General features: G+C 42.9%; 5 protein-coding genes and 2 pseudogenes across 6 annotated transcripts in view; 6 read left to right on the top strand and 1 right to left on the bottom strand.

The window, feature by feature from the left end:
• Positions 1-20840, top strand: part of LOC139419333 (CD5 antigen-like) — a 37150-nt gene extending 16310 nt beyond the window's left edge. The window contains exons 7-8 of the mRNA XM_071169275.1: positions 20558-20587; positions 20817-20840. Coding sequence (XP_071025376.1) covers positions 20558-20587; positions 20817-20840 — 54 coding nt within the window. The remainder of the gene's footprint in view (positions 1-20557; positions 20588-20816) is intronic.
• A 39-nt stretch (positions 20841-20879) lies between these two features.
• On the top strand, positions 20880-25163 carry LOC139419332 (scavenger receptor cysteine-rich type 1 protein M130-like). The gene is made up of 9 exons (XM_071169274.1): positions 20880-20892; positions 21554-21859; positions 21985-22260; positions 23241-23546; positions 23678-23832; positions 24232-24301; positions 24401-24721; positions 24825-24913; positions 25029-25163. The coding sequence occupies exons 1-9, from the start codon at positions 20880-20882 to the stop codon at positions 25161-25163; spliced, it is 1671 nt and encodes a 556-aa protein (XP_071025375.1).
• A 3500-nt stretch (positions 25164-28663) lies between these two features.
• Positions 28664-34256, bottom strand: LOC139419331 (zinc finger protein 180-like; annotated as a pseudogene).
• Positions 34257-35696: 1440 nt separating this feature from the next.
• LOC139419126 (zinc finger protein 436-like) lies at positions 35697-44547 on the top strand. 2 transcript variants are annotated; one of them, XM_071169077.1, is made up of 3 exons: positions 35697-36114; positions 36916-37239; positions 43702-44547. In XM_071169077.1, the coding sequence occupies exons 1-3, from the start codon at positions 35847-35849 to the stop codon at positions 44490-44492; spliced, it is 1383 nt and encodes a 460-aa protein (XP_071025178.1). In that variant the 5' UTR covers positions 35697-35846; the 3' UTR covers positions 44493-44547. The 2 variants fall into 2 exon arrangements, with proteins under 2 accessions (XP_071025178.1, XP_071025179.1); XM_071169078.1 differs by lacking the exons at positions 35697-36114; positions 36916-37239 and adding an exon at positions 42168-42812.
• A 16599-nt stretch (positions 44548-61146) lies between these two features.
• On the top strand, positions 61147-68813 carry LOC139419330 (scavenger receptor cysteine-rich type 1 protein M130-like; annotated as a pseudogene).
• A 6376-nt stretch (positions 68814-75189) lies between these two features.
• On the top strand, positions 75190-128457 carry LOC139419329 (scavenger receptor cysteine-rich type 1 protein M130-like). The gene is given in 23 exon segments (XM_071169273.1): positions 75190-75330; positions 75559-75682; positions 87233-87262; positions 87490-87570; positions 87748-87798; positions 88227-88532; positions 88658-88936; positions 89616-89714; positions 89818-89906; positions 90022-90126; positions 90129-90152; positions 119499-119669; positions 119723-119860; positions 123843-123872; positions 124104-124179; positions 124844-125149; positions 125275-125553; positions 126533-126838; positions 126962-127071; positions 127526-127595; positions 127695-128015; positions 128119-128207; positions 128323-128457. Coding segments are annotated over 23 exon segments (3360 nt in total).
• LOC139419127 (zinc finger protein 180-like) lies at positions 101555-107728 on the top strand. Its single transcript, XM_071169079.1, has 2 exons — positions 101555-102057; positions 107003-107728. Exons 1-2 carry the CDS (start codon positions 101790-101792, stop codon positions 107704-107706), a joined length of 972 nt encoding a protein of 323 aa, XP_071025180.1. The 5' UTR covers positions 101555-101789; the 3' UTR covers positions 107707-107728.
• Positions 128458-144179: the final 15722 nt, after the last annotated feature.

The following is a 144179-nucleotide window of genomic DNA, read 5'->3' as shown; positions in this document are numbered from 1 at the left end:
TAACAATGTATATAACAATGCTTAAACCACATCAGGAGACCACGTTTGAGTTTTGGGAAGAATCTAAGAAATTTAGATTTTAATTCAAGTGTGAACCTGTAGTACAGGCACCTAGCACTATTGTTGGATTAGTAGTGTTTATATAGTACAGACACCTAGCACTATTGTTGTATTAGTAGTGTTTATATAGTACAGACATCTAGCACTATTGTTGGATTAGCAGTGTTTCTGGAGTACAGACACCTAGCACTATTGTTGGATTAGCAGTGTTTCTGGAGTACAGACACCCAGCACTATTGTTGTATTAGCAGTGTTTATATAGTACAGACATCTAGCACTATTGTTGGATTAGCAGTGTTTCTGGAGTACAGACACCTAGCACTATTGTTGGATTAGCAGTGTTTCTGTAGTACAGACACCCAGCACTATTGTTGGATTAGCAGTGTTTATATAGTACAGACACCTAGCACTATTGTTGGATTAGCAGTGTTTATATAGTACAGACACCTAGCACTATTGTTGGATTAACAGTGTTTATGTAGTACAGACACCTAGCACTATTGTTGGATTAGCAGTGTTTCTGGAGTACAGACACCCAGCACTATTGTTGTATTAGCAGTGTTTATATAGTACAGACACCTGGTGGAACCAACTTCACATCGCCCCCCAGAAGAAAGGCACACAGACACCAACACTTCAGGTTGACTCAGTTTTTATCTGCAGTAAAAGATATCTAACAGTGATGACAGGCATTGACAGGACGGTCACATGTTCACTGGTTAGGTAGGACACAAGATATCTGTTAGATAGGAACAACAGTAGTGATACATGGTTAGGTAGGACACAAGATATCTGTTAGATAGGAACAACAGTAGTGATACAATATATCTGTTAGATAGGAACAACAGTAGTGATACATGGTTAGGTAGGACACAAGATATCTGTTAGATAGGAACAACAGTAGTGATACATGGTTAGGTAGGACACAAGATATCTGTTAGATAGGAACAACAGTAGTGATACATGGTTAGGTAGGACATATCTGTTAGATAGTGTGGCGAAATCTGCACGGAGCCTTCACCGTGCACTGCCACTTTAAGAGCGCATGAGCAGTAAGGAAGGAGAAAATAAAGAGAGCTCGTTCAGCTCTTTGGGGAGGGGCTCTTTGGTGGCGCGACAGTTTGATTGTGTGTGCTGTAGAAGTTTTGTTTGTTTTTTCAGCGTGTGTAGTTTATAGAGTATTTAACTCAATCATCGGTGTAATTGCTCTAGGTCGTGGTTGTTTTCGTTTGGGACCGCGCCCGTTATGGATCGCATGGATTAGTAGCAACATTGTTGCGAAGCTTTAACATACAAACCAACAAACTCCCTCTATCGTTCCAGTGTTTTACCCTGCAACAGACTCTCTATTTTTCCAATGCACTTCCCATTGAAGTTCATTAGAGCTGTACTATTATTGCCCTGCCAGAAGTATTTGGACATTTCAGTTAAAAGGGAGGTTGCTTGCAAATTGTGTATTGTTATGTGAACTGTATTGAGATGTGGCCGAGAAGACTGGACATTTTTAAGGCCTTTGTTGTGTCGATAAACACCCCCCACATTCATACCCTCTGCACTCATCCACTAGAAAATAATACAGATTATTGCAAATCCTATGTTGATGACTGGGTTCATTCTTGTATGAAGTTGCTGTTGAATTGCTCTGCCATTATTACTATTATTGTATGAGGTATTCTTGTTGGGGTTAATCCTGTGCTGTGATGTGGGTTTTATATGGTGTGTATTCTCTTTTCTCTCCACTGGCTATCTGGTAAACAGGCTACACTCTAGGCAGTCTCTTCTGCTGATGTGTGTGTGGGTCTGGTAGTGGTTCTCTCTATTCTACTCTTTTCCTTTCGGCATGGTTAATACCTGCCTGGCGCCCGAACAAAAGCTTTCTTTACCCCTCTCTAATAAATACCGCTACAATAGGAACAACAGTAGTGACACATGGTTAGGTAGGACACTATATATCTGTTAGATAGGAACAACAGTAGTGACACAAGATATCTGTTAGATAGAAACAACAACAGTAGTGATACATGGTTAGGTAGAACACAAGATATCTGTTAGATAGGAACAGTAGTGACACATGGTTAGGTAGGACACAAGATATCTGTTAGATAGGAACAACAGTAGTGACACATGGTTAGGTAGGACACAAGATATCTGTTAGATAGGAACAACAGTAGTGACACATGGTTAGGTAGGCCACAAGATATCTGTTAGATAGGAGTAACAGTAGTGACACATGGTTAGGTAGGACACAAGATATCTGTTAGATAGGAACAACAGTAGTGACACAAGATATCTGTTAGATAGAAACAACAACAGTAGTGATACATGGTTAGGTAGGACACAAGATATCTGTTAGATAGGAACAACAGTAGTGACACATGGTTAGGTAGGACACAAGATATCTGTTAGATAGGAACAACAGTAGTGACACATGGTTAGGTAGGACACAAGATATCTGTTAGATAGGAACAACAGTAGTGACACATGGTTAGGTAGGCCACAAGATATCTGTTAGATAGGAGTAACAGTAGTGACACATGGTTAGGTAGGACACAAGATATCTGTTAGATAGGAACAACAGTAGTGATACATGGTTAGGTAGGACACAAGATATCTGTTAGATAGGAACAACAGTAGTGATACATGGTTAGGTAGGACACAAGATATCTGTTAGACAGGAGCAACAGTAGTGATACATGGTTAGGTAGGACACAAGATATCTGTTAGATAGGAGCAACAGTAACGTTATTGATACAAACCCTCAATGTGAAGTGATATTAATCCATAAATACAGAGCACAAGTACAACCCTTTTAATAAACCTTTTAAGGTAATAAGAAAATAAACATTCACTTAATATTTCAACAAGTCACCTGGTAGTAAATCACCTGCTGGTAATAACTAGCGTGACATTGTAGTGCAGAGACCAACGGTGCTCGTTAGCTCGTCATTAACACGGCTAGCTAAGACAGCAACAACTTGGTTAACTGGCTGAAATAGGTCTTCAATTCATGAACGGCTAAATAAATATCTACAGAGCCACATTCGCTATTGACTTTAGGATATATGAACCAGTTTTCCAAAACCACTATTGTGTTATACAGTTTGAAACAGTTTTTATGTACAGAGGAAGAGGACTCGAACCTGCTCTCAGAATATCTGTCAGACTGAGGAGCGGGCAGACCAACTTCCCAAATAGGGGAGAAGCACTCAAAACACACTAGTTGTTCTTTCAAAGAAAATTATACAAAAATGGTAAGTCCGAAGACCTCTCGTTTTACCAACCTTACTACAATGGCAGCAAATATTTTAATGAATTCAGTAACACATAATGAAAGGAAACGTAATTTATATCACCCTTTTTCCTGAGGTGAATGGTTTCACCCACTACTCTCCCGGAACTGAGGCTTTGACATCACCAGTTTCACTTTGTTCCACCTTTGGTGAGCAAAACAGCTAATAACGTAGCTAAATACTGACATTATCCTCAATCGAGATATCTGTTCATATCTAAATACATGGCTCTGCTTTGGTCTATTCCATTGATATTGTCAACCTGAACATTACATTGTGTAGCTCCCTTCAGTAACCACGAGCACAACCGTTCCTTGATTTTAACTGGCGGCTTTATTCTGTAGTTTTAGTCAGAATTATCACCTTCCGTGAGAACTATAAAGTAAATGAAAAATACAGTTAAGCACACTCTTACAACCTTATCTTACGAGTGACTTATTAGCTTGGTATAACTCTGAAGTGCCTACATACATAACAGTTTAACCGGCGTTATAACGGGTTCAGATTAAACACATGAATAAAGGAGAAAATACCTCTTGAAAAAATACGGCTGCTTATTACAGAAGGGAGGAAATCAAACTTCACACTTATTATTCCTGGCATGAATTCACACTTCATCCTAACATACACTCTTCAACCTTTATGAACTACACCCGATGACATGAAAACTTAGCTGACGCAGCGCAGGATTGCCTTCCCTCCAAAAGTGTGTTGCTACAATAAGGATCCCCGTTACAACAATTACAATTAGCTACGTAGTTCCGCTTGTATTATCATTTCCCCCGCACAGCGGACACGTAAACAATTCAAACAAAAGACAACGACATAACCTGTAAGTCTAACTGTCAGTTACACATTGAACATGTGAGTCATTTAGCAGACGCTCTTATCCAGAGAGACTTACAGTAGTGACTGGATACATTTTCAGACGTTGCATTGGCAGGACAATTCCATTAGTAGTTGGGAGGAGAGCAGAAACAGCCTAACACCTCCACTGATACTGTGTAACCTGTCTGCAGTCAACCAGCCATCCAGACTGAAGTGAAGGCCTTGTTACAGAATGAAAACACCTTCTCTTTCGTCGGCATGGCAACCTGTAAACATGTCAGTGGCGTCACAATGTTGCACAACAGCAGCAGAACATTGGATGGAGGGTCATTGTATCATTACACAGTGTCCCTGTCTATTCTACTGTATTGGTACATGTGGTATTACAATACATTAGAAGATCTGTAGACGGCAGCATTGAAACAATTTACAACACATCGTCAACTAGCAACCTACTCTGTTTCAGTGCTGTTTAAATATCCCACTTATTTTATTCTGCTGTTAGAGGCCATCAGTAGAGACAGTCAGGAAAATAGTCTTTGTAGCAAGTTTTTTACTGTCAAACCATGGGAAGTGTGTCTATATAGGCAAGTACATATACAATTAGGATTTTACTTTAAGGTCAAATGTACTGTAACTGTCTAGTTGTGAAGAGAATCTAAATATATTGTTTATTGACCTCTCCATTCTAGCACCATACATTCTGTTATTTGCTGAACTCCTCTCCATTCTAGCACCATACGTTCTGTTGTTTATTGTCCTCCTCCCCATTCTAGCATTCTAGGGCCATTCTCCCCAGAAATGTCTGGGAACTTGCCTTGGTGGAAGAGTGGGGTAACATCCCACAGCAATAACTGGTAAATCTGGTGCAGTCCATGAGGAGGAAATGCACTGCAGTACTTAATGCAGCTGGTGGCCACACCTGATACTGCCTGTTACTTTTGATTTTGACCCCCTCCCCCCTTTGTTCAGGGACACATATTACATTTCTGTTAGTCACATTTCTGTGGAACTTGTTCAGTTTATGTCTTAGTTGTTGAATCTTGTTATGTTCATACAAATATTTATACATGTTAAGTTTGCTGAAAATAAAGGCAGTTGACAGTGAGAGGACGTTTCTTTTTTTGCTGAGTTTAGTTCTTACTGACAGACTGGGTTGGTAGAAGGAGACAGGGGAGGAGGGAGAGAGAGATGATAGAGAGAGAGAGAGAGAGAGAGAGAGAGAGATAGGACTTATTGACAGACTGAGTTGGTAGAAGGAGACAGGGGAGGAGGGAGAGAGAGATGAGAGAGAGATATGACTTATTGACAGACTGAGTTGGTAGAAGGAGACAGGGGAGGAGGGAGAGAGAGATGAGAGAGAGAGATAGGACTTATTGACAGACTGAGTTGGTAGAAGGAGACAGGGGAGGAGGGAGAGAGAGATGAGAGAGAGAGAGAGATAGGACTTAATGACAGACTGAGTTGGTAGAAGGAGACAGGGGAGGAGGGAGAGAGAGATGAGAGAGAGATAGGACTTATTGACAGACTGAGTTGGTAGAAGGAGACAGGGGAGGAGGGAGACAAAGACTGACATTTAAATCAGCTGAATATATTTGTATCACTGACTTCTCACCAGTGATGTCATCATAACCAGTATCCTTTTCCTCTCTTGTCCCAGCCCAGCCTGACCCTGACATATAGCATCAGGCCTGTTGAGTTGACCTGGGTAACAGACCTCTAGCTTCTACACCACATCCCCCCTTCTCCTGCTCTAACATGAGACCTCATCAGTACTCATTTTGGGTGCTGGTACTGTTTATATTTAGGTGCTGGAACATTAAGCCAATATTCTATAAGAGGTGAATTCAAGCAGTAGAAAGTTAGAGGTGATATTATAGGACACACTATGTGTAACTTTGCTGCTCTGTCAGCAGTTTCCTGTGGATTTTTTCAAATGTCTGTGTTTCCTGTATGTAGGTGTGTTTAACTGATCTTATCTGCTTAAAGGTTTGTCACATCATATAAGTAAGGAAGAGATGAGATAGAAGTCATATAGCCTAGCAGTATATCTCAGCAGAGGGAGAGGGAGAGGGAGAGAGAGAGAGAGAGAGAGAGAGGACTTACTGACAGACTGGGTTGGGAGAAGGAGACACGGGAGGAGGATGAGAGAGAGAAAGGACTTACTGACAGACTGGGTTGAGAGAAGGAGACAAGGGAAGAGGAAAAGAGAGAGAGAGAGATAGGACTTACTGACAGACTGGGTTGAGAGAAGGAGACAAGGGAGGAGGAAAAGAGAGAGAGAGAGAGAGAGGACTTACTGACAGACTGGGTTGAGAGAAGGAGACAGGGGAGGAGGAAGAGAGATGAGAGAAACTCAGTTAAAAAATACATGTCCCTTTTTCAGGACCCTGTCTTTCAAAGATAATTCGTAAAAATCCAAATAACTACACAGATCTTCATTGTAAAGGGTTTAACACTGTTTTTCATGCTTGTTCAGTGACCCATAAACAATTAATGAATGTGCACCTGTGTAACGGTCGTTAAGACACTAACAGCTTACAGATGGTAGGCAATTAAGGTCACTGTTATGAAAACTTAGGACACTAAAGAGGCCTTTCTACTGACTCTGAAAAACACCAAAAGAAAGATGCCCAGGGTCCCTGCTCATCTTCCTGAACATGCATTAGGCATACTGCATGGAGGCATGACAACTGCAGATGTGGCTAGGGCAATGAATTGCAATGTCCGTACTGTGAGACGCCTAAGACAGCTCTACAGGGAGACAGGATGGACAGCTGATGATCCTCGCAGTGGCAGACCACGTGTAACAACACCTACACAGGATCGGTACATCTGAACATCACACCTACGGGACAGGTACAGGATGGCAACAGCAACTGCCCGATATACACCAGGAACGCACAATCCCTCCATCAGTGCTCAGACTGTCCGCAATAGGCTGAGAGAGGCTGGACTGAGGGCTTGTAGGCCTGTTGTAACGCAGGTCCTCACCAGACACCACTGGCAACAACGTCGCCTATGGGCACAAACCCACCGTCGCTGGACCAGACAGGACTGGCAAAAGTGCTCTTCACTGATGAGTCGCGGTTTTGTCTCACCAGGGGTGAGGAAGGGATGAGCGTTTACACCGAGGCCTGTACTCTGGAGCGGGATCGATTGGAGGTGGAGGGTCCGTCATGGTCTGGGGCAGTGTGTCACAGCATAATCGGACTGAGCTTGTTGTCATTGCAGGCAATCTCAATGCTGTGCGTTACAGGGAAGCCATCCTCCTCCCTCATGTGGTACCCTTCCTGCAGGCTCATCCTGACATGACCATCCAGTATGACAATGCCACCAGCCATACTGCTCGTTCTGTGCGTGATTTCCTGCAAGTCAGGAATATCAGTGTTCTGCCATGGCCAACGAAGAGCCCGGATCTCAATCCCATTGAGCACGTCTGGGACCTGTTGGATCGGAGGGTGAGGTCTAGGGCATGTCTGGGAACTGAAATGTCTGGGAACTTGCAGGTGCCTTTGTGGAAGAGTGGGGTAACATCTCACAGCAAGAACTAGCAAATATGGTGCAGTCTTTGAGGAGGAGATGCACTACAGTACTTAATGCAGCTGGTGGCCACAACAGATATTGCCTGTTACTTTTGATTTTGACCCTCTCCCCCCTTTGTTCAGGGACACATTTTTCAATTTCTGTTAGTCACATGTCTGTGGAACTTGTTCAGTTCATGTCTCAGGTGTTGAATCTTGTTATGTTCATACAAATATTTACGCATGTTAAGCTTGCTGAAAATTAACGCAGTTGACAGTGAGAGGACATTTCTTCTTTGCTGAGTTTAGTTCTTACTGACAGACTGGGTTGGTAGAAGGAGACAGGGGAGAAGGGAGAGAGAGATGAGAGAGAGATATGACTTATTGACAGACTGAGTTGGTAGAAGGAGACAGGGGAGGAGGGAGAGAGAGATGAGAGAGAGAGAGATAGGACTTAATGACAGACTGAGTTGGTAGAGGGAGACAGGGGGGGAGGGAGAGAAGAACTCACATTTAAATCAGCTGAATATATTTGTATCACTGACTTCTCACCAGTGATGTCATCATAACCAGTATCCTTTTCCTCTCTTGGTCCAGACCAGCCTGACCCTGACATATAGCATCAGGCCTGTTGAGTTGACTTGGGTAACAGACCTCTAGCTTCTACACCACATCCCCCCTTCTCCTGCTCTAACATGAGACCTCATCAGTACTCATTTTGGGTGCTGGTACTGTTTCTATTTAGGTGCTGGAACGTTAAGCCAATATTCTAGAAGAGGTGAACTCAAGCAGTAGAAAGTTAGAGGTGATATTATAGGACACTATGTGTAACTTTGCTGCTCTGTCAGCAGTTTCCTGTGGAGTTTTTCAAATGTCAGTGTTTCCTGTAGGTAGGTGTGTTTAACTGATCTTATCTGCTTAAAGGTTTGTCACATCATATTAGTAAGGAAGTAATGATATAGAAGTCATATAGCCTAGCAGTATTTCACACTCTTCAGTCCTCTCTTCATGACAGTAGACTTGTTTCGCTCAGTGGAGCCCCAGTTAGAGACAGATATGATTCCTGCAGTGGTACTGATGACCCTGTTGTGGAGCACAGGTATGATGCTGTTATACTGATATACACTTGTGACAGTTACTGAGATATGATTTGATATTATAAGATATATTATAATTTTCAGGGTTAGTAAAATAACATGCAACTGGAAGCAGACAGTAAAAATGTGTCTCAAAGCAGGACAATGATGTGATCACCTGTAAATGTACTTTACTGTAGCCTAACTGTCCATCTGGGGACAGGCACTAATGTCAGTTAAGTTGTGATGGTGTCATGCATCTGACTGTTGTATATTCAGTGTGTCAATGATTGATTGTATCTGTCTCTATGTAAATGAAGGAGAGTATATATTATATTTAATATTGGTCTGATGTTAGAGCAGGAGAAGGGGGGGGTGTCGATGGCAGAGGTCTGTGACCTGAGTCAATCTCAACAGGCCTGATGCTATATGTCAGGAAGAGAGAGAGAACGAGAGAGTGAAAGGAGGGGGTGGGGAGGGCAGAGGAGAGAGTAGTGGAGAGAGAGAGTAGAGGAGGGCAGAGGAGAGAGTTGTGGAGAGAGAGAGGAGGGAAGGGGACAGAGGAGAGAGTAGTGGAGAGAGAGAGGAGGGGACAGAGGAGAGAGTAGTGGAGAGAGAGAGGAGGGAAGGGGACAGAGGAGAGAGTTGTGGAGAGAGAGAGGAGTGGAGGGGACAGAGGAGAGAGTAGTGGAGAGAGAGAGGAGGGAAGGGGACAGAGGAGAGAGTAGTGGAGAGAGAGAGGAGGGGAGGGGACAGAGGAGAGAGTAGTGGAGAGAGAGAGGAGGGAAGGGGACAGAGGAGAGAGTAGTGGAGAGAGAGAGGAGGGAAGGGGACAGAGGAGAGAGTAGTGGAGAGAGAGAGGAGGGAAGGGGACAGAGGAGAGAGTAGTGGAGAGAGAGAGGAGGGGAGGGGACAGAGGAGAGAGTAGTGGAGAGAGAGAGGAGGGAAGGGGACAGAGGAGAGAGTAGTGGAGAGAGAGAGGAGGGGAGGGGACAGATTATAGCTGAGGGAAGTAGGTGTGATGACTGTGCTGCAGTGACCCCAGAAAAATACAAAAAAGTTTTTCTTTACTTTTTGGAAAACCATTTCCCCTCCTAGTAGTCCAGGACTGTATCAGTGGTTTGATATACCCTTCTGTAGCGAGCCCAAAATAAACTTCTTGCTCTGGGCCTACATCATCATCCTCTGTCATCCTAATCCCTACCTGTAGTCTACCTACCTCTGGTATAATGCATTTCTACCTCTCACTCCATCAGTGTTGCTTGTCCACCTTCCTGAATTAACAGACGACCAGATCAATAATGCTGGCATAACGTCATTACATTTTGCCTAATTATTTAGTTATAGTGTGGATGTAGGGCTATTTTTAGAGTATAATGAGCACCCAGATGCTGCTTATTCAACACAATAATATCAGACAGACAAGCTGGCCCGGGGGGGGAAAAATTTGTGCTGCCTCTGTGTTGACTACTATGTTGCAATGTGAGTTGTCTTGTTGATACAAAGTGTTTCAGTTTCTCCGGGCCGCCTTGTTCGTTTAAACAATGTTTCAATATTATCAGAGCCACCTTGTTGATGCAATGCTTCAGTATTCACAGAATGCTTCCTTTCCAACATGAAGGGCACTTTTCAGCATTTGCCATATGATCAATGAGGATGACCATGTTGCAAATGTACTGTCCCTTACTGGACGTCCACGAGTTCCGCTGTTCCGGAAAATTCCACCAGATGGAGACTGGCTGCTTATTGCAAATGTACAAAACATCACCAATTTGACATGGCCATTTCTCCTAAATGGTAAAGACTTTGAAGATTAAACTCGGTATGCACGGGTTTGGCCAATTGGGCTATGAGCCCAGAAACAAGATGGCGTCGAGGCCTCATCGCTTTTTGAGTTATGGCCCATTTTCTGGGATTAAAGGTAAAAAACAGCGCTCATTTGACCGCTTCACGTCAAAGTACATGACCCTATGGTGTTAGGAAAAAGACAACAAGCCATTTATCTATCGTAATTTACGAGACATCGCACAATGTACAATTGATTATGGTTAAAGAACTGTATTTTCTTTCTTCAAAAAAGTGACAGATCCTGTTGCGGCGTGTTCAGACTAATCCGTTAAGGCGGGTTTCGGAGCTCTACGTGATTTCTGTGACTTTCTGTGATTTTCTGAAATCACACACAGTCAATGGGAAGTGACACAGTGTGGGGCTGACAGACAGACAGAGCCTGCAATAGTTTCCTGCATTCGAACCACAAAGAACCATCAGACCTAGAGCTCTGAATCTTTAAATGCATGTTCTAGAGCTTAAGTCGATCGTGCACGGTGAGTTATGTGGCTCTAGAAGGTTCTCGGGCCCGAGAACCAGCCTTGCACATTTGCAATGACTTCAATTCATTTTGACCATCGCAAAAATGACAACATTTACAAATGCCCCAGAGTCACAGGACTAGGTGCATTGAAACCGCCTCGGCCCATAGAGATGGACTCTAACGTTTCTGTCCGATATCTCATTCAAGGACCCCGTAGCAAATCCTGGAAAAAGTGGATTTTCAGCACCAATTAATGTCACTGCTCGGGCTCCGAATGACTTATCAAGCCGAAACCTGGAATTCGGGGTCGCCTCAGCTACGCCTAAACATAATGTCAGAACTGGACCCGCAACTAGAATGTAACTAATTGTTCTATTTTTTTATTATGGTTTAAACAGAAGGCGCTGTGAATTTTGGGCCTGCTCTGAAATATGTGATAGTTGGCTTTTAAACGAGTTGGACAAAGTGGGATTGGTGTCAGTTTGTATCAGTTTGGTGTCAGAATGATATCTTATTGACTGATGGACGCTGACTTGCTGGCTGACTTTTGTGTATTTGCAATAAGTTTAAACAGTGAACAACCATCATCAAAATTACAGACTGAAGTCAACACTAAAAGTTTTGGAAAATGGCATCACCGTAGTCTCTAGGCCGTGCCGTTCAAGGAGACGCCCCATTTGACCGTAGCTCGCTCCGTCTGACCGTAGCGACCGTGCAAATAACAGGCCCGGAATGAAGCCTGACTAGTAGGGATTTAATGATGTTTTGGACATATTGTGGCATCTGGGTTACACAGAGACACGCCGTTTTCAATGGGCTTATCGGGGGGAGGTTGGGGTGGACTAGCCACAGAGTTATTCTGGCTGCGTGCACCGGTTTATGTAGCCTGACACATCCAAGTTTATCCCTAAGGATAACATGGGTGTACAGGTTATCCTCTAACTCTGCTTTTGTGCAGGCCATTTTCAAAATTCCTTTTGCCATGTATTCAGGGTCACATGTGCCTCTACAGATATCAACATGAAAATGTTATTGTCACCTTCATATCCCAAAGGGGAAATGTGAACTTTACCATCAAATAGTGCTGAAATCCCCAAATGGAGAAGCTTAAATCATCATAGAAAGGGAAACAAATGGCATCACCATAGTCTCTAGGCCGTGCCGAGTTCAATGAGACGCCCCATTTGACCATAGCTCACTCAGTCTGACCGCAGCGACCGTGCAAAAAGAAGACCCAAAATGAAGCCTGGCCTAAATGTCAGGTGCTTTTGGGTGACAGTGGTAGAACCGTTAGGGTTAGAAGCACAAGTCAACCTCAGGAACGTTCCTAAGGTCTTCCCGATCTGTGCAAGCCTAACCTTAACCGTGTGGCATTAACCCTTAACAGTGAAAACAGGGTGTTTACATCAAACAGTTTGCAATGACTTTTCTCCCCATTGGAATACATTGCCTGCTCCCCTAAATTCAACCTGAAGCCTATGTGGGTTATCATTGCCTTATGAACCTGTTTTCGATGACCATCCATCAGGCCACTATGAGGTCTACCTGTGTTGTTTCTAAGCTTCCTGGAGCAACCGGAAGTGGTTAAATTCACCCTAAAGGTGTTTTGATATACCCATCCTGCAATTTGTGAAAACGCTGCATTCAACCCTCTGTAAATCAGTCAGTTCTTAACGTAAAGACTTAAAACTCACGATTCTATAAAAGCCTACGCCAACGAGGATATGTGTTTACTTTAAGCTTCCTGTGCCAACCGTAAGTGCCTTAAATTGGGGTCATAGGGGCTGTTTTGAAGGGTTCAAAAAGTCACATCTTTCCAAAACTTCAATTGTGTGATTGATTAGGCAACCCTCATGAACTGTAAATCAGTCATTTCTCCCATCAAATTTCCAAGAAAAACTCACACACACACACAGCAAGGATGGTGTGACAGTGAGGGGCTTAGAGACACACAGAGCCTGCAATAGTTATCTTCGTTTGAACTATCAAAGAACCGTCAGACCTAGAGCTCTGAAACCTTAGAACCCTTTTCTAGAGCTTAAGTCGATAGTGCACTGTGAGTTATGTGGCTCTATTAGGTTCTCAGACCGAGACACAGCCTTGTACATTTGCAATAACTTCAAATCATTTTGACCAATGCGAAAATGACAACATTTACAAAAGTCCCAGAGTCACAGGACTAGGTGCATTGAACCCACCTCGGCCCATACAGACGGACCGTAGCAAAGCCCGGAAAAAGTGGATTTTCAGCACCAATTAAGGTCGCTGCTCAGGCTTCGAATGACCTATCGAGCCGAAACTTGGGATTCGGGGTCACCTCAGCTAGGCCTACACATAGTGTTGGAACTGGACCCGCAGCTAGAATGTAACTACGTGTTTTACGTTTAACCTCTCTAAGGGGTGTGGGACGCAACCGTCCCACCTGGCCATCATCCAGTGAAATTGCAGAGCGCCAAATTCAAAAACAGAAATACTCATCATAAAAATGAATAACATACAAGTGTTATACATCGGTTTAAGATGAACTTCTTGTTAACCAGTTGCATCTCTAGGGGCGCTATTTCATTTTTGGATAAAAAACGTTCCCGTTTTAAGCGCGATATTTTGTCATCACGAAAAGATGCTCGACTATGCACATTCTTGACAGTTTTGGAAAGAAAACACTCTGAAGTTTCAGAATCTGCAAAGATTTTGTCTGTAAGTGCCCCAGAACTCATTCTACAGGCGAAACCAAGATGATACGTCAAACAGGAAATGAGCAGAATTTCTGAAGCTCTGTTTTCTAATGTCTCCTTATATGGCTGTGAATGCGACAGGAATAAGCTTAGACCTTCTGCCGTTTCCCCAAGATGTCGGCAGCATTGTGACGTATTTGTAGGCATATCATTGGAAGATTGACCATAAGAGACTACATTTTCCAAGTGTCCGCCTGGTGTCCTGCGTCGAAACTGGTGCGCAAAGCCATGTGCAAGTATTTTTCCATTTGATTGAGAGGGGAAACCATGCTTCCACAAACGATATATCATCGAAGAGATATGTGAAAAACACCTTGAGGATTGATTCTAAACAACGTTTGCCATGTTTTCAGTCGATATTATGGAGTTAATTTGGAAAAAAGTTCGCGTTTTGAGGACTGAATTTTCGTTTTTTTTTGGTAGCCAAATGTGATGTACAAAACGGAGCTATTTCTAATACACAAAGAATCTTTTTGGAAAAACTGAGCATCTGCTATCTAACTGAGAGTCTCCTCATTGAAAACATCTGAAGTTCTTCAAAGGTAAATTATTTTATTTGAAGGCTTTTATGTTTTTGTTGAAATGTTGCGTGCTGGATGCTAACGCTAATGCTAACGCTAAATGCTACGCTAGCTAGCTACTTTTACACAAATGATTGTTTTCCTATGGTTGAGAAGCATATTTTGAAAATCTGAGATGACAGTGTTGTTTACAAAAGGCTAAGCTTGAGAAATGGCATATTTATTTCATTTCATTTGCGATTTTCATGAATAGTTAAAACTTCTTGACTATACTTGAGACGCAGATGTCTCAAGTAGACACCTGGAAATGCAAATGCGCTACGCTAAATGCTAAATGTACTCGTTACAACTCAAACCTTGATCAAAATTCACAAGCAGGGTATTGAATTAAAGCTACACTCGTTGTGAACCTAGCCAACAAGTCAGATTTTTAAAATGCTTTTCGGCGAAAGCATGAGAAGGTATTATCTGATAGCATGCACCACCTGAAAATGCCTGAATGCGACGTAAACAAAGACTCTGCTTATCCGACGCAGCACAAAACGCAGAAATAAAATATAAAACATTCATTACCTTTGACAAGCTTCTTTCTTGGCACTCCTATATGCCCCATAAACATCACTATTGGGTCTTTTTTTCGTTTAAATCGGTCCATATATACCCAAAATAGCTTTCTATGGAAGCTGTGTCATTCAGAAAAAAACATCGTTTTTAAACGCTGTGTAATTTTTTTAAATTAAAAAAGTCGACGATAAACTTTCACAAAACACTTCGAAATCCTTTTGTAATCCAACTTTAGGTATTAGTAAACGTTTATAATCTATCAAAATGATTACAGGGCGATGTATATTCAATAGCTCCTCGTTTGCAAATCAATGGCTGCCAATGTCCACATCAACAACATCCGGGTGAAGACTGGAAGGAACGGAAGCCAGATAGATGGATTTTCCAACAAATAATTCAATTGAAAATGACGACAATGGCGACATCGTGTGGAATTTGTATGAATTGCATGCAGGTCGATATTAAATTTTGTCCTCTTTTAACAACTCATGGAAGTGACTTATGGAAATTATTTTTAGCTTTCAGAGAGCAGTTTTTCTTGCGTTTTTCAATGAAACACACGATCTGTTATAGTCACAGCCGTGATTTAACCAGTTTTAGAAACTTCAGAGTGTTTTCTATCCACACATACTAATCATATGCATATACTATATTCCTGGCATGAGTAGCAGGACGCTGAAAAGTTGCGCAATTTTTAACAGAATGTTCGAAAAAGGAGGGGGTAGAAGTAAGAGGTTTTAACGTTGCGTTATGGTAATGAGCTTGAGTCTGTATTCACGATCCCGGATCCGGGATGGGGAGATCAGAAAGGTTAATCCAAACACAGTGTCAGATTTCAAAAAGGCTTTACGGCGAAAGCATACCATGCCAAATAGAGGAGTTTCCGGCGACAGTTCCCAGTCCAGAGCTTCCGGCGACAGTTTCCAGCGGTGGTTCCTAGTTCAGAGCCAATGGCGATGATCCACGGTCCAGTTCAACAGAAGCGGAGGGATCAGCGTAGGGAGCGGGGGCTACACCCGAACCGGAGCCACCACCGAGGGTAGATGCCAACCCGGACCCTCCCGCTATAGGTTCAGGTTTGCGGTGGGGGGTCCACACCTTTGGAGGAGGGGTACTGTCACGCCCTGAGCTCTGTTTTTTCTAAATATTTTGGTTTGGTCAGGGTGTGACGAGAGTGGGTATTCTAGTTTTGTTCATCTAGGGTTAGTTTTTTTCATCTAGGGTTTTGTATTTCTATGTTGGCCTGATATGGTTACCAATCAGAGACAGCTGTTTATCATTGTCCCTGATTGGGGATCATATTTAGGCAGCCATTTCCATTTTGTTTTTTGTGGGATCTTGACTATGTTTAGATGCCTGTCTGCACTATTTTGTATAGCTTCACGTTTTGTTGGTTTTGTTGTTTCTGTTAAGTGTTTCATTCATTAAAAGAGAATGTACGCCTCCCATGCTGCGCCTTGGTCTCACTCATACGACGATCTTGACAATATTATCATTTTAGCTTGCTAGTAAATAAATAATCAACTAAAATTGGTCCAGACTCATTGGTGAGACCCGGGTTTGTGCAGATTCCCGAATTATGCGACGTTCAGAATGAGACTGTAGAGGAAATTGATTGTTCAGCGACTGTTGTAAAATCGATATTCTGATATTCTTTGAGTTCATTTGGGAAATAGAAACTCAATAAAAACGATTTTCCCATGGTGCCACAGGTTAATGAGTTAATCATTTCCTGATTAATTTAATCACGCAATTATAACCTGTTAATCATTCGATGAGCAGCAGTCGCCACATTAACTAATACAACGTCACAACAGACAATAATTCCTTCATATATATATACTGTAGTTTAAGGTTATTTTAGTGTCATAAAAAGTGTTAGTTTAAACAAATCAGGATATTTAATTTAAATATGAAAACAATTTAGAAAATGTCACGTCATGTTGGAGTTCAGAATGAAATGGTGGAACCTGAACAGGTTGAACTTGTTGAATTCACTCTTAGAAAAAAGGGTTTCCGACAGGGTTCTTCAGCTGTTATGGGGTATTGTGATGTCATTATGGGGTATTGTGATGTCATTATGGGGTATTGTGATGTCACTCTTAGAAAAAAGGGTTTCCAACAGGGTTCTTCTTTCATAAAAGGAGGATGGATTCAAATTATTTAAAATGGAAGAATATAACTTCCTGTAGCCTATATAATGTAACAATGACAACAATCCCTTCATATATACTGTAGTTGAAGGTTATTTTAGTGTCATAAAAAGTGTTCATTAAAACAAATCAGGATGTTTGTTGGATGGATTCAGTGTAGGTGTTCTGCTGTGTATCGAGGGGTTTATATGAAAGTGGTAGATTTGTAATTCTTTACAAGAGAAAGTTCTGGATTACTTATCTTTGGGTGACCTCGGGCTACGGTCTTTGACAATTCAGCTACTTTGTTAACAGTCTTACAACTGTCACATTATGTGACAACTGATATACTTAACAAAAGGCACATCTCAATATGTGGTCCAGGTGCCTTAGTGTTCCTATAGAAACCTGTGTCCAAACTCAGCATTAAATAGCATCTAATCAGAATAGTGTACAGAGAGATAAGTTATTACAGCTATTTAAATGTGATGTGTTTTTTAGTGTTTATTCTGTTGCAGCCTGTTCAGGGGCAGAACAACAGATTTGTACCTTGTCAGCTCTGGGATTTGAACTTGCAACCTTCTGGTTACTAGTCCATGCTCTAACCATTAGTCTAACCTGCCGCCCCTATGCTCCATCACCGACATCACTATTCCCCATAATAACAAACAAAAAAATGATTTTTAGAAATGTTTGCAAATGTATTAAAAATAAACAACAGATATATAATACTTGACTTGCCAGGCTTCCTCCAGACATGATGCTCATCATTCAGTTCAGTTCTCATGGTCTGAGATTCTTTATGTGCCTTTTGTCAAACTCCAAGCGGCTGCCATGTGGCTTTTACTGAGGTGTGGCTTCCATCTGGCCACTCTACCATAATGACCTAATTGGTGGAGTGCTGCAAAGATGATTGTCCTTCTGGAAGGTTCTCACATCTCCACAGAGGAACACTGGAGCTCTGTCAGGGTGACGATCGGGTTCTTGGTCATCTCACTGACCAGGGCCCTTCTCCCCCGATTGCTCAGTTTGGCCGGGCAGCCAGCTCTAGGAAGAGTCTTGGTGGTTCCACACTACTTCCATTTAACAATGATGGAGTCACTTAAATGGGGACTTTTCAATGCTGCAGACATTTTTTGGTTCCCTTCCCCAGATCCGTGTCTCAACACAATCCTTTCTCAAAGCTCTACGGACAATTCCTTCAACCTCATGGCTTGATTTTTACTCTGACATGCACTGTGAACTGTGGGACCTTATATAGACAGGTGTGTGCCTTTCCAAATCATGGATGATCAATGGAAACAAGATGCATCTGAGCTCAATTTCGAGTCTCATAGCAAAGGGTCTGAATACTTATGTTAATAAGATATTTCTGTTTTTTTACATTTAATAAATTAGCAAAAAAATCTAAATACAATTTTGTTTGTCATTATGGGGTATTGTGTGTAGCTTGATATAATTAATTTTAGAATAAGGCTGTAAGACAAAGGGTCTGAATGCACGTGTACATGAAGGCAGGGTAAAGTGACTAGACATCAGGATAGATAATAATAAGGTATTTGAGGTAGATATGTACATGAAGGCAGGGTAAAGTGACTAGACATCAGGATAGATAATAATAAGGTATTTGAGGTAGATATGTACATGAAGAACAGAGCAGAATAAGTCAATTGTCAATGTAAAAGTGTGTGTGTGTGTGTGTGTGTGTGTTTGTGTGTGTGTGTGTGTGTGTGTGTGTGTGTGTGTGTGTATGTGTGTGTGTGTGTGTGTGTGTGTGTGTGTGTGTGTTGTCGTGTCTTTGGCTATGCCGGAATAATTGCTATGACATGCTATTCTATGAAATAATTTATCCGTAATTAATATCACCTGATTGAGCTAATCATGTATATGTAATTAACTAAAAGAAAGTTTTGAGAATGACACAAATATGAATTTTCACAAAGTCTGCTGCCTCAGTTTGTATGATGGCAATTTGCATATACTCCAGAATGTTATGAAGCGTGACCAGATGCTTTCCAATTAATTAAATTCCCTCTTTGCCATGCAAATGAATCCCAAAACAACATTTCCACTGCATTTCAGCCCTGCCACAAAAGGACCAGCTGACATCATGTCAGTGATTCTCTCGTTAACACAGGTGTGTCTTGATGAGGACAAGGCTGGAGATCACTCTGTCATGCTGATTGAGTTCAAATAACAGACTGGAAGCTTCAAAAGGAGGGTGGTGCTTGGAATCATTGTTCTTCCTCTGTCAACCATGCTTACCTAAAAGGAAACACGTGCCGTCATCGTTGCTTTGCAGAAAAAGAGGCAAGATATTGCTGCCAGTAAGATTGCACCTAAATAAATCATTTATCAGATCATCAAGAACTTCAAGGAGAGCGGTTCAATTATGTGTTTCTACCATATTTAGTTTACCAGTCATTTCAGTGAAGGGACCAAGTGCACACATTAGGAGAAAGGAGAGATAATTGGGACAACGCTTCTTTCTGGTCTACAGTCCTGCGTCTGTGACACCAGATTACCACCTAGTGGCCATAAGAGGAACTGTCCTGTCAGTGTGTTTTTACTGCTGGCTTAAAACAACACATGACCTGAAAACAGGATATGATTCATGTGTGAGTACTAAAAATATATATTTTTTATCAAATTGTTTGCTGTAGCGTTAAGAACCATGAAAAACATCCCCAAACCATGATTCGTCCTCCACCAAACTTTACAGTTGGCACTACGCATTCGGGCAGGTAGTTTTCTCGTGGCATTAGCCAAACCCAGATTTGTCTGTCAGACTGCCAGATGGTGAAGCATGATTCATCACTCCAGAGAACATGTGGTCAAAGCTCCGGAGTCCAATGTCGGAGATCTTTACACCACTCCAACTGACGCTTGGCGTTTCCCATTTGTATCTAAGGCTTGTGTGAGGCTGGTCGGCCATGGAAACCCATTTCATGAAGCTCCCAATGAACAGTTCTTGTGCTGGCGTTGCTTCCAGAGGCAGTTTTGAAACTCGTTAGTGAGTGTTGCAACAGAGGAAAGCCGGTGTTGCTCCTAGACGTTTCCACTTCACAATAACAGCACTTACAGCTAACCGGGGCAAATCTATCAGGGGAGACATTTGACCATCTGACTTGGAAAGGTGGCATCCTATGATGTTGCCATGTTGAAAGTCACTGAGCTCTTCATTAAGGCCATTTTACTGCCAATGTTTGTCTATGGAGATTGCATGGCTGAGTGCTTGATTTTATGCATCTGGCAGGAAGGGGTGTGGTTGAAATAGTATCCACTAATTTGAAGGGGTGTCCACATACTTTTGTATATATAGTGTATGTACACATGGGTGTTGTTGCACCATACCAACGATAAGCCTGTCTTCCCCATCACATCATGAAAGGTCATGTTGATGTTCATTTAACCTCTGTCTCTCTCTTCCTCTGACTCCTCTCTTCCTCCTTTGTTTCTCTCTCTCTCTCTGTCTCTTTCTCTCTCTTTCTCCTCTGTCTCTCTCTTTCTCCTCAGATCTCCAGGCTCAACGCGTCAGTCCACCAGGTAGGTAGAGTATAAATCTACAGTGATTATAGCAGTTCAATATTAGTCAACTTTATTATCCCACATGGAGAAATTCATGTGTCCATACAAACCATTCTAAACCCCAATAACAAGTAGTGTTTTATGGAACTACTAATACTTGTCAACCACAAAACTACTGCTGTTAGAATAACAGAATTACTGTCATCATCTGTCCTCACCACTGTGTTTTCCTCTCTGCTGTTTACAGCTGAACTCTCAGTCAGACTGGTGAATGGGACCACTTCCTGTTCTGGGACAGTGGAAGTCTTCAATGAAGGAGAGTGGTCAGGTCTATGTTCTAGGTTGTGGGACATGAAAGATGTTAATGTTGTGTGTAGAGACCTGAGTTGTGGGAATCCTGTAGCTGAATCTAGAGGACCTCTGTTTGAAGATGGAAGAAGAGGAGTCACACTATATAGTAGTTGCTATGGAAATGAGTCTTCTATTAGACAGTGTGACATCATAGGTGGACGTGGTATCTGTGATGGTGGATATTATCATCATGTGACCTGTTCAGGTAAGAGACTGGTCATATTGAGAGATTTATTTATACATTATACAATATTACCATGTATCATGTTTTATGTGTTTTTATTTCATTTAAATAGAGGGAGAGATGTCAGATGTATTTAAACATTATATTTGTGTTTGTCATATTGGTTTATGGGAGATGTTCATGGGCAGATCATTGTAGTTCAGATGGTACTGAAGTGAAGCTGCCTGATGGATATCCAGCTGTTTATTTTCTATAAAGTGAAGTGAACTTATTCCTGTCTCCTGCCTGCATTATTCCCAACCTGATCCTGAGTGACTAAGAACCCATTTCTACCTCTTACAGTATCAAACATAGCAAACTACTATCTTTTATCCAACATATTTGTGTTTAGTCCTTGACAGTGTCATCAACAAAACTGATTGAATGTTCAACCAACTCTTTTTCTCCAGAGTCTGTGCGGCTTGTGAATGGAGCTGGTCTCTGCTCTGGGAGAGTGGAGGTGAAGTCCAATCAGTCCTGGGCCTCAGTGTGTGAAGCTGACTTTGACCGGCAGGATGCAGAGGTAGTCTGTAGGGATGTTGGCTGTGGGGCTCCTGCAGCTCTACAGGGGGGGCTCTATGGAGAAGGTGAGGGTCAGACCTGGGATAAAGAGTTCCAGTGTAAAGGCAAAGAGTCCCTTCTCCTGGACTGTGACACCTCAGACAGAAAACACAACACCTGCCCACCTGGTAATGCTGTTGGACTCACCTGCTCAGGTAAGAAACAGTTTGTCACTCAATCAACATTGTTTCTCACCTGGAGTGAAGAATATGAGAGACAATATAGGTGTGTTTTAGTGAGAAAATAGTAAGATTACTGTCTCTCTCTTTTCTTTTCTCAGAGCCTGATGATGTGAGGCTGGTGGGAGGAGGCAGTCGCTGTGCTGGTGGAGTGGAGTGGTACGACCAGGGAGAGTGGAGGATTGTGGGAGCTGACTGGAACAAGGAGAATGTAGCTGCAGTAGTGTGTAGACAGATGGGTTGTGGCTCCACTGTTTCAGTACCACCTGGAAACATCACTAGAGGGTTTGGAGTTTTCTGTTCTTGGTCTGAGTCTTCACTGAGGGAGTGTTCCAGAAGTTATGATCTCCTTCCTGGACTCACAGTGATCTGCTCAGGTATTAACAAGATACACTATATGGCCAAAAGTAAGTGGACATTAGTTGATTTGGCTATTTCAGCCACAGGTGTATAAAATCAAGCACACAACCATGCAATTGCAATCTGCATATACAAACACATAGACAAACACAGTCAGTAAAATGTCCTTAATGAAGATCTCAGTGACTTTCAAAGTGGCACATCTAGGAGCAACAACGGCTCAGCCGTGAAGTGGAAGGTCAAACAATCTCACAGAACGGACCTCCGAGTGTTGAAGTGCTTGGAGTGTAAGAATTGTCTGTCCTCGAATGAAAAACTCACTGCTGAGTTCCACATACTTTTGTCCATGTATTATATCCCCTTCCTGGACTCACAGTGATCTGCTCAGGAAATATCAAGATATTATAATTATATTCAACTGATTTCCTTCATTCATACAACTTCCTCTGCATCTCTAATGATGACTGTTTAGCTTGTAAATCTGCTTCGCAAAAAATGTCACTTAGTCAAGTAGGAATCAAATACACCTTAAATATCCCAGAATGCTTTTGCATTTGAGTGTTATCTCAGTGAACGTCTCTACTCACTACCACTGTCACAAAGAGAGAATAAGGGAGGAGGAGAGGAAGAGGGAGAGATCAAATATATTTATATCACTGAGTTCTCACCAGTGATGTCATCATAACCAGTAACCTTTTCTACTCTTGGCCCATCCTGACCCTGACATACAGCATCAGACCTTGTAGATCAGATGGTACTGAAGTGAAGCTGCCTGATGGATGTCCAGCTGTTTATTTTCTAGAAAGTGAAGTGAACTTATTCCTGTCTCCTGCCTGCATTATTCCCAACCCGATCCTGAGTGACTAAGAACCCATTTCTACCTCTTACAGTATCAAACATAGCAAACTACAATCTTTTATCCAACATATTTGTGTTTAGTCCTTGACAGTGTCATCAACAAAACTGATTGAATGTTCAACCAACTCTTTTTCTCCAGAGTCTGTGCGGCTTGTGGATGGAGCTGGTCTCTGCTCTGGGAGAGTGGAGGTGAAGTCCAATCAGTCCTGGGCCTCAGTGTGTGAAGCTGACTTTGACCGGCAGGATGCAGAGGTAGTCTGTGTGGAGCTTGGCTGTGGGGCTCCTGCAGCTCTACAGGGGGGGCTCTATGGAGAAGGTGAGGGTCAGACCTGGGATAAAGAGTTCCAGTGTAAAGGCAAAGAGGCCCTTCTCCTGGACTGTGACACCTCAGACAGAAAACACAACACCTGCCTACCTGGTAATGCTGTTGGACTCACTTGCTCAGGTAAGAAACAGTTTGTCACTCAATCAACATTGTTTCTCACCTGGAGTGAAGAATATGAGAGACAATAAAGGTGTGTTTTAGTGAGAAAATAGTAAGATTACTGTCTCTCTCTTTTCTTTTCTCAGAGCCAGATGATGTGAGGCTGGTGGGAGGAGGCAGTCGCTGTGCTGGTGGAGTGGAGTGGTACGACCAGGGAGCTTGGAGGACTGTGGGAACTCAAGACTGGGAGCAGGAGGATGTAGCTGCAGTAGTGTGTAGACAGCTGGGTTGTGGCTCCACTGTTTCAGTACCACCTGGAATCACCACTAGAGGGTTTAGAGTTTACTGTTATGGTCCTGAGTCTTCACTGAGGGAGTGTGGAAGATCAGATGATCTCCTTCCTGGACTCACAGTGATCTGCTCAGGTAATAACAAGAAACATTTTCAACTGATTTCCTTCATTCATACAACTTCCTCTGCACCTCTCATGATGACTGTTTAACTTGTCAGTCTGCTTTACTAAATAGATCACTCAGTCAAGTAGGAATCAAATACAACTTAAATATCCCAGAATGCTTTTGTATGTGAGTGTTATCTCAGTGAACGTCTCTACTCACTACCACTGTCAAATGTCATGTTATTGTCATATCTAAATGAGGAAAGTAGTTGAGGAGCTACGTTTTCTTTTTCTCTCCTCTTGTTCCAGATGTCCTGCTTAAGCCTGATATCAACATATGTTGTCTCAGTGACTGTAGGCCCACTACTCATGTTGCCCTGTGAGGGAGGGTGGCTGGCACTGTTACATGATGATGTTATTGTCATATCTATAGGAAACTAGTTGAAGAGGTTTTTCTTGTTCTCTTTTATTGTTACAGATCTCCTGGTCCAGCCTGATATCTTCCTGACTGACTCAATGGGAGGGGTCTCCAGGGGCCACCAGGGGCCCGAGGTGTTCAGGGGCTACAGCTTCACCATCACCTGCTCCACTCAGCCACAGTACCCAGGAGGCTCCTTCCTCCTCATGTTCAACGGCTCCAACAGAACCCAGACCCAGCTAGCTGTCAATCACTCTGCTGCCTTCCTCTTCCCTGCTGCAGATGACTCCCACCAAGGGAACTACAGCTGTGTTTATGACAATTATGTTTTCGCTCATAACTTCTCCTCTGAGAGCGAGCTCCTCTCCCTCACCATCACAGGTAACTGAACATGAACCAGACTTATAACTTTGTAATTGACAGATTTCCCACAGATCTATGTGATGATGATCAGTCCCCTCATCAAAGGTGTTTCTGTTTGCAGCCTCTCCTCTGCCAGCCTTCATCATCAGACACGTTGTAGTGCTGCTGATCCTACTGACATCCATCACCACCTCCTACCTGTACTACAAGGTAAAGACATTTACTCAGACGTTACAAGTCATTTAAACTAGAGGGAGAGGGTGAGGGAGAGAGGGAGGGAGAGAGAATGGAGATATGTCTGACTGTTGGTGCTGTGTCTCCCTAGCCCACCAAGAGGCAGAAGAGAGTGAACAGGGTGAGCAGCATGGATCTTTATGTCAATGCCATGGAGATGGTCTCTCTGAGCTCCAGAGCTGAAGCTGGACCGGGAGAGGAGAGAGCAGCCCAGGGGACGGAGTAGGAGTAGAATGAATCTGACCCTACATGCTGATCTTAGGTCAGTTTTGTGTTTTAAATTGATGGTCAGCAGTGGACTGATGTTTAAAATGTGGTGACAAACCAGCAGAAAAACATGGGATTTTGGGTAACATGGGGATTGGGTAAATTGGGGTATGGGTTAACATTGGTTTTGGTAACATGGGTTTTGGTATCATGGGGTAACATGGCGTTCTGGGTAACATGAGGTTCTGGGTAACATGGGGTTTTGGGTATAATGGGGTTTTGGATAAGATGGGGGTTTGGGTAACATGGGGTTTTGGTAACATGGGGTTTTGGTAACATGGGGTTTTGGTAACATGGGGTTTTGGGTAACATGGGGTTCTGGGTAACATGGGGTTCTGGTAACATGGGGTTTTTGGGTAACATAAGGTTTTGGGTAACATGGGGTTCTGGGTAACATGGGGTTCTGGTAACATGGGGTTTTTGGGTAACATGGGGTTTTGGGTAACATGGGGTTCTGGGTAACATGTGGTTCTGGGTAACACAGGTTTTGGGTAACATGGGGTTCTGGGTAACATGTGGTTTTGGGTAACACAGGTTTTGGGTAACATGGGGTTTTGGGTAACATGGGGTTTTGGGTAACTTGGGGTTTTGGGTAACATGGGGTTTTGGGTAACATGGGGTTTTGGGTAACATGGGGTTTTGGGTAACATGGGGGTTTGGGTAACATGGGGGTTTGGGGTAACATGGAGTTTGGGGTAACATGGGGGTTTGGGGTAACATGGGTTTTGGGGTAACATGGGTTTTGGGGTAACATGGAGTTTGGGGTAACATGGGGTTTTAATAATTTTAAGAGAGAAGCTCAATTACGTCTGTTTTGTTTCCAGAATGTTTTTATTTTTGACTTTGTCTTCATGTCTTTATCTTATTTAGTGTCTCTTAGATTCTTTATCTTATTTAGTGTCTCTTAGATTCTTTGTCTTATTTAGTGTCTCTTAGATTCTTTATATTATTTAGTGTCTCTTAGATTCTTTATCTTATTTAGTGTCTCTTAGATTCTTTATCTTATTTAGTGTCTCTTAGAATCTTTATCTTATTTCGTGTCTCTTAGATTCTTTATCTTATTTAGTGTCTCTTAGATTCTTTATCTTATTTAGTGTCTCTTAGATTCTTTATCTTATTTAGTGTCTCTTAGATTCTTTATCTTATTTCGTGTCTCTTAGATTCTTTATCTTATTTAGTGTCTTAGATTCTTTATCTTGAAGTGTTTCCATTATTAGTCCAGGTATTATTATAATCATCTGTTCATTCTTTGTATTTTTAAACATTTTTTAATAAAGGGGTTTGTTGTTGTTTACCTCATGATGTTATTGATTATAAACGTTATGATATTGATTATGATGTAGATTAGTGCTATTTTGTTGTTAGTAGTATAGAGATAATGATGTTATGGATTATAAATGTTATGATATTGATTATGAAGTAGATTATTGTTTTGATGTTCCTCTCTAAACTGCCATGTAATCAACTGAATGTTTTTAATAAAATTACAGGCTGTCAGTCTTGTGTGATTCCCCTCTTGGACAGACTACAACATACAGTATGAATTAACTGGTCATACATTTGGCAGGAGGTTAGGAAGTGCATCTCAGTTTCCACCTCATTTTGTGGGCTGTGGGCACATAGCCTGTCTTCTCTGATTTCCAAATTGACCTCTTGGCAAAGGGAGCCAAATGTGATGCTGTGATGCTCTATTCTGGAATATTAACTGGCGTTTGTCGCCCCCTGGTGGAAAGAACGTAATATAATCCTTCTCTCTATATTTCTGTGCATTTTGTACCTCGCAGCACACCGTACAAATATTCAAAGTTAAACGCCTATATTACCGTTCTGCCAGCAGCAGGATAATATGTTTGCAGCACACAGCATATTATTTTTTTTGTAAATAAACAAAATTATAAAATAAAAAATTATAAAAATATATATATATATTTTTTCTAAATAAGAGTCCCTCTGAAAGGACAAGCTCAAATTTGACAATATCGATTATTTTAGCACTGTAGTTCAATACAACTGTTTTTCCACAGCATTGCAACCACTTTTGAAACAAATGGATAATTTGACATATTTTAATATTGTATAATTTATACCAGCATTTATTTTGACAGTTTCCAAACTAAATACTGGTATGTTGAAAGCTGTTGTGTAGGTCAAGTCAAGCTGTGCCTGGAGAAGTGGGTATTCAGTACTCTAATTTAGCAAAACATTTTCCAAACGGCCCAGAGAAGGAAAGGCACCCTGTGTGAAAAGCACGAGAAACAGTGATACACTCTGAATGACCTAAATGATGAATCCCATATTGGTCTTTCACAGTCAGACCAACCCAAGCTGTACTGGTCAGTAGGATAATAGTAGACCAACCCAAGCTGTACTGGTCAGTAGGATAATAGTAGACCAACCCAAGCTGTACTGTTCAGTAGGATAATAGTAGACCAACCCAAGTGGTACTGTTAAGTAGGATAATAGTAGACCAACCCAAGCTGTACTGTTCAGTAGGATAATAGTAGACCAACCCAAGTGGTACTGTTCAGTAGGATAATAGTAGAACAACCCAAGCTGTACTGTTCAGTAGGATAATAGTAGACCAACCCAAGCTGTACTGTTCAGTAGGATAATAGTAGACCAACCCAAGCTGTACTGTTCAGTAGGATAATAGTAGACCAACCCAAGCTGTTCTGTTCAGTAGGATAATAGTAGACCAACCCAAGCTGTACTGTTCAGTAGGATAATAGTAGACCAACCCAAGCTGTTCTGTTCAGTAGGATAATAGTAGACCAACCCAAGCTGTACTGTTCAGTAGGATAATAGTAGACCAACCCAAGCTGTACTGTTCAGTAGGATAATAGTAGACATTTTATTGAAACAGAGAAACTGAGTCAGAAATTCACAAATTCAGAATTTCAGGGTTTTGTTCTTAAAGTCAGACTTTTTTAAACAGAAAAACAATCAATTGCTCTAAGTCCATAACTTACAAAAGGAGACCACGTTTGAGGTTTGGGGAAAATCTAAGAAATTTACATTTTTGAGAGTAGTTCCCCTTTAATTCAAGACACCCAGCACTATTGTTGTATTAGCAGTGTTTATATAGTACAGACACCTAGCACTATTGTTGGATTAGCAGTGTTTATGTAGTACAGACACCTAGCACTATTGTTGGATTCCCCATCCAACAGCACACTTTCAAACATACCATCTACCGGCAGCCTAGGGGTCCGAACATCAAGAAGAAGGGTGGAAACCCAGTAGTCTCGCCCACCCAGTGTGCGATTCAGACGTTCTGCTTGGCCGTTACCCATGGGATGGTAAGGTGTGGTGTGGGACTTTTCAACACCAGATAACTGAAGCTATTCTACACTAAGTAAACTCTCAAAGTCAGCTAGGTTTCACCAACAAGCTTTAATGGCCTGGAAAATATGTTTCCTGCACAATTTTTCCCCACATGATGTCCACATGTGTGGCTGGTTAAGGCCTTACAAATACTGTAGAACAAACAACGTTAAGGAAGGGCACTTTAACATCTTACATCAGATATATCCATGTAATTCTATGATGTCCACATGTGTGGCTGTTGATGATATCTGTGTTTTCTGTGAAAAAGGTGAGAATCTGTCCCACTTGTTCTTTGATGTAAATTTGTGTCCGAATTTTGGGAAAACCTTGCAAGATACTTATTTACCATTATGAACACTGCCCATGTTCTACATGGAGGATATAATATGTTACCATTATGAACACTGCCCATGTTCTACATGGAGGATATAATATGTTACCATTATGAACACTGCCCATGTTCTACATGAAGGATATAATATGTTACCATTATGAACACTGCCCATGTTTAACGTGGAGGATATAATATGTTACCATTATGAACACTGCCCATGTTTTACATGGAGGATATAATATGTTACCATTATGAACACTGCCCATGTTCTACATGGAGGATATAATATGTTACCATTATGAACACTGCCCATGTTTTACATGGAGGATATAATATGTTACCATTTTGAACACTGCCCATGTTCTATATGGAGGATATAATATGTTACCATTATGAACACTGCCCATGTTCTACATGGAGGATATAATATGTTACCATTATGAACACTGCCCATGTTCTACATGGAGGATATAATATGTTACCATTATGAACACTGCCCATGTTCTACATGGAGGATATAATATGTTACCATTATGAACACTGCCCATGTTTTACATGGAGGATATAATATGTTACCATTATGAACACTGCCCATGTTCTACATGGAGGATATAATATGTTACCATTATGAACACTGCCCATGTTCTACATGGAGGATATAATATGTTACCATTATGAACACTGCCCATGTTTTACATGGAGGATATAATATGTTACTATTATGAACACTGCCCATGTTCTACATGGAGGATATAATATGTTACCATTATGAACACTGCCCATGTTCTACATGGAGGATATAATATGTTACCATTATGAACACTGCCCATGTTCTACATGGAGGATATAATATGTTACTATTGCAATGAAACCACTGAAATGATTGTGAATTTTTTTATTCTTGTTGCCAAATACTTTATACACAAACAATCATTCCAAAATTCTATATCAAAATTACAAATTTTTCTGACTGAATTTAAATATTTTATTAAAACATTAACCCTAGTGAATAACAACAAGAATAACATTTTCCTGAATCATTATAGATTTTTTCAGAGTGATAACAACTACACTAAAATAGTTAATTTTTTATTACTTCATTGATATTTTGTGTGTTTTAGTATTTTCTAGTTGATACTAGTTCTGTTTTGTATGATGTAACAATGTAAATTGTTGGTCTGTATTTTGAATTAAAAAATAAATATATAAATTAAAATAAAAAGACACATCGTCATCTCATTCAAATAGAAGCATGTGTTGATTTATTCGTGTTTAATGAGTGAGAATTTAAAACAAACTTTAGACCCACTACATATTTACATTGAACCATAGTTCTGACATGGATCATTTTGACCCACTACATATTTACATTGAACCATAGTTCTGACATGGATCATTTAGACCCACTACATATTTACATTGAACCATAGTTCTGACATGGATCATTTTGACCCACTACATATTTACATTGAACCATAGTTCTGACATGGATCATTTTGACCCACTACATATTTACATTGAACCATAGTTCTGACATGGATAATTTTGACCCACTACATATTTACATTGAACCATAGTTCTGACATGGATCATTTTGACCCACTACATATTTACATTGAACCATAGTTCTGACATGGATCATTTTGACCCACTACATATTTACATTGAACCATAGTTCTGACATGGATCATTTAGACCCACTACATATTTACATTGAACCATAGTTCTGACATGGATCATTTAGACCCACTACATATTTACATTGAACCAGAGTTCTGACATGGATCATTTTGACCCCAGAGGCATATCTTTTATCACAGCCAAAATGTGGTTTATTCCATTTTTCATGACTTTGTCAATCAACTTCTATTAATACATCTACATCCTGGTTTAGTGTTTCTGTATCAATATGGACTTTTAACACATTCACATCCTTTGTACTCCTACTACAATGTGAAAACATTCTACATTGTAACATCATTAAAATACTCCTACTACAATGTGAAAACATTCTACATTGTGACATCATTAAAATACTCCTTCTACAATGTTTAAACATTCTACATTGTGACATCATTAAAATACGCCTACTACAATGTGAAAACATTCTACATTGTGACATCATTAAAATACTCCTACTACGATGTTAAAACATTCTACATTGTGACATCATTAAAATACTCCTTCTACAATGTGAAAACATTCTACATTGTGACATCATTAAAATACTCCTTCTACAATGTTAAAAATTCTACATTGTGACATCATTAAAATACTCCTACTACAATGTTAAAACATTCTACATTGTGACATCATTAAAATACTCCTACTACGATGTTAAAACATTCTACATTGTGACATCATTAAAATACTCCTTCTACAATGTGAAAACATTCTACATTGTGACATCATTAAAATACTCCTTCTACAATGTGAAAACATTCTACATTGTGACATCATTAAAATACTCCTTCTACAATGTTAAAACATTCTACATTGTGACATCATTAAAATACTCCTACTACAATGTTAAAACATTCTACATTGTGACATTAATTCATTGATATCATGAAACAACTCCATCATTAATGTATTTTCTGATGTTTGATCAGAGATCTTTTATCAGAGTATCTCTTGTCACATTGATCACAGCTATGAGATTTCTCTCCTGTGTGTGTTCTCTGGTGTGATATCAGGCTACTTGACTGAAAAAAACTCTTCCCACATTGACTACAGCTGTAAGATTTCTCTCCTGTGTGTGTTCTCTGCTGTATAGTCAGATGCCTAGATGTAACAAAACTCTTCCCACATTGATCACAGCTATAAGGTTTCACTCCTGTGTGTGCTCTCAGGTGTACTATCAGCCAGCTTGAGTGATTAAACCTCTTCCCACATTGAGTACAGTTATAAGGTTTCTCTACTGTGTGTATTTTCTGGTGTGATTTTAGATCTGTTGAACTAACAAAACTCTTTCCACAGTCAGAGCAGTGGTAAGGTTTCTCTCCCTTGTGTGCTCTCAAGATGTACCATCAGGCAGCTTGAGTGAGTAAAATGTTTCCCACATTGATCACAGCTATAAGGTTTCTCTCCAGTGTGTATTCTCTGGTGAGTTTTCAGGCAGCTTGACTGAGTAAAACTCTTCCCACATTGATCACAGCTATAAGGTTTCTCTCCAGTGTGTATTCTCTGGTGAGTTTTCAGGCAGCTTGAATGAGTAAAACTCTTCCCACATTGATCACAGGTATAAGGTTTCTCTCCAGTATGAATTCTCATGTGTACTTTTAGTGATTCTGATCTTAAGTAACTCTCCCACAATCAAAACAGTGGTGAGATTTCTCTCCTGTGTGTACTCGCTGGTGTATTTTAAGTTCTGATGAAGATTTGCAACCTTTCCCACGGTCTGAGAAGCAATGAGATTTATTCCCTGTGGGTCTCTGCTGGTGATTCTTGAGGTGATATGATCTGGAGAGACTCTTCTCTGCCTCGTCAACTTAGTAGTCACATCTCTCTCCTGTGTAAACAACAAGTCAGACAGATGGTTAAAGGCCCACAACAGCAGAAATCCACTGTAAAAGGTGATGCCAACAGCGTAGCCATGATGTTGTACAACAATTGACGTCTGTAAAGAATGTTAAAATTACTTGACAATCGTCTGAAGACAGGCAAGTGAGCAACAAGTCATATTTAGTATTTTTTTCACATTAGTAGTAACATCAATGATTTTAGGCTAGAAAAAAGTAAAAGTTGTTGACATCCTAAGCAGTGTGCCAGATGACTTTTGGTCTTCTATATAGGCCCCTTTCTGTGTTTGCTAAAATTGCAACAAGGGCGATGCACATGCAATTTGGTTGCAGAAACCCCTCCCTTCTAATGCAGAAACCACTCCCTTCTAATGCAGAAACCCCTCCCTTCTAATGCAGAAACCACTCCCTTCTAATGCAGAAACCCCTCCCTTCTAATGCAGAAACCCCTCCCTTCTAATGCAGAAACCACTCCCTTCTAATGCAGAAACCCCTCCCTTCTAATGCAGAAACCACTCCCTTCTAATGCAGAAACCCCTCCCTTCTAATGCAGAAACAACTCCCTTCTAATGCAGAAACCCCTAGGTATGGATGTTGTATATCTGCCTGGAGCAAAAAGGTGAGCAGAGATTGTAGTTTTTCCACAATGTATTCTGAATATGACAACACACTATCAGTGTAAGATCAGGATGCTACTCAAGGAACCTCACATTAATTTCTGTGTCTATTCACTAATTCACCCCCGTGGGGGAAAACTCAGGGGACTTCTCATAGGCTGACAGCAGATATAGCCTCCATTTCCAGGTTGCTTATGAGTGCATTTCACACTACTTTGGATTATAATTGTAAGGTTCATTTGAATGTCCTGATTAATATAATGTTTGTTTTTGTCGAAAATGTACTACTTTACATTTAAAAACGACTTCAACCAGTAAAATGTTCTTTGGCTACTATCTTCAGACAATACCCCATAGTGATATCACAATACCCCATAATGACATCACAATACCCCATAATGACATCACAATACCCCATAATGACATCACAATACCCCATGAAAGTGAATAAAAGTTTAGAAATGCTTGCATACCAGGGAACTTTTGGCTACTATTCTAAAATGGATTACATTTTTTTATTTATTATCCATCTTCAGACAATACCCCATAATGACATCACAATACCTCATAATGACATCACAATACCCCATAATGACATCACAATACCCCATAATGACATCACAGTACCCCATAATGACATCACAATACCCCATGAAAGTGAATAAAAGTTTAGAAATGCTTGCATACCAGGGAACTTTTGGCTAAACCAACTATATCATACTACGACCAATAAGCAAACTACAAACTCAATGTACGTCACAAATAGTACAGTTAGTATGAGTATTCCAACACAGCTCAGGTCTCTGGGCTGCCATTTTGTTTCTGTTTAAAACCCAGGTTGCCCCTTTAAAAAAGCCACACAACAAACAACCAATCTGCAGTTGAAACAATAACAAAGCTGTCATTATTTTTTTACTCCAATGTTTAGAAACAAATGTCAGATTTCCCCTTTAACACCACACACATCAGTCCCACAACTGCCTCTGTTTTTAACACAGTAACGGTACCTACAGTTGAAGTCCAAAGTTTACATACACCTTCGCCAAATACATTTAATCTCATCACAATTCCTGGCATTTAATCCTAGTAAAAATTCCCTTCTCAGTTCTGCCCACAAATGTTCTATACGATTGTGGTCAGGGCTTTGTGATGGCCACTCCAATACCAGCCACAATTGTACCCGAAGACAGGAAGTGCCTATTCCTCATCTCACCAAGGATAAACTTCAACTCAATCGCCAGTACTGGCAACATCGTGTGGAAGCTGTAGGCATTGTAAACTGGACGCTATCTATTTTCCCTTGCCATAGACAATACAGAGACTGGAGGAGGGATATTTTTTGTGTTTTTTTGTGAACAGTTTTCCTTGGGATTTTGCCTCCTACACACGTTCTGTTATAGTCACAGACATGATTTAACCAGTTTTAGAGACTTCAGAGTGTTTTCTATCCACACATACTAATCATATGCATATACTATATTCCTGGCATGAGTAGCAGGACGTTGAAATTTTGCGCGATTTTTAACAAAAAGCTGCAAAAATTCGCAGCCTCTTTAATTAAGAGGTTTTAAAGAATCCAACTTCAGACACGCCCCCAACATCAGTCAAATGGTGGTGAGGTCTGATCTTCCACCAGAGCCACGTAGTACTTTCCTACAAGGTTCGTTACACTGCTAGCTGGTAGGACTCCTTTGATGGATTAGACTATAGCTGAGATCCCAATACCCATGTAAACATAGCTTACTGACAGATCAATGAGGTTAGATCCAATACCCATGTAAACATAGCTTACTGATAGATCAATGAGGTCAGATCCCAATACCCATGTAAACAGCTTACTGACAGATCAATGAGGTTAGATCCAATACCCATGTAAACATAGCTTACTGGTAGATCGATGAGGTTAGATCCAATACCCATGTAAACATATCTTACTGACAGATCGATGAGGTTAGATCCAATACCCATGTGTTGCGAACAGGTCGATTGTAGCGGTATTCGTTTCGATGGAGAATAACTTTACAGTTATTTTGACCGCGGTGGTTATTGAAGTCGTGGTTTCGTGGAAGAAACCGTTGTTGTGCATCATCTTTCAACGCTCCAATACCTGATAATGACCAAACCTGTTTAGGCTTTTGGGGAATTTAACTTCAATTAACCTGAAAGTGTTCATAGTATAAACATCTGTAGGGTTGGTAGAATGTGGAAAGACCCACCTCATTGGTTAATATTCCCTGTAGTAGAAACATCTGTTGGGTTGGTAGAATGTGGAAAGACCCACCTCATTGGTTAATATTCCCTGTAGTAGAAACATCTGTTGGGTTGGTAGAATGTGGAAAGACCCACCTCATTGGATAATAATTCCCTAGTAGAAACATCTGTTGGGTTGGTAGAATGTGGAAGTAGGTTTTAAATTCATACTTATTACAAATCTGCAGTTGTCTGACTATTATATTATTATTTAATGAAAGAAATGTAAAAATGCACTTTTTGTCTGGAAATAAAATAAACATTTATCTGCGTTAACCACTCCAGTCAACAGATGGCGATATGCGTTTTTCAGGCGATGCTATCAGAGTGACGTATAATGTAGTGGACGGGACGCTTCTTCAACAACATCTCGTCAGCCACCTCGTTAGCTTCCGAGCGGAAACGTTCAAGCTGTTCAGACTGCTTCGGTCTATATTTACCTCTGTATTTGGAACATAATTCTGTCTTTTAACTAGTTTCCCCATTTCATGTCATATTTCCGTTTAGTCAGGTAACGGTAGCTGGCTTGATAAATGAGCCTATCACTAGGCTAGTCGCTAACTAGCTAGGTTAGCTGGCTAACATCCCCGACCATGAGCTCAGCAAGCTACTGCCCTCCTGCTAAAAAAGAGGTCTGCTGGAAGGAGAAAGAAGGTATTTGGCTGAACGTTGTCGTGAAAGAGGAGAATGAAGAGGAGGATGTCACAGTAAACGAAGAAGTAGAGGGTGAGGCTGTTACACAGAAAGAAGAGGAAGAAAACCATTATACTTTTTTTGGAGTGAATGAAGGAGAGATAACTGTCATATTGAAGGAGGAGGAGAGGGAAGAAGAGGAGGAGACAGAAGATCTGAGTAACACCAGTAAGTCCTGTCTTGAAAATAGTTTTGAACTGATACGTGGTTTTAAAACGGCATTCTACTCTGGTTCTGAGCTTAAATGCCGTTTTTTAATGTAGGAATTGATAAAGCTACACTGTAAGATGTGAATACCATCAAGAAGCTGGCCAACAACAAAACTTTAACAATGGATTTGCACCCAAAATCACAACTTAAATGTCTCACGGAATGGACTTGCCTTCATTCAATACTGCAATTCCACGGTACTAAACTGGAGGCGATTTCCAGCCCGTCGTTGACTGCGGTCAAGTGAGCCGACAGTCGCAAAACGCGGTCAGGCCATCTGCTCTTCGGTTTCTTCCTGAATTTGCGTGCGCGAAAACACTTTACGGAATGGCGTTTTTTCAGGTAGGGAAACTGAGTTGAATGGACACTCATGCACAGGTAGTCGAGACGATGGCTACAAATCATTACAAGCAACCCGTTTGAAGCACACCTATTCAATCTTCCATAATAAAAATGATACCAAATTGTTTATTTAATTTTGGCGTTATCATAAAGTACTTTATCATTGCTAGAGTGTCAAGCGTAGGCTGGACTGGTGTAAACGCTACAACATACAATGACATTCTAGACCATTCTATAGGCCTCTCTGACTAAGAACACACAGAGACCTGCATTTTGTAGTGGCTTTAATAACACTTGTGAAAAGTGACTTCAGGTGATTGAGGGATCTAGTCTAGATTAAATGTCATAGGAAGTTTTATCATGTGGAGGTTTCATTCAGGTCTCTGTTTAATTAAATCATCTGTTTGTCTTTGTCAGGAGAGAGACCAGACTCTCCTTCTGACAGCAGGAAGAGTCCTTCAGGGAAACCAGACCCCGAGACGTCCAAACCAGCAGGACGACATCACTGCTCCCAGTGTGGAAAGAGTTTTACTCAGTTAGGGAGCCTGAGAACACATAAGAGAATACACACTGGAGAGAAGCCTTACCACTGTTCCCAATGTGGAATGTTGTTTACCCAGTTAGGGAGCCTGCAAACGCATGAGAGGGGACACACAGGGGAAAAGCTTTTCCAATGTTCCCATTGTGGAAAGAGTTTTGGCCATGTAGGAAACCTGAACAAGCATGAGAGGACACACACAGGTAAGAAGATGTACCGCTGCTCCCAGTGTGGAGAGAGATTTACCCGGTTAAGGTACCTGAAAGAGCATGAAAGAATACATACAAATACACAGGAGGAGAAGACATACCACTGCTCTCATTGTGGAAAGACATTTTCCCAGTCAGAAAACCTGAAAACACATGAGAGAATCGAGAGGCTGTGTTCTGACTTGTGTTTTTGACTGAGAATGTGTGTGTTTGTTTGGGCTGTCAGACTTGAGTCCACTTTGTGTAATGTTAGTGCACTATTTTTAATTGTGATTAATCCATTGTCTGAAAGGGTTAAAAACACACTGAAAACATCCAGAATACATACTATATACAGCTAAAATCTACAATGCCATGTAAACACAAGATGACATTGAGGTTAAATAAAGTGTGATTTATCAATGGAACATATTTTGACAGGTCCACTGTGTGTCTCTGTAGAGTCATAATATCCATAACAACTAGAGGTCAAACAGGGAGATGGTTCCATTCATTTTCCCCACAGGGCTGTGTTTTGTTTAGACTCACCCTGGTGTGATGTTTTGATAACCATGTAAACCTCTCTGGGACACAGTGACTGAGGACACAGTGTGTTGTGAATTTATTGTCATGATTTTAAAATGGTATAACTGCCTTTATTTTAGCTGGACCCCAGGAAGAGTAGCTGCTGCCTTGGCAGGAACTAATGGGGATCCATAATAAACCCCCAGGGAGAGTAGCTGCTGCCTTGGCAGGAACTAATGTGGATCCATAATAAACCCCAGGAAGAGTAGCTGCTGCCTTGGCAGGAACTAATGGGGATCTATAATAAACCCCAGGAAGAGTAGCTGCTGCCTTGGCAGGAACTAATGGGGATCCATAATAAACCCCAGGAAGAGCAGCTGCTGCCTTGACATGAACTAATGGGGATCCATAATAAACCCCAGGAAGAGTAGCTGCTGCCTTGGCAGGAACTAATGGGGATCCATAATAAACCCCAGGAAGAGCAGCTGCTGCCTTGACAGGAACTAATGGGGATCCATAATAAACCCCAGGAAGAGTAGCTGCTGCCTTGGCAGGAACTAATGGGGATCCATATTAAACCCCCAGGAAGAGTAGCTGCTGCCTTGGCAGGAACTAATGGGGATCCATAATAAACCCCAGGAAGAGCAGCTGCTGCCTTGGCAGGAACTAATGGGGATCCATAATAAACCCCAGGAAGAGTAGCTGCTACCTTGGCAGGAACTAATGGGGATCCATAATAAACCCCAGGAAGAGTAGCTGCTGCCTTGGCAGGAACTAATGGGGATCCATATTAAACCCCCAGGAAGAGTAGCTGCTGCCTTGTAAGGAACTAATGGGGATCCATAATAAACCCCAGGAAAAGCAGCTGCTGCCTTGGCAGGAACTAATGGGGATCCATAATAAACCCCAGGAAGAGCAGCTGCTGCCTTGGCAGGAACTAATGGGGATCCATAATAAACCCCAGGAAGAGTAGCTGCTGCCTTGGCAGGAACTAATGGGGATCCATATTAAACCCCAGGAAGAGTAGCTGCTGCCTTGGCAGGAACTAATGGGGATCCATAATAAACCCCAGGAAGAGTAGCTGCTGCCTTGGCAGGAACTAATGGGGATCCATAATAAACCCCAGGAAGAGTAGCTGCTGCCTTGGCAGGAACTAATGGGGATCCATATTAAACCCCAGGAAGAGTAGCTGCTGCCTTGGCAGGAACTAATGGGGATCCATAATAAACCCCAGGAAGAGTAGCTGCTGCCTTGGCAGGAACTAATGGGGATCCATAATAAATCCCAGGAAGAGCAGCTGCTGCCTTGGCAGGAACTAATGGGGATCCATAATAAACCCCAGGAAGAGCAGCTGCTGCCTTGGCAGGAACTAATGGTGATCCATATTAAACCCCAGGAAGAGCAGCTGCTGCCTTGGCAGGAACTAATGGGGATCCATAATAAATCCCAGGAAGAGCAGCTGCTGCCTTGGCAGGAACTAATGGGGATCCATAATAAACCCCAGGAAGAGCAGCTGCTGCCTTGGCAGGAACTAATGGTGATCCATATTAAACCCCAGGAAGAGTAGCTGCTGCCTTGACAGGAACTAATGGGGATCCATAATAAACCCCAGGAAGAGCAGCTGCTGCCTTGGCAGGAACTAATGGGGATCCATAATAAACCCCCAGGAAGAGTAGCTGCTACCTTGGCAGGAACTAATGGGGATCTATAATAAACCCCAGGAAGAGTAGCTGCTACCTTGGCAGGAACTAATGGGGATCCATAATAAACCCCAGGAAGAGCAGCTGCTGCCTTGACAGGAACTAATGGGGATCCATAATAAACCCCAGGAAGAGCAGCTGCTGCCTTGGCAGGAACTAATGGGGATCCATAATAAACCCCAGGAAGAGTAGCTGCTGCCTTGGCAGGAACTAATGGGGATCCATAATAAACCCCAGGAAGAGTAGCTGCTGCCTTGGCAGGAACTAATGGGGATCCATAATAAACCCCAGGAAGAGTAGCTGCTGCCTTGGCAGGAACTAATGGGGATCCATAATAAACCCCAGGAAGAGTAGCTGCTGCCTTGGCAGGAACTAATGGGGATCCATAATAAACCCCAGGAAGAGTAGCTGCTGCCTTGGCAGGAACTAATGGTGATCCATAATAAACCCCAGGAAGAGTAGCTGCTGCCTTGACAGGAACTAATGGGGATCCATATTAAACCCCCAGGAAGAGTAGCTGCTGCCTTGACAGGAACTAATGGGGATCCATAATAAACCCCAGGAAGAGTAGCTGCTGCCTTGGCAGGAACTAATGGGGATCCATAATAAACCCCAGGAAGAGTAGCTGCTGCCTTGGCAGGAACTAATGGGGATCCATAATAAACCCCAGGAAGAGTAGCTGCTGCCTTGGCAGGAACTAATGGGATGTCTCTCTCTACTCTCAGATTCGAAAATGCTAATTAGCATCAAAGTAGACAACATGCCTGCCTACAAATCCCTGCAAGCTCCTGCAAGTCATCTCTAGCCAACACATTTCACAGAACAGTTCACAGAATTGTCCATTGAAATAAATGTTGACAATTTAATCATTGCTACATTAAGGCCTGATTGGTGGAGTGCTGCAGAGATGGTTGTCCTTCTGGAAGGTTCTCCCGTCTCCACAGAGGAAATCTGGAGCTCTGTCAGAGTGAACATCGGGTTCTTGTTCACCTCCTTGACCAAGGCCCTTCTCCCCCGATGTCTCAGTTTGGCCGGGCGGCCAGCTCTAGAAAGAGTATTGGTGGTTCCAAACTTCTTCACATTGATCACAGCTATAAGATTTCTCTCCTGTGTGAATTCTCATGTGTACTTTTAGTGATTCTGATCTTAAGTAACTCTTCCCACAATCAAAACAGTGGTGAGATTTCTCTCCTGTGTGTACTCGCTGGTGTATTTTAAGTTCTGATGAAGATTTGCAACCTTTCCCACAGTCTGAGAAGCAATGAGATTTATTCCCTGTGGGTCTCTGCTGCTGTTTCTTGAGGTGATGTGATCTGGAGAGACTCTTCTCTGCCTCGTTAGCATCATGATGTTGATGCTCCCCAGAGGTTCCACGATAGTCACGTCTCTCTCCTGTGTGAACAAGTCAGACAGATGGTTAAAGGCCCACAACAGCAGAAATCCACTGTAAAAGGTGATGCCAACAGCGTAGCCATGATGTTGTACAACAATTGACGTCTGTAATGAATGTTAAAATTACTTGACAATTGCCTTGGAAAGGCACACACCTTATATAGACAGGTGTGTGCCTTTCAAAATAATGTCTAATATATTGAATTTACCCCAGGTGGACTCCAATCAAGTTGTAGAAACATCTCTAGGATGATTAATGGGATCAGGATGCACCTGATCTCAATTTGGAGTCTCATAGCAAAGGGTCTGAATACTTAAGTAAATACATTTGCAAAAATGTCTAAAAAAAACAGTTTTTGGTTTGTTATTATGGGGTTTTGTGTTTAGGTTGATGAGGGGAAAAACATATTCAATTTTATAATGACGCTGTAACGTAACTAAATGTGGAATAAGTGAAGGGGTCTGAATACTTAATGAATACACTGTATACCACTGGAAGAGGTTTCTATCATTGGCAGTTTTGTACACAGTCAGGTGATACGTGGTATAGAAAGTCCAATCTTAGGAGAGAACATGGGAGGCACTATACTGTGTGTCTGCAGGTGTCTATCTGGTCAAAACCACTGATACAGGTGCCCCTCCACCCTCTGGTGGGATGGATCATGTCTACAGAGAAACCTACATTCAAATACTTAGATTTGTGAAATTATTAGATATTACTTGTTTGATATTACTGCACTGTCGGAGCTAGAAACACAAGCATTTTGCTACACCTGCAATAACATTTGCTAAACACGTGTATGTGACCAATAAAATGTGATTTTGATTTGAAATAAACGTCCTATTTATCAAAGGTGTTTTTGGCTGGAGTCAAAATGACTCCAAAGGATTTTAATGTGTTAAAAGTCCTTATTGATACAGAAACACTAAACCAGGATTTAGATGTATTAAGAACAAGTTGATTTACAAAGTCATGAAACATTGGATGAATTGAATAAACCACATTTTGGCTGTGATAAAAGATATGCCTCTGGTCAAAATGATCCATGTCAGAACTATGGTTCAATGTAAATATGTAGTGGGTCTAAAGTTTGTTTTAAATTATCACTCATTAAACACGAATCAATCAACACATGCTTCTCTTTGAACGACTTAATATGATAATCAACTTTAATGAAATAAATGAAAAATAAACTTTTGGTTCCTCAACTGCGTTGCCACTCCAGTCAGCAGATGGCGATGTGCGTCTTTTAGGTTCAGGCGACGCTGCCAGTGTGACGTATAATCTAGTGGACGGGACGCTCCTTCAACAACAACAGTTAGACACCTCGGTAGCTTTCTAGCAAACATAGCTACAACATTCACTCTCTTTACACTGTTTTGGTGTATATTAGTCGCTGTGTATTAAACACACTTCTGTCGTATGTACGTGTTGGCCCATTTAATTATATATTTACGTTGTTTATCAGCTAGCTGGTTTGCTAAATTAGCTTAGAACTAGGCTAGTTGCTAATGCTAGCTAGCGAACATCTCCGACCATGAGTTCATTAAGTTACTCTCCTCCTGCTAAAGAAGAAGAGGTCTTCTGGACGGAGAAAGAAGCTCTCCTGAAAGAGGAGGAGGAAGAGAAGGATGTTTCAATACAAAAACAAGTAGAGGGTGAGGCTGTTACCGTGAAAGAAGAAGAGAAAGACGTTTCAGTGAAAGAAAAGGAAGACTCGTTCAGAGTGAAAGAGGAGGAGGATGTTACAGTAAAAGAAGAGGAGGCGGAGAGAGAGAGGGATGCAGTTTTTGGAGTAAAAGAGGGGGAGGGGGAGATGACTGTCACATCGAAAAGGGAAGAGGAGGACGAAGAGGAGGAAACTGGATATCTGGGCCCGGTTTCCCCAACGCATCTTAAGGTATCCTATGGTTCTGACGGTGAATTTAGCCGTAAGATGGTTTTGAGAAACCGGGCCGTGATTAACACTAGTAAGTACTGTCTTAAAAACAGAGGCACAAACTCTGCAGTTGTTGAACTGATGTGTGGTGTTAAAGGGGAAATATGTAATTGCTACATTTATATTATATATAGCCATTGATTCTTGAAGAATATAACACATACCTCATGAGCTTAGTTCAACTGTTGTACCCCATCAGAACCCCAAATAAGATTTTTTTACGCCAATGTTTAGAAACAATGTAAATCAACACTGTTTAGCCTCAACATGGTTAAAACTATCATGTTGATTTCATGGATGGTCAGTCCTTGCATCCGTAGGTCTGTCTATGAATTTGAGAGTAGTTACATTTCTCCAGACCCATCCATCATCTTATTACCAAAACAGTGGTGGAATGACATCCCTGTTATTGTTTGAACTGCAGATTGGTTGATCGATTGATTTGGCTTTTTTAAAGGGACAACCTAGCATTTAAACAGCAACAAAATGCCTGCCCTGAGACTTGGTTTGGTAAACAGTTGAGGGATGGGGGCTGGATAAATGTAACCACTCTGGGGGCTGGATAAATGTAACCACTCTCACATTCAATTCATTTCCCTCGTGCGCCTATTTTAGCAAACACAGAAAGGGGCCTATATTGGTGACCAAAGGTTGTCTGGCACACTGCTTAGGGGTTCAGCAACTATAATAACTTATTTCTAGCAGACAATCATCGATGTTACGACTAATGTGAAAACATGACAAAATATGACTATTGTTGCTCACTTGACTGTCTCAAGACAATTGTCAAATAATTTTAACATTCATTACAGACGTCAATTGTTGTACAACATCATGGCTACGCTGTTGGCATCACCTTTTACAGTGGATTTCTGCTGTTGTGGGCCTTTAACCATCTGTCTGACTTGTTGTTCACACAGGAGAGAGATGTGACTATCGTGGATCCTCTGGGGAGCCTCAACAACATCATGAAGCTGACGAGGCAGGGAAGAGTCCCTCCCGATCAGAACACCTCAAGAAACACCAGTGGAGACCAACAGGGAAGAAATCGCACTGCTGCTCTAACTGTGGGAAGAGTTACTTAAGATCAAATTCACTAAAAGTACACATGAGAATTCACACTGGAGAGAAACCTTACAGCTGTGATCAATGTGGAAAGAGTTTTACTACATCTAGCCATCGGATTGTACACCAGAGAACACACACAGGAGACAAATCTTATAGCTGTGATCAATGTGGGAAGAGTTTTACTCAGTCAAGCAGCCTGTTGTCTCACCAGAGAACACACACAGGAGAGAAACCTTACAGCTGTTATCAATGTGGGAAGAATTTTACTCAGTCAAGCAACCTGGTATCACACCAGAGAACACACACAGGAGAGAAACCTTATAGTTGTGAACAATGTGGGAAGAATTTTACAACATCCAGCCATCTGATTATACACCAGAGAACACACACAGGAGAGAAGCCTTATAGCTGTGAACAATGTGGGAAGAATTTTACTACATCTAGTCATCTGATTGTACACCAGAGAACACACCCAGGAGAGAAACCTCATAGCTGTGAACAATGTGGGAAGAATTATACTACATCTAGCCATCTGATTGTACACCAGAGAACACACACAGGAGAGAAACCTCATAGCTGTGGTCAATGTGACAAGAGATACTCTGATAAAAGATCTCTGATCAAACATCAGAAAATACATTAATGATGGAGTTGTTTCATGATATCAATGAATTAATGTCACAATGTAGAATGTTTAAACATTGTAGAAGGAGTATTTTAATGATGTCACAATGTAGAATGTTTAAACATTGTAGTAGGAGTATTTTAATGATGTCACAATGTAGAATGTTTAAACATTGTAGTAGGAGTATTTTAATGATGTCACAGTGTAGAATGTTTAAACATTGTAGAAGGAGTATTTTAATGATGTCACAATGTATAATGTTTAAACATTGTAGTAGGAGTATTTTAATGTCACAGTGTAGAATGTTTAAACATTGTAGAAGGAGTATTTTAATGATGTCACAGTGTAGAATGTTTTAACATTGTAGAAGGAGTATTTTAATAATGTCACAATGTAGAATGTTTTCACATTGTAGTAGGAGTATTTTAATGATGTCACAATGTAGAAGGTTTTAACATTGTAGTAGGAGTATTTTAATGATGTCACAATGTAGAATGTTTAAACATTGTAGAAGGAGTATTTTAATGATGTCACAATGTATAATGTTTTAACATTGTAGTAGGAGTATTTTAATAATGTCACAATGTAGAATGTTTTTACATTGTAGTAGGGGTATTTTAATGATGTCACAATGTAGAATGTTTTAACATTGTAGATGGAGTATTTTAATGATGTCACAATGTAGAATGTTTTAACATTATAGAAGGAGTATTTTAATGATGTCACAATGTAGAATGTTTAAACATTGTAGAAGGAGTATTTTAATGATGTCACAATGTAGAATGTTTTAACATTGTGGTAGGAGTATTTTAATGATGTCACAATGTAGAATGTTTAAACATTGTAGAAGGAGTATTTTAATGATGTCACAATGTAGAACTCTAAATGTTTGCCCCCTGTTCAATTGATTATAGCATTATATGGATATTAGCCTCAGGGGGAAAATCCAGGCTCTGAATTGAAAGAGTGCTATTTATATGATATAACAGAAAGTGACTAACACAAAAAGAGCTGTATTACACTTACAGCATTGGTGACCCACTTGAATCAAAATGTAGCTAGATGTTTTCTACAAGTTGTCCTCTAACCAGTGATGTACACATTATTCCCAGATTCCATGTGGTTTTTGAGCTGTTAGTTTTAACAGGACAACCTCATCTCCACACTCTCACACAAATGATTTCAACATGATATCGATGAGGGATGAAAAATAAGTGTTGCGTTCCTTTGTTTAACGACCTCTAAATGTAAATGCATCTCTCCAAAATGTAGCTGACTGTCTTCTGCAGGTTGTCCTCTAACCAGGGAGGTAAAATATATCTCCCATTTCCATGTGTTTTTAGTTGTGTTAGTTTCAACAGCATCAACAACCTGATTTGTCCTCTAACCAGGGAGGTAAAATATATCTCCCATTTCCATGTGTTTTTAGTTGTGTTAGTTTCAACAGCACCAACAACCTGATTTGTCCTCTAACCAGGGAGGTAAAATATATCTCCCATTTCCATGTGTTTTTAGTTGTGTTAGTTTCAACAGCACCAACAACCTGATTTCCCCCCTAATTGATATCAGTGATTTATTGCTACTTGTCAGAACAACAGTGTTTCTGGTGCTGGTGCATTTTAAAAGGTGCTTGTTTCAGTAATATGATTATTGTTGCAGATGTTTGTGCAGATGGTACATTTTATGTTTAGGTTTTCAGTATCACAAATGGTTTCTGCATATTGGTTATTAATTTGGACACATTAAAGCTGTGTTTTGACATTGGGCTGTACCACCAAGCTAAATGTCATTGAAAAGACGTTGAAAAGAAGACGATACCCAACGTCCAATATACGTTTGGTTTTAGTTGAAGGTTGTAAATATTTATTTTCGGGTTGTTGTTAATAACGACTTGAAAACAACTTAATTTCAATGTTCTTGCAGTTTAGACACATTGACTGTTGTGGAAAATATTGAATCAACTATTTCACCAAACCAGAACCTGTGAATTCAACTAGACTTTATTACAAACAGTAACAAAGCTGAACAATTCCATGGAAGAACTGACTCTTCATTCTTAGTACTTGGCTTTTATACAGTCTGATCCTTACATAACATTCTAACCACTAGGCTACCCTGCTGCCCCAATACTACACTAAACACATGTAATATAGCCTATACAGTCTGATCCTTACATAACATTCTAACCACTAGGCTACCCTGCTGCCCCAATAATACACTAAACACATGTAATATAGCCTATACAGTCTGATCCTTACATAACATTCTAACCACTACCCTGCTGCCCCAATAATACACTATATACATGTAATATAGCCTATACAGTCTGATCCTTATATAACATTCTAACCACTACCCTGCTGCCCCAATAATACACTATATACATGTAATATAGCCTATACAGTCTGATCCTTACAAAACATTGTCACTCCACTTTATGAATCTAGTTGTCTTGCTTAGTTTCCATTCTCTTATTGGCTCAGACATTGGGGCATAGATTCTATTGGTGGCGACATGCACACTCCTACTGGGGCCTATAACTGATTATCTAATGTTCCTGTCCACAGGTCTTCACAAGATCAGACTGATGTTGTCTATGTGATTAACCCATGTGTGTGTCCAGTATCCTGCACAAGATCAGACTGATGTTGTCTATGTGATTAACCCATGTGTGTGTCCAGTATCCTTCACCAGATCAGATATGGTTCAGACCGAGACACAAGTTCAGACCGATGTTGTCTGTGTGATTAACCCATGTGTGTGTCCAGTAGCCTTCACAAGATCAGACTGATGTTGTCTATGTGATTAACCCATGTGTGTGTCCAGTATCCTTCACCAGATCAGACTGATGTTGTCTGTGTGATTAACACATGTGTGTGTCCAGTAGTCTTCACAAGTTCAGACCGAGACACAAGATCAGACCGATGTTGTCTATGTGATTAACCCATGTGTGTGTCCAGTATCCTTCACCAGATCAGACTGATGTTGTCTGTGTGATTAACACATGTGTGTGTCCAGTAGTCTTCACAAGTTCAGACCGAGACACAAGATCAGACCGATGTTGTCTATGTGATTAACCCATGTGTGTGTCCAGTATCCTTCACCAGATCAGACTGATGTTGTCTGTGTGATTAACACATGTGTGTGTCCAGTAGCCTTCACAAGTTCAGACTGATGTTGTCTGTGTGTGATTAACCCATGTGTGTGTCCAGTATCCTTCACATGATCAGACTGATGTTGTCTGTGTGATTAACCCATGTGTGTGTCCAGTAGCCTTCACCAGATCAGACCGATGTTGTCTGTGTGATTAACCCATGTGTGTGTCCAGTATCCTTCACCAGATCAGACCGATGTTGTCTGTGTGATTAACCCATGTGTGTGTCCAGTAGCCTTCACCAGATCAGACCGATGTTGTCTGTGTGATTAACACATGTGTGTGTCCAGTATCCTTCACCAGATCAGACTGACGTTGTCTATGTGATTAACCCATGTGTGTGTCCAGTATCCTTCACCAGATCAGAAATGGCTCAGACCAGACACGTCTTGTTAGTCTTTCCTCATCTACACAGATTCTGTTTATGTTCTGTTTTTTACATGTCTAATAGTTGACTCGATGTTGATCCAGCTTTGTACAGTCACATGGGCTCAGCCTTCATTCTGCTAACACATGTCTAGTAGTTAAACTCATATTGATTATTCTATCTACTTTAAAGAGAACAGTATAGTTACCAGATGTCTGGAAAATCCTCCCACACAGTCAGTTAGGAACAAATAGTTATTTACAATGACGGCCAATCCCGGACAACATGAAGTGTGCACCACTCTATGGGACCCCCATCAAAGGATATGATGCAGCCTGGATTCAAACCAGGTCCTTCAGTGACACCTCTTGTACTGAGATGCAGTGTCTTAAATACATAAACAACAACGCTGGGCCCATTGTATATTACTTACTTACTTAATTACACACAGAACTACTAGTTACCCCTCCACTCTCTCCTTGAGTCCAGGCCCCAGACAGACAGAACAGCAACACCGTCAGAACTATAGCAGTCTTCATTCTGAAATGACTCTGGTCTTCTTCAGAAGTAGTGCAGTAGTCTACAGGGTTCAGAACTCACCTTTTTAAACACTTCTTATCACTCATATCATGAGGTTTCCCGAAGGCGCCAGGCTCCCCAGCATTATGCAGTCCTGCACAATCATTACGCACAAACTTTGAAAGTGTTTACTTATCAGACCCACATATATAATAAATATACTATAATATACTATATTCGTTTGCTTTTAGTACTCACACATGAACCATATCCTGTTTGCAGGTCATGTGTTTTGAGCCAGCAGTAAAAACACACTGACAGGACAGTTCCTCTTATGGCCACTAGGTGGAAATCTGGTGTCATAGACGCAGGACTGTAGACTAGAAAGAACGATTGTCCCAATTATCCTCCTTTCTCCTAAAGTGTGCACTTGTTCACTTCCCTTCACTGAAATGACTGGTTTACTAAATATGGTGGAAACTCCCACTTGATAACAAAAGGTAGAATCCTCTGAGTGGAACGGTGTGACAAACAGTACCTCCTCTCCTCTTCTCCCCTCTCCCTCTCCTCTTCTCCCCTCTCCTCTCCCTCTCCTCTCCCTCTCCTCTTCTCCCCTCTCCCTCTCCTCTTCTCCCCTCTCCCTCTCCTCTCCCTCTCCTCTCCTCTCCCTCTCCTCTTCTCCCCTCTCCCTCTCCTCTCCCTCTCCTCTTCTCCCCTCTCCCTCTCCTCTCCTCTCCTCTTCTCCTCCCTCTCCTCTCCCCTCCTCTCCTCTCCTCTCCTCTCCTCTCCTCTCCTCTCCCCTTCTCCCAACCTCCTCCTCTCCTCTCCCTCTCCTCTTCTCCCCCCTCCCCTCTCCCATCCTCCTCTTCTCCCCTCTCCCTCTCCTTCTCCCCTCTCCCTCTCCTCTTCTCCCCTCTCCCTCTCCTCTTCTCCCCCCTCTCCCTCTCCTCTTCTCCCCCCTCTCCCTCTCCTCTTCTCTCCCCTTCTCCCCTCTTCCTCTCCTCTTATCCCCCCTCTTCTCCCCCTCTCCTCTTCTCTCCTATTCTCCCCTCTCCTCTCCTCTTCTCCCCTCTCCCTCTCCTCTTCTCCCCCCTCTCCTCTCCTCCCCTCTTCTCCCCTCTTCCTCTTCTCTCCCCTCCTCTCCTCTCCTCTCCTCTTCATCTTTTTGTCACTGACTTCTCACCAGTGATGTCATCATAAGCAGTAACCTTTTCCTCTCTTGTTCCAGCCTGACCCTGACATACAGCATCAGGCCTGTTGAGTTGACCTGGGTAACAGACCTCTAGCTCCTACACCACATCCCCCCTTCTCCTGCTCTGACATGAGACCTCATCAGTACTCATTTTGGGTGCTGGTACGGTTTATATTTAGGTGCTGGAACATTAAGCCAATATTCTATAAGAGGTGAACTCAAGCAGTAGAAAGTTAGAGGTGATATTATAGGACACACTATGTGTAACGTTGCTGCTCTGTCAGCAGTTTCCTGTGGAGTTTTTTTAACATATCAGTTTGCTGTAGTGTGTTCAACCACTGATCCAAGATAAGTTGCTAAGAAGTTAATCTCACATCATTGAAGTTAGGACGTAATGAGAGAGAAGTCATATAGCCTAGCAGTATTTTCCACTCTTCAGTCCACTCTTTATGACAGCAGACTGTGGAGCCCCAGTTAGAGACAGATATGATACCTGCAGTGATACTGATGACCCTGTTGTGGAGCACAGGTAGGATGCTGTTACACACTTGTGACAGTTACTGAGATATGTTTTGATATTATAAGATATATTATAATTTGCAGGGTTAGTAAAATAACATACAACTGGAAGCAGAGTAAAAATGTGTCTCAAAGCAGGACAATGATGTGATCACCTTGTACTTTACTGTAGCCTAACTGTCCATCTGGGGACAGGCACTAATGTCAGTTAAGTTGTGATGGTGTCATGCATCTGACTGTTGTATATTCAGTGTGTCAATGATTGATTGTATCTGTCTCTATGTAAATGAATGAGAGTATATATTATGTATTATATATTATATTGGTGTTATGTTAGAGTAGGAGAAGGGAGGGGTGTAGATGATAGAAGGTATATGAGCTGAGTCAAGATCAACAGGTTCAACACTATACGTCACAAAGAGAGAGAGAATGAGAGAGAGAGAGATGAGAAGAGAGGAGGGGTGGGGAGAGAGATTTGAGGAGGAGGAGAGAGAGAGAGGGTAGGGAGAGAGAAAGGGAGGGGAGAGAGAAAGGGAAGGGCGATGGGAAAGGAGGGCATAGAGCAAGATAGGTGAGAGAATAGGGTAGGGAAGAGAGAGTAGGGTAGAGAGAAGGGTAGAGTAGAGAGGAGGGTAGGGGATAGAGGGTAGGGTAGAGAGAAGGGGAGGGGAGAACAGAGGGAAGGGGAGAGTGGAGGTTAGGAGAGAGAAGGGTAGAGTAGAGACGATGGGAGGGGATGGGATAGAGAGATTTGCGGAGGAGAGAAGGGGGTAGGGGAGAGAGGAGGGTAGGGGAGAGAGGAGGGTGGAGGAGAGATGGGGAATGTGTTTACACATGGGTGTTGTTGCACCATACCACTGTCTTCCCCATCATATCATGAAAGGTCATGTTATGTTGATTTAATCTCTGCCTCTCTCTTCCTCTGATTCCTCCCTTTCTCCTCTGTCTCTCTCTTTCTCCTCAGACCTCCAGGCTCAAAGCGTCAGTCCACCAGGTAGGGAGAGTATAAATCTACAGTGATTATAGCAGTTCAATATTAGTAAACTTTATTATACCACATGAAGAAAGTCATGTGTCCATACAAACCATTCTAAAACCCAATAACAAGTAGTGTTTTATGGAACTACTTATACTTGACATATTATATATTATATTGGTCTGATGTTAGAGTAGGAGAAGGGGGGTGTAGATGATAGAGGTCTGTTACCAAGGCAACAGGTCTGATGCTATCTGTCAGGAAGAGAGAGAGAGGAACAGAGAGAGAGAGAGAAGGTGTGGAGAGAAAGTGAGATGTCAACAGAGATAGGGCTGACAGACTAACATGCAGCCAACTGAATATCTTGTCTTTACTGACTTCTCACCAGTGATGTCATCATAACCAGCAACCTTTTCCACTCTTGGTCCGGCTCAGCTTGACCCCTGACCTCTGATATTAATGATTTAAAAAATGATTTAAAAAAAATGTAATTAGATTTAATCTCATCTGCAAAGACAGTTACACATTTGCATGGAAGGGGAATGTACACTACATGACCAAAAGTATGTGGACACCTGCTAATCTAACATCTCATTCCAAAATCATGGGCATTAATATGGAGTTGGTCCCCCCCTTTGCTGCTATAACAGCCTCCACTGTTCTGGGAAGGCTTTCCACTAGAAGATGGAACATTGCTGCGGGGACTTGCTTCCATTCTGCCACAACAGCATTAGTGAGGTTGGGCGATTAGGCCTGGCTCGCAGTCAGCGTTTCAATTCATCCCTAAAGGTATTCAATGGGGTTTACATTGGATATACAGTGCCTTGCGAAAGTATTCGGCCCCCTTGAACTCTGTGACCTTTTGCCACATTTCAGGCTTCAAACATAAAGATATAAAACTGTATTTTTTGTGAAGAATCAACAACAAGTGGGACACAATCATGAAGTGGAACGACATTTATTGGATATTTCAAACTTTTTTAACAAATCAATAACTGAAAAATTGGGTGTGCAAAAAACCCCCACCAGTCTAGTACATAACTCAACTCTCTCCCTGACACCAACCAGTCTAGTATATAACTCAACTCTCTCCCCCACCCCCACCAGTCTAGTACATAACTCAACTCTCTCCCTGACCCCCACCAGTCTAGTACATAACTCAACTCTCTCCAGTCCCCACCAGTCTAGTACATAACTCAACTCTCTCCATGACCCCCACCAGTCTAGTACATAACTCAACTCTCTCCCTGACACCAACCAGTCTAGTATATAACTCAACTCTCTCCCCCACCCCCACCAGTCTAGTACATAACTCAACTCTCTCTCTGACCCCCACCAGTCTAGTACATAACTCAACTCTCTCCCTGACCCCCACCAGTCTAGTACATAACTCAACTCTCTCTCTGACCCCCACCAGTCTAGTACAAAACTCAACTCTCTCCCTGACCCCCACCAGTCTAGTACATAACTCAACTCTCTCTCTGACCCCCATCAGTCTAGTACATAACTCAACTCTCTCCCTGACCCCCAGTCTAGTACATAACTCAACTCTCTCCCTGACCCCCACCAGTCTAGTACATAACTCAACTCTCTCCCTGACCCCCACCAGTCTAGTACATAACTCAACTCTCTCCCTGACCCCCACCAGTCTAGTACATAACTCAACTCTCTCACTGACCCCCACCAGTCTAGTACATAACTCAACTCTCTCCCTGACCCCCACCAGTCTAGTACATAACTCAACTCTCTCTCTGACCCCCACCAGTCTAGTACAAAACTCAACTCTCTCCCTGACCCCCACCAGTCTAGTACATAACTCAACTCTCTCTCTGACCCCCATCAGTCTAGTACATAACTCAACTCTCTCCCTGACCCCCAGTCTAGTACATAACTCAACTCTCTCCCTGACCCCCACCAGTCTAGTACATAACTCAACTCTCTCCCTGACCCCCACCAGTCTAGTACATAACTCAACTCTCTCCCTGACCCCCACCAGTCTAGTACATAACTCAACTCTCTCACTGACCCCAACCAGTCTAGTACATAACTCAACTCTCTCCCTGACCCCAACAAGTATTTCTACACACCCCATTTAACCATTCCCTAGGTTTATCTGTATTTCTACACACCCCATTTAGCCATTCCCTAGGTTTATCTGTATTTCTACACACCCCATTTAGCCATACCCTAGGTTTATCTGTATTTCTACACACCCCATTTAGCCATACCCTAGGTTTATCTGTATTTCTACACACCCCATTTAGCCATACCCTAGGTTTATCTGTATTTCTAAGATTTGGCATGGGTCCTCAGATCCTCAAAAGGTTTTACAGCTGCACCATCGAGAGCATCCTGATGGGTTGCAACACTGCCTGGTATGGTAACTGATCGACCTCCAACCGCAAGGCCCTATAGAGGGTAGTGCGTCCGGCCCTATAGAGGGTAGTGCCTACGGCCCTATAGAGGGTAGTGCGTCCGGCCCTATAGAGGGTAGTGCGTCCGGCCCTGTAGAGGGTAGTGTGTACGGCCCTATAGAGGGTAGTGTGTACGGCCGTATAGAGGGTAGTGCGTCCGGCCCTATAGAGGGTAGTGTGTACGGCCCTATAGAGGGTAGTGTGTACGGCCCTATAGAGGGTAGTGGTACGGCCCTATAGAGGGTAGTGTGTACGGCCCTATAGAGGGTAGTGCGTCCGGCCCTATAGAGGGTAGTGGTACGGCCCTATAGAGGGTAGTGGTACGGCCCTATAGAGGGTAGTGCGTCCGGCCCTATAGAGGGTAGTGCCTACGGCCCTATAGAGGGTAGTGCGTACGGCCCTATAGAGGGTAGTGTACGGCCCTATAGAGGGTAGTGTGTACGGCCCTATAGAGGGTAGTGCGTACGGCCCTATAGAGGGTAGTGCGTACGGCCCTATAGAGGGTAGTGGTACGGCCCTATAGAGGGTAGTGGTACGGCCCTATAGAGGGTAGTGCGTAAGGCCCTATAGAGGGTAGTGCGTAAGGCCCTATAGAGGGTAGTGGTACGGTCCAGTACATCACTGGGGCCAAGCTTGCTGCCATCCAGGACTTCTATACCAGGCGGTGTCAGAGGAGTGCCCTAAAAATTGTGTACGACTCCAGCCACCCTAGTCAGACTGTTCTCTCTGCTACCGCACGGCAAGCGGTCCTGGTGCACTAAGTCTAGGTTCTAGAGGCTTCTAAACAGCTTCTACCTCCAAGCCATAAGACTCCTGAACAGATAATCAAATGGCTTCCCAGACTGTTTTCTTTGTCCCACACTTCTATGCTGCTGCTACTCTCTGTTATTATCTATACATAGTCCCTTTAATAACTCCACTACATACATATTACCTCAATTACCTTATGTACCCCCTGTATGTACCCCTGCACATTGACTCTGTACCGGTACCGCCTGTATGTACCCCTGCACATTGACTCTGTACCGGTACCGCCTGTATGTACCCCCGCACATTGACTCTGTACCGGTACCCCCTGTATGTACCCCTGCACATTGACTCTGTACCGGTACCGCCTGTATGTACCCCTGCACATTGACTCTGTACCGGTACCGCCTGTATGTACCCCCGCACATTGACTCTGTACCGGTACCCCCTGTATGTACCCCTGCACATTGACTCTGTACCGGTACCCCCTGTATGTACCCCTGCACATTGACTCTGTACCGGTACCCCCTGTATGTACCCCCGCACATTGACTCTGTACCGGTACCCCCTGTATGTACCCCCGCACATTGACTCTGTACCGGTACCCCCTGTATGTACCCCTGCACATTGACTCTGTACCGGTACCCCCTGTATGTACCCCTGCACATTGACTCTGTACCGGTACCCCCTGTATGTACCCCTGCACATTGACTCTGTACCGGTACCCCCTGTATGTACCCCCTGCACATTGACTCTGTACCGGTACCCCCTGTATGTACCCCTGCACATTGACTCTGTACCGGTACCCCCTGTATGTACCCCCGCACATTGACTCTGTACCGGTACCCCCTGTATGTACCCCTGCACATTGACTCTGTACCGGTACCCCCTGTATGTACCCCTGCACATTGACTCTGTACCGGTACCCCCTGTATGTACCCCTGCACATTGACTCTGTACCGGTACCCCCTGTATGTACCCCCTGCACATTGACTCTGTACCGGTACCCCCTGTATGTACCCCTGCACATTGACTCTGTACCGGTACCCCCTGTATGTACCCCTGCACATTGACTCTGTACCGGTACCCCCTGTATGTACCCCTGCACATTGACTCTGTACCGGTACCCCCTGTATGTACCCCCGCACATTGACTCTGTACCGGTACCCCCTGTATGTACCCCTGCACATTGACTCTGTACCGGTACCCCCTGTATGTACCCCCGCACATTGACTCTGTACCGGTACCCCCTGTATGTACCCCTGCACATTGACTCTGTACCGGTACCCCTTGTATGTACCCCTGCACATTGACTCTGTACCGGTACCCCCTGTATGTACCCCTGCACATTGACTCTGTACCGGTACCCCCTGTATGTACCACCGCACATTGACTCTGTACCGGTACCCCCTGTATGTACCCCCGCACATTGACTCTTTACCGGTACCCCCTGTATGTACCCCAGCACATTGACTCTGTACCGGTACCCCCTGTATGTACCCCTGCACATTGACTCTGTACCGGTACCCCCTGTATGTACCCCTGCACATTGACTCTGTACCGGTACCCCCTGTATGTACCCCCTGCACATTGACTCTGTACCGGTACCCCCTGTATGTACCCCTGCACATTGACTCTGTACCGGTACCCCCTGTATGTACCCCCGCACATTGACTCTGTACCGGTACCCCCTGTATGTACCCCTGCACATTGACTCTGTACCGGTACCCCCTGTATGTACCCCTGCACATTGACTCTGTACCGGTACCCCCTGTATGTACCCCTGCACATTGACTCTGTACCGGTACCCCCTGTATGTACCCCCTGCACATTGACTCTGTACCGGTACCCCCTGTATGTACCCCTGCACATTGACTCTGTACCGGTACCCCCTGTATGTACCCCTGCACATTGACTCTGTACCGGTACCCCCTGTATGTACCCCTGCACATTGACTCTGTACCGGTTCCCCCTGTATGTACCCCCGCACATTGACTCTGTACCGGTACCCCCTGTATGTACCCCTGCACATTGACTCTGTACCGGTACCCCCTGTATGTACCCCCGCACATTGACTCTGTACCGGTACCCCCTGTATGTACCCCTGCACATTGACTCTGTACCGGTACCCCCTGTATGTACCCCCGCACATTGATTCTGTACCGGTACCCCCTGTATGTACCCCTGCACATTGACTCTGTACCGGTACCCCCTGTATGTACCCCTGCACATTGACTCTGTACCGGTACCCCCTGTATGTACCTCTGCACATTGACTCTGTACCGGTACCCCCTGTATGTACCCCTGCACATTGACTCTGTACCGGTACCCCCTGTATGTACCCCTGCACATTGACTCTGTACCGGTACCCCCTGTATGTACCCCTGCACATTGACTCTGTACCAGTAGCCCTGTATTTAGCCTCCACATTGTACTGGTACCCCCTGTATATAGCCTCCACATTGACTCTGTACCGGTACCCCCTGTATATAGCCTCCACATTGTACTGGTACCCCCTGTATATAGCCTCCACATTGACTCTGTACCGGTACCCCCTGTATATAGCCTCCACATTGTACTGGTACCCCCTGTATATAGCCTCCACATTGTACAGGTACCCCCTGTATATAGCCTCCACATTGACTCTGTACCAGTACCCCCTGTATATAGCCTCCACATTGACTCTGTACCGGTACCCCCTGTATATAGCCTCCACATTGACTCTGAACCAGTACCCCCTGTATATAGCCTCCACATTGACTCTGTACCAGTACCCCCTGTATATAGCCTCCACATTGACTCTGTACCAGTACCCCCTGTATATAGCCTCCACATTGACTCTGTACCAGTACCCCCTGTATATAGCCTCCACATTGACTCTGTACCGGTACCCCCTGTATATAGCCTCCACATTGACTCTGAACCAGTACCCCCTGTATATAGCCTCCACATTGACTCTGTACTGGTACCCCTGTATATTGACTCTGTACCGGTACCCCCTGTATATAGCCTCCACATTGACTCTGTACCAGTACCCCCTGTATATAGCCTCCACATTGACTCTGTACCGGTACCCCCTGTATATAGCCTCCACATTGACTCTGTACCGTAACCCCCTGTATATAGCCTCCACATTGACTCTGTACCAGTACCCCCTGTATATAGCCTCCACATTGACTCTGTACCAGTAGCCCTGTATATAGCCTCCACATTGACTCTGTACCAGTACCCCCTGTATATAGCCTCCACATTGACTCTGTACCGGTACCCCCTGTATATAGCCTCCACATTGTACTGGTACCCCCTGTATATAGCCTCCACATTGTACAGGTACCCCCTGTATATAGCCTCCACATTGACTCTGTACCGGTACCCCCTGTATATAGCCTCCACATTGACTCTCTACCGGTACCCCCTGTATATAGCCTCCACATTGACTCTCTACCGGTACCCCCTGTATATAGCCTCCACATTGACTCTGTACCAGTACCCCCTGTATATAGCCTCCACATTGACTCTGTACCGGTACCCCCTGTATATAGCCTCCACATTGACTCTGTACCTGTACCCCCTGTATATAGCCTCCACATTGACTCTGTACCAGTACCCCTGTATATAGCCTCCACATTGACTATGTACCGGTACCCCCTGTATATAGCCTCCACATTGACTCTGTACCAGTAACCCTGTATATAACCTCCACATTGACTCTGTATCGGTACCCCCTGTATATAGCCTCCACATTGACTCTGAACCAGTACCCCCTGTATATAGCCTCCACATTGACTCTGTACTGGTACCCCCTGTATATTGACTCTGTACCGGTACCCCCTGTATATAGCCTCCACATTGACTCTGTACCAGTACCCTCTGTATATAGCCTCCACATTGACTCTGTACCGGTACCCCCTGTATATAGCCTCCACATTGACTCTGTACCGTAACCCCCTGTATATAGCCTCCACATTGACTCTGTACCAGTACCCCCTGTATATAGCCTCCACATTGACTCTGTACCAGTAGCCCTGTATATAGCCTCCACATTGACTCTGTACCAGTACCCCCTGTATATAGCCTCCACATTGACTCTGTACCGGTACCCCCTGTATATAGCCTCCACATTGTACTGGTACCCCCTGTATATAGCCTCCACATTGTACAGGTACCCCCTGTATATAGCCTCCACATTGACTCTGTACCGGTACCCCCTGTATATAGCCTCCACATTGACTCTCTACCGGTACCCCCTGTATATAGCCTCCACATTGACTCTCTACCGGTACCCCCTGTATATAGCCTCCACATTGACTCTGTACCAGTACCCCCTGTATATAGCCTCCACATTGACTCTGTACCGGTACCCCCTGTATATAGCCTCCACATTGACTCTGTACCTGTACCCCCTGTATATAGCCTCCACATTGACTCTGTACCAGTACCCCTGTATATAGCCTCCACATTGACTCTGTACCGGTACCCCCTGTATATAGCCTCCACATTGACTCTGTACCAGTAACCCTGTATATAGCCTCCACATTGACTCTGTATCGGTACCCCCTGTATATAGCCTCCACATTGACTATGTACCAGTACCCCTGTATATAACCTCCACATTGACTCTGTACCAGTAGCCCTGTATATAGCCTCCACATTGACTCTGTACCGGTACCCCCTGTATATAGCCTCCACATTGACTCTGTACCGGTACCCCCTGTATATAGCCTCCACATTGACTCTGTACCAGTAGCCCTGTATATAGCCTCCACATTGACTCTGTACCAGTACCCCTGTATATAGCCTCCACATTGACTCTGTACCGGTACCCCCTGCATAAAGCCTCCACATTGACTCTGTACTGGTACCCCCTGTATATAGCTTCCACATTGACTCTGTACCAGAGGAGAGGAGATGAGGCAGAAGAGAAGAAGAGAGGGGCAGGAGAGGAGAGGGGCAGAAGAGGAGAAGAGAGGGGCAGGAGAGGAGAGGAGAGGGGCAGAAGAGGAGAGGAGAGGGGCAGAAGAGGAGAGGGAGAGGGAAGGGGGAGAAGAGGAGAGGGAGAGGGAAGGGGGAGAAGAGTGGAGGTGGAGGAGAGGGTAGAAGAGAGGGGGAGAAGAGAGGGGCAGAAGAGGGGATGAGAGGGGGAGAATAGGAGAAGAGAGGGGGAAGAGTGGAGAGGAGGGATTATAAGATAGGGGAGGGGAGGGGGACCAGAGGAGAAGGGGGAGAATAGGAGAGAGCGAGAAGAGGAAGAGGAGAGGAAAGGGGAGAAGAGAGGGGGAGAAGAGAAGAGGGGGGAGAATAGGAGAGAAAGAGGAGAGGGGACGGGGGAGGACAGGAAAGGGGAAATTGGGAGGAGAGGAGAGGGGGAGAAGTGTAGAAGGGAGAAGAGAAGAGGAGAGTTGGAGGGAGAGGGGAAAAGAGTAGAGGGGAGAATAAGAGAGGAGAGGGGGAGAAGAGCAGACTATGGGGGCATAAGAGGAGAAGAGAGGGGGAGAAGAGAGGAGGAGGGAGAAGAGGAGAAGAGAGGGGGAGAAGAGAGGAGGGGGGAGAAGAGGAGAAGAGAGGGGGAGAAGAGGAGAAGATAGAGAATTAGAGAGGGGCGAGAAGAGAAGAGAGGAGGGGGATTGAAGGAGAGTGGAAGTGGAAGAAGAGATGTGGGAGGGGGAGGAAAGGAGGGGGTGAAGAGGAAAGGGGGAGGAGAAGCGAGCTGAGTGTAGAGAAAAGGAGAAGGAGAGGAGAGGAGAGGAGAGGGGGGAGAAGAGAACAGGGGAGGGGAGTAGGGGAGAGGGGGGAGAAGAGGGGGACAGGGGGAGGAGAATAGAGGGGGAGAAGAGTAAGTGAGAAGAGGAGAGGATGGAGAAGAGGAGAGGGTGGAGAAGCTAAGAGGGGGGAGAAGAGGAGTTGGGGGAAATCAAATTTGACCATCTGACTTGGAAAAGTGGCATCCTATGATGTTGCATTGTTGAAAGTCACTGATCTTTTCATTAAGGCCATTCTACTGCCAATGTTTGTCTATGGAGATTGCATGGCTGAGTGCTTGATTTGATACATCTGTCAGGAAGGGGTGTGGCTGAAATAGAATCCACTAATTTGAAGGGGTCCACATACTTGTGTATATATAGTGTATGTACACATGGGTGTTGTTGCACCATACCAACGATAAGCCTGTCTTCCCCATCACATCATGAAAGGTCATGTTGATGTTCATTTAACCTCTGTCTCTCTCTTCCTCTGACTCCTCCCTTTCTCCTTTGTTTCTCTCTGTCTCTGTCTCTCTCTTTCTCCTCTGTCTCTCTCTTTCTCCTCAGATCTCCAGGCTCAAAGCGTCAGTCCACCAGGTAGGTAGAGTATAAATCTACAGTGATTATAGCAGTTCAATATTAGTCAACTTTATTATCCCACATGGAGAAATTCATGTGTCCATACAAACCATTCTAAACCCCAATAACAAGTAGTGTTTTATGGAACTACTAATACTTGTCAACCACAAAGCATTACTTCTGTTAGAATAACAGAATCACTGTCATCATCTGTCCTCACCACTGTGTTTTCCTCTCTGCTGTTTACAGCTGAACTCTCAGTCAGACTGGTGAATGGGACCACTTCCTGTTCTGGGACAGTTGAAGTCTTCTATGAAGGAGAGTGGTTAAGTCAATGTTCTGGGTGCTGGAGCATGATGAGAGAGGTTAAGATTTTGTGTAGAGAGCTGAACTGTGGAGATGTTGTAGCTGAATCTAGAGGACCTCGGTTTGAAAAGGGAAGAGGAAGAGTCACAATATATAGTATGTGCAGTGGACATGAGTCTTCTATTAGACAGTGTGTCATCACAGGAGCACCTGGTGACTGTGATGGTGGATATTATCATCATGTGACCTGTTCAGGTAAGAGACTGGTAATATTGAGAGATTTATTTATACATTATACAATATTACCATGTATCATGTTTTATGTGTTTTTATTTCATTTAAATAGAGGGAGTGATGTCAGATGTATTTAAACATTATATTTGTGTTTGTCATATTGGTTTATGGGAGATGTTCATGGGCAGATCATTGTAGTTCAGATGGTACTGAAGTGAAGCTGCCTGATGGATGTCCAGCTGTTTATTTTCTATGAAGTGAAGTGAACTTCTTCCTGTCTCCTGCCTGCATTATTCCCAACCCGATCCTGAGTGACTAAGAACCCATTTCTACCTCTTACAGTATCAAACATAGCAAACTACAATCTTTTATCCAACATATTTGTGTTTAGTCCTTGACAGTGTCATCAACAAAACTGATTGAATGTTCAACCAACTCTTTTTCTCCAGAGTCTGTGCGGCTTGTGGATGGAGCTGGTCTCTGCTCTGGGAGAGTGGAGGTGAAGTCCAATAAGTCCTGGGCCTCAGTGTGTGAAGCTGACTTTGACCGGCAGGATGCAGAGGTAGTCTGTAGGGATGTTGGCTGTGGGGCTCCTGCAGCTCTACAGGGGGGGCTCTATGGAGAAGGTGAGGGTCAGACCTGGGATAAAGAGTTCCAGTGTAAAGGCAATGAGTCCCTTCTCCTGGACTGTGACACCTCAGACAGAGAGAACAACACCTGCCTACCTGGTAATGCTGGACTCACCTGCTCAGGTAAGAAACAGTTTGTCACTCAATCAACATTGTTTCTCATCTGGAGTGAAGAATATGAGAGACAATATAGGTGTGTTTTAGTGAGAAAATAGTAAGATTACTGTCTCTCTCTTTTCTTTTCTCAGAGCCTGATGATGTGAGGCTGGTGGGAGGAGGCAGTCGCTGTGCTGGTGGAGTGGAGTGGTACGACCAGGGAGAGTGGAGGACTGTGGGAACTGAGGACGAGGACGAGGACCAGGAGAATGTAGCTGCAGTAGTGTGTAGACAGCTGGGTTGTGGCTCCACTGTTTCAGAACTACCTGGAAACACCACTAGAGGGTTTGGAGTTACATGTTATGGGCCTGAGTCTTCACTGAGGGAGTGTTTTAGAAGTTATGATCTCTTTCCTGGACTCACAGTGATCTGCTCAGGTAATAACAACATATTATAATTACATTCAACTGATTTCCTTCATTCGTACAACTTCCTCTGCACATCTCATGATGACTGTTTAGCTCGTCAATCTACAGTGCCTTGCGAAAGTATTCGGCCCCCTTGAACTTTGCGACCTTTTGCCACATTTCAGGATTCAAACATAAAGATATACAACTGTATTTTTTTGTGAAGAATCAACAACAAGTGGGACACAATCATGAAGTGGATCGACATTTATTGGATATTTCAAACTTTTTTAACAAATCAAAAACTGAAAAATTGGGCGTGCAAAATTATTCTGCCCCTTTACTTTCAGTGCAGCAAACTCTCTCCAGAAGTTCAGTGAGGATCTCTGAATGTTCCAATGTTGACCTAAATGACTAATGATGATAAATACAATCCACCTGTGTGTAATCAAGTCTCCGTATAAATGCACCTGCACTGTGATAGTCTCAGAGGTCCGTTAAAAGCGCAGAGAGCATCATGAAGAACAAGGAACACACCAGGCAGGTCCGAGATACTGCTGTGAAGAAGTTTAAAGCCCGATTTGGATACAAAAAGATTTCCCAAGCTTTAAACATCCCAAGGAGCACTGTGCAAGCGATAATATTGAAATGGAAGGAGTATCAGACCACTGCAAATCTACCAAGACCTGGCCGTCCCTCTAAACTTTCAGCTCATACAAGGAGAAGACTGATCAGAGATGCAGCCAAGAGGCCTCTTATCACTCTGGATGAACTGCAGAGATCTACAGCTGAGGTGGGAGACTCTGTCCATAGGACAACAATCAGTCGTATATTGCACAAATCTGGCCTTTATGGAAGAGTGGCAAGAAGAAAGCCATTTCTTAAAGATATCCATAAAAAGTGTCGTTTAAAGTTTGCCACAAGCCACCTGGGAGACACACCAAACATGTGGAAGAAGGTGCTCTGGTCAGATGAAACCAAAATGGAACTTTTTGGCAACAATGCAAAACGTTATGTTTGGCGTAAAAGCAACACAGCTGAACACACCATCCCCACTGTCAAACATGGTGGTGGCAGCATCATGGTTTGGGCCTGCTTTTCTTCAGCAGGGACAGGGAAGATGGTTAAAATTGATGGGAAGATGGATGGAGCCAAATACAGGACCATTCTGGAAGAAAACCTGATGGAGTCTGCAAAAGACCTGAGACTGGGACGGAGATTTGTCTTCCAACAAGACAATGATCCAAAACATAAAGCAAAATCTACAATGGAATGGTTCAAAAATAAACATTTCCAGGTGTTAGAATGGCCAAGTCAAAGTCCAGACCTGAATCCAATCGAGAATCTGTGGAAAGAACTGAAAACTGCTGTTCACAAATGCTCTCCATCCAACCTCACTGAGCTCGAGCTGTTTTGCAAGGAGGAATGGGAAAAAATGTCAGTCTCTCGATGTGCAAAACTGATAGAGACATACCCCAAGCGACTTACAGCTGTAATCGCAGCAAAAGGTGGCGCTACAAAGTATTAACTTAAGGGGGATGAATAATTTTGCACGCCCAATTTTTCAGTTTTTGATTTGTTAAAAAAGTTTGAAATATCCAATAAATGTCGTTCCACTTCATGATTGTGTCCCACTTGTTGTTGATTCTTCACAAAAAAATACAGTTTTATATCTTTATGTTTGAAGCCTGAAATGTGGCAAAAGGTCGCAAAGTTCAAGGGGGCCGAATACTTTCGCAAGGCACTGTACTTTGAAAAATAGATCACTCAGTCAAGTAGGAATCAAATACAACTTAAATATCCCAGAATGCTTTTGTATTTGAGTGTTATCTCAGTGAATGTCTCTACTCACTACCATTGTCACATGTCATGTTATTGTCACATCTAAATGAGGACAGTAGTTGAGGAGCTACGTTTTCTTTTTCTCTCCTCTTGTTCCAGATGTCCTGCTTAAGCCTGATATCAACATATGTTGTCTCAGTGACTGTAGGCCCACAACTCATGTTGCCCTGAGAGGGAGGGTGGCTGGCACTGTTACATGCTGATGTTATTGTCATATCTATAGGAAACTAGTTGAAGAGGTTTTTCTTGTTCTCTTTTATTGTTACAGATCTCCTGGTCCAGCCTGATATCTCCCTGACTGACTCAATGGGAGGGGTCTCCAGGGGCAACCAGGGGCCCGAGGTGATAAGGGGCTACAGCTTCACCATCACCTGCTCCACTCAGCCACAGTACCCAGGAGGCTCCTTCCTCCTCATGTTCACCGGCTCCAACAGAACCCAGACCCAGCCAGCTGTCAATCACTCTGCTGCCTTCCTCTTCCCTGCTGCAGATGACTCCCACCAAGGGAACTACAGCTGTGTTTATGACTATTATGTTTTCTCTCATAACTTCTCCTCTGAGAGTGAGCTCCTCTCCCTTACCATCACAGGTAACTGAACATGAACCAGACATATAACTTTGTCATTGACAGATTTCCCACAGATCTATGTGAGGATGATCAGTCCCCTCATCAAAGATGTTTCTGTTTGCAGCCTCTCCTCTACCAGCCTCTCACGATGACTGTTTAGCTTGTCAGTCTGCTTTACTAAATAGATCACTCAGTCAAGTAGGAATCAAATACAACTGAAATATCCTAGAATGCTTTTGTATGTGAGTGTTATCTCAGTGAACGTCTCTACTCACTACCAGTGTCACATGTCATGTTATTGTCACATCTAAATGAGGAAAGTAGTTGAGGAGCTACGTTTTCTTTTTCTCTCCTCTTGTTCCAGATGTCCTGCTTAAGCCTGATATCAACATATGTTGTCTCAGTGACTGTAGGCCCACTACTCATGTTGCCCTGTGAGGGAGGGTGGCTGGCACTGTTACATGCTGATGTTATTGTCATATCTATAGGAAACTAGTTGAAGAGGTTTTTCTTGTTCTCTTTTATTGTTATAAAATATAATGGCGCCTGAAGAAATGGCAGCAGTTTTACTAGACTAACCAGTTGTGCTATTATGTGTTTTTTTTGTGTGTTATTTGTAACTTATTTTGTACATAATGTACATGAGCTTCTGGATATCAGGACAGCGATCACTCACCTCGGATTAGACAAAGATCTTCTGGATATCAGGACAGAGATCACTCACCTCGGATTAGACAAAGAGCTTCTGGATATCAGGACAGCGATCACTCACCTCGGATTAGACAAAGAGCTTCTGGATATCAGGACAGCGATCACTCACCTCGGATTAGACAAAGAGCTTCTGGATATCAGGACAGCGATCAATCACCTCGGATTAGACAAAGATCTTCTGGATATCAGGACAGCGATCACTCACCTCGGATTAGACAAAGATCTTCTGGATATCAGGACAGCGATCACTCACCTCGGATTAGACAAAGAGCTTCTGGATATCAGGACAGCGATCACTCACCTCGGATTAGACAAAGAGCTTCTGGATTTCAGGACAGCGATCACTCACCTCGGATTAGACAAACGGGGGCGGTCTGTTCATATTTGTGAACAACAGCTGGGGCACGAAATCTAAGGAAGTCTCTAGATTTTGCTCGCCTGAAGTAGAGTATTTTATGATTAACTGTAGACCACATTATTTGCCAAGAGAGTTTTCATCTATACTGTCCGTGGCTGTTTATTTACCACCACAGACGAATGCTGGCACTAAGACAGTACTCAGTCAGCTGTATAAGGAAATAAGCAAACAGGAAACCGCTCACCCATAGGCGGCGCTCCTAGTGGCCGGAGACTTCCGGTGGCCGGAGACTCTCCCTCGCCCTCCATTTGGTAAATCTGACCACAATGCTATCCTCCTGATTCCTGCTTACAAGCTCAAATTAAAGCAGGAAGCACCAGTGACTCGGGTTTTTTAAAAAGTGGTCAGATGAAGCAGATGCTAAACTACAGGACTGTTTTGCTTTCACAGACTGGAACATGTTCCGGGATTCTTCCGATGGCATTGAGGTGTACATCACATCAGTCACTGGTTTTATCAATATGTTCATCAGGGACATCATCCCCACAGTAGCTGTACGTACATACCCCAACCAGAAGCCATGAATTACAGGCAACATTCGCACTTAGCTAAAGGGTAGAGTTGCCGCTGTCAAGGTGCTGGACTCTAACCCGGAAGCTTATAAGAAATCCTGCTATGCCTCCGACGAACCATCAAACAGGCAAAACGCCAATACAGGGCTAAGACTGAATCATACTACACCAGCTCCAACGCAGGGCTTGTGGCAGGGCTTGCAAACTATTACAGACTACAAAGGAAGCACAGCCGCGAGCTTCCCAGTGAGACAAGCCTAGCAGACAAGCTAAATCACTTATGTGCTCGCTTCGAGGCAAGCAACACTGAGGCATGCATGAGAGCACCAGATGTTCTGGATGACTGTGTGATCACGCTCTCAGTAGTCGATGTGAGTGAGACATTTAAACAGGTCAACATTCACAAGGCCGCAGAGCCAGACAGATTACCATGACGTGTGCTCCATGCTTGTGCTGATCAACTGGCAGGTGTCTTCACTTACATTTTCAGCATGTCCCTGATTGAGTCTGTAATACCAACATGATTCAAGCTGACCACCATAGTCCCTGTGCCCAAGAAGACAAAGGAAACCTGCCTAAATGACTACATACCCGTAGCTCTCACGTCTGTAGCCATGAAGTGCTTTGAAAGGCTGGTAATGGCTCACATCAATACCATTATCCCAGAAACCCGAGACCCACTCCAATTTGCATACCGCCCAAACAGATCCACAGATGATGCAATCTCTATTGAACTCCACACTGCCCTTTCCCACCTGGACAAAAGGAACACCTACGTGAGAATGCTATTCATTGACTACTGCTCAGCGTTCAACACCATAGTACCCTCAAAGCTCATCACTAAGCTAAGGACCTTGGGACTAAAGACCTCCCCCTACAACTGGATCCTGGACTTCCTGACGGGCCGCCCCCAGGTGGTGAGGGTAGGTAGCAACACCTCTGCCACGCTGATCCTCAACACTGGAGCCCCTCAGGGGTGCGTGCTCAGTCCCCTCCTGTACTCCCTGTTCACCCACGACTGTGTGGCCAGGCACGACTCCAACACCATCATTAAGTTTGCAGACGACAGAACAGTGGTATGCCTGATCACCGACAACGACAAACCTATGGGGAGGACGTCAGAGACCTGGCCGGGTGGTGTCAGAATAACAACCTGTCCCTCAACGTATAGCCTCTCTACTGTATATAGCCTCCCTACTGTATATAGCCTCCCTACTGTATATAGACTCTCAACTGTATATAGTCTCCCTACTGTATAAAGCCTCCCTGCTCTGTATAACCTCTCTACTGTATATAGTCTCTCTACTGTATAGAGCCTCACTACTGTATATAGCCTCTCTACTGTATAGAGCCTCACTACTGTATATAGCCTCTCTACTGTATATTGGCTCTCTACTGTACATAGCTTCTCTACTGTATATAGCCTCTCTACTGTATATAACCTCTCAACTGTATATAACCTCTCTACTGTATATAACCTCTCTACTGTATATAGCCTCACTACTGTATATAGCCTCACTACTGTATATAACCTCTCAACTGTATATAGCCTCACTACTGTATACAGCCTCTACACCTGTTGTATTCGGTGTACGTGACAAATAAACTCTGATTTGATTTGTTACAGATCACCTGGTCCAGCCTGATATCTTCCTGACTGACCCAATGGGAGGGGTCTCCAGGGGCCACCAGGGGCCCGAGATGTTCAGGGGCTACAACTTCACCATCACCTGCTCCACTCAGCCACAGTACCCAGGAGGCTCCTTCCTTCTCACGTTCACCGGCTCCAACAGAACCCAGACCCAGCCAGCTGTCAAGCACTCTGCTGCCTTCCTCTTCCCTGCTGCAGATGACTCCCACCAAGGGAACTACAGCTGTGTTTATGAGAATTATGTTTTCTCTCATAACTTCTCTGAGAGTGAGCTCCTCTCCCTCACCATCACAGGTAAGTGAACATGAACCAGACTTATAACTTTGTCATTGACAGATTTCCCACAGATCTATGTGATGATGATCAGTCCCCTCATCAAAGGTGTTTCTGTTTGCAGCCTCTCCTCTGCCAGCCTTCATCATCAGACACGTTGTAGTGCTGCTTATCCTACTGACATCCATCACCACCTCCTACCTGTACTACAAGGTAAAGACATTTACTCAGACGTTACAAGTCATTGAAACTAGAGGGAGAGGGTGAGGGGGAGAGGGAGGGAGAGAATGGAGATACTAGAGAGTAAATGTCTGACTGTTGGTGCTGTGTCTCCCTAGCCCACCAGGAGGCAGAAGAGAGTGAACAGGGTGAGCAGCATGGATCTTTATGTCAATGCCATGGAGATGGTCTCTCTGAGCTCCAGAGCTGAAGCTGGACCGGGACAGGAGAGAGCAGCCCAGGGGACGGAGTAGGAGTAGAATGAAGCTGACCCTACATGCTGATCTTAGGTCAGTTTTGTGTTTTAAATCGATGGTCAGCAGTGGACTGGTGTTTAAAATGTGGTGACAAACCTGAAGTGGTTCTAATTTTAATAACAAGTTCAGAATTAGTTTATCTTTCTAGAACCTTGGAAGAAATCTAAAAGGAGTGACTGCAACCACCATTATTCATTTAGTCTGGTTTTTACCACCAGAGAAACATGGGGTTCTGGTAACATGGGGATTGGGTAAATTGGGGTATGGGGTAACTTTGGTTTTTGGTAACATGGGTTTTGGTATCATGGGATAACATGGGTTTTGGTATCATGGGGTAACATGGGGTACTGGGTAACATGGGGTTCTGGGTAACATGGGGTTTGGGGTAACATGGGGTTTTTGGTTACATGGGGTTTTGGGTTACAAGGAGTTTTGGTTACATGGGGTTTTGGTTACATGGGGTTTTGGTTACATGGGGTTTTGGTAACATGGGGTTTTGGGTAACATGGGGTTCTGGGTAACATGGGGTTTTGGGTAACATGGGGTTTGGGGTAACATGGGGTTTGGGGTAACATGGGGTTTTGGTTACATGGGGTTTTGGTTACATGGGGTTTTGGGTAACATGGGGTTCTGGGTAACATGGGGTTTTGGTAACATGGGGTTTTGGGTAACATGGGGTTCTGGGTAACATGGGGTTTTGGGTAACATGGGGTTTGGGGTAACATGGGGTTTTGGTAACATGGGGTTTTGGTTACATGGGGTTTTGGTAACATGGGGTTCTGGTAACATGGGTTTTGGTAACATGGGGTTTTGGTAACATGGGGTTCTGGGTAACATGGGTTTGAATTATTTTAAGAGAGTCAATCTGTTATTCTTTATCTTATTTAGTGTCTCTTAGATTCTTTATCTTATTTAGTGTCTCTTAGATTCTTTATCTTATTTAGTGTCTCTTAGATTCTTTATCTTATTTAGTGTCTTAGATTCTTTATCTTATTTAGTGTCTCTTAGATTCGTTATCTTGTTTAGTGTCTCTTAGATTCTTTATCTTATTTAGTGTCTCTTAGATTCTTTATCTTGTTTAGTGTCTCTTAGATTCTTTACCTTATTTAGTGTCTCTTAGATTCTTTATCTTGTTTAGTGTCTCTTAGATTCTTTACCTTATTTAGTGTCTCTTAGATTCTTTATCTTGAAGTGTTTCCATTATTAGTCCAGGTATTATTATAATCATCTGTTCATTCTTTGTATTTTTAAACATTTTTTAATAAAGGGGTTTGTTGTTGTTTACCTCTCATGATGTTATTGATTATAAATGTTATGATATTGATTATGATGTAGATTAGTGTTATGTTGTTAGTAGTATAGAGATAATGATGCTATTGATTATAAATGTTATGATATTGATTATGATGTAGATTAGTGTTGTGATGTTGCTCTCTAAACTGCCATGTAATCAACTGGATGCTTTTAATAAAATTACAGGCTGTCAGTCTTGTGTGATTTAATTATTAGACAGACTACAACATACAGTATGAATTAACTGAGATCAGTCTGTGTGATTCCCCTCTTGGACAGACTACAACATACAGTATGAATTAACTGAGATCAGTCTGTGTGATTCCCCTCTTGGACAGACTACAACATACAGTATGAATTAACTGAGATCAGTTTGTGTGATTCCCCTCTTGAACAGACTACAACATACAGTATGAATTAACTGAGATCAGTCTGTGTGATTCCCCTCTTGGACAGACTACAACATACAGTATGAATTAACTGAGATCAGTCTGTGTGATTCCCCTCTTGGACAGACTACAACATACAGTATGAATTAACTGAGATCAGTTTGTGTGATTCCCCTCTTGAACAGACTACAACATACAGTATGAATTAACTGAGATCAGTCTGTGTGATTCCCCTCTTGGTAGGATAAGGTGCTTCTACACCTGCATTGCTTGCTGTTTGGGGTTTTAGGCTGGGTTTCTGTACAGCACTTTGAGATATCAGCTGATGTACGAAGGGCTATATAAATAAATTTGATTTGATTTGATTTGATTAGTAGACCAACCCAAGCTGTACTGTTCAGTAGGATAATAGTAGACCAACCCAAGCTGTACTGGTCAGTAGGATAATAGTAGACCAACCCAAGCTGTACTGTTCAGTAAGATAATAGTAGACCAACCCAAGTGGTACTGTTCAGTAGGATAATAGTAGACCAACCCAAGCTGTACTGTTCAGTAGGATAATAGTAGACCAACCCAAGCTGTACTGTTCAGTAGGATAATAGTAGACCAACCCAAGCTGTACTGTTCAGTAGGATAATAGTAGACCAACCCAAGCTGTACTGTTCAGTAGGATAATAGTAGACCAACCCAAGCTGTACTGTTCAGTAGGATAATAGTAGACCAACCCAAGCTGTACTGTTCAGTAGGATAATAGTAGACCAACCCAAGCTGTACTGTTCAGTAGGATAATAGTAGACCAACCCAAGCTGTACTGTTCAGTAGGATAATAGTAGACCAACCCAAGCTGTACTGTTCAGTAGGATAATAGTAGACCATCCCAAGCTGTACTGTTCAGTAGGATAATAGTAGGCCAACCCAAGTGGTACTGTTCAGTAGGATAATAGTACACCAACCCAAGTGGTACTGGTCAGTAGGATAATAGTAGACCAACCCAAGCTGTACTGGTCAGTAGGATAATAGTAGACCAACCCAAGCTGTACTGGTCAGTAGGATAATAGTAGACCAACCCAAGCTGTACTGGTCAGTAGGATAATAGTAGACACACCCAAGCTGTACTGTTCAATAGGATAAAAGTAGACCAACCCAAGCTGTACTGTTCAGTAGGATAATAGTAGACCAACCCAAGCTGTACTGTTCAGTAGGATAATAGCAGACCAACCCAAGCTGTACTGTTTAGTAGGATAATAGTAGACCAACCCAAGCTATACTGTTCAGTAGGATAATAGTATTACAATTATTGAAACAGAGAAACTGACGAAGAAACAGGTTTCAGAATTGATCTAATTTTAATTTCAGGTTTTCGTTCTCAAAGTAGGACTTTTATAAACAGAAAAACAATACAATTGTATGTTTTATTTATTTGTATATAACAATGATTAAACCACATCAGGAGATCACGTTTGAGTTTAGGGAAAAATCTAAGAAATGTAGATTTTAGAGTAGTTCCCCTTTAATTCAAGTGTGAACCTGTAGTACAGACACCTACACTATTGTTGGAATAGCAGTGTTTATATAGTACAGACACCTAGCACTATTGTTGGATTAGCAGTGTTTATATAGTACAGACACCTAGCACTATTGTTGGATTAGCAGTGTTTATATAGTACAGACACCTAGCACTATTGTTGGATTAGCAGTGTTTATATAGTACAGACACCTAGCACTATTGTTGGATTATCAGTGTCGATATAGTACAGACACCTGGCACTATTGTTGGATTAGCAGTGTTTATATAGTACAGACACCTAGCACTATTGTTGGATTAGCAGTGTTTATATAGTACAGACACCTAGCACTATTGTTGGATTAGCAGTGTTTATATAGTACAGACACCTAGCACTATTGTTGGATTAGCAGTGTTTATATAGTACAGACACCTAGCACTATTGTTGGATTAGCAGTGTTTATATAGTACAGACACCTAGCACTATTGTTGGATTAGCAGTGTTTATATAGTACAGACACCTAGCACTATTGTTGGATTAGCAGTGTTTATATAGTACAGACACCTAGCACTATTGTTGGATTAGCAGTGTTTATATAGTACAGACACCTAGCACTATTGTTGGATTAGCAGTGTTTATATAGTACAGACACTTGTTGGATTAGCAGTGTTTATATAGTACAGACACTATTGTTGGATTAGCAGTGTTTATATAGTACAGACACCTAGCACTATTGTTGTATTAGCAGTGTTTATATAGTACAGACACCTAGCACTAACATTGACAGGACAGTTACAGCCACAAGTTCACTGGTTAGGTAGGACACAAGATATCTGTTAGATAGGAACAACAGTAGTGACACATGGTTAGGTAGGACACAAGATATATGTTAGATAGGAGCAACAGTAGTGACACATGGTTAGGTAGGACACAAGATATCTGTTAGATAGGAACAACAGTAGTGATACATGGTTAGGTAGGACACAAGATATCTGTTAGATAGGAACAACAGTAGTGATACATGGTTAGGTAGGACACAAGATATCTGTTAGATAGGAACAACAGTAGTGATACATGGTTAGGTAGGACACAATATATCTGTTAGATAGGAGCAACAGTAGTGACACATGGTTAGGTAGGACACAAGATATCTGTTAGATAGGAACAACAGTAGTGATACATGGTTAGGTAGGACACAAGATATCTGTTAGATAGTAACAACAGTAGTGATACATGGTTAGGTAGGACACAAGATATCTGTTAGATAGTAACAACAGTAACGTTAGTGATACAAACCCTCAATGTGAAGTGATATTAATCCATAAATACAGAGCACAAGTACAACCCTTTTATATAAACCTTTTAAGGTAGTAAGAAAATAAACATTCACTTAATATTTCAACAAGTCACCTGCTAGTAAATCACCTGCTGGTAATAACTAGCGTGACATTGTAGTGCAGAGACCAACGGTGCTCGTTAGCTCGTCATTAACACGGCTAGCTAAGACAGCAACAACTTGGTTAACTGGCTGAAATAGGTCTTCAATTCATGAACGGCTAAATAAATATCTACAGAGCCACATTCGCTATTGACTTTAGGATATGTGAACCAGTTTTCCAAAACCACTATTGTGTTATACAGTTTGAAACAGTTTTTATGTACAGAGGAAGAGGACTCGAACCTGCTCTCAGAATATCTGTCAGACTGAGGAGCGGGCAGACCAACTTCCCAAATAGGGGAGAAGCACTCAAGACACACTAGTTGTTCTTTCAAAGAAAATTATACAAAAATGGTAAGTCCGAAGACCTCTCGTATTAGCAACCTTACTACAATGGCAGCAAATATTTTAATGAATTCAGTAACACATAATGAAAGGAAACGTTATGTATATCACCCCTTTTCCTGAGGTAAATGGTTTCACCCACTACTCTCCCGGAACTGAGGCTTTGACATCAACAGTTTCACTTTGTTCCACCTTTGGTGAGCAAAACAGCTAATAACGTAGCTAAATACTGACATTATCCTCCATCGAGATATCTGTTCATATCTAAATACATGGCTCTGCTTTGGTCTATTCCATTGATATTGTCAAACTGAACATTACATTGAACATGTGAGTCATTTAGCAGACGCTCTTATCCAGAGAGACTTACAGTAGTGACTGGATACATTTTCATACGTTGCATTGGCAGGACAATTCCATTAGTAGTTGGGAGGAGAGCAGAAACAGCCTAACACCTCCACTGATACTGTGTAACCTGTCTGCAGTCAACCAGCCATCCAGACTGAAGTGAAGGCCTTGTTACAGAATAAAAACACCTTCTCTTTCGTCGGCATGGCAACCTGTAAACATGTCAGTGGCGTCACAATGTTGCACAACAGCAGCAGAACATTGGATGGAGGGTCATTGTATCATTACACAGTGTCACTGTCTATTCTACTGTATTGGTACATGTGGTATTACAATGCATTAGAAGATCTGTAGACGGCAGCATTGAAACAATTTACAACACATCGTCAACTAGCAACCTACTCTGTTTCAGTGCTGTTTAAATATCCCACTTATTTTATTCTGCTGTTAGAGGCCATCAGTACAGACAGTCAGGAAAATAGTCTGTAGCAAGTTTTTTTTCTGTCAAACCTGGGAAGTGTGTCTATATAGGTAAGTACATATACAATTAGGATTTTACTTTAAGGTCAAATGTACTGTAACTGTCTAGTTGTGAAGAGAATCTAAATATATTGTTTATTGACCTCCTCACCTCTCCATACTAGCACCATACGTTCTGTTGTTTACTGATCTCCTCTCCATTCTAGCACCATACGTTCTGTTGTTTACTGATCTCCTCTCCATTCTAGCACCATACGTTCTGTTGGTTACTGATCTCCTCTCCATTCTAGCACCACACGTTCCGTTGTTTATTGACCTCTTCCCCATTCTAGCACCAAACGTTCTGTTGTTTACTGATCTCCTCTCCATTCTAGCACCATACGTTCTGTTGGTTACTGATCTCCTCTCCATTCTAGCACCACACGTTCCGTTGTTTATTGACCTCTTCCCCATTCTAGCACCATGCGTTCTGTTGTTTACTGATCTCCTCTCCATTCTAGCACCATATGTTCTTCAGAAGCTGGACAGCATATTAATAGAATCCATCTTCTCTCACCCTCTCCCCTCAAGACCTACATCACACAAGATGCTTCAGAACAACAACAGCAACAAGCTGGTGAAGTTGCTACCAAACAGGAACAACCCTGACGACGATGACAAGAACCACAAGCTGGTGAAGTTGCTACCCAACAGGAACAACCATGACAACAACAACAACAACAAGCTGGTGAAGTTGCTACCCAACAGGACAACCATGACAACAACAACAATAACAAGCTGATGAAGTTGCTACCCAACAGGACAACCATGACAACAACAACAATAACAAGCTGGTGAAGTTACTACCCAACAGCAACAACCATGGCAACAACAACAACAAGCTGGTGAAGTTGCTACCCTACAGGAACAACCATGACAACAACAACAACACGCTGGTGAAGTTGCTACCCAACAGGACAACCATGACAATGACAACAACAACAACAACAAGCTGGGGAAGTTGCAACCCAACAGGAACAACCATGACAATGACAACAACAACAAGCTGACAATGCCACCAGCCATACTGCTCATTCTGTGTATGATTTCCTGCAAGACAGGAATACCAGTGTTTTGCCATGGTCAGCGAAGAGCCAGGATCTCAGTCCCATTGAGCACGTCTGGGACCTGTTGGATAGGAGGGTGAGGGCTAGGGCACGTCTGGGACCTGTTGGATCGGAGGGTGAGGGCTAGGGCACGTCTGGGACCTGTTGGATCGGAGGGTGAGGGCTAGGGCACGTCTGGGACCTGTTGGATCGGAGGGTGAGGGCTAGGGCACGTCTGGGACCTGTTGGATCGGAGGGTGAGGGCTAGGGCACGTCTGGGACCTGTTGGATCGGAGGGTGAGGGCTAGGGCACGTCTGGGACCTGTTGGATCAGAGGGTGAGGGCTAGGGCACGTCTGGGACCTGTTGGATCGGAGGGTGAGGGCTAGGGCACGTCTGGGACCTGTTGGATCGGAGGGTGAGGGCTAGGGCACGTCTGGGACCTGTTGGATCGGAGGGTGAGGGCTAGGGCACGTCTGGGACCTGTTGGATCAGAGGGTGAGGGCTAGGGCACGTCTGGGACCTGTTGGATCGGAGGGTGAGGGCTAGGGCACGTCTGGGACCTGTTGGATCGGAGGGTGAGGGCTAGGGCTAGTTTTTCCTAGCCACCGTGCTTCTACACCTGCATTGCTTGCTGTTTGGGGTTTTAGGCTGGGTTTCTGTACAGCACTTTGAGATATCAGCTGATGTACGAAGGGCTATATAAATAAATTTGATTTGATTTAGGGCACGTCTGGGACCTGTTGGATCGGAGGGTGAGGGCTAGGGCACGTCTGGGACCTGTTGGATAGGAGGGTGAGGGCTAGGGCACGTCTGGGACCTGTTGGATCGGAGGGTGAGGGCTAGGGCCATTCTCCCCAGAAATGTCTGGGAACTTGCCTTGGTGGAAGAGTGGGGTAACATCCCACAGCAATAACTGGCAAATCTGGTGCAGTCCATGAGGAGGAGATACACTCAGTACTTAATGCAGCTGGTGGCCACACCAGATACTGCCTGTTACTTTTGATTTTGACCCCCTCCCCCCTATGTTCAGGGACACATTTTTCAATTTCTGTTAGTCACATGTCTGTGGAACTTGTTCAGTTTATGTCTCAGTTGTTGAATCTTGCTATGTTCATACAAATATTTACGCATGTTAAGCTTGCTGAAAATAAAGGCAGTTGACAGTGAGAGGACGTTTCTTTTTTTGCTGAGTTTAGTTCTTACTGACAGACTGGGTTGGTAGAAAGAGACAGGGGAGGAGAGAGAGATGAGAGAGAGATAGGACTTATTGACAGACTGGGTTGGTAGAAAGAGACAGGGGAGGAGAGAGAGATGAGAGAGAGAGATAGGACTTATTGACAGACTGAGTTGGTAGAAGGAGACAGGGGAGGAGGGAAAGAGAGATGAGAGAGAGATATGACTTATTGACAGACTGAGTTGGTAGAAGGTGACAGGGGAGGAGGGAGAGAGAGATGAGAGAGAGAGATAGGACTTATTGACAGACTGAGTTGGTAGAAGGAGACAGGGGAGGAGGGAAAGAGAGATGAGAGAGAGATATGACTTATTGACAGACTGAGTTGGTAGAAGGTGACAGGGGAGGAGGGAGAGAGAGATGAGAGAGAGATATTACTTATTGACAGACTGAGTTGGTAGAAGGAGACAGGGGAGGAGGGAGAGATGAGAGAGAGAGATAGATAGGACTTATTGACAGACTGAGTTGGTAGAAGGAGACAGGGGAGGAGGGAGAGAGAGATGAGAGAGAGATATGACTTATTGACAGACTGAGTTGGTAGAAGGAGACAGGGGAGGAGGGAGAGATAGACTGACATTTAAATCAGCTGAATATATTTTCATCACTGACTTCTCACCAGTGATGTCATCATAACCAGTAACATTTTCCTCTCTTGGCCCAGCCCAGCCTGACCCTGACATATAGCATCAGGCCTGTTGAGTTGACTTGGGTAACAGACCTCTAGCTTCTACACCACATCCCCCCTTCTCCTGCTCTAACATGAGACCTCATCAGTACTCATTTTGGGTGCTGGTACTGTTTCTATTTAGGTGCTGGAACATTAAGTCAATATTCTATAAGAGGTGAACTCAAGCAGTAGAAAGTTAGAGGTGATATTATAGGACACTATGTGAAACGTTGCTGCTCTGTCAGCAGTTTCCTGTGGAGTTGTTCTAATGTCAGTGTTTCCTGTAGGTAGGTGAGAGAGAGAGAGAGAGAGAGAGAGAGAGAGAGAGAGAGAGAGAGAGAGAGAGAGAGAGAGAGAGAGAGAGAGAGAGAGAGAGAGAGAGAGAGAGAGAGAGAGAGAGAGAGAGAGAGAGAGAGAGAGAGAGAGAGAGAGAGAGAGAGAGAGAGAGAGAGAGAGAGGACTTACTGACAGACTGGGTTGAGAGAAGGAGACAAGGGAGGAGGAAGAGAGATGAGAGAAACTCAGCAAAAAAAGAAATGTCCCTTTTTCAGGACCCTGTCTTTCAAAGATAATTCGTAAAAATCCAAATAACTACACATATCTTCATTGTAAAGGGTTTAACACTGTTTTTCATGCTTGTTCAGTGAACCATAAACAATTAATGAACATGCACCTGTGTAACGGTTGTTAAGACACTAACAGCTTACAGATGGTAGGCAGTTAAGGTCACTGTTATGAAAACTTAGGACACTAAAGAGGCCTTTCTACTGACTCTGAAAAACACCAAAAGAAAGATGCCCAGGGTCCCTGCTCAGGCATACTGCATGGAGGCATGAAAACTGCAGATGTGGCTAGGGCAATAAATTGCAATGTCCGTACTGTGAAACGCCTAAGACAACTCTACAAGGAGACAGGATGGACAGCTGATGATCCTCGCAGTGGCAGACCATGTGTAACAACATCTGCACAGGATCGGTACATCCAAACATCACACCTACGGGACAGGTACAGGATGGCAACAGCAACTGCCCGATATACACCAGGAATGCACAATCCCTCCATCAGTGCTCAGACTGTCCGCAATAGGCTGAGAGAGGCTGGACTGAGGGCTTGTAGGCCTGTTGTAACGCAGGTCCTCACCAGACATCACTGGCAACACCGTCACCTATGGGCACAAACCCACCGTCGCTGGACCAGACAGGACTGGCAAAAGTGCTCTTCACTGATGAGTCGCGGTTTTGTCTCACCAGGGTTGAGGAAGGAATGAGCATTACACCGAGGCCTGTACTCTGGAGCGGGATCGATTGGAGGTGGAGGGTCCGTCATGGTCTGGGGCGGTGTGGCACAGCATCATCGGACTGAGCTTGTTGTCATTGCTGGCAATCTAAATGCTGTGCGTTACAGGGAAGCCATCCTCCTCCCTCATGTGGTACCCTTCCTGCAGGTTCATCCTGACATGACCATCCAGTATGACAATGCCACCAGCCATACTGCTCGTTCTGTGCGTGATTTCCTGCAAGTCAGGAATATCAGTGTTCTGCCATGGCCAACGAAGAGCCCGGATCTCAATCCCATTGAGCACGTCTGGGAGCTGTTGGATCGGAGGTTGAGGGCTAGGGCATGTCTGGGAACTGAAATGTCTGGGAACTTGCAGGTGCCTTTGTGGAAGAGTGGGGTAACGTCTCAAAGCAAGAACTAGCAAATATGGTGCAGTCTTTGAGGAGGAGATGCACTGCATTACTTAATGCAGCTGGTGGCCACACCAGATACTCACTGTTACTTTTGATTTTGACCCCCTCCCCTTTGTTCAGGGACACATTTTTCAATTTCTGTTAGTCACATGTCTGTGGAACTTGTTCAGTTCATGTCTCAGTTGTTGAATCTTGCTATGTTCATACAAATATTTACGCATGTTAAGCTTGCTGAAAATTAACGCAGTTGACAGTGAGAGGACGTTTCTTTTTTTGCTGAGTTTAGTTCTTACTGACAGACTGGGTTGGTAGAAGGAGACAGGGGAGGAGGGAGAGAGAGATAGGACTTACTGACAGACTGAGTTGGTAGAAGGAGACAGGGGAGGAGGGAGAGAGAGATGAGAGAGAGAGATATGACTTATTGACAGACTGAGTTGGTAGAAGGAGACAGGGGAGGAGGGAGAGAGAGATGAGAGAGAGAGATATGACTTATTGACAGACTGAGTTGGTAGAAGGAGACAGGGGAGGAGGGAGAGAGAGATGAGAGAGAGAGATATGACTTATTGACAGACTGGGTTGGTAGAAGGAGACAGGGGAGGAGGGAGAGAGAGATGAGAGAGAGAGAGATATGACTTATTGACAGACTGAGTTGGTAGAAGGAGACAGGGGAGGAGGGAGAGAAAGATGAGAGAGAGATATGACTTATTGACAGACTGAGTTGGTAGAAGGAGACAGGGGAGGAGGGAGAGAGAGATGAGAGAGAGAGATATGACTTATTGACAGACTGAGTTGGTAGAAGGAGACAGGGGAGGAGGGAGAGAGAGAGATATGACTTATTGACAGACTGAGTTGGTAGAAGGAGACAGGGGAGGAGGGAGAGAGAGATGAGCGAGAGAGAGATAGGACTTATTGACAGACTGAGTTGGTAGAAGGAGACAGGGGAGGAGGGAGAGAGATGAGAGAGAGATATGACTTATTGACAGACTGGGTTGGTAGAAGGAGACAGGGGAGGAGGGAGAGAGAGATGAGAGAGAGATATAGGACTTATTGACAGACTGAGTTGGTAGAAGGAGACAGGGGAGGAGGGAGAGAAAAACTGACATTTAAATCAACTGAATATATTTGTATCACTGACTTCTCACCAGTGATGTCATCATAACCAGTATCATTTTCCTCTCTTGGTCCAGCCCAACCTGACCCTGACATATAGCATCAGGCCTGTTGAGTTGACTTGGGTAACAGACCTCTAGCTTCAACACCACATCCCCCCTTCTCCTGTTCTGACATGAGACCTCATCAGTACTCATTTTGGGTGCTGGTACTGTTTCTATTTAGGTGCTGGAACATTAAGCCAATATTCTATAAGAGGTGAACTCAAGCAGTAGAAAGTTAGAGGTGATATTATAGGACACACTATGTGTAACTTTGCTGCTCTGTCAGCAGTTTCCTGTGGAGTTTTTCAAAAGTCAGTGTTTCCTGTAGGTAGGTGTGTTTAAATGATCTTATCTGCTTAAAGGTTTGTCACATCATATAAGTAAGGAAGTAATGATATAGAAGTCATATAGCCTAGCAATATTTCACACTCTTCAGTCCTCTCCTTATGACAGTAGACTTGTTTCGCTCAGTGGAGCCCCAGTTAGAGAGAGATATGATACCTGCAGTGTTACTGATGACCCTGTTGTGGAGCACAGGTAGGATGCTCTTATACTGCTATACACTTGTGACAGTTACTGAGATATGTTTTGATATTGTAAGATATATTATAATTTGCAGGGTTAGTAAAATAACATACAACTGGAAGCAGACAGTAAAAATGTGTCTCAAAGCAGGACAATGATGTGATCACCTGTAAATGTACTTTACTGTAGTCTAACTGTCCATCTGGGGACAGGCACTAATGTCAGTTAAGTTGTGATGGTGTCATGCATCTGACTGTTGTATATTCAGTGTGTCAATGATTGATTGTATCTGTCTCTATGTAAATGAAGGAGAGTATATATTATATTTAATATTGGTCTTATGTTAGAGCAGGAGAAGGGGGATTGTCGATGGCAGAGGTCTGTGACCTGAGTCAAGCTCAACAGGCCTGATGCTATATGTCAGGAAGAGAGAGAGAACGAGAGAGTGAAAGGAGGGGTGGGGAGGGCAGAGGAGAGAGTAGTGGAGAGAGAGAGGAGAGGAGGGCAGAGGAGAGAGTAGTGGAGAGAGAGAGGAGGGAAGGGGCCAGAGGAGAGAGTAGTTGAGAGAGAGAGGAGGGGAGGGGACAGAGGAGAGAGTAGTGGAGAGAGAGAGGAGGGAAGGGGACAGAGGAGAGAGTAGTGGAGAGAGAGAGGAGGGGAGGGGACAGAGGAAAGAGTAGTGGAGAGAGAGAGGAGGGAAGGGGACAGAGGAAAGAGTAGTGGAGAGAGGAGGGAAGGGGACAGAGGAGAGAGTAGTGGAGAGAGAGAGGAGGGGAGGGGACAGATTATAGCGGAGGGAAATAGGTGTGATGAGGGTGCTGCAGTGACCCAGAAAAATACAAAAAAGTTTTTCTTTACTTTTTGGAAAACCATTTCCCCCCCTAGTAGTCCAGTACTGTATCAGTGGTTTGATATACCCTTCTGTAGCAAGCCCAAAATAAACGTCTTGCTCTGGGCCTACATCATCATCCTCTGTCATCCTAATCCCTACCTGTAGTCTACCTACCTCTGGTATAATGCATTTCCACCTCTCACTCCATCAGTGTTGCTCTGTCTGCATCCTAATCCCTACCTGTAGTCTACCTACCTCTGGTATAATGTATTTCTACCTCTCACTCCATCAGTGTTGCTTGTCCACCTTCCTGAATTAACAGATGACCAGATCAATAATGCTGGCATAACGTCATTAAATATTGCTAAATTATTTAGCTATAGTGTGGATGTAGGGCTGTTTTTAGAGTATAATGTAACCCAGTTACTGCATATTCAACACAATAATATCAGACAGACAAGCTGGCCCGGGGGAGAAAAAAAATGTGTGCTGCCTCCGTGTTGGCTACTATGTTGCAATGTGAGTTGTCTTGTTGATACAAAGTGTTTCAGTTTCTCCGGGCCGCCTTGTTCGTTTATACAATGTTTCAATATTATCAGAGCCACCTTGTTGATGCAATGCTTCAGTATTCACAGAATGCTTCCTTTCCAACATGAAGGGCACTTTTCAGCATTTGCCATATGATCAATGAGGATGACCATGTTGCAAATGTACTGTCCCTTACTGGACGTCCACGAGTTCCGCTGTTCTGGAAAATTCCACCAGATGGAGACTGGCTGCTTATTGCAAATGTACAAAACATCACCAATTTGACATGGCCATTTCTCCTAAATGGTAAAGACTTTGAAGATTAAACTCGGTATGCACGGGTTTGGCCAATTGGGCTATGAGCCCAGAAACAAGATGGCGTCGAGGCCTCATCGCTTTTTGAGTTATGGCCCATTTTCTGGGATTAAAGGTAAAAAAAACAGCGCTCATTTGACCGCTTCACGTCAAAGTACATGACCCAATGGTGTTAGGAAAAAGACAACAAGCCATTTATCTATCGTAATTTACGAGATATCACACAATGTACAATTGATTATGGTTAAAGAACTGTATTTTCTTTCTTTAAAAAAGTGACAGATCCTGTTGCGGCCTGTTCAGACTAATCCGTTAAGGCGGGTTTCGGAGCTCTACGTAATTTCTGTGACTTTCTGTGATTTTCTGAAATCACACACAGTCAATGGGAAGTGACACAGTGTGGGGCTGACAGACAGACAGAGCCTGCAATAGTTTCCTGCATTCAAACCACAAAGAACCATCAGACCTAGAGCTCTGAAACTTTAAATGCATGTTCTAGAGCTTAAGTCGATCGTGCACGGTGAGTTATGTGGCTCTAGAAGGTTCTCGGGCCCGAGAACCAGCCTCGCACATTTGCAATGACTTCAATTCATTTTGACCATCGCAAAAATGACAACATTTACAAATGCCCCAGAGTCACAGGACTAGGTGCATTGAAACCGCCTGGGATTAGTGTCAGTTTGTATCAGTTTGGTGTCAGAATGATATCTTATTGACTGATGGACGCTGACTTGCTGGCTGACTTTTGTACATTTGCAATAAGTTTAAACAGTGAACAACCATCATCAAAATTACAGACTGAAGTCAACACTAAAAGTTTTGGAAAATGGCATCACCGTAGTCTTTAGGCCGTGCCAAGTTCATGGAGATGCCCCATTTGACCGTAGCTCGCTCTGTCTGACCGTAGCGACCGTGCAAATAACAGGCCCGGAATGAAGCCTGACTAGTAGGGATTTAATGATGTTTTGGACATATTGTGGCATCTGGGTTACACAGAGACACGCCGTTTTCAATGGGCTTATCGGGGGGAGGTTGGGGTGGACTAGCCACAGAGTTATTCTGGCTGCGTGCACCGGTTTATGTAGCCTGACACATCCAAGTTTATCCCTAAGGATAACATGGGTGTACAGGTTATCCTCTAACTCTGCCTTTGTGCAGGCCATTTTCAAAATTCCTTTTGCCATGTATTCAGGGTCACATGTGCCTCTACAGATATCAACATGAAAATGTTATTGTCACCTTCATATCCCAAAGGGGAAATGTGAACTTTACCATCAAATAGTGCTGAAATGCCCAAATGGAGAGGCTTAAATCATCATAGAAAGGGAAACAAATGGCATCACCATAGTCTCTAGGCCGAGTTCAATGAGACGCCCCATTTGACCATAGCTCACTCAGTCTGACCGCAGCGACCATGCAAATAAGAAGGCCCAAAATGAAGCCTGGCCTAAATTTCAGGTGCTTTTGGGTGGCAGTGGTAGAAACGTTAGGGTTAGAAGCACAAGTCAACCTCAGGAACGTTCCTAAGGTCTTCCCGATCTGTGCAAGCCTAACCGTGACCGTGTGGAATTAACCCTTAACAGTGAAAACAGGGTGTTTACATCAAACAGTTTGCAATGACTTCTCTCCCCATTGGAATACATTGCCTGCTCCCCTAAATTCAACCTGAAGCCTATGTGTGTTATCAATGCCTTATGAACCTGTTTTCGATGACCATCCATCAGGCCACTATGAGGTCTACCTGTGTTGATTCTGAGGTGTGGCTTCCATCTGGCCACTCTACCATAATGACCTAATTGGTGGAGTGCTGCAAAGATGATTGTCCTTCTGGAAGGTTCTCACATCTCCACAGAGGAACACTGGAGCTCTGTCAGGGTGACGATCGGGTTCTTGGTCATCTCACTGACCAATGCCCTTCTCCCCCGATTGCTCAGTTTGGCCGGGCGGCCAGCTCTAGGAAGAGTCTTGGTGGTTGCACACTTCTTCCATTTAACAATGATGGAGTCACTTAAATGGGGACTTTTCAATGCTGCAGACATTTTTTGGTTCCCTTCCCCAGATCCGTGTCTCAACACAATCCTTTCTCAGAGTTCTACGGACAGTTCCTTCAACCTCATGGCTTGATTTTTACTCTGACATGCACTGTGAACTGTGGGACCTTATATAGACAGGTGTGTGCCTTTCCAAATCATGGATGATCAATGGAAACAAGATGCATCTGAGCTCAATTTCTGAGCTCAATTTCGAGTCTCATAGCAAACGGTCTGAATACTTATGTCAATAAGACATTTCTGTTTTTTACTTCTAATAAATTTGCAAAAAAATCTAAATACAATTTTGTTTGTCATTGTGGGGTATTGTGTGTAGCTTGATATAATTAATTTTAGAATAAGGCTGTAAGACAAAGGGTCTGAATGCACGTGTACATGAAGGCAGGGTAAAGTGACTAGACATCAGGATAAAGAATAATAAGGTATTTGAGGTAGATATGTACATGAAGGCAGGGTAAAGTGACTAGACATCAGGATAAAGAATAATAAGGTATTTGAGGTAGATATGTACATGAAGGAAGGGTAAAGTGACTAGACATCAGGATAGATAATTGAGGTAGATATGTACATGAAGGCAGGGTAAAGTGACTAGGCATCAGGATAGATAATAATAAGGTATTTGAGGTAGATATGTACATGAAGGCAGGGTAAAGTGACTAGACATCAGGATAGATAATTGAGGTAGATATGTACATGAAGAACAGAGCAGAATAAGTAAATTGTCAATGTAAAAGTGTGTGTGTGTGTGTGTGTGTGTGTGTGTGTGTGTGTGTGTGTGTGTGTGTGTGTGTGTGTGTGTGTGTGTGTGTGTGTGTGTGTGTGTTCGTGTCTTTGGCTATGCCGGAATAATTGCTATGACATGCTATTCTATAAAATAATTTATCCGTAATTAATATCACCTGATTGAGCTAATCATGTATATGTAATTAACTAAAAAAAGTTTTGAGAATGACACAAATATGAATTTTCACAAAGTCTGCTGCCTCAGTTTGTATGATGGCAATTTGCATATACTCCAGAATGTTATGAAGCGTGACCAGATGCTTTCCAATTAATTAAATTCCCTCTTTGCCATGCAAATGAATCCCAAAACAACATTTCCACTGCATTTCAGCCCTGCCACAAAAGGACCAGCTGACATCATGTCAGTGATTCTCTCGTTAACACAGGTGTGTCTTGATGAGGACAAGGCTGGAGATCACTCTGTCATGCTGATTGAGTTCAAATAACAGACTGGAAGCTTCAAAAGGAGGGTGGTGCTTGGAATCATTGTTCTTCCTCTGTCAACCATGCTTACCTAAAAGGAAACACGTGCCGTCATCGTTGCTTTGCAGAAAAAGAGGCAAGATATTGCTGCCAGTAAGATTGCACCTAAATAAATCATTTATCAGATCATCAAGAACTTCAAGGAGAGCGGTTCAATTATGTGTTTCTACCATATTTAGTATACCAGTCATTTCAGTGAAGGGACCAAGTGCACACATTAGGAGAAAGGAGAGATAATTGGGACAATGCTTCTTTCTGGTCTACAGTCCTGCGTCTGTGACACCAGATTACCACCTAGTGGCCATAAGAGGAACTGTCCTGTCAGTGTGTTTTTACTGCTGGCTTAAAACAACACATGACCTGAAAACAGGATATGATTAATGTGTGAGTACTAAAAATATATATTTTTTATCAAATTGTTTGCTGTCGCGTTAAGAACCATGAAAAACATCCCCAAACCATGATTCGTCCTCCACCAAACTTTACAGTTGGCACTACGCATTTGGGCAGGTAGTTTTCTCGTGGCATTAGCCAAACCCAGATTTGTCTGTCAGACTGCCAGATGGTGAAGCATGATTCATCACTCCAGAGAACATGTGGTCAAAGCTCCGGAGTCCAATGTCGGCGATCTTTACACCACTCCAACTGACGCTTGGCGTTTCCCATGGGTATCTAAGGCTTGTGTGAGGCTGGTCGGCCATGGAAACCCATTTCATGAAGCTCCCAATGAACAGTTCTTGTGCTGGCGTTGCTTCCAGAGGCAGTTTTGAAACTCGTTAGTGAGTGTTGCAACAGAGGAAAGCCGGTGTTGCTCCTAGACGTTTCCACTTCACAATAACAGCACTTACAGCTAACCGGGGCAAATCTATCAGGGGAGACATTTGACCATCTGACTTGGAAGGGTGGCATCCTATGATGTTGCCATGTTGAAAGTCACTGAGCTCTTCATTAAGGCCATTTTACTGCCAATGTTTGTCTATGGAGATTGCATGGCTGAGTGCTTGATTTTATGCATCTGGCAGGAAGGGGTGTGGTTGAAATAGTATCCACTAATTTGAAGGGGTGTCTACATACTTTTGTATATATAGTGTATGTACACATGGGTGTTGTTGCACCATACCAACAATAAGCCTGTCTTCCCAATCACATCATGAAAGGTCATGTTGATGTTCATTTAACCTCTGTCTCTCTCTTCCTCTGACTCCTCTCTTCCTCCTTTGTTTCTCTCTCTCTCTCTGTCTCTTTCTCTCTCTTTCTCCTCTGTCTCTCTCTTTCTCCTCAGATCTCCAGGCTCAAAGCGTCAGTCCACCAGGTAGGTAGAGTATAAATCTACAGTGATTATAGCAGTTCAATATTAGTCAACTTTATTATCCCACATGGAGAAATTCATGTGTCCATACAAACCACTACCCCAATAACAAGTAGTGTTTTATGGAACTACTAATACTTGTCAACCACAAAGCATTACTGCTGTTAGAATAACATAATTACTGTCATCATCTGTCCTCACCACTGTGTTTTCCTCTCTGCTGTTTACAGCTGAACTCTCAGTCAGACTGGTGAATGGAACCACTTCCTGTTCTGGGACAGTGGAAGTCTTCAATGAAGGAGAGTGGTCAGGTCTATGTTCTAGGTTGTGGGACATGAAAGATGTTAATGTTGTGTGTAGAGACCTGAGTTGTGGGAATCCTGTAGCTGAATCTAGAGGACCTCTGTTTGAAGATGGAAGAAGAGGAGTCACACTATATAGTAGTTGCTATGGAAATGAGTCTTCTATTAGACAGTGTGACATCATAGGTGAACGTGGTGTCTGTGATGGTGGATATTATCATCATGTGACCTGTTCAGGTAAGAGACTGGTCATATTGAGAGATTTATTTATACATTATACAATATTATCATGTATCATGTTTTATGTGTTTTTATTTCATTTAAATAGAGGGAGAGATGTCAGATGTATTTAAACATTATATTTGTGTTTGTCATATTGGTTTATTGGAGATGTTCATGGGCAGATCATTGTAGTTCAGATGGTACTGAAGTGAAGCTGCCTGATGGATGTCCAGCTATTTATTTTCTATAAAGTGAAGTGAACTTATTCCTGTCTCCTGCCTGCATTATTCCCAACCCGATCCTGAGTGACTAAGAACCCATTTCTACCTCTTACAGTATCAAACATAGCAAACTACTATCTTTTATCCAACATATTTGTGTTTAGTCCTTGACAGTGTCATCAACAAAACTGATTGAATGTTCAACCAACTCTTTTTCTCCAGAGTCTGTGCGGCTTGTGGATGGAGCTGGTCTCTGCTCTGGGAGAGTGGAGGTGAAGTCCAATAAGTCCTGGGCCTCAGTGTGTGAAGCTGACTTTGACCGGCAGGATGCAGAGGTAGTCTGTAGGGATGTTGGCTGTGGGGCTCCTGCAGCTCTACAGGGGGGTCTCTATGGAGGAGGTGAGGGTCAGACCTGGGATAAAGAGTTCCAGTGTAAAGGCAAAGAGTCCCGTCTCCTGGACTGTGACACCTCAGACAGAAAACACAACACCTGCCTACCTGGTAATGCTGTTGGACTCACCTGCTCAGGTAAGAAACAGTTTGTCACTCAATCAACATTGTTTCTCACCTGGAGTGAAGAATATGAGAGACAATATAGGTGTGTTTTAGTGAGAAAATAGTACGATTACTGTCTCTCTCTTTTCTTTTCTCAGAGCCTGATGATGTGAGGCTGGTGGGAGGAGGCAGTCGCTGTGCTGGTGGAGTGGAGTGGTACGACCAGGGAGAGTGGAGGATTGTGGGAACTGAAGACTGGAACCAGGAGAATGTAGCTGCAGTAGTGTGTAGACAGCTGGGTTGTGGCTCCACTGTTTCAGCACTACCTGGAAACACCAATAGAGGGTTTGGAGTTTTCTGTTATGGTCCTGAGTCTTCACTGAGGGAGTGTGGAAGATCAGATGATCTACTTCCTGGACTCACAGTGATCTGCTCAGGTAATAACAACATATTATAATTACATTAAACTGATTTCCTTCATTCATACAACTTCCTCTGCACCTCTCATGATGACTGTTTAACTTGTCAGTCTGCTTTACTAAATAGATCACCCAGTCAAGTAGGAATCAAATACAACTTAAATATCCCAGAATGCTTTTGTGTTTGAGTGTTATCTCAGTGAACGTCTCTACTCACTACCACTGTCACATGTCATGTTATTGTCATATCTAAATGAGGACAGTAGTTGAGGAGCTACGTTTTCTTTTTCTCTCCTCTTGTTCCAGATGTCCTGCTTAAGCCTGATATCAACATATGTTGTCTCAGTGACTGTAGGCCCACTACTCATGTTGCCCTGTGAGGGAGGGTGGCTGGCACTGTTACATGCTGATGTTATTGTCATATCTATAGGAAACTAGTTGAAGAGGTTTTTCTTGTTCTCTTTTATTGTTACAGATCTCCTGGTCCAGCCTGATATCTTCCTGACTGACTCAATGGGAGGGGTCTCCAGGGGCCACCAGGGGCCCGAGGTGTTCAGGGGCTACAGCTTCACCATCACCTGCTCCACTCAGCCACAGTACCCAGGAGGCTCCTTCCTCCTCACGTTCAACGGCTCCAACAGAACCCAGACCCAGCTAGCTGTCAATCACTCTGCTGCCTTCCTCTTCCCTGCTGCAGATGACTCCCACCAAGGGAACTACAGCTGTGTTTATGACAATTATGTTTTCTCTCATAACTTCTCCTCTGAGAGTGAGCTCCTCTCCCTCACCATCACAGGTAAGTGAACATGAACCAGACTTATAACTTTGTCATTGACAGATTTCCCACAGATCTATGTGATGATGATCAGTCCCCTCATCAAAGGTGTTTCTGTTTGCAGCCTCTCCTCTGCCAGCCTTCATCATCAGACACGTTGTAGTGCTGCTGATCCTACTGACATCCATCACCACCTCCTACCTGTACTACAAGGTAAAGACATTTACTCAGACGTTACAAGTCATTTAAACTAGAGGGAGAGGGTGAGGGGGAGAGGGAGGGAGAGAGAATGGAGATATGTCTGACTGTTGGTGCTGTGTCTCCCTAGCCCACCAAGAGGCAGAAGAGAGTGAACAGGGTGAGCAACATGGATCTTTATGTCAATGCCATGGAAATGGTCTCTCTGAGCTCCAGAGCTGAAGCTGGACCGGGAGAGGAGAGAGCAGCCCAGGGGACGGAGTAGGAGTAGAATGAAGCTGACCCTACATGCTGATCTTAGGTCAGTTTTGTGTTTTAAATCGATGGTCAGCAGTGGACTGATGTTTAAAATGTGGTGACAAACCAGCAGAAAAACATGGGATTTTGGGTAACATGGGGATTGGGTAAATTGGGGTATGGGTTAACATTGGTTTTGGTAACATGGGTTTTGGTATCATGGGGTAACATGGCGTTCTGGGTAACATGAGGTTCTGGGTAACATGGGGTTTTGGGTATAATGGGGTTTTGGATAAGATGGGGGTTTGGGTAACATGGGGTTTTGGTAACATGGGGTTTTGGGTAACATGGGGTTTTGGGTAACATGGGGTTCTGGGTAACATGGGGTTCTGGTAACATGGGTTTTTTGGGTAACATAAGGTTTTGGGTAACATGGGGTTCTGGGTAACATGGGGTTCTGGTAACATGGGGTTTTTGGGTAACATGGGGTTTTGGGTAACATGGGGTTTTGGGTAACATGGGGTTCTGGTAACATGGGGTTTTGTGTAACATGGGGTTTTGAGGTAACATGGGGTTTTTTGGTAACATGGGGTTTTGGGTAACATGGGGGTTTGGGGTAACATGGGGGTTTGGGGTAACATGGGGTTTGGGGTAACATGGGGTTTGGGGTAACATGGGGTTTGGGGTAACATGGAGTTTGGGGTAACATGGGGGTTTGGGGTAACATGGGGTTTGGGGTAACATGGGGTTTGGGGTAACATGGGGTTTGGGGTAACATGGAGTTTGGGGTAACATGGGGGTTTGGGGTAACATGGGGTTTGGGGTAACATGGGTTTTGGGGTAACATGGGATTTTGGGGTAACATGGAGTTTGGGGTAACATGGGGGTTTGGGGTAACATGGGGTTTGGGGTAACATGGGGTTTGGGGTAACATGGAGTTTGGGGTAACATGGGGGTTTGGGGTAACATGGGTTTTGGGGTAACATGGGATTTTGGGGTAACATGGAGTTTGGGGTAACATGGGGTTTTAATAATTTTTAGAGGAAAGCTCAATTACGTCTGTTTTGTTTCCAGAATGTATTTCTTTTTGACTCCGTCTTCATGTCTTTATCTTATTTAGTGTCTCTTAGATTCTTTATCTTATTTAGTGTCTCTTAGATTCTTTATCTTATTTAGTGTCTCTTAGATTCTTTATCTTATTTAGTGTCTCTTACATTCTGTATCTTATTTAGTGTCTCTTAGATTCTTTATCTTATTTAGTGTCTCTTAGATTCTTTATCTTATTTAGTGTCTCTTAGATTCTTTATCTTATTTAGTGTCTCTTACATTCTATATCTTATTTAGTCTCTTAGATTCTTTATCTTATTTAGTGTCTCTTAGATTCTTTATCTTATTTAGTGTCTCTTAGATTCTTTATCTTATTTTGTGTCTCTTAGATTCTTTATCTTATTTAGTGTCTCTTAGATTCTTTATCTTATTTAGTCTCTTAGATTCTTTATCTTATTTAGTGTCTCTTAGATTCTTTATCTTATTTAGTGTCTCTTAGATTCTTTATCTTATTTAGTGTCTCTTAGATTCTTTATCTTATTTAGTGTCTCTTAGATTCTTTATCTTATTTAGTGTCTCTTAGATTCTTTATCTTATTTAGTGTCTCTTAGATTCTTTATCTTATTTAGTGTCTCTTAGATTCTTTATCTTATTTAGTGTCTCTTAGATTCTTTATCTTATTTAGTGTCTCTTAGATTCTTTATCTTATTTCGTGTCTCTTAGATTCTTTATCTTATTTAGTGTCTCTTAGATTCTTTATCTTATTTAGTGTCTCTTAGATTCTTTATCTTGAAGTGTCTCCATTATTAGTCCAGGTATTATTATAATCATCTGTTCATTCTTTGTATTTTTAAACATTTTTTAATAAAGGGGTTTGTTGTTGTTTACCTCTCATGATGTTATTGATTATAAACGTTATGATATTGATTATGATGTAGATTAGTGCTATTTTGTTGTTAGTAGTATATAGATAATGATGTTATTGATTATAAATGTTATGATATTGATTATGAAGTAGATTATTGTTTTGATGTTGCTCTCTAAACTGCCATGTAATCAACTGAATGTTTTTAATAAAATTACAGGCTGTCAGTCTTGTGTGATTCCCCTCTTGGACAGACTACAACATACAGTATGAATTAACTGAGATCAGTCTTGTGTGATTCCCCTCTTGGACAGACTACAACATACAGTATGAATTAACTGAGATCAGTCTGTGTGATTCCCCTCTTGGACAGACTACAACATACAGTATGAATTAACTGAGATCAGTCTGTGTTATTCCCCTCTTGGACAGACTACAACATACAGTATGAATTAACTGAGATCAGTCTGTGTGATTCCCCTCTTGGACAGACTACAACATACAGTATGAATTAACTGGTCATACATTTGGCAGGAGGTTAGGAAGTGCATCTCAGTTTCCACCTCATTTTGTGGGCTGTGGGCACATAGCCTGTCTTCTCTGATTTCCAAATTGACCTCTTGGCAAAGGGAGCCAAAAATTCTGTGGTGCTCTATTCTGGAATATTAACTGGCGTTTGTCGCCCCCTGGTGGAAAGAACGTAATATAATCCTTCTCTCTATATTTCTGTGCATTTTGTACCTCGCAGCACACTACAAATATTCAAAGTTAAACGCCTATATTACCGTTTTGCTAGCAGCAGGATAATATGTTGGCATCACAACAGCATATTATTTTTTTTCTAAATAAACAAAATTATAAAATAAAAAATTATAAAAATATATATATATATTTTTTCTAAATAAGAGTCCCTCTGAAAGGACAAGCTCAAATTTGACAATATAGATTATTTTAGCACTGTAGTTCAATACAACTGTTTTTCCACAGCATTGCAACCACTTTTGAAACAAATGGATAATTTGACATATTTTAATATTGTATAATTTATACCAGCATTTATTTTGACAGTTTTCAAACTAAATACTGGTATGTTGAAAGCTGTTGTGTAGGTCAAGTCAAGCTGTGCCTGGAGAAGTGGGTATTCAGTACTCTAATATAGCAAAACATTTTCCAAACGGCCCAGAGAAGGAAAGGCACCCTGTGTGAAAAGCACGAGAAACAGTGATACACTCTGAATGACCTAAATGATGAATCCCATATTGGTCTGTCACAGTCAGACCAACCCAAGCTGTACTGTTCAGTAGGATAATAGTAGACCAACCCAAGCTGTACTGTTCAGTAGGATAATAGTAGACCAACCCAAGCTGTACTGTTCAGTAGGATAATAGTAGACATTTTATTGAAACAGAGAAACTGAGTCAGAAATTCACAAATTCAGAATTTCAGGGTTTTGTTCTTAAAGTCAGACTTTTTTTAAACAGAAAAACAATCAATTGTTCTAAGTCCATAACTTACAAAAGGAGACCACGTTTGAGGTTTGGGGAAAATCTAAGAAATTTACATTTTTGAGAGTAGTTCCCCTTTAATTCAAGTGTGTTGGATTAGCAGTGTTTATATAGTACAGACACCTAGCACTATTGTTGTATTAGTAGTGTTTATATAGTACAGACACCTAGCACTATTGTTGGATTAGCAGTGTTCATATAGTACAGACACCTAGCACTATTGTTGGATTAGCAGTGTTCATATAGTACAGACACCTAGCACTATTGTTGGATTAGCAGTGTTTATATAGTACAAACACCTAGCACTATTGTTGTATTAGCAGTGTTTATATAGTACAGACACCTAGCACTATTGTTGGATTAGCAGTGTTTATATAGTACAGACACCTAGCACTATTGTTGGATTAGCAGTGTTTCTGTAGTACAGAAATCTTATGTTTATTTGACTCTGATGATAAAGAAATAGAAAATATTCCTGTAAAGGACTGTGTTAAATATTTAGGAATACATCTGTCAAAAAACACTTAGTCAGACAACACATGAATTTCTCTCCTAAAATGAAGAAAACCCAAAATATATGTAATAATTGTCTACAAAGAGATGTTTCTATACTTGGGAGAGTACTTCTGTCCAAGGCAGAGGGACTGTCTGGTTTTGTGTACCCCTCATTATCTTTATGTGTAAATCCTGCTACTTGTAAAGAGATCAACAAGACCTTTCTTGACTTCATCTGGAAAAATAAATCTCACAAACTAAAAGAGTCAGTCCTCTAATAAAAGAGCTGAAGGAGGTCTGGAAGTGTTGGACTTTGTGACATAAATAACACTTTCAAGATCAACTGGTTGAAAAGATGTTTGATCAATACTGATTCAAAATGGTATTTCATTACAAATCATGTGTTTCATAAGTTGGGAGGTCTTCAATTTTTACTGAAATGTATTTATATTCCTGAAAGATTACCCGCTAAATTGGCTAGGTTTCACCAACAAGATTCAATGGCCTGGAAAATATGTTTCCTGCACATTCTTTCCCCACATAAAGCTCTTTTGTGGAATAATTCAGACATGACTGTACGGAATCAGTCATTGTTCTACCCCAGCTGGCATGAGAGGAATAACGACTTTGTTCTTGATGTTTTTTGACAACAGAGGTAATATTCTCATATATGAACAATTTATAACATTGAAAGGGTTTCCAATACCTTTCAGATAGTTTATTTCTGTGGTCAAAGCCGTTCCCAGGGGTCTAACTACACTAATGAAAACTCATCTTATCTTTGGTAATGATCACAAAGTTTATCCAGAACTCAGAGCCGTTCCCAGGGGTCTAACTACACTAATGAAAACTCATCTTATCTTTGGTAATGATTACAAAGCTTATCCAGAACTCAGATTGGAAGGCGTGGGCTTACTTGAGAGATCTTGTTGTAATAAATATATAAGACAAATTCTCCGTTCACAAAACCAACTTCCACCGAGAGGAAAGTGTTTGTGGAACCTGTTTATTATTTCTGACCTTGTCTGGAAACATGCCTGGTTAAGGCCTTACAAATACTGTAGAACAAACAACGTTAAGGAAGGGCACTTTAACATGTTACATCAGATATATCCATGTAATTCTATGATGTCCACATGTGTGGCTGTTGATGATTTCTGTGTTTTCTGTGAAAAAGGTGAGAATCTGTTCCACTTGTTCTTTGATGTAAATTTGTGTCTGAATTTTGGGAAAACCTTGCAAGATACTTATTTACCATTATGAACACTGCCCATGTTTAACATGGAGGATATAATATGTTACCATTATGAACACTGCCCATGTTTAACATGGAGGATATAATATGTTACCATTATGAACACTGCCCATGTTCTACATGAAGGATATAACATGTTACTATTATGAACACTGCCCATGTTTTACATGGAGGATATAATATGTTACCATTATGAACACTGTCCATGTTTTACATGGAGGATATAATATGTTACCATTATGAACACTGCCCATGTTTTACATGAAGGATATAATATGTTACCATTATGAACACTGCCCATGTTCTACATGGAGGATATAATATGTTACCATTATGAACACTGCCCATGTTCTACATGGAGGATATAATATGTTACTATTGCAATGATAACAAGACCATTGAAATGATTGTGCATTTTTTTATTCTTGTTGCCAAATACTTTATACACAAACATTCCAAAATTCTATACCAAAATTACACATTTTTCTGACTGAATTTAAATATTTTATTAAAACATTAACCCTAGTGAATAACAACAAGAATAACATTTTCCTGAATCATTATAGATTTTTTCAGAGTGATAACAACTACACTAAAATAGTTAATGTTTTATTACTTCATTGATATTTTGTGTGTTTTAGTATTTTCTAGTTGATACTAGTTCTGTTTTGTATGATGTAACAATGTAAATTGTTGGTCTGTATTTTGAATCAAAAAATAAATATATAAAATAAAAAATAAAAAGACACATCGTCATCTGCTGACTGGAGGGGAAACACAGTTGAGGAACCAAAAGTTTATTTTCATTTATTTCATAAAAGTTGATTATCACATTAAGTCGTTCAAAGAAAAGCATGTGTTGATTGATTCGTGTTTAATGAGTGAGAATTTAAAACAAACTTTAGACCCACTACATATTTACATTGAACCATAGTTCTGACATGGATCATTTAGACCCACTACATATTTACATTGAACCATAGTTCTGACATGGATCATTTTGACCCCAGAGGCATATCTTTTTTCACAGCCAAAATGTGGTTTATTCCATTTTTCATGACTTTGTCAATCAACTTCTATTAATACATCTACATCCTGGTTTAGTGTTTCTGTATCAATATGGACTTTTAACACATTCACATCCTTTGTACTCCTACTACAATGTGAAAACATTCTACATTGTGACATCATTAAAATACTCCTACTACAATGTGAAAACATTCTACATTGTGACATCATTAAAATACTCCAACTACAATGTTAAAACATTCTACATTGTGACATCATTAAAATACTCCTTCTACAATGTTTAAACATTCTACATTGTGACATCATTAAAATACTCCTACTACAATGTGAAAACATTCTACATTGTGACATCATTAAAATACTCCTACTACAATGTTAAAACATTCTACATTGTGACATCATTAAAATACTCCTACTACGATGTTAAAACATTCTACATTGTGACATCATTAAAATACTCCTTCTACAATGTGAAAACATTCTACATTGTGACATCATTAAAATACTCCTTCTACAATGTTAAAACATTCTACATTGTGACATCATTAAAATACTCCTACTACAATGTTAAAACATTCTACATTGTGACATTAATTCATTGATATCATGAAACAACTCCATCATTAATGTATTTTCTGATGTTTGATCAGAGATCTTTTATCAGAGTATCTCTTGTCACATTGATCACAGCTATGAGATTTCTCTCCTGTGTGTGTTCTCTGGTGTGATATCAGGCTACTTGACTGAAAAAAACTCTTCCCACATTGACTACAGCTGTAAGATTTCTCTCCTGTGTGTGTTCTCTGCTGTATAGTCAGATGCCTAGATGTAACAAAACTCTTCCCACATTGATCACAGCTATAAGGTTTCACTCCTGTGTGTGCTCTCAGGTGTACTATCAGCCAGCTTGAGTGATTAAACCTCTTCCCACATTGAGTACAGTTATAAGGTTTCTCTACTGTGTGTATTTTCTGGTGTGATTTTAGATCTGTTGAACTAACAAATCTCTTTCCACAGTCAGAGCAGTGGTAAGGTTTCTCTCCCTTGTGTGCTCTCAAGATGTACCATCAGGCAGCTTGAGTGAGTAAAATGTTTCCCACATTGATCACAGCTATAAGGTTTCTCTCCAGTGTGTATTCTCTGGTGAGTTTTCAGGCAGCTTGACTGAGTAAAACTCTTCCCACATTGATCACAGCTATAAGGTTTCTCTCCAGTGTGTATTCTCTGGTGAGTTTTCAGGCAGCTTGAATGAGTAAAACTCTTCCCACATTGATCACAGGTATAAGGTTTCTCTCCAGTATGAATTCTCATGTGTACTTTTAGTAATTCTGATCTTAAGTAACTCTCCCACAATCAAAACAGTGGTGAGATTTCTCTCCTGTGTGTACTCGCTGGTGTATTTTAAGTTCTGATGAAGATTTGCAACCTTTCCCACGGTCTGAGAAGCAATGAGATTTATTCCCTGTGGGTCTCTGCTGGTGATTCTTGAGGTGATATGATCTGGAGAGACTCTTCTCTGCCTAGTCAACTTAGTAGTCACATCTCTCTCCTGTGTAAACAACAAGTCAGACAGATGGTTAAAGGCCCACAACAGCAGAAATCCACTGTAAAAGGTGATGCCAACAGCGTAGCCATGATGTTGTACAACAATTGACGTCTGTAAAGAATGTTAAAATTACTTGACAATCGTCTGAAGACAGTCAAGTGAGCAACAAGTCATATTTAGTATTTTTTTCACATTAGTAGTAACAACAATGATTTTAGGCTAGAAAAAAGTAAAAGTTGTTGACATCCTAAGCAGTGTGCCAGATGACTTTTGGTCTTCTATATAGGCCCCTTTCTGTGTTTGCTAAAATTGCAACAAGGGCGATGCACATGCAATTTGGTTGCAGAAACCCCTCCCTTCTAATGCAGAAACCACTCCCTTCTAATGCAGAAACCCCTCCCTTCTAATGCAGAAACCACTCCCTTCTAATGCAGAAACCCCTCCCTTCTAATGCAGAAACCCCTCCCTTCTAATGCAGAAACCACTCCCTTCTAATGCAGAAACCCCTCCCTTCTAATGCAGAAACCACTCCCTTCTAATGCAGAAACCCCTCCCTTCTAATGCAGAAACAACTCCCTTCTAATGCAGAAACCCCTAGTTATGGATGTTGTATATCTGCCTGGAGCAAAAAGGTGAGCAGAGATTGTAGTTTTTCCACAATGTATTCTGAATATGACAACACACTATCAGTGTAAGATCAGGATGCTACTCAAGGAACCTCACATTAATTTCTGTGTCTATTCACTAATTCACCCCCGTGGGGGAAAACTCAGGGGACTTCTCATAGGCTGACAGCAGATATAGCCTCCATTTCCAGGTTGCTTATGAGTGCATTTCGCACTACTTTGGATTATAATTGTAAGGTTCATTTGAATGTCCTGATTAATATAATGTTTGTTTTTGTCGAAAATGTACTACTTTATATTTAAAAACGACTTCAACCAGTAAAATGTTCTTTGGCTACTATTCTAAAATGGATTACATTTTTTAATTTATTATCCATCTTCAGACAATACCCCATAATGACATCACAATACCTCATAATGACATCACAATACCCCATAATGACATCACAATACCCCATAATGACATCACAGTACCCCATAATGACATCACAATACCCCATGAAAGTGAATAAAAGTTTAGAAATGCTTGCATACCAGGGAACTTTTGGCTAAACCAACTATATCATACTACGACCAATAAGCATACTACAAACTCAATGTACGTCACAAATAGTACAGTTAGTATGAGTATTCCAACACAGCTCAGGTCTCTGGGCTGCCATTTTGTTTCTGTTTAAAACCCAGGTTGCCCCTTTAAAAAAGCCACACAACAAACAACCAATCTGCAGTTGAAACAATTACAAAGCTGTCATTATTATTTTACTCCAATGTTTAGAAACAAATGTCAGATTTCCCCTTTAACACCACACACATCAGTCCCACAACTGCTTCTGTTTTTAACACAGTAACGGTACCTACAGTTGAAGTCCAAAGTTTACATACACCTCAGCCAAATACATTTAATCTCATCACAATTCCTGCCATTTAATCCTAGTAAAAAATTCCCTGTCTTAGGTCAGTTAGGATCACCACTTTATTTTAAGAATGTGAAATGTCAGAATAATGGTAGAGAGAATTATTTATTTCAGCTTTCATTTCATCAAATTCCCAGTGGGTCAGAAGTTTACATAAACTCAATTAGTATTTGGTAGCATTGCCTTTAAATTGTTTAACTTGGGTCAAACGTTTCAGGTAGCCTTCCACAAGCTTCCCACAATAAGTTGGGTGCATTTTGGCCCATTCCTCCTGACAGAGCTGGTGTAACTGAGTCAGGTTTGTAGGCCTCCTTGCTCGCACACGCTTTTTCAGTTCTGCCCACTAATGTTCTATACGATTGAGGTCAGGGCTTTGTGATGGCCGCTCCAATACCAGCCACAATTGTACCCGAAGACAGGAAGTGCCTATTCCTCATCTCACCAAGGATAAACTTCAACTCAATCGCCAGTACTGGCGACATCGTGTGGAAGCTGTAGGCATTGTAAACTGGACGCTATCTGTTTTCCCTTGCCATAGACAATACAGAGACTGGCGGAGGGATATTGTTTGTGTGTTTTTTGTGAACAGTTTTCTTTGGGATTTTGCCTCATACACACGTTCGTTCATAGTCACAGACATGATTTAACCAGTTTTAGAGACTTCAGAGTGTTTTCTATCCACACATACTAATCATATGCATATACTATATTCCTGGCATGAGTAGCAGGACGTTGACATTTTGCGCGATTTTTAACAAAAAGCTGCAAAAATTTGCAGCCTCTTTAAGAGGTTTTAAAGAATCCCACGGGGAGTCTTCAGACACGCCCCCAACATCAGTCAAATGGTGGTGAGGTCTGATCTTCCACCAGAGCCACGTAGTACTTTCCTACAAGGTTCGTTACACTGCTAGCTGGTAGGACTCCTTTGCTGGATTAGACTATAGCTGAGATCCCAATACCCATGTAAACATAGCTTACTGGCAGATCAATGAGGTCAGATCCAATACCCATGTAAACATAGCTTACTGATAGATCAATGAGGTCAGATCCCAATACCCATGTAAACATAGCTTACTGACAGATCAATGAGGTTAGATCCAATACCCATGTAAACATAGCTTACTGATAGATCAATGAGGTCAGATCCAATACCCATGCAAACATAGCTTACTGATAGATCAATGAGGTCAGATCCAATACCCATGTAAACATAGCTTACTGATAGATCAATGAGGTCAGATCCAATACCCATGTAAACATAGCTTACTGATAGATCAATGAGGTCAGATCCAATACCCATGTAAAAATAGCTTACTGATAGATCAATGAGGTTAGATCCAATGCCCATGTAAACATAGCTTACTGATAGATCAATGAGGTTAGATCCAATACCCATGTAAACATAGCTTACTGATAGATCAATGAGGTCAGATCCAATACCCATGTAAACATAGCTTACTGATAGATCAATGAGGTTAGATCCCAATGCCCATGTAAACATATCTTACTGACAGATCAATGAGGTCAGATCCAATACCCATGTAAACATAGCTTACTGACAGATCAATGAGGTCAGATCCAATACCCATGTAAACATATCTTACTGATAGATCAATGAGGTTAGATCCAATACCCATGTGTTGCGAACAGGTCGATTGTAGCGGTAGTCGTTTCGATGGAGAATAACTTGACAGTTATTTTGACCGCGGTGGTTATTGAAGTCGTGGTTTCGTGGAAGAAACCGTTGTTGTGCATCATCGTTCAACGCTCCAATACCTGATAATGACCAAACCTGTTTATGCTTTTTGGGAATTTAACTTCAATGAACCTGAAAGTGTTCATAGTATAAACATCTGTTGGGTTGGTAGAATGTGGAAAGACCCACCTCATTGGTTAATATTCCCTGTAGTAGAAACATCTGTTGTGTTGGTAGAATGTGGAAGTATGTTTTAAATTCATACTTATTACAAATCTGCAGTTGTCTGACTATTCTATTATTATGTAATTAAAGAAATGTAAAAATGCATTTTTGTCTGGAAATAAAATAAACATTTATCTGCGTTAACCACTCCAGTCAACATGCGTTTTGCGTTTTTCAGGCGATGCTATCAGAGTGACGTATAATGTAGTGGACGGGACGCTTCTTCAACAACATCTCGTCAGCCACCTCGGTAGCTTCCTAGCGGAAACGTTCAAGCTGTTCAGACTGCTTCGGTCTATATTTACTTCTGTATTTGGAACATAATTCTGTCTTTTAACTAGTTTCCCCATTTCATGTCATATTTCCGTTTAGTCAGGTAACGGTAGCTGGCTTGATAAATGAACCTATCACTAGGCTAGTCGCTAACTAGCTAGGTTAGCTGGCTAACATCCCCGACCATGAGCTCAGCAAGCTACTGCCCTCCTGCTAAAAAAGAGGTCTGCTGGAAGGAGAAAGAAGGTATTTGGCTGAACGTTGTCGTGAAAGAGGAGAATGAAGAGGAGGATGTCACAGTAAACGAAGAAGTAGAGGGTGAGGCTGTTACACAGAAAGAAGAGGAAGAAAACGATTATACTTTTTTTGGAGTGAATGAAGGAGAGATAACTGTCATATTGAAGGAGGAGGAGAGGGAAGAAGAGAAGGAGACAGAAGATCTGAGTAACACCAGTAAGTCCTGTCTTGAAAATAGTTGTTGAACTGATACGTGGTTTTAAAACGGCATTCTACTCTAGTTCTGAGCTTAAATGCCGTTTTTTAATGTAGGAATTGATAAAGCTACACTGTAAGATGTGAATACCATCAAGAAGCTGGCCAACAACAAAACTTGAACAATGGATTTGCACCCAAAATCACAACTTAAATGTCTCACGGAATGGACTTGCCTTCATTCAATACTGCAATTCCACTGTACTAAACTGGAGGCGATTTCCAGCCCACCGTTGACTGCGGTCAAGTGAGCCGACAGTCGCAAAACGCGGTCAGGCCATCTGCTCTTCAGTTTCTTCCTGAATTTGCGTGCGCGAATACACTTTACGGAATGGCTTTTTTTCAGGTAGGGAAACTGAGTTGAATGGACTCTCATGCACAGGTAGTCGAGACGATGGCTACAAATCATTACAAGCAAACCGTTTGAAGCACACTTATTCAATCTTCCATAATAAAAATGATACCAAATCGTTTATTTAATTTTCGTGTTCTCATAAAGTACTTTATCATTGCTAGAGTGTCAAGCTTAGGCTGGACTGGTGTAAACGCTACAGCATACAATGACATTCTAGACCATTCTATAGGCCTCTCTGACTAAGAACCACACAGAGACCTGTATTTTGTAGTGGCTTTAATAACACTTGTGAAAAGTGACTTAAGGTGATTGAGGGATCTAGCCTAGATTAAACGTCATAGGAAGTTTTATCATGTGGAGGTTTCATTCAGGTCTCTGTTTAATTAAATCATCTGTTTGTCTTTGACAGGAGAGAGACCAGACTCTCCTTCTGACAGCAGGAAGAGTCCTTCAGGGAAACCAGACCCCGAGACGTCCAAACCAGCAGGACGACATCACTGCTCCCAGTGTGGAAAGAGTTTTACTCAGTTAGGGAGCCTGAGAACACATAAGAGAATACACACTGGAGAGAAGCCTTACCACTGTTCCCAATGTGGAATGTCGTTTACCCAGTTAGGGAGCCTGCAAACGCATGAGAGGGGACACACAGGGGAAAAGCTTTTCCAATGTTCCCATTGTGGAAAGAGTTTTGGCCAGGTAGGAAACCTGAACAAGCATGAGAGGACACACACAGGTAAGAAGATGTACCGCTGCTCCCAGTGTGGAGAGAGATTTACCCGGTTAAGGTACCTGAAAGAGCATGAAAGAATACATACAAATACACAGGAGGAGAAGACATACCACTGCTCTCACTGTGGAAAGACATTTTCCCAGTCAGAGAACCTGAAAACACATGAGAGAATCGAGAGGCTGTGTTCTGACTTGTGTTTTTGACTGAGAATGTGTGTGTTTGTTTGGGCTGCCAGACTTGAGTTCACTTCGTATAATGTTAGTGCACTATTTTTAATTGTGATTAATCCATTGTCTGAAAGGGTTAAAAACACACTGAAAACATCCAAAATACATCCTATATACAGCTAAAATCTACAATGCCATGTAAACACAAGATGACATTGAGGTTAAATAAAGTGTGATTTATCAATGGAACATATTTTGACACGTCCACTGTGTGTCTCTGTAGAGTCATAATATCCATAACAACTAGAGGTCAAACAGGGAGATGGTTCCATTAATTTTCCCCACAGGGCTGTGTTTTGTTTAGACTCACCCTGGTGTGATGTTTTGATAACCATGTAAACCTCTCTGGGACAAGGTGACTGAGGACACAGTGTGTTGTGAATTTATTGTCATGATTTTAAAATGGTATAACTGCCTTTATTTTAGCTGGACCCCAGGAAGAGTAGCTGCTGCCTTGGCAGGAACTAATGGGGATCCATAATAAACCCCAGGAAGAGTAGCTGCTGCCTTGGCAGGAAATAATGGGGATCCATAATAAACCCCCAGGAAGAGTAGCTGCTGCCTTGGCAGGAACTAATGGGGATCCATAATAAACCCCAGGAAGAGTAGCTGCTGCCTTGGCAGGAACTAATGGGGATCCATATTAAACCCCCAGGAAGAGTAGCTGCTGCCTTGGCAGGAACTAATGGGGATCCATATTAAACCCCAGGAAGAGTAGCTGCTGCCTTGGCAGGAACTAATGGGGATGTCTCTCTCTACTCTCAGATTCGAAAATGCTAATTAGCATCAAAGTAGACAACATGCCTACAAATCCCTGCAAGCTCCTGCAAGTCATCTCTAGCCAACACATTTCATAGAATTGTCCATTGAAATAAATGTTGACAAGTTAATCATTGCTACTTTAAGGCCTGATTGGTGGAGTGCTGCAGAGATGGTTGTCCTTCTGGAAGGTTCTCCCGTCTCCACAGAGGAAATCTGGAGCTCATTTGATCAATGGAATCAGGATGTCTGAGCTCAATATTGAGTCTCATAGCAAAGGGTCTGAATACTTAAGTAAATACATTTGCAAAAATGTCTAAAAACCAGTTTTTGTTTTGTTATTATGGGGTTTTGTGTGTCGGTTGATGAGGGGAAAAACATATTACATTTTAGAATGAAGCTGTAACGTAACTAAATGTGGAATAAGTGAAGGGGTCTGAATACTTAATGAATACACTGTATACCACTGGAAGAGGTTTCTATCATTGGCAGTTTTGTACACAGTCAGGTGATACGTGGTATAGAAAGTCCAATCTTAGGAGAGAACATGGGAGGCACTATACTGTGTGTCTGCAGGTGTCTATCTGGTCAAAACCACTGATACAGGTGCCCCTCCACCCTCTGGTGGGATGGATCATGTCTACAGAGAAACCTACATTCAAATACTTAGATTTGTGAAATTATTAGATATTACTTGTTAGGTATTACTGCACTGCCGGAGCTAGAAACACAAGCATTTTGCTACACCTGCAATAACATTTGCTAAACACGTGTATGTGACCAATAAAATGTGATTTTGATTTGAAATAAACGTCCTATTTATCAAAGCTGATTTTGGATGGAGTCAAAATGACTCCAAAGGATTTTAATTTGTTAAAAGTCCATATTGATACAGAAACACTAAACCAGGATTTAGATGTATCAAGAACAAGTTGATTGACAAAGTCATGAAAAATTGGATGAATTGACTAAACCACATTATGGCTTTGATAAAAGATATGCCTCTGGGGTCAAAATGATCCATGTCAGAACTATGGTTCAATGTAAATATGTAGTGGGTCTAGAGTTTGTTTTAAATTATCACTCATTAAACACGAATCAATCAACACATGCTTCTCTTTGAACGACTTAATATGATAATCAACTTTAATGAAATAAATGAAAAATAAACTTTTGGTTCCTCAACTGCGTTGCCACTCCAGTCAGCAGATGGCGATGTGCGTCTTTTAGGTTCAGGCGACGCTGCCAGTGTGACGTATAATCTAGTGGACGGGACGCTCCTTCAACAACAACAGTTAGTCACCTCGGTAGCTTTATAGCAAACATAGCTACAACATTCACTCTCTTTACACTGTTTTGGTGTATATTAGTCGCTGTGTATTAAACACACTTCTGTCGTATGTACGTGTTGGCCCATTTAATTATATAATTACGTTGTTTGTCAGCTAGCTGGTTTGCTAAATTAGCTTAGAACTAGGCTAGTTGCTAATGCTAGCTAGCGAACATCTCCGACCATAAGTTCACTAAGCTACTCTCCTCCTGCTAAAGAAGAGGAGGTCTTCTGGACGGAGAAATAAGCTCTCCCGAAAGAGGAGGAGGAAGAGAAGGATGTTACAATACAAAAACAAGTAGAAGGTGAGGCTGTTACCGTGAAAGAAGAAGAGAAAGACGTTTCAGTGGAAGAAAAGGAAGACTCTTTCAGAGTGAAAGAGGGGGAGGATGTTACAGTAAAAGAAGAGGAAGCGGAGAGAGGAGGATGTTACAGTAAAAGAAGAGGAAGCGGAGAGAGGAGGATGCAGTTTATGGAGTGAAAGAGGGGGAGATGACTGTCACATCGAAAAAGGAGGAAGACTAAGAGGAGGAAACTGGATATCTGGGCCCGGTTTCCCCAACGCATCTTAACGCATCCTATGGTTCTAACGGTGAACTCAGCCGTAAGATGGTTTTGAGAAACCGGGCCGTGATTAACACTAGTAAGTACTGTCTTAAAAACAGAGGCACAAACTCTGCAGTTGTTGAACTGATGTGTGGTGTTAAAGGGGAAATATGTAATTGCTACATTTATATTATTTATAGCCATTGATTCTTGAAGAATATAACACATACCTCATGAGCTTAGTTCAACTGTTGTACCCCATCAGAACCCCAAATAAGATTTTTTACACCAATGTTTAGAAACAATGTGAATCAACACTGTATAGCCTCAACATGGTTAAAACTATCATGTTGATTTCATGGATGGTCAGTCCTTGCATCCGTAGGTCTGTCTATGAATTTGAGAGTAGTTACATTTCTCCAGACCCATCCATCATCTTATTACCAAAACAGTGGTGGAATGACATCTTTGTTATTGTTTGAACTGCAGATTGGTTGATCGATTGATTTGGCTTTTTTAAAGGGACAACCTAGGATTTAAACGGCAACAAAATGGCTGCCCTGAGACTTGGTTTGGTAAACAGCTGAGGGATGGGGGCTGGAGAAATGTAACCACTCTCACATTCAATTCATTGCCCTCTTGCGCCTATTTTAGCAAACACAGAAAGGGGCTTATATTGGTGACCAAAGGTTGTCTGGCACACTGCTTAGGGGTTCAGCAATTGTAATAACGTATTTATAGCCTACAATCATCAATGTTACTACTAATGTGAAAACAAGACAAAATATGACTATTGTTGCTCACTTGACTGTCTTAAGACAATTGTCAAATCATTGTAACATTCATTACAGACGTCAATTGTTGTACAACATCATGGCTACGCTGTTGGCATCACCTTTTACAGTGGATTTCTGCTGTTGTGGGCCTTTAACCATCTGTCTGACTTGTTGTTTACACAGGAGAGAGACGTGACTATCGTGGATCCTCTGGGGAGCCTCAACATCATGATGCTAACGAGGCAGAGAAGAGTCCCTCCAGATCATATCACCTCAAGAAACATCAGTGGAGACCAACAGGGAAGAAATCTCACTGCTGCTCTGACTGTGGGAAGAGTTACTTAAGATCAAATTCACTAAAAGTACACATAAGAATTCACACTGGAGAGAAACCTTATAGCTGTGATCAATGTGGGAAGAATTTTAATCAGTCAAGCAGCCTGTTATCTCACCAGAGAACACACACAGGAGAGAAACCTTACAGCTGTAATCAATATGGGAAGAGTTTTACTCAGTCAAGCAGCCTGTTGTCTCACCAGAGAACACACACAGGAGAGAAACCTTACAGCTGTTATCAATGTGGGAAGAATTTTACTCAGTCAAGCAACCTGGTATCACACCAGAGAACACACACAGGAGAGAAATCTTATAGCTGTGAACAATGTGGGAAGAATTTTACTACATCTAGTCATCTGATTATACACCGGAGAACACACACAGGAGAGAAACCTTATAGCTGTGAACAATGTGGGAAGAATTTTACTACATCTAGTCATCTGATTATACACCAGAGAACACACACAGGAGAGAAACCTCCTAGCTGTGATCAATGTGACAAGAGATACTCTGATAAAAGATCTCTGATCAAACATCAGAAAATACATTAATGATGGAATTGTTTCATGATATCAATGAATTAATGTCACAATGTATAATGTTTAAACATTGTAGTAGGAGTATTTTAATGATGTCACAATGTAGAACACTAAACGTTTGCCCCCTACATTTTAGAAGGAGTATTTTAATGATGTCACAATGTAGAATGTTTTAACATTGTAGAATGAGTATTTTAATAATGTCACAATGTAGAATGTTTAAACATTGTAGAAGGAGTATTTTAATGATGTCACAATGTAGAACACTAAACGTTTGCCCCCTCAATTGATTTCTGCATGATATGGATATTAGCCTCAGGGGGAAAATCCAGGCTCTGAATTGAAAGAGTGCTATTTATATGATATAACAGAAAGTGACTAACACAAAAAGAGCTGTGTTACACTTACAGCATTGGTGACCCACTTGAATCAAAATGTAGCTAGATGTTTTCTACAAGTTGTCATCTAACCAGTGATGTACACATTATTCCCAGATTCCATGTGGTTTTTGAGCTGTTAGTTTTAACAGGACAACCTCATCTCCCCACTCTCACACAAATGATTTCAACATGATATCGATGAGGGATGAAAAATAAGTGTTGCGTTCCTTTGTTTAACGACCTCTAAATGTAAATGCATCTCTCCAAAATGTAGCTGACTGTCTTCTGCAGGTTGTCCTCTAACCAGCGAGGTAAAATATATCTCCCATTTCCATGTGTTTTTAGTTGTGTTAGTTTCAACAGCACCAACAACCTGATTTGTCCTCTAACCAGGGAGGTAAAATATATCTCCCATTTCCATGTGTTTTTTTAGTTGTGTTAGTTTCAACAGCACCAACAACCTGATTTGTCCTCTAACCAGGGAGGTAAAATATATCTCCCATTTCCATGTGTTTTTAGTTGTGTTAGTTTCAACAGCACCAACAACCTGATTTGTCCTCTAACCAGGGAGGTAAAATATATCTCCCATTTCCATGTGTTTTTAGTTGTGTTAGTTTCAACAGCACCTACAACCTGATTTGTCCTCTAACCAGGGAGGTAAAATATATCTCCCATTTCCATGTGTTTTTAGTTGTGTTAGTTTCAACAGCACCTACAACCTGATTTGTCCTCTAACCAGGGAGGTAAAATATATCTCCCATTTCCATGTGTTTTTAGTTGTGTTAGTTTCAACAGCACCAACAACCTGATTTGTCCTCTAACCAGGGACGTAAAATATATCTCCCATTTCCATGTGTTTTTAGTTGTGTTAGTTTCAACAGCACCAACAGCCTGATTTTCCCCCTAATTGATATCAGTGATTTATTGCTACTTGTCAAAACAACAGTGTTTCTGGTGCTGGTGCATTTTAAAAGGTGCTTGTTTCAGTAATATGATTATTGTTGCAGATGTTTGTGCAGATGGTACATTTTATGTTTAGGTTTTCAGTATCACAAATGGTTTCTGCATGTTGGTTATTAATTTGGACACATTAAAGCTGTGTTTTGACATTGGGCTGTAACACCTAGCTAAATGTCATTGAAAAGACGTTGAAAAGAAGACGATACCCAACGTCCAATATACGTTTGGTTTTAGTTTAAGGTTTTAAATATTTATTTTCAGGTTGTTGTTAATAACGACTTGAAAACAACTTAATTTCAACGTTCTTGCAGTTTAGACACATTGACTGTTGTGTAAAATATTGAATCAACTATTTCACCAGAACCTGTGAATTCAACTAGACTTTATTACAAACAGTAACAAAGCTGAACAATTCCATGGAAGAACTGACTCTTCATTCTTAGTACTTGGCTTTTATACAGTCTGACCCTTACATAACATTCTAACCACTACCCTGCTGCCCCAATAATACACTATATACATGTAATATAGCCTATACAGTCTGATCCTTACATAACATTCTAACCACTAGGCTACCCTGCTGCCCCAATAATACACTATATACATGTAATATAGCCTATACAGTCTGACCCTTACATAACATTCTAACCACTAGGCTACCCTGCTGCCCCAATAATACACTATATACATGTAATATAGCCTATACAGTCTGATCCTTACATAGCATTCTAACCACTAGGCTACCCTGCTGCCCCAATAATACACTAGATACATGTAATATAGCCTATACAGTCTGATCCTTACATAACATTCTAACCACTACCCTGCTGCCCCAATAATACACTATATACATGTAATATAGCCTATACAGTCTGATCCTTACATAACATTCTAACCACTAGGCTACCCTGCTGCCCCAATACTACACTAGATACATGTAATATAGCCTATACAGTCTGATCCTTACATAACATTCTAACCACTAGGCTACCCTGCTGCCCCAATAATACACTAGATACATGTAATATAGCCTATACAGTCTGATCCTTACATAACATTCTAACCACTAGGCTACCCTGCTGCCCCAATAATACACTAGATACATGTAATATAGCCTATACAGTCTGATCCTTACATAACATCATCACTCCACTTTATGAATCTACCCTGCCGTCCCAATATTGAGAGGTGGTATTCTCCTGGACCAGACAGCATCACAGGTGATATTCTCCTGGACCAGACAGCATCACAGGTGGTATACTCCTGGACCAGACAGCATCACAGGTGATATTCTCCTGGACCAGACAGCATCACAGGTGATATTCTCCTGGACCAGACAGCATCACAGGTGATATTCTCCTGGACCAGACAGCATCACAGGTGATATTCTCCTGGACCAGACAGCATCACAGGCGGTATTCTCCTGGACCAGACAGCATCATAGGTGATATTCTCCTGGACCAGACAGCATCACAGGTGATATTCTCCTGGACCAGACAGCATCACAGGTGATATTCTCCTGGACCAGACAGCATCACAGGTGATATTCTCCTGGACCAGACAGCATCACAGGTGATATTCTCCTGGACCAGACAGCATCACAGGTGATATTCTCCTGGACCAGACAGCTGGGTGAATACACTATATATACAATAGTATGTGGACACCCCTTCAAATTAGTAGATTGGGCCATTTCAGCCACACCAGTTGCTGACAGGTGTTTAAATTTAAGCCCACAGCCATGCAATCTCCATAGACAAACATTGGCAGTAGAATGGCCTTACTGACGATCTCAGTAACTTTGAACGTGGCACCATTATAAGATGGTACCTTTCCAACAAGTCAGTTTGTCAAATTCCTGCCTTGCTGGAGCTGCCTGGTCGACTGTAAGTGCTGTTATTGTGAAGTGGAAACATCTGGGACCAACAACGGCTCAGCCAAGAAGTAGTGGGCCACACAAGCTCACAGAACAGGACCGCCGAGTGCTGAAGAGTGTAACGTGTAAAAATCGTCTGTACTTGGTTGCAACACTCACTAACGAGATCCAAACGGCCTCTGGAAGCAACATCAGCACAAGAAACTGTTTGTCAGGAGCTTCCTGAAATGGGTTTCCACGGCCGAGCAGGTGCATACAAACCTAAGATCAATATGGGCAATGTCAAGCGTCGGCTTGAGTGGTGTAAAACTCACAGCCACTGGACTCTGGAGCAGTGTAAACGTATTCTCTGGAGTAATTAATCATCTTCACCTTCTAGCAATCCAACACACTAATCTGGGTTTGGAGGATGCCAGGAGAACGCTACCTGCCCTAATGCATAGTGACAACTGTAAAGTTTGGTGGAGGAGGAATAATGGTCTGGGGCTGTTTTTCATGGTTCGGGCCTTTTAGTTCCAGTTAAGGGAAATTAATGCTATAGCACAGAATGACATTCTAGAGGAATCTGTGCTTCCAACTTTGTGGCAACAGTATGGGGAAGGCCCTTTCCTGTTTCAGCATGACAACGTCCCTGTACACAAAGCGAGTTCAATACATGAATGGTTAGTTGAGATTGGTGTGGAAGAACTTCACAAAGCCCTGACCTCAATGACGTTGAACGCCTTTGGGATGAATTGGAACGCCGACTGCGAGCCAGACCAAATCGCCCAACATCAGTTTCCGACCTCACTAATGCTGTTGTGGCTGAATGGAAGCAAGTCCTCACAGCAATGTTCCAACATCTAGAGGAAAACCTTCCCAGAAGAGTGGAGGCTGTTATAGCAGCAATGTTCCAACATCTAGTGGAAAGCCTTCCCAGAAGAGTGGAGGCTGTTATAGCAGCAATGTTCCAACATCTAGTGGAACGCCTTCCCAGAAGACTGGAGGCTGTTATAGCAGCAATGTTCCAACATCTAGAGGAAAGCCTTCCCAGAAGACTGGAGGCTGTTATAGCAGCAATGTTCCATCATCTAGTGGAAAGCCTTCCCAGAAGACTGGAGGCTGTTATAGCAGCAATGTTCCAACATCTAGTGGAAAGCCTTCCCAGAAGACTGGAGGCTGTTATAGCAGCAATGTTCCAACATCTAGTGGAAAGCCTTCCCAGAAGAGTGGAGGCTGTTATAGCAGCAATGTTCCAACATCTAGTGGAAAGCCTTCCCAGAAGAGTGGAGGCTGTTATAGCAGCAATGTTCCAACATCTAGTGGAAAGCCTTCCCAGAAGACTGGAGGCTGTTATAGCAGTAAAGGGGGACCAACTCCATGCAAATGCCCATGATTTTGGAATGAGATGTTAGATGAGCAGGTGTCCACATACTTTTGGTGATTTAGTGTACATATTCCACTCTCTCCCTGAGTCCATGCCCCAGACCGACAGACAGACAGACAGACAGACAGACAGACAGACGGCTGGACGGACAGACAGACAGACAGACAGACAGACGGCTGGACGGACAGACAGACAGACAGAACTACTAGCCACCCCTCCACTCTCTCCCTGAGTCCATGCCCCAGACAGACAGACAGACAGAACTACTAGCCACCCCTCCACTCTCTCCCTGAGTCCAGGCCCCAGACAGACAGACGGCTGGACGGACAGACAGACAGACAGAACTACTAGCCACCCCTCCACTCTCTCCCTGAGTCCAGGCCCCAGACAGACAGACAGACAGACAGACAGACAGACAGACAGACAGACAGACAGAACTACTAGCCACCCCTCCACTCTCTCCCTGAGTCCATGCCCCAGACAGACAGACAGACAGAACTACTAGCCACCCCTCCACTCTCTCCCTGAGTCCATGCCCCAGACAGACAGACAGACAGACAGAAAGACAGACAGACCTACTAGTCACCCCTCCACTCTCTCCCTGAGTCCAGGCCCCAGACAGACAGACAGACAGACAGGCAGACAGACAGACAGAACTACTAGTCACCCCTCCACTCTCTCCCTGAGTCCAGGCCCCAGACAGACAGAGCAGCAACACCGTCAGAACTATAGCAGTCTTCATTCTGAAATGACTCTGGTCTTCTTCAGAAGTAGTGCAGTAGTCTACAGGGTTCAGAACTCACCTTTTTAAACACTTCTTATCACTCATATCATAAGGTTTCACATGTGTTTGGTTACATAGTGCCCAATGTGTCCCTCCCTGGAGCCCGAAGGCCCCAGGCTCAACAGCATTACTCTCCATCCTGCACCATCATTACACACACCTGCTCCCCCCGTCACGCGCATCAACGATTATTGGACCTGGACTCAGTCACCCCTGTCATTACCTTCCCTACATCTGTCTGGTTCCCCGATCTGTTCCCTGCTTCAGCATTAATTGTGGTTTGTGGTTTTGTACCCGTGTGCTGACGCTGTTCTTGTCTTTGTCTGTTCCTGATTAAATGTTGATTCCACGTACCTGCTTCTCATCTCTGGCGTATGTCCTGACACATTGTTCTTCTGAGTGATAAAACAGCAAACATTAAGACTGTTTACTTATCAGACCCACATATATATCAAATTTACTATAATATACTATATTCATGTGCTTTTAGTACTCACACATGAATCATATCCTGTATGTGTTGTTTTGAGCCAGCAGTAAAAACACACTGACAGGACAGTTCCTCTTATGGCCACTAGGTGATAATCTGGTGTCACAGTGTTGTTTTGAGCCAGCAGTAAAAACACACTGACAGGACAGTTCCTCTTATGGCCACTAGGTGGTAATCTGGTGTCACAGACACAGGACTGTAGACTAGAAAGAAGCATTGTCCCAATTATCCTCCTTTCTCCTAAAGTGTGCACTTGTTCTCTTCACTGAAATGACTGGTTTACTAAATATAGTGGAAAACCCCACTTGATAACAAAAGGTAGAGTCCTCTGAGTGGAACGGTGTGACAAACAGTACCTCCTCTCCTCTTCTCCCCTTCTCCCTCTCCTCTTCTCTCCCCTCTCCTCTTCTCCCCTCTCCCTCTCCTCTTCTCCCCCCTCTCCTCTTCTCCCCTCTCACTCTCCTCTTCTCCCCCCTCTCCTCTTCTCCCCTCTCACTCTCCTCTTCTCCCCCCTCTCCCTCTCCTCTTCTCCCCCCTCTCCTCTCCTCTTCTCCCCTCTCCCTCTCCTCTTCTCTCCCCTCTCCTCTTCTCCCCTCTCCCTCTCCTCTTCTCCCCCCTCTCCTCTTCTCCCCTCTCCCTCTCCTCTTCTCCCCCCTCTACTCTTCTCGCGTCTCCCCTTCTCCCCCCTTTCCTCTCCTCTCCTCTCCTCTTCTCCCCCCTCTCCTCTCCTCTTCTCCCATCTCCCTCTCCTCTTCTCTCCCCTCTCCTCTTCTCCCCTCTCCCTCTCCTCTTCTCCCCCCTCTCCTCTTCTCCCCTCTCCCTCTCCTCTTCTCCCCCGTCTACTCTTCTCGCGTCTCCCCTTCTCCCCCCTTTCCTCTCCTCTCCTCTCCTCTTCTCCCCTCTCACTCTCCTCTTCTCCCCCCTTTCCCTCTCCTCTTCTCCCCCCTCTCCTCTCCTCTTCTCCCCTCTCCCTCTCCTCTTCTCTCCCCTCTCCTCTTCTCCCCTCTCCCTCTCCTCTTCTCCCCCCTCTCCCCTCTCCCTCTCCTCTTCTCCCCCCTCTACTCTTCTCACGTCTCCCCTTGTCCCCCCTTTCCTCTCCTCTCCTCTCCTCTTCTCCCCTCTCACTCTCCTCTTCTCCCCCCTCTCCCTCTCCTCTCCTCCCCCCTCTCCTCTCCTCCTCTCCCCCCTCGCCTCTTCTCTCGTCTCCTCTCCTCTTCTCTCGTCTCCTCTTCATCTTTTTTGTCACTGACTTCTCACCAGTGATGTCATCATGACCAGTAACCTGTTCCTCTCTTGGCCCAGCCTGACCCTGACATACATCATCAGGCCTGTTGAGTTGACTTGGGTAACAGACCTCTAGCTTCTACACCACATCCCCCCTTCTCCTGCTCTAACATGAGACCTCATCAGTACTAATTTTGGGTGCTGGTACTGTTTATATTTAGGTGCTGGAAGATTAAGCCAATATTCTATAAGAGGTGAACTCAAGCAGTAGAAAGTTAGAGGTGATATTATAGGACACACTATGTGTAACTTTGCTGCTCTGTCAGCAGTTTCCTGTGGAGTTTTTTTAACATATCAGTTTGCTGTAGTGTGTTCAACCACTGATCCAAGATAAGTTGCTAAGAAGTTAATCTCACATCATTGAAGTAAGGACATAATGAGAGAGAAGTCATATAGCCTAGCAGTATTTTCCACTCTTCAGTCCACTCTTTTTGACAGCAGACTGTGGAGCCCCAGTTAGAGGCAGATATGATACCTGCACTGATACTGATGACCCTGTTGTGGAGCAGAGGTAGGATGCTGTTATACTGATATACACTTGTGACAGTTACTGAGATATGTTTTGATATTGTAAGATATATTATAATTTGCAGGGTTAGTAAAATAACATACAACTGGAAGCAGACAGTAAAAATGTGTCTCAAAGCAGGACAATGATGTGATCACCTGTAAATGTACTTTACTGTAGTCTAACTGTCCATCTGGGGACAGGCACTAATGTCAGTTAAGTTGTGATGGTGTCCTGCATCTGACTGTTGTATATTCAGTGTGTCAATGATTGATTGTATCTGTCTCTATGTAAATGAATGAGAGTATATATTATGTATTATATATTATATTGGTGTTATGTTAGAGTAGGAGAAGGGAGGGGTGTAGATGATAGAGGTCTATGAGCTGAGTCAAGATCAACAGGTTCAACACTATACGTCACGAAGAGAGAGAGAATGAGAGAGAGAGAGAGAGAGATGAGAAGAGAGGAGGGGTGGGGAGAGAGATTTGAGGAGGAGGAGAGAGAGAGGGTAGGGAGAGAGGAGTGTTGGGGAGAGAGAAAGGGAGGGGCAATAGGAAAGGAGGGCATAGAGCAAGATAGGTGAGAGAGGAGGGTAGGGGAGAGAGGAGGGTAGGGGAGAGAGATTTGAGAAGGAGAAAAGAGGGAAGGGTAGAGGAGAGAGGAGGGTAGGGGATAGAGGGGAGGGTAGAGAGAAGGGGAGGGGAGAAAGGAGGGAAGGGGAGAGTGGAGGATAGGAGAGAGAAGGGTAGAGTATAGATGATGGGAGGGAGGGGATAGAGAGATTTGCAGAGGAGAGAAGAGGGTAGGGGAGAGAGGAGGGTAGGGGAGAGAGGAGGGTGGAGGAGAGATGGCGAATGTGTTTACACATGGGTGTTGTTGCACCATACCACTGTCTTCCCCATCGTATCATGAAAGGTCATGTTATGTTGATTTAACCTCTGCCTCTCTCTTCCTCTGACTCCTCCCTTTCTCTCTATCTCTCTGTCTCTCTCTCTCTCTCTTTCTCCTCTGTCTCTCTCTTTCTCCTCAGATCTCCAGGGTCAAAGCGTCAGTCCACCAGGTAGGTAGAGTATAAATCTACAGTGATTATAGCAGTTCAATATTAGTAAACTTTATTATCCCACATGAAGAAAGTCATGTGTCCATACAAACCATTCTAAAACCCCAATAACAAGTAGTGTTTTATGGAACTACTTATACTTGACATATTATATATTATATTGGTCTGATGTTAGAGTAGGAGAAGGGGGGTTTAGATGATAGAGGTCTGTTACCAAGGCAACAGGCCTGATGTTAGAGTAGGAGAAGGGGGGTTTAGATGATAGAGGTCTGTTACCAAGGCAACAGGCCTGATGCTATCTGTCAGGAAGAGAGAGAGAGGAACAGAGAGAGAGAGAGAGAAGGCGTGGAGAGAAAGTGAGATGCCAACAGAGATAGGGCTGACAGACTAACATGCATCCAACTGAATATCTTGTCTTTACTGACTTCTCACCAGTGATGTCATCATAATCAGCAACCTTTTCCACTCTTGGTCCGGCTCAGCTTGACCCCTGACCTCTGAAATTAATGATTTAAAAAAAGAAAAAATAAATGTAATTAGATTTAATCTCATCTGCAAAGAGAGTTACACATTTGCATGGAAGGGGAATGTACACTACATGACCAAAAGTATGTGGACACCTGCTCATCTAACATCTCATTCCAAAATCATGGGCATTAATATGGAGTTGGTCCCCCCTTTGCTGCTATAACAGCCTCCAGTCCTCTGGGAAGGTTTTCCACTAGATGTTGGATCATTGCTGCTATAACAGCCTCGAGTCTTCTGGGAAGGCTTTCCACTAGAAGATGGAACATTGCTGCGAGGACTTGCTTCCATTCAGCCACAACAGCATTAGTGAGGTTGGGCGATTAGGCCTGGCTCAGTCGACATTTCAATTCATCCCTAAAGGTATTCAATGGGGTTTAGGTCAGGGCTCTGTGAAGGCCAGTAAAGTTCTTCCACATCGATCTCAACAAACTATTTCTGTATGGACCTCGCTTTGTGTACAGGGGCATTGTCATGCTGAAACAGGAAAGGGCCTTCCCCAAACTGTTGCCACAAAGTTGGAAGCACATAATAGTCTAGAATGTCATTGTTATGCTGTAGCCTTAAGATTTCCCTTTCCCTGGAACTAAGGGGCCTGAACCATGAAAAACAGCCCCAGACCATTATTCCTACACCACCAAACTTTACAGTTGGCACTATGCTTTGGGGTAGGTAGCGTTCTCCTGGCATCTGCCAAACCCAGGTTTGTGGTACGGACTACCAAATGGTGAAACGTGAGGGTGGGGGGGTCTTTAATCAACCACAAGGCTGGGAGAGAGAGATAGTTCTTACTCACTGACAGACTGAGGAGGAGACAAGGGAGGAGGGAGAGCGAGAGAGATAGGAGAGTGAGATCTTACTCACTGACAGCCTGAGGAGGAGACAGGGGAGGAGGGAGAGAGAGAGATAGGAGAGAGAGATAGTTCTTACTCACTGACAGACTGAGGAGGAGACAGGGAGAAGGGAGAGAGAAATAGTTCTTACTAACAGACTGGGTTGGTAGAAGGAGACAGGGGAGAAGGGAGAGATAAATAGTTCTTACTAACAGACTGGGTTGGTAGAAGGAGACATATAGGAGACATATAGCATCAGGCCTGTTGAGTTGACTTGGGTAACAGACCTCTAGCTTCTACACCACATCCCCCCTTCTCCTGCTCTAACATGAGACCTCATCACTACTCATTTTGGGTGCTGGTACTGTTTATATTTAGGTGCTGGAACATTAAGCCAATATTCTATAAGAGTTGAACTCAAGCAGTAGAAAGTTAGAGGTGATATTATAGGACACTCTATGTGAAAAGTTGCTGCTCTGCCAGCAGTTCCCTGTGGAGTTTTTTTTAACATATCAGTTTGCTGTCGTGTGTTCAACCACTGATCCAAGATAAGATGCTACGAAGTTAATCTCACATCATTGAAGTAAGGACATAATGAGAGAGAAGTCATATAGCCTAGCAGTATTTTCCTTCAGTCCACTCTTTATGACAGCAGACTGTGGAGCCCCAGTTAGAGACAGATATGATACCTGCAGTGGTACTGATGACCCTGTTGTGGAGCACAGGTAGGATTTTGTTACACTGATATACACTTGTGACAGTTACTGAGATATGTTTTGATATTATAAGATATATTATAATTTGCAGGGTTAGTAAAATAACATGCAACTGGAAGCAGACAGTAAAAATGTGTCTCAAAGCAGGACAATGATGTGATCACCTGTAAATGTACTTTACTGTAGTCTAACTGTCCATCTGGGGACAGGCACTAATGTCAGTTAAGTTGTGATGGTGTCATGCGTCTGACTGTTGTATATTCAGTGTGTCAATCATTGATTGTATCTGTCTCTATGTAAATGAATGAGAGTATATATTATGTATTATATATTATATTGGTGTTATGTTAGAGTAGGAGAAGGGAGGGGTGTAGATGATAGAAGTCTATGAGCAGAGTCAAGATCAAGTCCAACACTATATGTCAAGAAAAGAGAGAGAACGAGAGAGAGAGAGAGAGAGAGAGAGCGAGAGAGGAGCAGAATGAGAGGGAGGAGAGAGGAAGGGTGGGGAGAGCAGAGGACGGGGTGGGACAGAGGGGGGTAGGGGAGAGAGGAGGTAGAGGAGGGAGGAGGGCAAGGGAGAGAAAAGGAGAGGGGAGAGAGAGAATTGTTGAGGAGAGAGAAAGAGAGAGAAGGGGAGGGAAGAGAGAAGGGAGGGGAGAGAGGGGGGGGGTAAGAGAGAGATTTGTACAGACCAAACATACATAAAACAATCCCGCACAAAAACCATGGGGAAAACAGAGGGTTAAATAATGAACATGTCATTTGGATTTGGAACCAGGCGTGTAAAACAAAGACAAAACAAATGGAAAATGAAAAGTGGATCGGCGAAGGCTAGAAGGCCGTTGTCGTCGCTGCCCGAACAAGGAGCAGGACCGACTTCTGTGGAAGTTGTAACAGTACCCCCCCTTGATGTGCAGGGCGATCCGGATGGAGACGGTGGAACTCCCGCAGCAACGAAGGGTCCAAAACGTCCTCCACCATCTCTCCTCCGGACCGTACCTCTCCCACTCCACAAGGTACTGAAGGACTTTCGCCCGACGCCTCGAGTCCAGTATGGCTCAAAAAGCATACACCGGAGCCCCCTCGATGTCCAGAGGGGGCGGAGGAACCACCTGCAACTCAGACTCCTGGAGTGGACCAGCCACCACCGGCCTGAGGAGAGACACATGGAACGAGGGGTTAATACGGTAATCGGGGGGGGAAGATGTAACCTGTAGCAAACCTTGTTCACTCTCCTCAGGACTTTGAATGGCCCCACAATCCGCGGGCCCAGCTTCCGGCAGGGCAGGCGGAGGGGCAGGTTTCGGGTCGAGAGCCAGACCGGGGCCTCACTGCGGTGGCGGAGGTGAAAACCCGATGGCGGAGGGGAAAACCAGAGGTAAGGCTGACCGAGGCCCCAGACGTTCCATGATTGCCCAACAGACCCTTGACGTGAACTGGGGACCTCGATCAGACACTATATCCTCTGGCACCCCATAGTGCCCATAAGACATGTGTAAACAGGGCCTCCTCAGTCTGTAGGGCGGTAGGGAGACCGGGAAAAGGAAGGAGACCGCAGGACTTAGAGAACCGATCCACAACGACCAGGATCGTGAGGGAGGAAGATCCTTGAGGAAGTCCACAGAAAGGTGCGACCACGGTCGTTGTGGAATGGGTAAGGGCTGTAACGTCCCTCTGGGCAGGTGGAGGGGAGTGGGCTCTGTACGTAACGCCCGCTCGATGTCTTGCGTCCAGCTCCCACACTACCGGTGCCACCAAGCAAGAGGCCGGAAGTTCGGGAGTGTGATCTATGGACCGCTCCTCTGTGTTATACATCCGAGACAGTGCATCTGCCTTAGCGTTCTGGGAACCTGGTCTGTAGGACAGTGCGTCTGCTTTAGCGTTCTGGGAACCTGGTCTGTAGGACAGTGCGTCTGCCTTAGCGTTCTGGGAACCTGGTCTGTAGGACAGTGCGTCTGCCTTAGCGTTCTGGGAACCTGGTCTGTAGGGCAGTGCATCTGCCTTAGCGTTCTGGGAACCTGGTCTGTAGGATAGTGCGTCTGCCTTAGCGTTCTGGGAACCTGGTCTGTAGGACAGTGCATCTGCCTTAGCGTTCTGGGAACCTGGTCTGTAGGACGGTGAAAACAAAAAGGGTAAAAACAACATGGCCCACCTTGCCTGGCGAGGGTTCAGTCTCCACCTTGCCTGGCGAGGGTTCAGTCTCCACCTTGCCTAGCGAGGGTTCAGTCTCCACCTTGCCTGGCGAGGGTTCAGTCTCCACCTTGCCTGGCGAGGGTTCAGTCTCCACCTTGCCTGGCGAGGGTTCAGTCTCCACCTTGCCTGGCGAGGGTTCAGTCTCCACCTTGCCTGACGAGGGTTCAGTCTCCACCTTGTCTGGCGAGGGTTCAGTCTCCACCTTGCCTGGCGAGGGTTCAGTCTCCACCTTGCCTGGCGAGGGTTCAGTCTCCACCTTGCCTGGCGAGGGTTCAGTCTCCTCGCTGCCCGGATGTACTCCAGATTGCGGTGGTCAGTCCAGATGGGAAAAGGGTGTTTAGCCCCCTCAAGCCAATGTCTCCACGCCTTCAGAGCCTTGACAACAGCCAACAGCTCCCGGTCCCCCACATCATAGTTTTGCTCCGCCGGGCTGAGCTTCTTCGAAAAGAAAGCACAGGTGCGGACCTTTAGTGGCATACCCGAGCGCTGAGGGAGCACGGCTCCTATCCCAGATCCGGATGAGCCAGCAGGGGAGCCGAGGTAAACAGAGCCCTCAGGTGACCAAAAGCCCTGTCCGCCTCAGCCGTCCACTGCAGTCGCACCGGACCCCCCTTCAGCAGTGAGGTAATGTGAGTCGCTACCTGACCAAAGCCCCGGATAAACCTCCGGTAGTAGTTGGCTACCTGATTAAAGCCCTGGATAAACCTCCGGTAGTAGTTGGCTACCTGACCAAAGCCCTGGATAAACTTCCGGTAGTAGTTGAAACCATAGAAACCGCTGCACTTCCTTTACCGGGGTGGGAGTCAGCCAATTACACACAGCTGAAATGCAGTCACTCTCCATCTCCACCCCTGAAGTGGAAATGCAGTCACTCTCCATCTCCACCCCTGAAGTGGAAATGCGGTACCCTAGAAGGAGACAGACTGTTAGAAGAACAGACATTTCTCAGCCTTGACGTATAAGTCATGCTCCAACAGACGACCAAGCACCCTGCACACCAGGGACACATGCTCGGCGCGTGTAGCGGAGTACATCAGAATGTCATTGATATACACCACTACACCCTGCCCGTGCAGGTCCTGGAAAATCTTGTCTACAAAGGCCTGGAAGACTGATGGAGCATTCATCAACCTGTACGGCATGACGAGGTACTCATAGTGCCCTGAGGTGGTACTAAATGCCGTCTTCCACTCGTCCCCCTCCCGGATACTCACCAGGTTGTAAACGCTCCTGAGATCCAATTTTGTGAAGAAGCCCCGTGCATTGACTCTATCACACTGGCTATGAGAGGCAGCAGGTACCTCACAGTGATTTGGTTGATACCTTGATAGTCAATGCACGGGCGCAGACCGCCATCCTTCTTCACCGCCAGAACAAGGACAGGGACCGACTTCGGCGGAAGTCGTGACACCTACAACTGTCACCTTTTGTAACAGCTGATTTACTTACTAAAGGCACATCTTAATATGTGATCCAGGTGTCTTAGTGTTCCTATAGAAACCTGTGTCCAAACACAGCATTAAATAGCATCTAATCAAATGTACAGAGATAAGTTATTCAACCTATTGAAATGTAATGTGTCTTTTAGTGTTTATTCTGTCATTAAAAAGTCACTGTTGCCTATTAGATCAATATCAGTGTGAACACATCTGATTGGACTAGATCCATGTTGAGGTGAGACACGTCTGATTGGACTAGATCCATGTTGATGTGAGACACATCTGATTGGACTAGATCCATGTTGATGTGAGACACGTCTGATTGGACTAGATCCATGTTGAGGTGAGACACGTGTGATTGGACTAGATCCATGTTGAGGTGAGACACGTCTGATTGGACTAGATCCATGTTGAGGTGAGACACGTCTGATTGGACTAGATTCATGTTGAGGTGAGACACGTCTGATTGGACTAGATCCATGTTGAGGTGAGACACTTGTGATTGGACTAGATCCATGTTGAGGTGAGACACGTCTGATTGGACTAGATCCATGTTGAGGTGAGACACGTCTGATTGGACTAGATCCATGTTGAGGTGAGACACGTCTGATTAGACTAGATCCATGTTGAGGTGAGACACGTCTGATTGGACTAGATCCATGTTTAGGTGAGACACGTCTGATTGGACTAGATCCATGTTGAGGTGAGACCATTCCATGTCTTTATTGGTTTGTATGAGAAGGCAGTTTGGGAGAAGGTGGTGGACCATTTGAGGAGTCTACAATTCCCCTGGTGGAGGTTCTTGGAACACTAATATTTAAGTCTGAGGTTGATGAAAACCAAAATGAAATGGAGAGGAGAGGGGAGGGGAGAAGAGGAGAAGAAAGGGGGAGATGAGGAGAAGAAGAGGGGGAGAAGAGAAGTGAGCGGGAGATAAGGCGAGTGGGGAGAAGAGGAGAAGAGGGGGGGCAGCAGAAGGGGAGAATAAAGGGTCAGAAGAGGAGAAGAGATGTGGAGAAGAGAAGAGGGGGAGGGGAGGAGAAGAGAGGGAGAGAAGAGGAGAGGGGGAGAAGAGGGGGAAGAAGAGAGGAGGAGAAGAGGAGAAGAAAGGGGGAGAAGTGGGGGAAGAAGAGAGGAGGAGAAGAGGAGAAGAAAGGGGGAGAAGTGGGGGAAGAAGAGAGGAGGAGAAGAGGAGAAGAAAGGGGGAGAAGTGGGGGAAGAGCGGGCTAGAAGGGGGAGAAGAGGAGAGGGGGATAAGAGGAATGGGAGAAGAGGAGTGGAGAGGGGAGAAGAGTAGAGGAGAGGGGGAGAAGAGGAGAATAGACTGGAGAAGAGAGGGGGAGAAGAGGAGAAGAGAGGGGAGGAGAAGAGAAGTGTAGAGGGGGAGAAGAGAGGGGAAAGTCACTGAGCTCTTCATTAAGTACATACTACTGCAAATGTTTGTCTATGGAGATTGCATGGCTGAGTGCTTGATTTTTTACATCTGTCAGGATGGAGAGTGGCTGAACTAGAATCCACTCATTTGAAGGGGTGTCCACATACTTTTGTATATATAGTGTATGTACACATGGGTGTTGTTGCACCATACCAACGATAAGCCTGTCTTCGCCATCACATCATGAAAGGTCATGTTGATGTTCATTTAACCTCTGTCTCTCTCTTCCCTTTCTCCTTTGTTTCTATCTATCTCTCCGTCTCTTTCTCCTCTGTCGCTCTCGTTCTCCTCAGATCTCCAGGCTCAAAGTGTCAGTCCACCAGGTAGGTAGAGTATAAATCTACAGTGATTATAGCAGTTCAGTATTAGTCAACTTTAGTATCCCACATGGAGAAATGCATGTGTCCATACAAACCATTCTAAAACCTAATAACAAGTAGTGTTTTATGGAACTACTAATACTTGTCAACCACAAAGCATTACTGCTGTTAGAATAACAGAATCACTGTCATCATCTGTCCTCACCACTGTGTTTTCCTCTCTGCTGTTTACAGCTGAACTCTCAGTCAGACTGGTGGATGGAACCACTTCCTGTTCTGGGACAGTGGAAGTCTTCTATGAAGGAGAGTGGTCAGGGCTATGTTTTAAGTGGTGGGGAATGAGGAGAGATGTTAAGGTTGTGTGTAGAGAGATGGACTGTGGGAATCCTGTATCTGTATCTAGAGGACCTCTGATAGAAGATGGAAGAATAGGAGTCAGACTATTTAGTATTTGTAGTGGAGATGAGTCTTCTATTAGACAGTGTAACATCATAGAAGAACCTGGTTTCTGTTATGGTGAATATTATCATCATGTGACCTGTTCAGGTAAGAGACTGGTCATATTGAGAGATTTATTTATACATTATACAATATTACCATGTATCATGTTTTATGTGTTTTTATTTCATTTAAATAGAGGGAGAGATGTCAGATGTATTTAAACATTATATTTGTGTTTGTCATATTGGTTTATGGGAGATGTTCATGGGCAGATCATTGTAGTTCAGATGGTACTGAAGTGAAGCTGCCTGATGGATGTCCAGCTGTTTATTTTCTATAAAGTGAAGTGAACTTATTCCTGTCTCCTGCCTGCATTATTCCCAACCCTATCCTGAGTGACTAAGAACCCATTTCTACCTCTTACAGTATCAAACATAGCAAACTACAATCTTTTATCCAACATATTTGTGTTTAGTCCTTGACAGTGTCATCAACAAAACTGATTGAATGTTCAACCAACTCTTTTTCTCCAGAGTCTGTGCGGCTTGTGGGTGGATCTGGTTTCTGCTCTGGGAGAGTGGAGGTGAAGTCCAATCAGTCCTGGGCCTCAGTGTGTGAAGCTGACTTTGACCGGCAGGATGCAGAGGTAGTCTGTAGGGATGTTGGCTGTGGGGCTCCTGCAGCTCTACAGGGGGGGCTCTATGGAGAAGGTGAGGGTCAGACCTGGGATAAAGAGTTCCAGTGTAAAGGTAATGAGTCCCTTCTCCTGGACTGTGACACCTCAGACAGAGAGAACAACACCTGCCTACCTGGTAATGCTGTTGGACTCACCTGCTCAGGTAAGAAACAGTTTGTCACTCAATCAACATTGTTTCTCACCTGGAGTGAAGAATACGAGAGACAATATAGGTGTGTTTTAGTGAGAAAATAGTAAGATTACTGTCTCTCTCTTTTCTTTTCTCAGAGCCTGATGATGTGAGGCTGGTGGGAGGAGGCAGTCGCTGTGCTGGTGGAGTGGAGTGGTACGACCAGGGAGAGTGGAGGATTGTGGGAGCTGATGACAGGGACCAGAGGGATGTAGCTGCAGTTGTGTGTAGACAGATGGGTTGTGGCTCCACTGTTTCAGCACTACCTGGAAACACCACTAGAGGGTTTGGAGTTAGATGTCCTGGGTCTGAGTCTTCACTGAGGGAGTGTTGGAGAAGTTATGATCTCCTTCCTGGACTCACAGTGATCTGCTCAGGTAATAACAAGATACACTATATTGCCAACAGTATGTTGACTTCAGTGGATTCGGCTATTTCAGTCACACCTGTTGCTGACAAGTGTCTAAAATTAAGCACACAGCCATGTAATCTCCATAGACAAACATCGGCAGAAAACTGTCCTTACTGAAGATGTCAGTGAATTTCAACGTGGAAAATCTCGGAGCAACAACGGCACAGCCGTGAAGTGGTAGACAACACAAGCTCACAGAACGGACCGCCGAGTGTTGAACCACGTAGAGCATTAAAATAATCCTCTGTTGTAAAACTCACTGCTGAGTTCCACATACTTTTGTCCATGTATTATATCTCCTTCCTGGACTCACAGTGATCTGCTCAGGAAATATCAACATATTATAATTATATTCAACTGATTTCCTTCATTCATACAACTTCCTCTGCACCTCTCATGATGACTGTTTAACTTGTCAGTCTGCTTTACTAAATAGATCACTCAGTCAAGTAGGAATCAAATACAACTTAAATATCCCAGAATGCTTTGTATTTGAGTGTTACCTCAGTGAACGTCTCAACTCACTACCACTGTCACAAAGAGAGAATGAGGGAGGAGGAGAGGAAGAGGAAGATATGGGAGAGATAACATTTATTATTATCACTGAGTTCTCACCAGTGAGGTCATAATAACCAGTAACCTTTTCTACTCTTGGCCCAGCCTGACCCTGACATACAGCATCAGACCTTGTAGATCAGATGGTACTGAAGTGAAGCTGCCTGATGGATGTCCAGCTGTTTATTTTCTATAAAGTGAAGTGAACTTATTCCTGTCTCCTGCCTAAATTATTCCCAACCCTATCCTGAGTGACTAAGAACCCATTTCTACCTCTTACAGTATCAAACATAGCAAACTACTATCTTTTATCCAACATATTTGTGTTTAGTCCTTGACAGTGTCATCAACAAAACTGATTGAATGTTCAACCAACTCTTTTTCTCCAGACTCTGTGCGGCTTGTGGATGGAGCTGGTCTCTGCTCTGGGAGAGTGGAGGTGAAGTCCAATCAGTCCTGGGCCTCAGTGTGTGAAGCTGACTTTGACCGGCAGGATGCAGAGGTAGTCTGTGTGGAGCTTGGCTGTGGGGCTCCTGCATCTCTACAGGGGGGGCTCTATGGAGAAGGTGAGGGTCAGACCTGGGATAAAGAGTTCCAGTGTAAAGGCAAAGAGTCCCTTCTCCTGGACTGTGACACCTCAGACAGAAAACACAACACCTGCCTACCTGGTAATGCTGTTGGACTCACCTGCTCAGGTAAGAAACAGTTTGTCACTCAATCAACATTGTTTCTCACCTGGAGTGAAGAATATGAGACAATATAGGTGTGTTTTAGTGAGAAAATAGTAAGATTACAGTCTCTCTCTTTTCTTTTCTCAGAGCCTGATGATGTGAGGCTGGTGGGAGGAGGCAGTCGCTGTGCTGGTGGAGTGGAGTCGTACTACCAGAGAGAGTGGAGGATTGTGGGAGCTGTCAAGAACCAAGAGGATGTAGCTGCAGTAGTGTGTAGACAGTTGGGTTGTGGCTCCACTGTTTCAGCACTACCTGGAAACACCACTAGAGGGATTGAAGTTTCCTGTTCTGGGTCTGAGTCTTCACTGAGGGAGTGTAGCAGAACGTATGATCTCCTTCCTGAACTCACAGTGATCTGCTCAGGTAATAACAACATTTTATAATTATATTCAACTGATTTCCTTCATTCATACAACTTCCTCTGCACCTCTCATGATGACTGTTTAACTTGTCAGTCTGCTTTACTAAATAGATCACTCAGTCAAGTAGGAATCAAATACAACTTACATATCCCAGAATGCTTTTGTGTTTGAGTGTTATCTCAGTGAACGTCTCTACTCACTACCACTGTCACATGTCATGTTATTGTCATATCTAAATGAGGACAGTAGTTGAGGAGCTACGTTTTCTTTTTCTCTCCTCTTGTTCCAGATGTCCTGCTTCAGCCTGATATCAACATATGTTGTCTCAGTGACTGTAGGCCCACTACTCATGTTGCCCTGTGAGGGAGGGTGGCTGGCACTGTTACATGCTGATGTTATTGTCATATCTATAGGAAACTAGTTGAAGAGGTTTTTCTTGTTCTCTTTTATTGTTACAGATCTCCTGGTCCAGCCTGATATCTTCCTGACTGACTCAATGGGAGGGGTCTCCAGGGGCCACCAGGGGCCTGAGATGTTCAGGGGCTACAACTTCACCATCACCTGCTCCACTCAGCCACAGTACCCAGGAGGCTCCTTCCTCCTCACGTTCACCGGCTCCAACATACAGCAGATCCAGCCAGCTGTCAATCACTCTGCTGCCTTCCTCTTCCCTGCTGCAGATGACTCCCACCAAGGGAACTACATCTGTGTTTATGAGAATTATGTTTTCTCTCATAACTTCTCCTCTGAGAGTGAACTCCTCTCCCTCGCCATCACAGGTAACTGAACATGAACCAGACTTATAACTTTGTCATTGACAGATTTCCCACAGATCTATGTGATGATGATCAGTCCCCTCATCAAAGGTGTTTCTGTTTGCAGCCTCTCCTCTGCCAGCCTTCATCATCAGACACGTTGTAGTGCTGCTGATCCTACTGACATCCATCACCACCTCCTGCCTGTACTACAAGGTAAAGACATTTACTCAGATGTTACAAGTCATTTAAACTAGAGGGAGAGGGTGAGGGGGAGAGAATGGAGATACTAGAGAGTAAATGTCTGACTGTTGGTGCTGTGTCTCACTAGCCCACCAGGAGGCAGAAGAGAGTGAACAGGGTGAGCAGCATGGATCTTTATGTCAATGCCATGGAGACGGTCTCTCTGAGCTCCAGAGCTGAAGCTGGACCGGGACAGGAGAGAGCAGCCCAGGGGACGGAGTAGGAGTAGAATGAAGCTGACCCTACATGCTGATCTTAGATCAGTTTTGTGTTTTAAATCGATGGTCAGCAGTGGACTGGTGTTTAAAATGTGGTGACAAACCTGAAGTGGTTCTAATTTTAATAACAAGTTCAGAATTAGTTTCTCTTTCTAGAACCTTGGAAGAAATCTAAAAGGAGTGACTGCAACCACCATTATTCATTTAGTTTGGTTTTTACCACCAGAGAAACATGGGGTTTTGGGTAACATGGGGTTTTGGGTAACATGGGGTTTGGGTAACATGGGGTTCTGGGTAACATGGGGTTTGGGTAAAATGGGGTTTTGGTAACATGGGTTTTGGGTAACATGGGGTTTTGGGTAACATGGGGTTTGGGTAAAATGGGGTTTTGGTAACATGGGTTTTGGGTAACATGGGGTTTTGGGTAACATGGGGTTCTGGGTAACATGGGGTTTGGGTAACATGGGGTTTGGGTAACATGGGGTTTTGGGTAACATGGGGATTTGGGTAACAGGTGGTTTTGGTAACATGGGGTTTTGGGTAACATGGGGTTTGGGTAACATGGGGTTTGGGTAACATGGGGTTTTGGGTAACATGGGGTTTTGGGTAACATGGGGTTCTGGGTAACATGGGGTTTTGGGTAACATGGGGTTCTGGGTAACATGGGGTTTTGGGTAACATGGGGTTTTGGGTAACATGGGGTTCTGGGTAACATGGGGTTTTGGGTAACATGGGGTTCTGGGTAACATGGGGTTTTGGTAACATGGGGTTTTGGGTAACATGGGGTTTGGGTAATATGGGGTTTTGGTAACATGGGGTTTTGGGTAACATGGGGGTTTGGGTAACATGGGGTTTTGGTAACATGGGGTTTTGGTGACATGGGGTTTTGGTAACATGAGGTTTTGGGTAACATGGGGTTTTGGGGGAACATGGGGTTCTGGGTAACATGGGGTTTGGGTAACATGGGGTTTTGGGTAACATGGGGTTTGGGGTAACATGGGGTTTCGGTAACATGGGGTTTGGGGTAACATGGGGTTTTGGGGGAACATGGGGTTTGGGGGAACATGGGGTTTGGGGGAACATATTGTTTGGGTAACATGGGGTTTTGGGTAACATGTGGTTTTGGGAAAAATGGGATTTGGAGTAACATGGGGTTTGGGTAACAAGGGGTTTGGGGGAACATGGGGTTTTGGTAACATGGGGTTTGGGTAACATGGGGTTTTGGGTAACATGGGGTTTGGGGTAACATGGGGTTTCGGTAACATGGGGTTTTGGGTAACATGGGGTTTTCGGTAACATGGGGTTTTGGGGAACATGGGGTTTGGGTAACATGGGGTTTTGGGGAACATGGGGTTTGGTGGGAACATATTGTTTGGGTAACATGGGGTTTTGGGTAACATGGGGTTTTGGGGAACATGGGGTTTGGGGGGAACATATTGTTTGGGTAACATGGGGTTTTGGGTGACATGGGGTTTTGGGGAACATGGGGTTTGGGTGGAACATATTGTTTGGGTAACAGGGGGTTTTGTTAACATGGGATTTTGGTAACAATCGGTTTTTAATTATTTTAAGAGAGCAGCTCAATTACGTCTGTTTCATGTTCCAGTATTGCTTCTTATCTTTATTTTTTTGTCTTATTTAGTGTCTCTTAGATTCTTTATCTTATTTAGTGTCTCTTAGATTATTTATCTTATTTAGTGTCTCTTAGATTCTTTATCTTATTTTTAGGTTCTCTTAGAATCTTTATCTTATTTTAGTGTCTCTTAGATTCTTTATCTTATTTAGTGTCTCTTAGATTCTTTACCTTATTTAGTGTCTCTTAGATTCTTTATCTTATTTAGTGTCTCTTAGATTCTTTATCTTATTTAGTGTCTGTTAGATTCTTTATCTTATTTAGTGTCTCTTAGATTCTTTGTCTTATTTAGTGTCTCTTAGATTCTTTATCTTATTTAGTGTCTCTTAGATTCTTTATCTTATTTAGTGTCTCTTAGATTCTTTGTCTTATTTAGTGTCTCTTAGATTCTTTATCTTATTTAGTGTCTCTTAGATTCTTTATCTTGAAGTGTCTCCATTATTAGTCCAGGTATTATTATAATCATCTGTTCATTCTTTGTATTTTTAAACATTTTTTAATAAAGGGGTTTGTTGTTGTTTACCTCTCATGATGTTATTGATTATAAACGTTATGATATTGATTATGATGTAGATTAGTGTTATGTTGTTAGTATTATAGAGATAATTATGTTGTTGATTACTTCATAATGTTGTTAGTAGTATAGAGATAATGATGTTATTGATTATAAATGTTATGATATTGATTATGATGTAGATTGTTGTTGTGATGTTGCTCTCTAAACTGCCATGTAATCAACTGAATGCTTTGAATAAAATTACAGGCTGTCAGTCTTGTGTGATTCCCCTCTTGGACAGACTACAACATACAGTATGAATTAACTGAGATCAGTCTGTGTGATTCCCCTCTTGTACAGACTACAACATACAGTATGAATTAACTGAGATCAATCTTGTGTGATTCCCCTCTTGGACAGACTACAACATACAGTATGAATTAACTGAGATCAGTCTGTGTGATTCCCCTCTTGGACAGACTACAACATACAGTATGAATTAACTGAGATCAGTCTGTGTGATTCCCCTCTTGGACAGACTACAACATACAGTATGAATTAACTGAGATCAGTCTGTGTGATTCCCCTCTTGGATTAACTGTCATGCTGAAACCCTCATAGCAAATCCTTGTGTGTGTGTGTGTGTGTGTGTGTGTGTGTGTGTGTGTGTGTGTGTGTGTGTGTGTGTGTGTGTGTGTGTTCAGAACTCTGGTGGCAGTACATGTGTAGTGTAGGATGTGTGTCTGTGTCCTCCAGTACATGTGTAGTGTAGGGTGTGTCCACTCCAGTACATGTGTAGTGTAGGATGTGTGTCCACTCCAGTACATGTGTAGTGTAGGATGTGTGTCCACTCCAGTACATGTGTAGTGTAGGATGTGTGTCCACTCCAGTACATGTGTTGTGTAGGATGTGTGAGAGACAGAGAGAGAGAGAGAGAGAGAGAGAGAGAGAGAGAGAGAGAGAGACAGAGACAGAGAGAGAGAGTTTTGAGTTTTTATAAAAACCTTTATATTTTACTCAAGTGTTAACATAAATAATGACACACTGCCTTTTCAGAAATGAAACAACAAATGTAATTCCTAAACAAAAATAAATACATAACATATACATTCAACTTATTTCAGCAGTAAAAAATAATTTCCCCTCCTCTACAAAACAAAGCGCTCCTTCGTAGGCCCACTTCTCCTCAAATAATAGGAGATCTTTTACAGCTGAAAAGAACTCAAAATCTACTTTTATTCTTGCTTTCACTAAACCTTTAAAAACACATCTTACATCCTGCCCATATCCCGTCTCTATCTTATGTTTCCTACTCAGAAAAATTGACATCTTAGCTTGTCCCAAAATAAAATTTAACATTTGACATTTTCTTTTCTGTTGTTTACTATATTGAAACCCCAAAATAAAAACAGTGTTATTGAAAAACTCCCCTACAGCTTTAAACAAAGATTCCAGCATTTCCAATAGAGGTTTTATCCTCTCACACTCCATAAAACAGTGAACAATGGTTTCTCTTATATTACAAAAAGGACATCCATCTCTAACATCTGAGTTAATAACAGATACAAAAGCATTAACTGCAATGATGCCATGTAAAACCCTCCATTGCATATCACCAGCATACCCCATTCTTCCGCTGACAGAGCCTTCCTACAGCTCCCCAGCATTTGTCCGACAATCCTTTCCGACCTCATCCCCAAATGTTCTGCCACCCGTCTTCCATCCATTAAGGCGGGCCCAGCCATGGCCATTAACTGTCTTAAGGTGATGATTTTCCCCTTCACCAGAATCTTGGAGAAATGTGGAACAGCTGCAGTTGTACAATCCAGTCTTGCCCCATACACCAGAGGTTCCTCCAACAGCCAATGCACTGACTCCGCTGAAGTTCTTCTGGACACCTTCATTATGCTCCACACTCTGAGAAGGCCTCTGTAAAACGGAGGTACTCCCTCCCTAGAAATCTGGCTACTATCAACCAGAAATAAAGCCTTCTTTAAACCTAATCCTCCAACCCGCTGTAATATAAGACCTGCCACCCCTCTCCACACCACATTTTCCGGTCCATAAAGCAACCTTTGAATAAACTGAAACCGGAAAGCAGCAGCCCTACTAGCAAGATGTACAATACCTGTCCCCCCTCCTCTTTTGACAAATACAAAACACTTTGTGGAACCCAGTGATATTTATCCCAAAAGAAATCCACAATAATTGCCTGTATCTTAGCCAGAAGGCCAGATGGTGGTTCTAAAACTGACAACCGATGCCACAGTGCAGAGGCAATCACATTGTTAACTATAATAGTGCGCCCCCTATATGACATACGAGATAATAACCAACGCCATCTCCTCATCCTCCCTTCCACCATTTCAACCACCCCACTCCAATTTTTTTCCATAGTCCCCTCATCTCCTAGGTACACTCCAAGATACTTAAAACCTCCCTTACACCATTCTAGCCCCCTGGCAAAGCCATGATCCCTCCAGACCATTCTCCAATCTGTAAAGCACAACTCTTTTCCCAATTTACCTTTGCAGAGGATATTCCCCTAAAACGATCAACCATTAGACTCAAGCTATCCACCTTCGCTTGATTTTTCACTAGCACAACTACATCATCAGCATAGGCTGAAAGACGAATAGGAGGAATATCCTCTGAAAGGCACACCCCTGAAATGCGACTTCTAATGCTATTTAGTAGTGGCTCTATAGCAATGGCATATAACATCCCTGACATAGAACATCCCTGCCTAATACCTCTACACACTTTAAAAGGAGCACTCAAACCACCGTTAACTTTCAATACACTTTCAATGTCACCATATATCACCTTTATCATGGCAATAAAACCAGAGCTGAACCCAAACGCCTCAAACGTGTGCCATAAATATTGATGTTCAACTCAGTCAAATGCCTTTTCCTGATCAATTGAAATTAGACCAGCATCCAACCCAATAGCCCTAGAGACGTCCAAAAAATCATGAATCAGAGAAATGTTATCCCCTATCTGCCTGCCAGGAACACAGTAGGACTGATCCGTATGTATGATTTGCCCCATCACCTCCCTCAGCCTGTTGGACAAAGCCTTTGACAATATCTTCTCCCTCGGGTCACCCTTTTTGGGCAGTAGGGTGAGGACAGCCCTTCTGCAGCTTATTGGTAGTAACCCTCCAGTTAAACTATCATTAGCTACTTCTAACCAATCCTCTCCCAACATTGCCCAAAAAGACTTAAAAAAGTCAACGGGAAGCCTGTCAATGCCTGGTGCCCTTCCATTTTCCATGCCTTTTAATGCAGTGTATAAATCCTGCAAAGACAATGGTTGCTCAAGCTCAACCTGAGCTTCTGCAGCCACCTTTGGGAGCCCATCAAAGAACTGCTGTGTCACTGTTGTGTCCTCTTTGTACTCACACTTGTAGAGCTCAGCATAGAACTCTACTGCCCTCTTTCTAATTTCACTAGGGCTAGTGAGCTCTTGTCCAACAGCTGATTTGAGACAATGAATAATTTTTCTTTGTCCATTCTTTTTCTCTAAACCAAAGAAAAATGTTGATGAGGCATCCATTTCAGATATTCCCTGAAACTTACTTCTCACCAGTGCCCTCTGTGCTCTGATACCCAGCAGGTCTGCCAATGCAGCTTTTCTCCTCTTGAGGGCCTGAGTATGGCCTCGATCTCCTGTGGTCTCAACCAACATCATGAGTTCCACTATTTCAATCTCTAGGGCTTTCATTGATCTGGTGATATCCTTGGTGACATTCCTCGTGTATTGATTACAAAATTGTTGAATCTGGATTTTCCCTATATCCCACCATTGTTGAAGGGATACAAAACTGGCCTTTTGAGACCTCCACCTCTCCCAAAAAAACTGAAACAGTTCCTGAAGTGAGCATCACTCAATAAAGTTATATTAAAATGCCAGTATGCGCTTTTAGGTTTTACATCGTTAATGAACACCACCTCTGTTATTAAACAATGATCAGAAAATCCCACTGGAGTTATCACACTTGATTTACAGACCTGAGATTGATGCTCAAAAACATAAAACCTATCTAACCTGGCCATAGAGATGATGTTCTCTCTCACATGCGCCCAGGTGTACTGCCTTGTTCCTCCATGTTGACTCCGCCAAATATCACACTTTGTTACAATAAGGCGTTTTAAAAACGTCCTTGAGGCTATATGAGGTTCTTGGTGATTTCTATCTAAATCGCTAACTGTGCAGTTAAAATCCCCAGCAATAAACAAATAATCTTCTTTGTTACATTTCTCAATGGTATTTGATAATGTCTCTAAAAAACATACCCTCTCAACTGTCACCACTGGGGCATATACATTTATCAGACACATATTGATGTTTTCATACCTTGCTCTAACTTTTAATAACCTCCCCTCAACTACCTCTTCAACCTCATATGACAAAGGCAAAAACCCTTTTGAGAACAAGATAACCACACCCCCACTTTTGAGTTTTTATGACTACACACCACTGTCCCCCCCCCCCCACTCCTGTTGCCACATAACTTCATTTTCCAAATTACTATGCGTTTCTTGTAGAAAAATTATGTCACTTCCCTTTCCCCTCATTAACTCATACACCATGGCTCTTTTTTTAACATCTCTTGCCCCATTTACGTTTAAAGAAGAGATCTTAAAACTGCTCATGGATTTAAAAAAAATACAGAGGAAGATACAGCCACTACATCTCTTTACAGAGTTAAAACTGCAACTGAACTCTTTCATTTTCTTTAGAATTTACATCACTTATCACTCTCGTGACCACTTTCTTGAGTCTAGCAATTTCAGGGCTTTTCAAACCTCCCCCTGTAATTTTTGACATCAGAAACTTTGCTGATTCAATAAACAATTCACTTTCAGGGAAAAAATCAGTTACATTGTAATCCTGCATATATTTCTTCCCTTTTGTCAACTTCAGAAATTGACGTATCTTCTCGATCCCATACCTCCCTTCCACCCCATCTATCTCACTATATTGTTGTGACGCGTCAGATGACTCACTCTCGCTATCCTCCCCAGAAGAAAACTCCATCTCTACAACCTGTTCATCTTCAACTGATTTATCCATCTCTACCTTTCTCTTAGAATTAGACCCTTCACCACCCCTTAAATTCTTCCTTTTACTCCTCTGTATTTTGAAAACATCCGCTTCCTTTTCCGTTATTTCAATCTCCTCTCGACCTCCAATTTCATTTTCCAGCACCACCTCAGCGACGGCAGTCGCAATCTCACCTACTGTTTCCCCTCCCTCTTTGTTCTGATCTACCACAATTGCCCCCGTGTCCACAATGCCTTCCTCTCCTACCTTTCCAACCACATCTGCTCACCTTATCTCTTCCCCTGCACCCGTAGTATTTTCATCCCTTCGCGGTGGTGCGTTAGTTGCACCAGCACTAGAGCTACTACCAGGCTCAGCGCGCTCATTCTCGGAACAATTACGCACCAAATGCCCCTCTCTTCCACAGCCAATGCATTTCATTGATTCAGTAGATGCACATAATCAAATCCATCAATCTTAAAACTAAACGCTAAATTCAGTTCATCTCCTTCCTTTTTTAAAATCATATGCACTTGTCTCCTATGAGACACGACATGTTTCAACAACGGAGATTTGCATCCAAAAAGAACCTTCTTTATTGTAGATACGATTTGACCATGGCGAGATAACTCTCGCTCTAACACTTCATCTCTAACAAATGGTGGCACGTTAGAAAGCATAACTTTCTTCGCAGGATTCATAAGCGGAAATACCGGCGTCTGTGTCTCCCGCAACACAACACCCCTCTCAACTATCTTATTCACCTTTTCAATTGAATCTAAGAATATCACTACAGCGCTATTCATCCTTGAGGCTGATTTGATGATATCATACCCAATGATAGCACCCACAGCCAAGCTACATTCTTCCACTGGACACCCGGCCGCAGCAGGAATCTTTACTCCATGCCTCCGACTAAGTTTTTCAAACTCTTCATTTCAGCGAGTGGCCATATCAACCAGCCCCACCCGCTGGTTGTGCCCTCGCGAAAAACCAACCTCAAAGATCCCACCACCCCTATACGTGCTTAGTGATAGTTCAAACAAGACACCCCCAAAACAACTTAACTAATCAATATATATATATATATATATATATATATACATACCAAAACCCGATAGAGTGAAAATAAATTCCATTCGCTCTCACAATCACTCCTGCTTGACGACTCACTCCCAGCATGCACTCCCAGCATGCACTCCGACGAGAGAGAGAGAGACAGAGAGACAGAGAGAGACAGAGACAGAGAGACAGAGACAGATGTATGAGATATTTGCTGTACATACCATCCTCAGACACACCGTTCCCTATTTAGTGTACTACTTTTGACCAAGTCTCTGGCCAAAGTAGTGAACAATGTAGGGAATACTGGCCAAAGTAGTGTACAATGTAGGGAATACTGGCCAAAGTAGTGAACAATGGAGGGAATACTGGCCAAAGTAGTGAACAATGTAGGGAATACTGGCCAAAGTAGTGAACAATGTAGGGAATACTGGCCAAAGTAGTGAACAATGTAGGGAATACTGGCCAAAGTAGTGTACAATGTAGGGAATACTGGCCAAAGTAGTGTACAATGTAGGGAATACTGGCCAAAGTAGTGAACAATGTAGGGAATACTGGCCAAAGTAGTGTACAATGTAGGGAACAGGCAGCAATTTAAACAAGTATCTACTTCTGGTACCAAACGTCTTCATGTATCAGTTAGTGTAGTAGGGTTTCTCACAGTATCTACCTCTGGTACCAAACATCTTCATGTAACAGTTAGTGTAGTAGGGTTTCTCACAGTATCTACCTCTGGTACCAAACATCTACATGTATCAGTTAGTGTAGTAGGGTTTCTCACAGTATCTACTTCTGGTACCAAACATCTACATGTATCAGTTAGTGTAGTAGGGTTTCTCATCACCAAGCAGTATCAACCTCTGGGACCAAACATCTAAAGGTGTCCACCATAGAGACATATGGTGGTGGGGGTGTTTCTGAGTCAGGTGTCCACTATAGAGATTTCAACATCTAGTGTTGGTCAACTACTAGACTTCCGGCGCCGACAGAGATGGCCGCCTCGCTTCGCGTTCCTAGGAAACTATGCAGTTTTTTGTTTTTTTACGTGTTATTTCTTACATTAGTACCCCAGGTCATCTTAGGTTTCATTACATACAGTCGAGAAGAACTACTGAATATAAGATCAGCATCAACTCACCATCAGTACGACCAAGAATATGTTTTTCGCGACGCGGATCCTGTGTCCTGCCTTACAAACAGGACAACGGAGTGGATCCTATGCAGCGACCCAAAAAAACGACTCCGAAAGAGAGGGAAACGAGGCGGTCTTCTGGTCAGACTCCGGAGACGGGCACAGCGCGCACCACTCCCTAGCATTCTTCTTGCCAATGTCCAGTCTCTTGACAACAAGGTTGATGAAATCCGAGCAAGGGTAGCATTCCAGAGGGACATCAGAGACTGTAACGTTCTTTGCTTCACGGAAACGTGGCTTACTGGAGAGACGCTATCCGAAGCGGTGCAGCCAACAGGTTTCTCCACGCATCGCGCAGACAGGAAAAAACATCTTTCTGGTAAAAAGAGGGGCGGGGGCGTATGCCTTATGACTAACGTGACATGGTGCGATGAAAGAAACATACAGGAACTCAAATCCTTCTGTTCACCTGATTTAGAATTCCTCACAATCAAATGTAGACCGCATTATCTACCAAGAGAATTCTCTTCGATTATAATCACAGCCGTATATATCCCCCCCCAAGCAGACACATCGATGGCTCTGAACGAACTTTATTTAACCCTCTGCAAACTGGAAACAATTTATCCGGAGGCTGCATTCATTGTAGCTGGGGATTTTAACAAGGCTAATCTGAAAACAAGACTCCCCAAATTTTATCAGCATATCGATTGCGCAACCAGGGGAGGAAAGACCTTGGACCATTGTTACTCTAACTTCCGCGACGCATATAAGGCCCTGCCCCGCCCCCCTTTCGGAAAAGCTGACCACGACTCCATTATGTTGATCCCTGCCTACAGACAGAAACTAAAACAAGAGGCTCCCACGCTGAGGTCTGTCCAACGCTGGTCCGACCAAGCTGACTCCACACTCCAAGACTGCTTCCATCACGTGGACTGGGAGATGTTTCGTATTGCGTCAGATAACAACATTGACGAATACGCTGATTCGGTGTGCGAGTTCATTAGAACGTGCGTTGAAGATGTCGTTCCCATAGCAACGATTAAAACATTCCCTAACCAGAAACCGTGGATTGATGGCAGCATTCGTGTGAAACTGAAAGCGCGAACCACTGCTTTTAATCAGGGCAAGGTGTCTGGTAACATGACCGAATACAAACAGTGCAGCTATTCCCTCCGCAAGGCTATCAAACAAGCTAAGCGCCAGTACAGAGACAAAGTAGAATCTCAATTCAACGGCTCAGACACAAGAGGCATGTGGCAGGGTCTACAGTCAATCACGGACTACAGGAAGAAACACAGCCCAGTCACGGACCAGGATGTCTTGCTCCCAGGCAGACTAAATAACTTTTTTGCCCGCTTTGAGGACAATACAGTGCCACTGACACGGCCTGCAACGAAAACATGCGGTCTCTCCTTCACTGCAGCCGAGGTGAGTAGGACATTTAAACGTGTTAACCCTCGCAAGGCTGCAGGCCCAGATGGCATCCCCAGCCGCGCCCTCAGAGCATGCGCAGACCAGCTGGCCGGTGTGTTTACGGACATATTCAATCAATCCCTATACCAGTCTGCTGTTCCCACATGCTTCAAGAGGGCCACCATTGTTCCTGTTCCCAAGAAAGCTAAGGTAACTGAGCTAAATGACTACCGCCCCGTAGCACTCACATCCGTCATCATGAAGTGCTTTGAGAGACTAGTCAAGGACCATATCACCTCCACCCTACCTGACACCCTAGACCCACTCCAATTTGCTTACCGCCCAAATAGGTCCACAGACGATGCAATCTCAACCACACTGCACACTGCCCTAACCCATCTGGACAAGAGGAATACCTATGTGAGAATGCTGTTCATCGACTACAGCTCGGCATTCAACACCATAGTACCCTCCAAGCTCGTCATCAAGCTCGAGACCCTGGGTCTCGACCCCGCCCTGTGCAACTGGGTACTGGACTTCCTGACGGGCCGCCCCCAGGTGGTGAGGGTAGGCAACAACATCTCCTCCCCGCTGATCCTCAACACTGGGGCCCCACAAGGTTGCGTTCTGAGCCCTCTCCTGTACTCCCTGTTCACCCACGACTGCGTGGCCACGCACGCCTCCAACTCAATCATCAAGTTTGCGGACGACACAACAGTGGTAGGCTTGATTACCAACAACGATGAGACGGCCTACAGGGAGGAGGTGAGGGCCCTCGGAGTGTGGTGTCAGGAAAACAACCTCACACTCAACGTCAACAAAACTAAGGAGATGATTGTGGACTTCAGGAAACAGCAGAGGGAACACCCCCCTATCCACATCGATGGAACAGTAGTGGAGAGGGTAGCAAGTTTTAAGTTCCTCGGCATACACATCACAGACAAACTGAATTGGTCCACTCACACAGACAGCATCGTGAAGAAGGCGCAGCAGCGCCTCTTCAACCTCAGGAGGCTGAAGAAATTCGGCTTGTCACCAAAAGCACTCACAAACTTCTACAGATGCACAATCGAGAGCATCCTGGCGGGCTGTATCACCGCCTGGTATGGCAACTGCACCGCCCTCAACCGTAAGGCTCTCCAGAGGGTAGTGAGGTCTGCACAACGCATCACCGGGGGCAAACTACCTGCCCTCCAGGACACCTACACCACCCGATGTCACAGGAAGGCCATAAAGATCATCAAGGACATCAACCACCCGAGCCACTGCCTGTTCACCCCGCTATCATCCAGAAGGCGAGGTCAGTACAGGTGCATCAAAGCTGGGACCGAGAGACTGAAAAACAGCTTCTATCTCAAGGCCATCAGACTGTTAAACAGCCACCACTAACACTGAGTGGCTGCTGCCAACACACTGACACTGACTCAACTCCAGCCACTTTAATAATGGGAATTGATGGGAAATGATGTAAATATATCACTAGCCACTTTAAACAATGCTACCTTATATAAATGTTACTTACCCTACATTATTCATCTCATATGCATACGTATATACTGTACTCTATATCATCGACGGTATCCTTATGTAATACATGTATCACTAGCCACTTTATACTATACTATGCCACTTTGTTTACATACTCATCTCATTTGTACATACTGTACCCGATACCATCTACTGTATCTTGCCTATGCTGCTCTGTACCATCACTCATTCATATATCCTTATGTACATATTCTTTATCCCCTTACACTGTGTACAAGACAGTAGTTTTGGAATTGTTAGTTAGATTACTTGTTATTACTGCATTGTCGGAACTAGAAGCACAAGCATTTCGCTACACTCGCATTAACATCTGCTAACCATGTGTATGTGACAAATAAAATTTGATTTGATTTGATTTGATTTGATTTAGTCCTTCATTAGAATCCTAACATATTGTTACACTACTATGTCATCATCTAGTCCTTCATTAGAATCCTAACACATTGTTACACTACTATGTCAACATCTAGTCCTTCATTAGAATCCTAACACATTGTTACACTACTATGTCAACATCTAGTCCTTCATTAGAATCCTAACACATTGTTACATTGTTTCTACTATGTCAACATCTAGTCCTTCATTAGAATCCTAACACATTGTTACATTGTTTCTACTATGTCAACATCTAGTCCTTCATTAGAATCCTAACACATTGTTACATTGTTACACTACTATGTCAACATCTAGTCCTTCATTAGAATCCTAACACATTGTTACACTACTATGTCAACATCTAGTCCTTCATTAGAATCCTAACACATTGTTACATTGTCTCTACTATGTCAACATCTAGTCCTTCATTAGAATCCTAACACTTTGTTACATTGTTTCTACTATGTCAACATCTAGTCCTTCATTACAATCCTAACACATTGTTACATTGTTTCTACTAGGTCAACATCTAGGCCTTCATTAGAATCCTAACACATTGTTACACTACTATGTCAACATCTAGTCCTTCATTAGAATCCTAACACATTGTTACACTACTATGTCAACATCTAGTCCTTCATTAGAATCCTAACACATTGTTACATTGTTTCTACTATGTCAACATCTAGTCCTTCATTAGAATCCTAACACATTGTCTCTACTATGTCAACATCTAGTCCTTCATTAGAATCCTAACACATTGTTACATTGTTACACTACTATGTCAACATCTAGTCCTTCATTAGAATCCTAACACATTGTTACATTGTTACACTACTATGTCAACATCTAGTCCTTCATTAGAATCCTAACACATTGTTACACTACTATGTCAACATCTAGTCCTTCATTAGAATCCTAACACATTGTTACATTGTCTCTACTATGTCAACATCTAGTCCCTCATTAGAATCCTAACACATTGTTACATTGTTTCTACTATGTCAACATCTAGTCCTTCATTAGAATCCTAACACATTGTTACACTACTATGTCAACATCTAGTCCTTCATTAGAATCCTAACACATTGTTACATTGTTTCTACTATGTCAACATCTAGTCCTTCATTAGAATCCTAACACATTGTTACATTGTTTCTACTATGTCAACATCTAGTCCTTCATTAGAATCCTAACACATTGTTTCTACTATGTCAACATCTAGTCCTTCATTAGAATCCTAACACATTGTTACACTACTATGTCAACATCTAGTCCTTCATTAGAATCCTAACACATTGTTACATTGTTTCTACTATGTCAACATCTAGTCCTTCATTAGAATCCTAACACATTGTTTCTACTATGTCAACATCTAGTCCTTCATTAGAATCCTATCACATTGTTTCTACTATGTCAACATCTAGTCCTTCATTAGAATCCTAACACATTGTTACATTGTTACACTACTATGTCAACATCTAGTCCTTCATTAGAATCCTAACACAATTGTCACATTGTCTCTACTATGTCAACATCTAGTCCTTCATTAGAATCCTAACACATTGTTACATTGTTACACTACTATGTCAACATCTAGTCCTTCATTAGAATCCTAACACATTGTTACACTACTATGTCAACATCTAGTCCTTCATTAGAATCCTAACACATTGTTACACTACTATGTCAACATCTAGTCCTTCATTAGAATCCTAACACATTGTTACACTACTATGTCAACATCTAGTCCTTCATTAGAATCCTAACACATTGTTACACTACTATGTCAACATCTAGTCCTTCATTAGAATCCTAACACATTGTTACACTGTTTCTACTAGGTCAACATCTAGTCCTTCATTAGAATCCTAACACATTGTTACACTACTAGGTCAACATCTAGTCCTTCATTAGAATCCTAACACATTGTTACACTGTTTCTACCATGTCAAATATTTTAGTATTCCTCCTTCCTCTCTGAGGTCAGACCATAGAACACCGGTTTCCCTCTAAGGCATCAGTCCCCTCCCCACGGGGCCATATCACTCAGGCAGGTTAGCTACCCCATTCCCTACCAATAGGACAGACAATAATAAGCTGTTAACAGTCTCCCTCTTTTACAAAGCAAACGCACGCTGACTGCCCAGGATCGATATTGTACACATGCAGCGTTCGCCAAAGAGTTGACAGTTGGTTGATGATGCCTGTCATCAAAAATTCACTTATCTTCTTGTTTGACCTCCAAAAGCCCTGTTGTCTTTCAATTTAGAGCTTTTAATGTTGTGCTTTTCTGACATCTCTTTCTCCTCCAATTCCAAATCTTTAACACAATGATGTGTTGCTTGGATTCTGCTATAAAACAATGCTTGGACTGACAGGATTGTTATCACCTTAGAGATCCTGTTACATGCTAGCTACTTCCTGATTCTATGATTGTAGCCCTCTGTGACATCAGAAATGGCTCTTAGTAGCTACTGCAGATAAAATGTCCTATCAACTCAGTTTAGGGCAGGGCGATGTCATTTTCACATTCAACTGGACAGACACAATGAACATGCTACAACAGGCCCACTGTAGCCACTATATTTTAACCATCACTAGTTTTAGTCATTTTAAATTCCACTGTCACGCCTGCTCCCGCTCCCCCTCTCTGGCGCTCTGTGGCACCAGGCTGCCCTTCATTACGCACACCGGTCACCATCATTACGCGCGGCTGCGCAATATTGGACTTAATCTGTCTGCTCCTCCCGTTATTCCCCGTATCAGCATTGCTGATCCACGTTGAATTTATCATTCAAATGATTGAATGGTTGCACAGTAATAGCATAGGTTGCATAGGTTGAAGGTTGAAGGAAGGAGTCTCCTTCACATGTCCACCGGAAAAGTTGTCTTCAGTGACACTCTGGACACTGGGGATGCAGACAATGTAGGGCTGTGCCGAGCTATACCATTAACCAGCATCCAAGGGGACACTTCCATGGGCTTGGAGGCAAAGCAGCTGGAAGAGTGG

This window comes from Oncorhynchus clarkii, chromosome 10 (assembly GCF_045791955.1).
Source record: "Oncorhynchus clarkii lewisi isolate Uvic-CL-2024 chromosome 10, UVic_Ocla_1.0, whole genome shotgun sequence".
Classification (NCBI taxonomy): Eukaryota; Metazoa; Chordata; class Actinopteri; order Salmoniformes; family Salmonidae; genus Oncorhynchus; species Oncorhynchus clarkii.
The sequence above is the reverse complement of the archived record's forward strand: the minus strand, read 5'-3'. Positions and strand labels throughout refer to the sequence as shown.

What these genes read in the sequence shown, in the direction of transcription:
- LOC139419332 (XM_071169274.1), top strand. An exon ending in TGTTGGACTCACTTGCTCAG is followed by an intron (nt 23,547 to 23,677) that starts GTAAGAAACAGT and finishes TCTCAGAGCCAG; the next exon opens with ATGATGTGAGGCTGGTGGGA. An exon ending in CCCACTACTCATGTTGCCCT is followed by an intron (nt 24,302 to 24,400) that starts GTGAGGGAGGGT and finishes TTATTGTTACAG; the next exon opens with ATCTCCTGGTCCAGCCTGAT.
- LOC139419126 (XM_071169077.1), top strand. Translation starts at nt 35,847, where the DNA reads ATGAGCTCAGCAAGCTACTGCCCTCCTGCTAAAAAAGAGGTCTGCTGG. An exon ending in AGAAGATCTGAGTAACACCA is followed by an intron (nt 36,115 to 36,915) that starts GTAAGTCCTGTC and finishes TGTCTTTGTCAG; the next exon opens with GAGAGAGACCAGACTCTCCT. An exon ending in GCATGAGAGGACACACACAG is followed by an intron (nt 37,240 to 43,701) that starts GTAAGAAGATGT and finishes TTGTTCACACAG; the next exon opens with GAGAGAGATGTGACTATCGT.
- LOC139419127 (XM_071169079.1), top strand. Translation starts at nt 101,790, where the DNA reads ATGAGCTCAGCAAGCTACTGCCCTCCTGCTAAAAAAGAGGTCTGCTGG. An exon ending in AGAAGATCTGAGTAACACCA is followed by an intron (nt 102,058 to 107,002) that starts GTAAGTCCTGTC and finishes TTGTTTACACAG; the next exon opens with GAGAGAGACGTGACTATCGT.